Source organism: Miniopterus natalensis, chromosome 9 (genome assembly GCF_054644295.1).
Source record: "Miniopterus natalensis isolate mMinNat1 chromosome 9, mMinNat1.hap1, whole genome shotgun sequence".
Lineage (NCBI taxonomy): Eukaryota > Metazoa > Chordata > Mammalia > Chiroptera > Miniopteridae > Miniopterus > Miniopterus natalensis.
Genome location: NC_142089.1, coordinates 23,484,127 through 23,627,434, shown reverse-complemented (window position 1 = coordinate 23,627,434; position 143,308 = coordinate 23,484,127). Strand labels below are relative to the sequence as shown.

Here is a 143,308-nt window from a genome sequence, read left to right as displayed (position 1 = left end):
TTCCAGTGCCTTGGACAGGGCCCAGAAAATGGCTCACGTGAGCCTCTCTGGAGCCTAAAAGCTCAAAGAAAATGGAAAGAAACCTGGCACACGGTGAACATCGAAAGAGCGCCTTCCTTTCCCAGGCTCCTTCAAACACGCAAGGTCCTTTCTCACTGCCTCAGCCCTCCAGTTCTCAGCCACTTCGTGTGGTGGGTTCCGTATTTTCCATCCCTGTTTTATAGATGCAGAGGGAGGTGAAATGACTTGCCCAAGGTCGCAGAACTACTATGGATGGAATAAGGACCGGAACCCAGTCTCCTCTGACTATACAAACTGTTCTTTCTCTGGGACAAGCAATCGGGATAGGGTCTAAGGCAGTGGTTCTCAACTGGGGGCAATTTTGCTCACTAGGGGACACTTGGCAATGTCTGGAGACATTTTTGGTTGTCACACTGGGACGTGCTCCTGGCACCTAATGGGTAGAGGCCAGGGATGCTGCTAAACATTCAACAGTGCATGTGACAGCTCCTGACAACAAAGAATTATCAGACCCAAAATGTCAATGGTGCCAAGGTCAAGCAACTCTGATCTAAGTAATCTGTTGGCACCTGGGAGAACGGCTTGACTAGGGCTGTCCTCTGACTGCCTGCCAGACCCAACTCCTGGTAGCCAGGTTCAGATCTAGAACCCCCATTTCTAAGAAACACTGGCTCTGGGTAGAGCAGCCCTGTCACTCACGTCCTACTCATGGGCCCTCCAGTCCACCAGGGTCCAGAGGCACTTTTGGGAAACCCAGGACTCCATGAGCCCAAGCTGCCAGGCAGTGCCAACAGGATGAGGCCCACTCTGGGCTCTTGGGTTCTTCATGACCCAGCTCTGCCCCCAACCTCAGCTCCTGACCTCCCACTCTCAGATCTGGCCACGCTGTGCTGCCTGGTCCTTTGCCACGGCTGTGCCCTCTCTCAGCTCGTCACCTTGTCACTTCCTTGCCCTATAATGCCCTCCCTCACACCCACTCCTTTCTGGGCCTCCTTGGGGTGAAGTGCCCGACCCAGGCCCCACAGGCCCTCTGCTTCTCCTTTTGCTAAACTTATCACACCGAATAGCAATTTCTCTGCAACTCTCCAGGCACCATGTTTTATTCATCATTGTGTCCCTGGTGTGGGGCCTGGCATGGGGCAGGTACCAAGGAATGTAGTGGTGATGTAGCTAAAAGAGCTGGGCTCTGGAGATAGCGAGGAAGGTGCCAGTCTCATTCCTTCAGGCATCTGCTAGGTCCCTAGGTGGGCAGCAGGGAAGCTAAACCCAAGGCCCAGCAAAAGTCAGAGTGGGAGGGACCCTCAGAGAGCCTCTAGTTCAATCTGCCCATTCCACAGATGGGAAGAGAAGCAATTTGACCAAGATCACACAAGGGGTCAGCAGCAGAGCCAGAACTCATCCCAAGCCTCCTGTAAGTGTCCCTCCTGGCAGACTGGGCACCAGGCCCATGCCCCCAGACTTGGCAGAGGCATCCCCAGGAAGGCAAGGGGCTCGTCGGGGCCCCAAGACAGATGGCAGGCGGCAGGCACATGCACCTTGTCCTTGGCCCATCCTGTCCCCCTCTCCAGCCCCCAAACTGGGTGGAGCAAGGAGGAGTGGGGACCGGAGGAGCAGGTGAGGGGTACCTCGGTCTCCAGCTGGCGTGGATCCGAAAGAAACTCCGTTTATTACTAAACATCTGGCTGGAAAGTTGAGAACAAGACACAAACAGAGGTTAGTGGGAGGGAGACAGGCAGGCAGAGCATGGGGAGCTGCCAGGATGGGGCCGGCCTCCTGCTGCTGGTGGGAGAGAAGGCCCCCCACCCAAACCATCCTCTAGCCCACATTCCCAGAATGCAGATGTTCTCAAACTTTGCATGAGGATCTCCTGGGGAGCAGGTTAAATATGCAGAATTCTCTGTTCTCCAGTGATTCTCCTTCTTGGGGCCTGGGGAGAGGTCCAGCTATCTGCATTTTCAACAAATACCCCACCAGATGCTTATGCAAGAGGTCAGTGGACCGTGCTTTGAGAAACACAGGATTAGCTCCTCATCACAAAACCCCAAAGAGAGGAGGCGCTGGCCCTGATAATGCCATGCCCCAGGAAGTTGTGCTCCTTGTAGTCTTGGGAATGTGCTCATCCTGGGTCCATCCACAAGCACCACTAAGGGTGTGGCCAATCAGGTGTGTGCATGTGTATGTGTGTGGGGTCCCATCTGGGGCACCCATCCCATGAGTCCCCTACAGCCACGATTAAGGATATGGACATTTGACCTGAGCCTGGTGCCTGACCTCCTAGAACTCACACTTCAGCCCCTTGAGGTCCCTTGGTAGAACGGACACTCCACCACCATTACCACGAGTCCCAGCCACACAGACGCTCCAGGGCAAGACAGGCATAAGGCTGGGACTTAGTGACAGCCAAGCACTCGGCAATAATCTGTTCCTAGGCTTGGGGGGCCTAGAGGCCCAGAGCAGCTGTGAGGGGTGGTACAGGTGCTGGTCTTCAGGCTAATCTCCATTCCCAGAGCAAACTGGAAGCTACAGGGCACCTGGGCTCAGCTGGCAGGGCTGCACCAAAGCCAAAACCTTTGAGTTTCTGCCTAGAGGCCAGGGTTGGATGGGGATGGGGTAACAATGACGGCCCTCAGGCCATGACAGAGACTCCGAGCATGGCTCTTCCAGAGAGGTGCCGGCCTGGCCAGTCATGCTTCCCCTCCCTGCAGCCGCAGATCTGGAAGGCTGGCTCTGCCTCTCCACCCACTCCCTGTTAAGCCCCTCTGACCCCCAATGCCCACCCCCCCAGCCAGCCGGACGTGTCCTCACTGAGAACAGGGAAGAAATGCTGCTCCCAGCAGCCCCTGCACCAAAACCACCTCCTCCCTGTTCCCCAGGCTTTTATGCCCAGAAACCAAGAAAACCAAGAGCTCCTCATCAGCTTAAACATCGCTAATTTTCTGCCCAGGACGCAGAGCCTCAGAGTGACTTGATGACTTTCTCAAGGACACACAGCATCAGGTGGCAGAGGCAATCTCTCACCTCACCTCCTTCTCCTGGCCACTCTTGGCTCACCTCTTCTCCCCTCCCTTGTCTGGGCCGCAGGCTCAGCATCACACCTGAGGCTCCAGGCCCAGATGCCCAGCTGGCTGATGCAGGGATGATATGTGAAGATGAGAGAAAACAAAGAGATGGGTAGAGCACAGGTGAGAAATGAGGGGGGAATCCAATCCTCGACCTCGAAGCTATACCTCCACAGGTGCAGCCACTTTCCCATACTGTGAGTTAAGGGGTTTTCCTTATCCAAATAAGCTTGAAATTCCGCTATCATGAACAATTATGTGTGTTTGGGGGAGGGGGTGTATAGCATTATGATTTCTTTGTTCTTTCAAGGTTCAAAAGCTCCAGGAGAGCCAGGTCAAGGGGAAGAAGACTGCTGGGAGCAGCAAACTGTCCCTCAGTAAGGAAGAAAGGCATTGTGGGAGAATCCCGGGAGGCTCCTCTGGGGTTAGCGAAGCTGTGGACAGGGTTACACAAGACAAGGGCATTAGTCACTGGTTGAGTTTACGTAGGTCCTACAGCGGTTCTTAGTCACAGAGCTCTCTTTCCAGCTGGCGTCTCGTTCCCGAGAGGCGAGTCCAGTGTCAAGCCCTTTCTGGAGGAACCTGCCGGGGGAGGGGTCCCTGCCCTCGCGCCCCAGGACGGTGCCCACGATTACCTGAGCTGTAAGCACCTGTGGCCAGCGGCCTCCTCCTCTCTCCAGCTTCCCGGGAGGGATGGAGGTGCAGGGACGGAAGAGTGAGGGGGGCATGGAAACAGAAAGAAAGACGACACGGGAATGAATGGAGGAGGTGAGGGGAAAGCATGGTGTGGCCAGATCCCCCACTCGCCCAGGGGACTGAAAAGGTGAGTCCAGCCTGGGCCCTCCAGAGAGGCTCTCGGTCTGTACCTGTCAGGCTGTCTGACGACAACTGCCCAGGCCTCATGACAAGGCCTGAGAGTCCCCAGAGCAAGCCCAGACTCCCATGTAGTGGCTGGACGCAAATCCGAGAGGACGAGACAGAGAACGGAAGAGAAAGAGGCGAAGCAAGAGGAGGCGGCGGCCCCAGAGGGCCCCTACCTTTCCCCAGGGCAGAAGGAGGCGCTGCCCGGCCGGTGGCAGGTGGCAACGGGCGGGTAACGGGAGGGCGCTCCGTCGGGTACTGGCGCCCGCCGCACCTCCAGGGGCCGTAGGCCCCCATTGCGGGCCCGTTGCACGTGCTCAAACAAGAGGGCCAGCTCTCTGCAGGAGAGGGTGCCATCAGCGGCGGGCAGGGCCCTGGCACCACCCCCTCACCCAGTGGGCACTGAGCTCCTGAGCTCACGTCCTGCCCAGCCCTGCCTCTCTCCAGGTGCTCAGCTAACCCTCCAGACCAGAGTAGGCAGGGGCGCGCGGTGTGGGAGAGACCAGCCTTCCTCCCTTTTTTTCCTACACTCCGGGAAAGTCCTCAGGGATGCCAAGTGTGGTTGTGCAGGCTGGCACACTCCAGAGCACCTTCACAAGGGGGCAGGTGGGAGCTCAAATGCAGCTTACTCTCCCCATCACGCCGCGTGCCTGGGCATGGAGCTGTGCCTACTCGGAGGTCAGCAGCAGCCCTGAGACCCTCACCCTCCAGATCTGACTCTGGATTTTAGGGGGGAAACTGAGGCTGAAGAGGAACACTTGATAGGGTGGCTAGCCAGCTTCCTTCCCCGGCAGCTCTGGGCTCTTGGAGACCAGATTTGGGGCTGTTTCTTCCTAATTCTCCCGGCATTTCCTGTTTCCATAACCCAATATCCTCCCATCCTTCCCTTTCTGCCTTCCCATTATATAGACGAAGAAACTGAGGTCCAAGGAGCAGGAGACCCAGTGGATCAGAATCTCCAAACAAATTTCTGTCTCTCTTCCAGGATCCAAGACCACCCCATCCCAAAATCTTCCCTCCCCCTCACACACACATCATATTTCTAACAAAGCAGCCCCTGGGCCACTCCCCAAGGCCTGGCCTAGAGTCCTTAGTGCTCCTCCTGGGAAGGGCAGCTTCTTCTAACCTAACTACCCTTCCTGCCTCTGAGGTGGGAGTTTGCCTCTGCCAGGTGGAGAAGCGGGGGAACCAGTGTGATTCTGGGAGCTCCCCTTCCCAGCCCCTTCTCTCCTGCTCCTTCCCTGGGAATCCCCTGGGGCTGGGAGGGAGCAGGGAGGGAGGCAGGCAGGTGTAGGATGAGTGGAATCATGCAACAGCTGCTCTTGGAGAACTAATGTGGCAAAAAAAGGCGCCAGCAGAAGTGCTGAGCACAGCAGCCTGGCCCGCTTTGACGCCGCTTGACGCTCGCCTACCCACGGGACCAGGCCATGCTCCATGGTCTTCATTTCTGCCCAAGGGCCTGCCAGGCACCTAGCCACATAAACCTTGATGATGTATTAATAATCCCCTGCATGGATCCACCCCTGTCCAATCCTACTCCAACCTGGGCCAGTGGGACGTACTCATTTCTGGGCCCTAAGGCTGCTGCCTGGCACAGTAAAAGTAGGTACATATTCATGCACAGGGGTGCTGCGTGGGCCCTTGCACCCAACTCGGGCACACTCATTCTTGCCCATCCCACGCTTTCTCTATCCAGCTGTAATACGCCAGGCTGGCAAGGGCTAACACTGCCCGCAACTCAGACTGAGTGGCTGTGCCACTGTCCTGAGTGGTACCCACTCTGGGTAAGCATGGGGACTACCAGCACTCCCAGACTCAAGCTCAGCCAGAGGGGCAGGGCTTCACCCATGCCCTGTGTCCAGTGTCCGCAGCCTTCCCTGGGCGTAGAGAGTGGAAGAGAGCCCCCGTCCCGCCTTCCCCCTGCATCAGGGCCTACCTGAAGGATGGGAGGATACTGTCGTAGTAGTACCAGGTGGCTGTCAGGTAGGCCCGGTTCCTGTCGGTGGAGTATAGGCGCCATGCAGCCTGGTGGTTTGGGGGAAGGGAAACAGGAGACAAGGCATCAGTGAGGCCTCTCAGTCCCCCACCAGCCCTCTGCCCCTGAGATAACCCAGGCCCTGGGCCCGCTGAAGGGTTCTCAGAACCAGAAGCCAGTTCCAGTTCCATAGCCACCAGCAGGGCTGGACAAAGAAATGGTAGCCTAGAGAGAATGACTTCCCCAAGGCCCTGAGGGGGCTTGGTGTACAGCAGGTAAGAGCTGGGGTTTTGTCATCGCGCAGACGTGGGTGTCCAATCCCAGCTGTGCCCCTTATGGGTGTAGGAAAATCAAGTAAAGCTGCAGAGCCTCACTTACCTCATCTGTAAAATGGATGTAATACTACTTATATAACTGGGTGTTGGGAGGAGTAAATGGGTGAATGTATGCAAAATGCCAATTGTAATACCTGGCACATAGTTGGCACTTAATGCCAATTTCCCGTTGAACCCCCCTGTTATCTCCCTTACTACGACTGATAGCTATCTATTCATTTTGTATTTGGTTAATGTCTTTCTCTCCTCCTAGACTGTATTTTGGTTACCACTGCATCCTCTGGCACATGGTAAGTATTCTGCAAATGTTCAAGGAATGAATGCTGACTGAGTGAAATCATTATTACTAATAATAACCCCACCCCAACTTTCCCAGCTGCCTGTCACTGCCCATGGTTTGAAGAGGGGAAGAGAGAGCATCACCTCCCTCAGCATTCACGGACTTGCAGGGCTTCCTTGCAGCAGGAAGGATGAGGGTCAGCCAAGAGGAGGGTCTGTTTCCTTCCTTGCCGGTAAGAAGGGCCAGGGAGGGACTGTGAGTGGGGCAATCAGTGAGGGCAGGGAGGCATGGAAGCTGTTAGGCATGACAAAGTAGAACGGTCCCCGGATGCCCCCCTTTTTTTGGGTGCCTCTTGTCCTTAAGGGACTGCCCACTGATGAACTCACCAGCCGGGCACCCTCCCAGGACAGGAATATTTTTACTTCCTGCTTGCCTAGGTCCCTGGCTTAGGCTGGGGAGCAGCTGCCAGACTGTCTCATTAATTATGGGCACCACAATACCAGCTGTCTCTCGGTATGGACAGCGCCAGCTGCCTGCCCCTACAATGCCCCTCCAAAGGCCAGCTCCCAGGGGACAGTGGCCATTGTGCCCCAGGGGATGCTGAAAAGTAAAGGCTGGGCTGGTGGCTGGAGATAGCAGGGATGGAGAGCAGAATTCCACCCAGGGGAGGGGAGATAAGGAGGGGTTGAGTCAGACTTAGGTTGGGGGTCAGAGGGTAGCACATGGAGAGCATGCTGATGTGGGCTGTACCAACATTCCCTGAACTATTTCCTGCAGGAGTGTCTCTTGCACACACATCTGACCAGGGAGAAGCCAGGCTGAGTCACAGAGTCACACAAATCAGAACCCTCCTCTCAGCCCGTGCCCTGTCTGAATGCCTCACAGCACAGTGCGGGAAACTGAGACCACACACTACTGGTTTTTACCCTACCCTTCTGGCTGCAGCTTCTCTGTCTCTTTGGTTGGCTCAACTTTGCCTGCCCAGCCATTGAAATGTTGAGGCTTCGAAAAGCCCAGTTCTGAACCATCTTCTCTGTTCCCTCTTTGCTCTCTCCACCAGGTGAGCTCATCCATGCCCGGGGCTTTGGTGCCGTCTACATGCAATGGTTCTACATCTTGTCTGCTCAGCCCATTTCTCTCCTCTCAGCCGCACACCTGCACATCCAGTTGCCTGCTCAACATCGCCACCCAGGGGCTCAGCAAACCCTCAGACTCCACATGCTCTAGCCAAACTCACATTCTTCATGCCCCAAATCTGGTCTCCTCCAGTGAGCAGGGCCATCAGCCACCCAGTTGGGCAAGCCTGGAAGTCACCCCACCTGGAAGTCACCCCGACTTCTCTCTCACTCTCACTCCTGATGTCACTAATTTCACCTCCGAAATTTGCAGCATCTGCCCATTTTTTTCCATCTCACCTGTTGCAAACCTAGCTCACTTCACCCAGCATCCTGCCTCACCCAGACTGTTGCCAGTCTCTTTTCTGGTCTCCCACACATACCCTCCAATTTATTCACCACTTTTCAAAACACAGATCTGATCATGTCACCCACTCCCCTCCTTCAGACCTGTCCATGTTGCTCTTAGAAAAAGTTAAACTCCTCCCTGTGGTCCCTAGGTCTGGGCCTGGCCCACCGATCCACTATCCACTCTTCCTTCAGCTTTCTGTTCCGGCCCTGCTAGCTTCCTTCAAGTTCATCAGACACACCAGGACCTTTGCATACGCTGTTCCCTTACCTTTCACTTCTTCACCTAATTAATACCTATCCATCAGCCAGCTCTCAGCTCAAGTGTCATTTTCCCAGGGTAGTCTTCCCTGAAGCCTCCTTCAAGGTTCCCTGTTAAAAGCTCTTCAGAGAACCATTTCTTTCAAGGCACTGATCTCAGTTTGTAGTTACAACATTCATTTGTGTGGGTGCTTGTAGAATGAATTAATGAATGAAGGTGTTAAGAGTGGGACAAGCTTACTGATGGCTGCACACCTGACAGGTATCTCTCCCAAGGACCCAGGGCCTCTTGGCCAGGCTGCATTCCACTTCAGGCAATGTGGACCGGAGTCGGCCAGTGGGGCAGCTCTGGCTAATCCTAAACTAGGCATTTGGTACAGAGGGACATTTTCAACAATCTGAGTCAGCATCCCAGCTCTGTTCCTGACTTGGCATGTGACCCAGAAAAGTCACATCTCCACTCTGAGCTTCAAAGTGGAGTCACAGTTGTGAAGCTGGGACACAAGAGTCAGCATACAGTGTTGACACGCCAATTCAGTTCAGGGGCTTCCTAGGCATTCTGTACCTGAATGAGGTTGGCTGCTGGCATCCTCCGCTTCTCGAAGTGCTTCTGCCGGTGCTGCTCCTGCACCTTCAGGGCAAAACCGGAGCCGAGGATGCCCTAGGGGGACAGGCATGGTTGGGGGAATGTGGCAGTGGGAACAACAAAAGGCAGTCTCTGCCCCTCTGAGATGCTCCCCCACCGCTAACGTGGGATAGGGGCTTAGCAGGCTCTGCCCCCGGCCCCGCTTCCCCAGGCTGGGCAATCCTAGGCAGAGAGGGACTCACGGCAGGCAAGGCAAAGAAGGAGATGCCTAGTAAGGCGAAGCCGGCAGCCAGAACCCTGCCCAGCCACGTGTGAGGCGTCTTGTCACCATAGCCAATGGTTGTCAGTGTAATCTGGGAACACAAATGGGTTACCCACAGGGTCGGTCACAGTGGCCACCCACACGAACTTGCTGGGGGCACAGACAGATGGGAGCCTGATCATGAGGGAAGGGGCTCTCACGGTTGCCCACAAGGACTTGTCATGGGGACTGGTTAGGGGTGCAGACAAATCCCCCTCCCCCCAGCCCTATGCAGGGATACAGGTCACAGGGGCTTGACATCTGGGACAAGATGGGGCACACTGGGGAGCTAGCATACAGGCTGGTCATAGGGGTCCCGCCCACCGCAGGCAGGTCAGGGGCAGTCCAGCTCAAGCCTGAGTCACAGGCCACAGTGGTCAGGACAGTCCTAACGAGCAGGGAAGCCTCCCCCAGACCCTCACCTACCGTTCCCCACCACAGCGAGTCCGCGTAGGAGGAGAAGTCGGAGTTGGCGTCCTTCTCGGCCAGATAGACGAGGAAGGAGGCGAAGATGAGCACCAGGAACCCAATGTACCAGGCGGTGATCAGCTCCTGCGGGGGCAGCCGCGGGTGAGGCCTCAGGCAGACCGGGCAGAAGGGCACGAGGAGGTGGGAGAGGCGGGGAGATCGGAGGCCCCCAGAATAGCCAATGAAAGGTGCTGGGGTAGGGGGGCAAAAGTACCCCACCCCTTCGTAGTTCCCTGGAGCCTGTTCTACCCGCCTTCCTCATCTCCTCCCTCCAGGGAGACCTGCCCCCCCTTCCTCAAAACCCCCAGGCCCTCTCCAAGCCGCAGGGCACGCCCTGACCCGCCCTGACCCTCCAGGCTCCACGCGCAGATCTCCGCCCCAGACCCACCTTGCCCGGTCCCCCAAGCCCCACTTTCAAGCTCAGATCCGGCCCCACATCTAGCCCCGCCCCCATCCTACCCTCAGGCCCAGCCCCGGTTCCCCACTTTGCTGTGGACGCAGACCCTCCAGCCCAGAAGTTGCTAAGCAAGACCTCCCCCCCAGCCCCGCCTCCCGGCCCCGCCTCGGCCCCCGCCTGGCCCGGCCCCTCGGACAGCAGGCCTCGACCGCCAGGCCGCGACCCCTCCGCCCCCCCCGCGGGCCCCGCCCCCCGCGCCCCGTCCCCCCCCCACCTTGCTGTGCGCGTAGACCACGGAGCCCAGCAGCTTCCAGGTGCCCCCGCGGCGGTCCATGCGCACCATGCGCAGGATCTGCAGGAAGCGCATGCTGCGCAGCGCCGACGTGGCAAAGATGTTGCCCTGCGTGCCCGCGGCGATGACGGCCACCGAGGCCACGAACACGATGAAGTCTGCAGGGGCGGGAGGGCGAGGTCACCGCCGGCGCCAGCGCACCAGCCCGCCCGAGTCAGAAACCCGAGGTCCGGGGTTCCTGGGGTGGAGGGGCCTTGGGGGGGGGGCGAGGGGGGCGTTGAGTCTGTGCCCGCAGCCAGGGTCCGGGTCAGATATGGGGTCAGGATGTCAACCCTGGGGCTTGGGGTCAAGGGTCAGGCCAGATATGGGGTCAGGATGTCAACCCTGGGGCTTGGGGTCAAGGGTCAGGCCAGATATGGGGTCAGGATGTCAACCCTGGGGCTGGGGGTCAAGGGTCAGGCCAGATATGGGGTCAGGATGTCAACCCTGGGGCTCGGGGTCAAGGGTCAGGCCCAGGGGCTGGGGCAGCCTTATTACCGATGACACAGAAGGGCTTCCTGGCAAAGCGGAAGCGGCCCTGCCATCCTCGGTAGCGGCAGCAGCAGCCCGCAGACCAGACGCGGATGATGTACTCCAGGCCGAACACCACGATCATCACAAATTCCTGTGGGGCCCGGGGCCTGAGTTCTCCCCAGTCTCCAACCCCGAAACAGCCTCGAGTGCCTGGGTTAGGGGTCCTAGGCTTCCTCAGACCACCTCTCCTGGAGGTCCCTACACCTGGGTGAACCTGAGGAGGGTTCTCAAGGGCAGGTGGCCCCTTCCAAAGACGCGGAAAGTCCAAGTCTGCCCTCGCTTCTGTTCCCATGAGCTATCTGGGTTTTCCTCCTCACTCTACCCTTCCCCTCCCAGCCATCCCAGACTCTCTACAGCAGACTAAGTGACACAAAGTGTAGCTGTCCGTCAGCTGTCCCCCTCCAAGATGCTTCCGTTTGCGGGGGGAAACGAACATCTCACTAGGGGTGGGGTTAGCAGTTTGGGTCCTGAGAAGGAGTGGGACCTGGCCTCCCACTCCTTATGATGGGTCTCTCTGCCCATCATAAGCCCTGGCATAGAGGCAGGCGGTCCCCCAACACCTGCTATAAAGCAGGAGATGAATCCCAGAGATGGGCAGCCACCAGCTCAGGGAACAGAGCACAGCAAGCCACTCTGAGCCATGGTGTAAGAAGCCTCTCACCAACCTTCACCCGAACCCAGAGATGCTACCTCACACAGCCTCCCTCAGACGGGCCTCCGGCACTCACCAAGATGAGGAGACACTCATTGGCAAGTTCCTGGTGCTCCTGGATAGTGGACAGCACGGACAACACCAGGCAGGTGAACACCAGCAAAAATCTGCAATTGAAGCACGAAGGGGAGGGTTAGACTGCTGGATGGACAAGACAGCCACGGAGCCTCAGCAGGGGTCTGTAGAGTCAGAGGAGGAGGGAAGCATTATTTGAGAAGAGTTATCTGAAAAGCAGATAAAAGAATCAGAATCAGAGTTCCCTGGAACTGTGGTTCTATGCTGAACACCAAAGGGAGAAGCTCTAAGCTCGGGGCTACTGAGCTCACAGGCTGCAGTTTAGAGAGGTGGTCCCTCAGCTTTGAGTGGTAGGCTGATTTGGGCTGGCAGTGGGAACAGACTGGCCCAGGGTCCCGCAGTCAGGAGCACCTCCAGGCTCAGTCACTCACGAGCGTGGCCTCAGCCCCTGGCTCAGATTCAAGGCTGTCTTGAGAGAAGTGCTCCAGAGATGTGGGGGGCAGGGAAGGTCAGCAGGTGAGGGAAGGAGGGACCCCCATTCCCTATGATCCCTGAAGTGGCAGAAGCATGGCTTCATCTACAGAATGGGGTCAATTTGGGTGCTTAAGAAATTAAATAATGAGACAGCCATGGAAGGAAAGGGAACCAGGCAGGATAGGTAGGGAGAGAGGGATTCAGAGTGCAGAGGGGAAGGGGGTGTGAAGGAGGAACCAGGAGGCAGAGAGCCATGAGGTGGAGGCCTGGAACCCTGAAGGCAGCGGGAAGCAACTGAGTGACCCAGAGCCAGATGTTTAGACAAGGAAGGAACTTTAGAACCCAACTTTTCCACCACTTCCCTCAACCCCAATTGCATACATAAGGAAACTGAAGCCCAGAGAGCAAAAGGCATTGCCAAAGGTGGCTCAGTGTGTCCAGGATGAGATTAGAGTCAAGGTTCCTAACTTTCCAGTGGATGGGCAGAAGGAAAAGGGCACAAGGACAGAAGCTGGTGGCCTCGGAAGGATGTGAGTTTGTGAGGGAGGCAGGATGAGAGGTTCAGCTGCAGATGCAGCAAAAGGGAATGTGTCTGGACTCCTGGAAGCGCATCTCTTTGGGATGGCGGCAGGGGAGGGGGGTGCTGGACATGCACGTGCCCTGGAAGAGACACCTGAGGGAATGGACTTCTCTGGGAACACATCCCTTGTGGACTGACCCACACAGCCTTCCCCAAATGTCCCCAGAGTCTCCCCACCTAAGACTGCTGAGGCTGCATTCTACCTAAAACCTCACGGTGGTAGCCTACTGAGACTGCTCACCCTTCCCCCAGACAATACTCCCTGCTCCGAGGAGCCCTCTGGGATGCCTGCCCCCTGCTGTCTCCTCCCAATGCTGGTCTCCCTGTATGTGGCCCAAGTCACTTTCTACAAGGCTTTATTTGTGTTCATGTTTCATGGTGATAGGGGCATGGGTTGGGAGTCAGAGACCTGGGTGCGAATTCCAGGCCTGCTATGTGTGTGTCCCTGGGAAAGCCACCTACTTTCCCTGAGAAAGTCTCCTCATCTGTAAAGCAGGGCCAGACAAGATGAAAAACATGGAAAGGGTAAGGCTCCACCCTGACCCACTTATACCTCCTTGGACAGGGAGGGGCTCCTGGCCCACTTGGAGGACAGGTAAAGGGCTGCGTCCCAGCACATGCCCCTCGGTGAAGGGGTAGGTGGCAGATGCCAGTAAAGAGTTTTGAATGAATGAGGGAGAAGGAGACCTACTTGGCCAATTCCAGACAAGAGCTAAGTCAGCAAAGACATAAGGCACGGGGGGGGGGGGGGGGGCCACCAGCTCCTCCTGTTCAATAATTAACCTCAGCAAAGGCCGCGGCCACATCCACTGGGGATAGGGGCTGTTGCTGACACAGGGCTCAAGGATGGAGGGCCCTCTCTGAGGTCATCTCATCCAGCCCCTTCCTCTGGGAAGGGCTGCAGCAAATCTTGATGGATATTTACCCCAATGCTGGACAGTGATCCTTCAGTCCCACTGCTCAGTCACACTAGGGGCCGCCTACTGGGTGTTTGAAAAAATTTGTTTTCTCAACATTTTTCTTTCCATGCCAATAGTTACACATATATAAATGTCCACTTCACAATAGGTTAAGTGAAAAAAAGGAGATTATAAAACCTTAAGGGCAATGTGATCTCAATTTTTCTTAATGTTTTTATTGATTTTAGAAAGAGAAGAAGGAGAGGGAAATAGAAACATTGATAGGCTCCCACCTGCATGCCCCTTACTGGGGACTGAGCCCACATCTCCAGTAGGTGCCCTGACCCGGAATTGAGCTGGTGACCTCTTGGTGCGTGGGAGGAGGGGGGAGGAGGGGGGAGAAGGAGGAGGGGGGGAGGAAGAAACATGCGCAATCACAAACTAATAAATGTTAAAACACATTGCCTTAAAAATACTAATACGGGGGTGGAAACCACTGTCAGTCCTGATGCCACCCCTTTACACAACAGCCTTAGCTATTAAGCAGAGGTGGGAGTGTGGCAGCCTCTCCCCAGAGTCCAGCCCCCACGTCCAACGTCTCTCCTTAGATGTCCAGTGGCCTCTCAAACCAAATGTGTCCAAAAACACACTCTCAATTTGCCCTCAAATCTTGCTCCTCTCTAGCCTTCCCATCTCAGTAATAGCACCACCCAGGGCCTCGGGGTGAATGTCTGAGTTCAGCCTAGACTCTCCTTTCCCTCCCCCTCCACATCCCATCCTTCAGAAATTTCTGTTGGCTCTACCTTCAGAATAAATCCCTAGACAGATCACAGCTCGCCCTCCTGATTCAGTCACCACCTTCTGGCCCTGACTGGTCTCCCTGCCTCCATGCTGGCCCTATTGTCACCCACTCTATTCAAAGCAGCCAGAGTGATCCTGGAGTGCAAAATCAGAAGCCACCATTCTCCTCAAAACTCTCCACTGACCTCCCGTCACACTTAGAGGGTCAAGTCCAATCCCTCAGCATGCCCAGCAAGGCTCTCTGAGATCCAGCCCCCACCCCCACCTCTTGAACTTGATCTCCCCTCTCAACGCTGGATCACTGGGCTCTAGCATCTGCTGTCCTTGCCCTTCCTGGAACACATCAAACATAGTTCCACTTCCAGGCTTTGCACTTTGCTGTTTTCTCTGCCTATTTATTGCTCCCTTACTCATCCAGCTCCCTGTTCAAACATCACTTCCTTGGAGTCCCCAACCACCCCCTCTCCAAAATAGCAGCCCATTTGCACTCCCTCTCTCCTTACCCTGCTTTATTTATTTATTTATTTATTTCTCATAGCACAATTGAAAGACCAAGTAAACGAATAGCAGAATTTCACGTTAAACAAACATCAGGACATCCTGTCACCAAAGCTCCCAGTTTGTACCCACAGAAGAGGCTCCCAAAGCTTTTAGCACATTCACCTCTGACCCCTCAGTCTCCCCAGCATCTTCATGACAAGGGAAGAGAAGGAAGGCCTCTAACCTTTGATGGGTCCCATTTGATAGACCCTGTTTAAAAAGCCCCTGGCCAGGCCCAGCATGGCTCAGCGGTTGAGCATCAACCTAGGATCCAGGAGATGGCGGTTCAATTTGCAGTGAGAGCACATGCCTGGGTTGTGAGCTGGATCCCCAGCAGGGGGCGTGCAGGAGGCAGCTGATCAATGACTCATCATTGATGTTCCTATCTATCTCTCTCCCTCTCCCTTCCTCTCTCTGAAATCAATAAAGATGTATTTAAAAATAAAAATAAGTGAAAAGCCCCTGAAATTCACCTCCCCCTCTGCCTTTATGCACTGGGTGGGAGTTTCCTCACCCTAGATGCTCAATACAGCCAAACAGATGTATGTAACCTGATAGAGAATATTTTGTGTTCCAGGCACCTGGATAATTGTCCCTACCTTCCAGATGAGGAAATGGGGCTCAGGGAGGGACACACCTACTCAAGATCACACAGTGAATCAGTGACTGAGCTGGGACTTAAAGCCCAGCTCAGGTTGACCTCCAGCTGCCTTGGCCTTCCTGAGGGGTCCTCACACAGACACCCACTCTTTGGACAGCAGAAGAGAGATCAATGTCTGCAGCTTAGGGGGAGAGGAGATGAGGGGAGCCCTGAGCTGGGGTATGGTGTATCTGCCAGAACCAGAGTGACTTCATTCATGCAACAAACAAGGACTGTAAGGATTGTCTCTGGCCCCATCTGGGGCCTCAGTTTCTCCATCTGGACAAGCGTAGATGGCACACAGGAGTTGGCTGGCTGGGGCCTCTATAATCGCCCCAACAGAGACGCCAGACTGGCAGCCACTTTCTGGAGCATCTGTGCCCATCATGTCTGGCAATTTGGAGCCCTTGCATAGCCAGGAGGCAGAGCTGGGACAGGTGGGCACTGCCAGGCTGGGGCTTATTGTGACTCATCACAATCCTTCTTCCCTGCCCCCACCCCCACCATTCTGTGACTATCCCATTCATTCAGGAGGACAGCAAGGAATAGGTGAATGGTTTGCTTAGAACTCTGGTTCTCAAACTATAGCATCAGAATCACCTGGAGGACTTGTTAAAATGCTGATTTGTGGACCCCACTCCTAGAGTGTCTTCTTCAGTAAGTGAGACGTGGGGCCTGAGACTCTGCATTTCTACACAGTTCCCTGGTGATGCTACTGTTGCTCCTCTGGGGACCACACTTTGAAAATCACTGACTTTGCTAATGGGAATGGTTGTGGTTGACCAATTATTAGCTATCCCAAGGGTTTTTAAACAACTGCCTTCTCTGCCCCTCTTCCCCCAAACCTCCCAGCCTAGCTCAAATCACTGCCCAGAAACAGCCACAGAGCAGAGGAGCGAGAAAAACCCTTCTGGGAAGTCCATGTGGGTTTCACCTCTGATTCACTCTGTGACCCTGTAACTGCTCCTGCTGGCCAAGCGTTCCTGTTGGCCAGGCGCTGTGCCAGGCCCTCGGCATGCAGATTCTTCATCACTCCGCACAACCCCACGAGAGTAGTACTGTAACCACCCAAAGCTGATCCACGAGTACATGGAGGCTCAGAAAGGTGTACTATAATTGCTGCACAGCACTGTGAATATACTAAAACCACTGAATTGTACACTTTAAGGGGGGCAGGGTTATGGTACGTGAATTATATCTCAATAAAGCTGTTATTTAAAAGGAAAAGAAGACAGGAAGAAAGTTATATTTGGTTGCCCAAACTCATAAGGGTGGGACCTGAACCAAAGTCGACCTGGACCACCAAGCCATGCTACCTCTCTGGGCCTCAGTTTCCCTGTCTGCAGCATGAGCTGGGAGATGTCAGCCTTATGACTCTCCAGCAGTGGGGCAGAAGGGAGAAGGTCAGCCATGAGCTCAGTTCCAGATTCCCTGGGATGTTCCCTGGAGAAACATGCCTGGAGGCTGAAAACTTGGGGATATGGGGGAGGGGGAGGTCCACACAGCAGAAAAGAGGCTATCACCTAACCTCTCTGAGCTACATTCACTTAAGAAACATTAATTGATATCTACACTCAGCCAGGTTTATTGTGAAGCTAGAAAGGAATAAGCCAGGCCCCCAAGAAATTAACAAGTATCATACAGCAGTGACATGACAGAGAAGGTGATGGCAGTGCGCCCAGGGCTGGGGGAACCCCAGACAGCTTCAGCAGAGACAAAGTGAGGAACTCAGTGAAGACTTGCTGGAGGAGGTGAGGAGGACAGGTGGGGGGCCCCAAGCAGAGGAAGCAGCGCAAGCCCGGGGGGCAGCAGTTCCGGATGGTGATGGCCCAAAATAAAGGGGCACTGGGGAAACCAGAGAGGGCCAGATCCAGGCGCCTCGAGTGGCACCCTTAGGCATTATGAACATTATCCTAAAGGCAATGGGGAGCCATTGAAGAGTTTTAAAACAGAGAATGGCATGGTCTGATTAGTGTTTCAGGACCATCACTCGGGCGGTGCGAAGTGTGGATTAGAGGAGGTGAGACTGATGAGGAAAAGCAAGTAGAAGTCTACACAAGAATTCAGATTATAGGGAGATGACGATGGGAGCAGTAAAGAGAAGTGAATGGCCTGGGGAATGTTTTAGGAAGCAGGACTCCGTGATTAACTGGGAGAAGGACTCATATTTCCAGTGTGGGCACCAGGATGGATGAAGGCGCCTGGCGTGAGCTATGATGGGAGGCCCCAGTGGAGGAGCAGGGGTGGGGGTGACGAGTTCCACTGTAGACACGTGGAGATGGAGAGGGACATGGGACACTGCGCAGACACTCAGTGGGTAAGAGAGAGACCCGAGCTGGAAACGCAGATTTGGGGGACATCAGGGTAGAGGTGGTGACCGAGGCCGTGGGAGCAGCTGAGACAGTCCAGAGAGCATGTGGCAAATTTAGAGGAGGCCCCAGTGGAATCCCAGCTGTGCAGAGGGAGCAGAGACCCTCCGCCCAGACTGGAAGGAACAGCCAGCAAGATGGGAGGGAAACCAGAAGAGAGGTGCCAGGCCGGGAGGAGAAAGTGTTTCAGGAAGGAGGGAGTGGACGGCAGTGTCAAATGCTGCCAAGAGGTCAAGTGAGATAAGCCCTGAAAAATGTTCATTGGGCTTGGTGACAAGTTGGTCACTGGGTACCTTGGCAAGGGCAGCCTCAGAGGAGGAAAGGACCGGAGCAGGCCCAGCTGGAATGAGAGAGGGAGAGGGGCAGCGAGGAAGTGGAGGCAGAGAGTGCAGGTACAACTATTTTAAGAAGTTTGATGCAAAGAGTAAAGCTGAGATCGGTAGCTGGAGAAAGATAAAGAGCACAGGGAATTTCTTTTTAAGACGAGAGAACCAGAGTGGAAGGAGAGGGGGAAGCTGAAGATGCGGGAGAGCGAGAGAGTGATCAATGACGCCCCCAGGGCAGCAGGGAAGCGAAGGGCCAGTGCTGAGCAAAAAGGACCCAGCCATCTTCCCTGGTGGCAGGCAGGAAGGGGAAGAGACTAGGTGGTGGAGGAGGGTGGGGACAGGGACGCCCAGAGAGCTCCCCCGAGGGTTCGAGGGTTCAACTTCCTCTGTGAGGAGATCAGGCCCACTTCTCAGTGGGGAGCAGGGTGGGTGGGGGTGTCTGAGGTTTGAGACAGCCTGCATCAAGGATGGGAGGAGGAATGGACCAGGCCCTGGAGAGGGGCCCTTGGGAACATAGGACCATTATCCCAACAGTGAAGTGGGAGGAAAGATCTAGAATATCACAGGTACTCCACACGTGCATTTTTGGTTTTGTTTGATTTGGGGATTTTTGTTTTTGTTTTTAAGCCTTGATGATCCTGAGGAAGCAGGCTGTGTGGGATGAGGTGACATTCCCCCCCCCCGCCCCCCCAAGACAGCCTAAAGTGAATGCAGGACCAGGACTTGCCTCTTCCCTCCCCCTGGGCTTCCTCCTTCCTTCCCTCTCTCCAGGGTCCCTCTTTTCAGACAGCCCTGCCAGTGTCTGCCACCTATTGTCCACCAGCTGTCTCCCTCATCTGGCCTTGGAAGTATGTGACCCCTTCCTCAGCCCCCAGACCAAGACCCCAAAGGCAAGGTGCTGTCTTCCCTCCTGGGGGCAGATGGGTCCAATCTGTCCCCATTCAGCAAAGGTTCCTAGAGGGCAGAGGCCATGACCTCACCACCTCTTGGTGAGAAAGGACTGCCTAAACCCCACACCTGAGCTGATACTGCAGAAGGGACTTCAGCTAGACCTGAGAGGCACTCTCTGATGGGATGCAGTGGGGCCTGGAGGGCCCCAAGCTCCTCTGGGAACAACAAGCTCTTACTTTCTCTTGCAGGGGGATAAAGGGGAGGGGCAGTCAGCCAGGCCTCAGAGCAAAGCTCTTTCCAAGAATCCTCAGGGGCTGGGACAAGAAGTTTCCCCTGATCCAGCTATTCTAAATATGGCCAAGGGAGCAAAAGCATGTGACCCAGGGCCCCACACCAGGCCTGCTGCGTGCCGCTGCTTCTCTGGGCCAGGGGCCGGCGCTGGGGCCTAGGGCCAGGGATGAGGTCTCAATGGAGCCTCAGTTTCCCTATCCAAAACATGAAGGTGAGGGACAACTCAATGAGGGATGGAGTCCCTTCAGCCTTATGACTCTCCAGCAGTGGGGTGGAGGGGACAGGGCTGACCCTCAGCTCAGTTCCAGATTCCTTGAGGATGTCCCTGGAGGGACAGCAGTCGCCAGCACATAGTACAAACTATAAAAAAAAAATGCCCCCTCTTGGAGGACCAATTGGAAAAAGGCATCCTCTTTCGCCTGAAAAATTATAAAAAGTTGATTCTTCTAGATGGCCCCGTTAGATACAGGCGTCCCTTACTCTGGGCTGACCCACCCCTGGGCACAGTCTCAATTTCAGCACTGCTGGCATCCTCTCAGCCAGGCCCCTTGGCAGACACAGGATTCCCGAGGACAAGGGGAGCCCTGGGGGCAGCCCTGACAGCCACTGCAGCCCTGAAAGGGCCAACTCTATGTGGTACCACATGGCTCCATGCCCCTCTCCTGGCTGCCACTGATTCATCTAGAACTGGAGACTGACCCAAGAAAGGTCCCCCCTCGGTTGGAATCAGCCAATCGGATTGTCTTTTTCAGAAATGGAACTGAGAACCACAGAGGAAAGCTGGTGGAGGTGCAGAGGAGTGGAGAGGAGAGACTGCTGCTCCAGGATCCATCACCCCTTCTCCACTCCATGAAGCCCAGGTGTGCGTCCTGCCATGACGCTACAGAAGTCTTCCCTTTCCTTGCAGCAAGCATCCTCCACCACCACGTGCCAATTTTTCTTGCCAGTATGAAGGATCTCGGTCCACTAAGGTGGGGAGGGCAGTGTCTTCGGGACCAGGTATTTAATGAGTCATAGCCGGGTCCTCACCCACCTGGAGCCACTCCAACCCCTCCAGCTTGTTCTCACTGCTTCCCTCCTCCCTGCCAGCCAGACTACCTGGTGTACCAGGTAAGTGGGCTGAGCAGCACATCAACAGGAGCCAAGGGTGGGAAGAAAGGGGAGCAGGAGCCATCCATCTGCTCAGGGCTGGCCAGGCAGCGCTGACTCCTCAAATAAAAGGAGCATGGGAAACGCAAGCAGGAGGTCAGCAAAGGAAGAGCGAACTAAGGGGTAGAATACAGACAGCCTGGGTTTTAGAAATTTAAACAAGATGGCCAAGGAAAACCCTCCTCCCAGTTCTCCATGTGGATTTGGGTGACTCAGTTTTACGTGCTGAGCTGGGCATATGATTTCATTTGAGCAAAGCTTTGCTGCTTTTTTTAAAAGGGCAAAATCCACTGACTTATAGGCTCAAGCCCAAGCTCCTTGGCATGATTGCAAGAAAGGCCCTTGCCCACCCCACCGCCTCACTCTCCACCACTCGGTGCCCAACCTGGCACTTGGTACTCTGTTGTCATAGCTCTGTTCCCCACATCAGCAAGCAGGGCCCTTTTTCTTTCCCCACGTTTGCTCAGGCGGCCCCTCGTCCAGCCCAGCTGAGTTAGGTGGGAGCCCCACCTCAGGCCCCTTAATCTCCCATCCCCATCTCTATGCTCACCGCCACATGGCATTTCTCTCAGCACATGGAAAGCTCCGTTTGAGCACCTGCCTCCTATAGACCGAGAGCTGGTTGAGATCCCATCGTTTTTTGCTTTGAATGCCTTGGGCCCAACAGAATGGTGCTGGGCACCACCCACCTCCCCAGTGTGCATCGCCCTGCTGGCCGCCCCTGGCTCCAGATCTCCTTCCCTGTAGCAGGCAGGGTTATGAGGGAACCGGGGCGGCAGCAACTCCGGGAACCACAGCCGGGGACAGAGCATTCACTCAGTCACTCACCCACTCATCCTGTAAGTATTTGCCGAGTGCTCACCACGGTCTGGGCACAAAGACAGACACCATCCCTGCCGGCATGGAGCTTACATCTCATGGGGGAAGGTGGGTAATAATCAAATAAAGGTTCAAAATGTGGACAAAAAAGGGGCTATGCAATAAACCTCACAAGCTCAGGGGGCCACATGACAGGCCCGGCAAGCTCAGTGACCAAAAGTAACCACACAGGATGTTCTGATGACAAATGTCTAACTGCACAGGTCATAGCAGGTGTTCATGTCCCGGGCCTGTAGTTTCCTTAGCAAAGGTCAATCTTTATCTTAAGTGAGTTCTGTCTGTTGTTCTTATGCATCTAGGAAACATACCTTTGAAATGTCAGAGTAATTTGCTTTTCCTCAAAGGCACAAGAGATTTCCCCGTTTGCTTTCTCCCGCCTCCTTTATTTACCACCAACAGACTTCATGCACCTTCCTTACGTCTTCTCCTTTGCTTCTAATGTATAAAAGAAGCTGCAAAACTATTATTCCCCAGAGCATTTGCGATCTTGCTCCCTGGCATATGTCATCAGTTTGGATAAATAAACTCATAAAAATTCTCTATAGGTTGGGCATTTCTTACATCGACAAAAATGTCAGATGATGCTGGAGAAAAGTTAAGTGGGGAGAGGGGATAAGGAACATTGGAATGGGAGTCAGGGGAGGTTGCTTTATAGGGGGTGGCCAGGGAAAACAGCTTTGCGAAAGTGACATGGGAGCAGAGATCTGAAGGAAAGGAGGGCCTGGGCCACATGGGTATCTGGGAGAAGAGGGACAAGCAATTGCAAGAGACCTGAGCCAGAGGGTGCCTGGTGTATGCCAGGACTATTAAGAAAGAAGTGGTCCTGGAGCGAGTAAGCAAGGGGAGAGCGGGAGGCTGGAGGGCAGGGAGGCGGTGGGGGCGGGAAGCAGATAATCTACTGGCTGGTGTGAGGATTTGGGCTTTTACTCCAAGTGACATGGGGAGTTTTGAGCAGGGGGAAACATGATCTGTTTGCAAAAGATCACACAGGCTGTTGAGTGGTGTGGGGAAACGGGTGGGGGAGGGGCAATGACATTTGTCCCCTGTGAGTTGGGAAGCTAATAGTATAATTCAAGAAAGAGATGATGGTGGCTTGTACATAGGGGAAGTGGAGGTGGCAAGAGTTGATCAAATAGTGACTGTATTTTGATACTGAAAGATCCCTTAGAGTCAATCAATCGTCTCATTTATAGATGGGAAACTAAGTCCCAGAGAAGGACATGACCTACCTGTGATCATACAGTAGATCAGGGGCAGAGCTGGGCCTGGAGCCCAGATTTCCCAACTCCTATGGTAATTTCTTTAGATTTTTTCCTCTTTCTATAGAAGGACCTAGGCACCTGCCCCTCACCCCCACCTCAAAAATCCCCTCACCCTGCTGCCCTTCCTGCTGTATGTGAGAGGGTGGCACTGGGTTCAAGGCTTGCCCAGGCCTCCAGCTACTTGAGCCTGGCGGGGGTCAGGGTCACCTCTAAGGAGCCTTCTGTCCTCTGAATCAGCAGAACCTGTGCAAAGCGGGGAGGGAGGAGAGAGGGAAGAGTCCAAAACAGGGAAAGAGCTTAGTCCCCACCACTTGGTTCTCAGCACTCCAGGAGCATAGGGGACACCAAGAGCTGACACGGTGGAACAGGATCTGCGGGGAGGGCTGGGCCCTTGGGGGGTGCAGGCCCTAAGACTGAGCTCAGCCTGAGAGTCCTGCAGGCTCAGTCATTGCGGATCCCACCCAGTGGGAGGTTTAGGGGACATGTGGGAGAGGGGTGTTTCAATGCCTTTGCTACTAATAAGCAAAGCAGAATGCAAATTCACAGGCCGCACCTGGGGCAGTTGGTTAGAACTGCCCTGAGAGCCTTGTTTCTCGTTGGAACCCCAAGTCCAGGACCAGCCAGACTGAATCCCGCAAGACTGACTCCAATGGACCCTTTCAGCTGGGAAAGGCTTGCTGTGTGACGTTGGGCCAGAAGGGCAACTTCTCTGGGACTGTTCCACAGCCAGGGTGGAAGGGTGTTATGAGGCTCTGAGGCTGGAAGCTGGAAGCACATCGGTAGACCCTCTCTGTTTCTTGGGCCTTTAAGGGGAGAGGCTGCCCAGCCTGAGATTCCAGCTGATTCAGAGTCCTCTGAAAGCAGCAGCCTGCTTGGTGACTCTGGGAGGGGTGTCAGAGTTGGCAGCAGCAGAAGGGGAGGAACAGGGGTGTGGGCAGAGCTAGAACTCTGGGTCAATGGGCTGTCTAGCCTGACTGTCACCACTCAGCTGAAGAGCTGGGAAACTATCACGGAGTCTCAGTTTACTCCTCAGCGCAAGGAAGGGGTTGAGTAAGAAGGGCCCTGTTTTTCGATGATCCCTCTGGGACTGATGATTTCAGCTTCCCAAATGGGAAGTGAGGCCCTGGGCAGCTCCTGAAGCTGCCAGTCCAAGGGATTTCTAGAGCCTCCAGAGGGGTGGGGGGTCTTTTAAGGTTCATCTGCATGGTGCTCCTTGTGAGCATGGAAAGTCTAGAGAGACCTTCTTGTATCTCCAAAACTCCCCTATAATTGATATATAAATGATAGGAAGGAGAAGTCAGGGCAGACCAAAGCAGAACTTCCAATAGCTCATTAACCACAGAAAGGGTGCTGGAGGTCAGGGAAAGGGGACAGACTGCACCTCTGGTCCCGAGCCCCTCCACCTCTTCTGAGGAAGGCAGACCCTACATGTTTCAGGGCCAAAAGAGCTGGCTTGAATTCAGCTCTGACCCTGACCCCTGCCCGGCTCAAGAATTCAGCCTTGACTGCGTGACCTTGAGCAAGTGAACTGTCCTTCTCTGGGACTCAGTTTCTCTGTTTGTCTATGGTGCCAATGATCCCTGGTGCGGCAGTCTGAAGGCAGGGTTCTGGCCCGGAAAAACTCCGGGCCGAGGGGTTGGGGAAAGGCTTGGGTTCACTTAGGGACACAGAGGAGGTTACACCAGGCGGGCTCCTCGGGAGGGGGAGGGGTTCCTGGCGAGGAGGGCTCCTGGGGGACTCCTCCCCCGCGGGGGCCCCTTCCTCTCCGGCCTGCGCCCCGGGTCCGCGCCCGGGGATCCGCCGGGCTCGCCCACAGTTTCGGCGCAGGGAGGGGCACCCTGGCAGGGGAGGGGCAGGGCGGGGGTGGGGCACGGCGCTGGGCGGGGCCCCGGGCCTGGGCCGGGCGGGGAGTCGGCGACACCGGGCACCGCGCGCGGGCGGGGCGGCGGCGCTGCGGCTCGGGTTACCTCCCGCGGCCTCCCCCAGCCCGCCGGCTTCTTTTTCCGTTTCCAAATTAACAATTGAAAACGCGGCGGCCTGAAAGGCGAGCAGCGGGCCAAGCGGAAAGTGTGAAGGTGCCGCCGCGTCCCCAAGGACGGGGGCGGCGAAGGGGGCGCGACACCCTCACTGCCCGGGGCTCACCCACCCACCCACCAACGCTGGGTGCGGGGACCGAGTGCCCCGGGACCCGGGGGCGCCAATGCTCCAAGTCGGGTCCTGGCCTGATCCGGCCCCTGGTACTGCCCTGGCCAATGTCGCAGGACCCAGTGCCCAGGCTCAGGGTGGTGCCAGCCCCCAAGGGGGGTCCGGGAGGCACTAAGGCTGGGTTACCACTCTCGAGGCTGAGTGCCCAGGAGGGGCAGGTGCCAGGCAGCACCCTCCTAGCACCGTCCTTAAGGGCTCCCAGACTGGGGTAGGTTCGCGTGTCATCTCACCTCCCTGAGCCAGTCATTTCACCACAAGCCAGTCATTTTACCTTAGTGAGACTCAATCCCTCAACTGGAAAACAGGGAGGGAAGGTAATGGGCCATTCGGAGCTGCTCGTGAGGAATAAATTAAACGAGATGTATGAGGCTGACCCACAGTGGACATTGCCTTATGCTGGTAATGATGACGATGCTGTGCCCCCGGCACCTCCACGCAGTCAGAGGAGCTGCCCACCAAGCGGCAATACTGGAGCTGACTGGTCTTCCCCTCCCCTTGCTTCCTTAGGGCCTTCCCAAAGCTCCACTTGGTGGACAAAGAAACTGAGGCTGGGAAGGTCCTTGTAAGAGGCTCCAAGTCATGTTTAAGTGAAAAAGAATTGGAGCCTGAGCCCAGGGCCTGACCCCCAGACCTCTTCTTATGGAGACAGGTGGTCCCTGGGGTTGGGGCCCTGGGCCTTGGACCACTGCCCCCCAGTACCCTGAGAGATGGGTGCTAATACCAAGGCAGCTGGAACAAATGAGTGAGTAACGGAGAGTCCCCACCCTCAAGCATCCAGGGGCGTGCATGGACCAGAAAGCCAGAGGGTGGACGCCCCCCAGCTGGGGTCCCCCATAATGTAAGTCCCTTGAATGCATTCACCAGTATCTCTCCCACGCCTGGAATAGGACTTGGTGCACTGTAGGTTCCCAGTAAAGATTTGTCGAGTGAATGAATGAATAAGTGAATGAGCAGGCCCCTTTTATACGGCTGTGGTCTCCCACTCCACCACCTATGTGAAATGGACTGCCTTGTCGGGGCGATGTGCCCCTCTCCCAGCCTAGAGACCCAGGCAGTGGATGGTGGGAGAAGGAGACCAAGACCAAGGCAGAGTACAGGAGGGAGAGATAGAAGAGGCTCTAGAAGGCAGAGCTGAGATCACCTCTTCCTTCCTAGAACCTTACTTCCCACTCCCATCCAGCCAAGGACTCATTCCATTCCCCCTTCCTCCAGCCACCTCTTTATTGACCACCAGATTCCAGATCCACCCCATCCCCACCCCAGTCTGAGTGCCCCTCCCCTCTTCACAATCTGACAAGGGCTCCTTATGTTTACAGTCTAAAGGCCAAGCTCCTCAGCTCAGAGCATGAGGCTGTACCCACACTAAGCATCAGCCACACTGTACCTCTCCAAACCTTGTACATTTCCACCTTGGTGACTTTTGTGCTCTCTCCTCTCCTTGGGCTACCCCCCACCCCCAATCTCTCCCAGCTTCCTCGAGGTTCCTGGCCCTCTCTGGGCATCCCAGGCCCTCCTTATGCTGAGGCTGTTTCTAATTCTGTCCACCACCCACCACCATCTCATTAGGATCCACCCACCATGGGCAAAGCCAATCCTGACTCCCCCACATCCCCCAAGCTGGCCCAGTAGATGCTCAGATAGTATCTGGGAGGGAACAGGAAGACCCAGGTCGCTAGGGCCTTGAGCATCAGTGAGTTGGGGTTCTCCCACTGTTCTGTGAACCCTGAGAGTTCTGGGAAAGGGTGTCATGCTTGGGGTTGCTGCAGAGGTGGGTGAGTGGAAGGAGGGCTGATGCAAGCCCACCCGAAACACTGACAGAGCTGGGAAAGGACACAAATGGAGACCCATATACTGTAAGTCTAAATATTCAAAAGTTTAAATCAAGCTAACGAGCTGTTAAATAAAATATGTTCTGTCCTTCCTGACACATATACCTTCGTAGGATCTAAAAGGCCAAGTTTGAATTTAAAACCTTGGATTCCTTGGAGTCCCATGCTGGAATCTGGTCGGGAAGGGATGGTCAGCCCCTGCTACCCTCCCAAGCCCATGACGTGCCCTCTGCTGTTCCCACACTGGGTTCATCCTCACCAGGAGGGCCCTTAGGGACACTCCTGTGGCTGCCCCAGCCTGCTCTTCCAAACTGTATCTACACTGGCTGCAAACAGCTGCCTTTGAGCTTACGAGTGCTTGCTCACGACAGCGACCCTTGGGGTGATGAATCAGGAAAGAGGCCTGTGCAGGCCCTGGAAACAGGCATGGGAATTTGGCCAGAGAACTCCAGGGTTACCTGGAATGTGTTCTAGAATAAGGATGGCCACGTACAGGCTCCAGGTTGGTGGTACACAGGGCCATATAAGCTGAGTGGGCAGAGTTCTGGGCCTCCACCCTGGACTCCACCCAGAGCGGCCCTGCCTTGATCTGTTTCTGTCTGTGTTTGTGTTTTTGTTAATTCTCACCAAGGATATTTTTTCCATTGATTTTTAGAGAGAGTGGAAGGGAAGGAGGGGGAGAGAGAGAAAGAGAGACAGAGAGAAAGAGAAACATTGATGTGAGAGAGACACATCAATTAGTTGCCTCCTGCATGCATCCCGACCGGGACTGAGATCGAACCTGCAACCCAGGTACCTGCCCTTGACCAGGAGTCAAACCTGCAACCCTTTGATGCGTGGGCTGACACTCTAACTACTGAAAACACCAGTCAGGGCACTGTGGTCTGTTTTATATACTGTGCTCCTGTGTCATGTTTCATTTGAACAACCAGATCTACTGCTTAAAACAGTTTGCAAAGCACTCATCTAGATCCTTCCCTCCTACTGAACACAGGGGAAGCTGAGGTTACAGGGTGTCAGGGGCCACAGTCATGTAGCAGATGACAGCAAGTACAGGGCTCAAGCCTCAGACTCCTGCTTCCTGCCTCCTGCCTCCTGCCTCCTGCCTCCTGCCTCCTGCCTCCTGCCTCCTACCTCCTGCCTCCTGCCTCCTGCCTCCTGCCTCCTGCCCAGGCCTCGGCCTCCATGAACACATTTCTGATCCTAGGACCCAGTGCCTCCAACAGACAGGCCATTGGGAGGTAGTGAGTGCCCATTCCAGAGCAGGCCTGCTGCTGGGATCTCCAGCCTTGACAGGGGGCCGTACCCTCAGCTCAGGACACCCAGCTCAGGAGTGGACTGAGAGGCCCAGACCAGGCCCAGAAGCAGAGGGAGTCCTGGTATAAATAACCGTGGGGGGCCGGGATGTTTGGGCTGTCTCCTGGGCTACGGCTGTGTGTTTACTGCCCAGTGAAGGGGGGCATGGCCCACACATTTGCCTCCCTGACTTGTAGCCAAATTTCTCCCGGATGGGGTGGCCCAGAATTAGCCCCAAACACTTGAGTTCTGCACCCCTATCAGGTCTTCCCCCTAACTCTGTTCCAGCAAGGGCTCTAAACCTCCCTGACTTTGGCCTCATTTTTCAGCTCAAATGCTGCATAGCCTTGCATTTCACCAGATCCAAATGGCCCAGTATTGCCCCCATAAGTCCCAATTCCACTCAAGTCGTGGGAGGGTGAGGAGCGTGAGCAGGGCAGAAGCCCCAAGTAGAGGAGCTGGGTGTGTGCCAGGGATCTGAGCCGGGGCTGCTGGGCATGGGGGCAGGGACAAACCTCTCCCACGGCCCTAGCCAAGACAGAGGAGGGCCACAGCCCCTGGATTAGGAGAGTGCAAATCCCTCTCCCAGCCTGGTGCACACCCCATGCCCATCATGTGCAGGGCATTAGATGGCCAGACCCCATCCTTGGTTACTCCACCGCCAGCTCCTCTCCCCAGGCAGCCAAGCCAAGAGAAAAAACCCTCGATGCAGGAGGGCAAGTGGAAAGATTCCCTTCCCCATGGGGCAGCAGCTACAGCCTGGCCGAGGCACTGAGGCCCAGGGGTTGATGTGAACTAAGTTCCAGCCTGCAGGCCAGGTCACTCAGACACATGCGCACACACAAACCATACTCTGTCCAGCCCACTGATGGATCTTGCTTGGGCCATCAGCTGATTTTCAGTGAGAGGAGAGGCTCAAAATTGGGGCTGTGCTTGTCAAGGGTCCTAGACAGGTGCATGGACACTTGGGCTCCAGCCCCATATCAGCCACTTCTCAGCTGAATGACCTTGGGCAAGTCACTTCTCCTTTCTGATCCTCAATGTAAAATAGTATCATAATATCTTCCTCCAGGGTAGTTATGAGACTTCAGTGGAATTCACTGAGCAAACATTAATTAAGCCCCATTCAGGGCCAGGCATGCCTTAAAGTACTTTGTGAACCATCAGGTGGGAGAAGGGACATCCTTCCTTCCCAGTAAGAGGTAGCATTTTGGACCCAGAGGCTGATGCTCAGAGTTGTGAAGAGACTGCCTAAAACCACCCAGAGGGGACCAGAGCTGTCAGCTCTGTGGAAAGGTTTTTACTGTTGTTTACTGTTGTTGGGTACAACTGAGATTCTTGGGCTAAGCCTAGGTTCCAGTCTGCACCCTGTTACTGACCTTAGTCCATGCGCTGTTTTGGGTCTCAATTTCCCCATCAGTAGAGTGAAGGGGTTGGGTGAGAGCAGTGATTTCTATACCATATTGAGCTGTGAGAAAGGGAGGGAGAGGAGCTGAAGCAGGCTGAGCCACCTGGGCTCTGTCCCTTTCTCCAGGGCACCCCACCATTAGCTGGGCCAAATCCCTGGGTGTTCTCATGGGGCAGTTCTAAGGCCACTATTCTGAGGACCCCCAGAGACCCCTAACCCATATCCCTAGAGTCCCTTTGCAGGCAGGCCCCAGGCCTGCACCCACCCCCTCTGCTTTCACGGCCTCCCTCAGCTCAGCCACACACACTTCCCCCAGGCTAGGCTTTGCATAAGCAGCTGTGCTTTCCCTATAGGCAAAGTCCGAGGCCAGGTCCAGCCAGGCCTTGGCAGGGTTAGTGGGCAGCTCCAGAGGAGCCACTCAGAGGGCTGGGCCAGGAGGGGAAGGCAGAGGGAAGAAGAGGCCAAGTGGATGGCATTCCCAGAGCTCCCTGCCAGACTCCCCTCCCCTACCACCCTCCTTGCCAAACCCAGAGAGCTGTTTCTAAAACGCTAATATGCCCATGGCACTCCCTCTTCAGTTCCTTTTCCTGAACTCAGTCTCTTCCAGGAGGTCACTGCTCTTCAGCCTGGCATTCTCAGCCCGGTCTTGCTCATGTCTCAGCCTCTTCTCTGCATACCCTCTTGCCCCCTCTAGACTCCCAATCTCCTGACCTCTTGCAATTCATTGCAAATGCCATGTTCAGCCTCACCTCTGGGCTTGCCCATGCTGGTCCATCTTCCTGGAATGCTGTTCCCTGCTCCTTTTTGCCATGTTGACTCTTACTCTTTCTTATCATTCAGGTCTCAATTTAAACCTCTTTCTTGGGGAAACCTTCCTGGCCATGCCCATTTTGGAGCTGGGTTTGGCCCCTCTGTGCTGGGCTCCCAGAGGATTCCATGGTACCCAGACAACTGCCAGTTTCCTGGCCATCTCCACCAGGGAACAGGGGAGGGTCTGATTCACTGCTCCGTCCCCAGCACTTGGGATAGGACATGGCCTGGAGGAACTGTCAGTGAAGGCTTCCCAAATGAGACAGAGCAAGCAGGGAAAAATGAGTCCCCAGTATAAAACTGGACCTCGAACTTTAAGCCTCAACTGGTCCTCATATCAGCCCCGCAGCAGGCAGGCCCATCAGGGCAAGTTAGGTGTAGTAGGGCAGGTAAGATCACAGCCCCTAGAGCTGGGCTTCTGGAATCTAAATCCTGGCCCCACTATCTAAACTCAGACAAGTTCCTCAACCTCTCTGTGCCTCAGCCTCCCAGTCTGAAAAATGGGCATAACAATAGAACCCACCTCATGGGGTTGATGAGAGGAAAAAGTGAGAGAAGGCATGGCAAGTTTTCAGAGCAGTGTCTGGCACTCTGTAAGGGCTTAATAAGCGTTCGCTATTATTATCTTTGTTATTATTGAGAGTCGAGGCAGGAGGGGGAGTCTGAGACTCAGGGAGGGAGAGGGGGAGGTGACTGCTGGAAGCCACCCAGCAGGAAGGTGTCTCTTGCCTTCCCACCCCACCCACATCCTCCACACACACTGAGTGCCCTCACCCACCGCAGCCTGGCAAACCTGCTCCCACCTTCTCACACTGCAGACTCCTCACACACTCAGTCCCTCTCACACCACAGACTCCTTGCACACTCAGGCCCCCTCACACCACAGACTCCTCGCACACTCAGGCCCTTGCACCACAGACTCCTTGCACACTCAGGCCCCCTCACACCACAGACTCCTCACACACTCAGGCCCTTGCACCACAGACTCCTTGCACACTCAGGTCCTCTCACATCACATACTCCTTGCACACTCATGCCCTCTTACATCACATACTCCTTGCACACTCAGGCCCTTTTACACCACAGACTCCTTGCATACCCAGACCCTCGCACCATGGAATCCTTGCACACTCAGGCCCTCACACCACGGAATCCTTGCACACTCAAGCTTAAATTCCCATCCTGCTGAGTATTCAGCACTTACTGGCTGTGTGGCAGTGCACAGGCTGAGCCTCTAAGCTCCAGTGTCCCCTTCTACACAGTGCCTCCCTCCTAGGACTCTTGCAAGGATTAAATGAAGTAGCGTGCAGAGAACATTTGGCACAATACCTGGTATAGATTAGACCATGAATCTTATTACTCTGCGAGAACGCAGTTAGAACACAGAGCCTGGCTCCTGGCAAGGGCACTGTTGTTGTCGAGGTCCCGGGGCCTCCAGCCTGTCTGAGACTCCTGGGGGAGGGCATTGCCATTCTGGTCGATGTGCTCTTCTTACAGGGCCTATATACCCCCACCCATGCCTGCAAAGTCCTTTCCTCGAGGCTCAAACTAGTGCAGGCCAGGGTGAGATGAGGGGCCCAGACCCAAGAGAAGAGGAAGATAACAATAAAAGCACAATAAACCCTCTGCTCTTCACAGCACTTTGTAGTTTAGGAAGCACTTGATGTGGGAGGCAGCCCTGTGAGGTGGGCGGGTAGAGATGATAATTTTCTACATAGACTGAAGCTGGAGCCTCAGAGAGGTCTAGTCACTTGCCTGGGGCCACACAGCTTTTAGGAAGCAGAGGCGGGAACCACACTCCAGCCTTCTCACTCCTAGTCCAGTGCTCCTTTAACTGAGAGGTGAGACTGATTCTGGCTGACCCTACCGCCCCCTACCCCCACCCCCAATCTTGGCAAGAGTCCCGCCTAGGCTGGCCCTCAGTGCCCTCCAGGGTAGGCATGCCCCAAGGCTCAGGAGTAGACAGTGGAGACTGAGGGCTCCATCCCTTTAACGCTTCCATTCCCACCCAGACTCCTCCCACTCTGGCCCCAGCGCTCAGGAGGGAGGAGGGAGGAGGCAGGAAGGCACCCAAACGCAGGGATTTCATGCATCGGTAAAATTTTCAAAACACTTTGGGGACTGGGTAAGGTTGTCAACTTTTTATTTTGCCAAGTAAGGACATTTTAAAAAATTCCCAGCCCCATCATTTCATAAGGGAAAGGACATAATCTCAGACTAAAAGACAGAACTTTAAGTGAAATAAATTTAGCTTTACAGAAGAATCTTCCTGTTGTCCTTACTTCCCTCAGTTTCGCCTTAGGCCACTGAAAACTGCCGGGGTCTGCTGACGACTCTGAGAACCACTTGGAGCTTGGGCTTGGGAATCAAACGGACATGGGCTCAATTCCCAACTCCACCATGGACAAGCTGTGTCATTTGGCACACTTTATTTCCCCTCTGAGCCTCAGTTTCCCATCTGCAAAATGGGAACAATAACAGTGCCTGCCAAGTGGCGGTAGTGGGAAGAACTAATGGCCTAGTGTTTGCAGATCATGAGCTCAAGGGAAGAGATCAGTCAAGCTCTGCTTCCCTGCTCTGACTGCAGATCTTGAGGCGAAGGAAGAGGGTAGGGGAAGAGAGTTCCACCTCAAAGACTTCCTTCTAGCTGCTTCCTCCCTCTCAAGTGCACTCGGTACAAAAAAAAAACGAGAGCTGCACAAGGAGACAGAGGGGTCCTTTCTCCGATTTCTCTCTAGTTAGCAAAACCCTTCTCATCCTTACAACCCAGCCTCAATGCCACCTTCTTTTCCTGGCTCAGCAAACAGTCACTAATTACCAGCCGTGTGCCAAGCACTGTGCTCAACCCCCACCACCCAGACCTCATCATCTGATGTGGGAGGGTGCAGAAGAACACACAGGGGTGGTTGAGTAGAGTTCTGGGGACTCCAAGGGGCCCCCAATCCAGCCTAGAGTGGAGGTGGGCAGGGAGTGGTTCCATGAAGAGGTGATGCTCAAACTGGGATTTGAAGGATGGATAGGAGTTTGCTAGATGATGGGGTGGGTGGGAAGGGCAGGAGTTTAAGGCGGAAGGAAAAGTACCTAGAGCATTAAACAGCTCATGTGGGGACACCACAAGTTGTTTCTTAGGTAAAGAGCAAAGGATACTTGAGGGAGGGGTGGGGGACTTGGGCACTGGGAGTGGAGGAGTCACTGTGGGGGGGGAGGCGGGTAGGTTTGGAGAGAGATGCTGAGTTTGAGGAAGGGGGTAAGGACGTTAGGTATCCCACCGGCAGCTACACAGAAAGCTCAGGGAGGAAACTGCAGAGGGGGAGGCTGTCATCACAGAGGCGACCCTGACGTCACAGGAGTATATGGGAACTCCTCTCTCCATGGAAACTGCAGAGAGGAGGACCCAGGACAGAGCCCTGAGGAGCCCCAACATTCAAGGGGCAGAAAGGGCAGGCAGAGTTGCTGACAGGACTGAATGGCAAGAGCCAAAGAGGCAAGTTGACCAGAGTCAAGGGAAGGGCGTGTTTGAGAATGGGAAGCCCAGGGAGCCACATCCTGGGTTTGACTCCCATCTATACAATTATTAGCTGTGTTAGCCCTGAATCCTAATTCACCTATCTGTAAAAAAGCTAATTTATTTTTTTAACAAAAAAGGAGGGTGAAGGGCATAGGGGGAGGGGCTGACACCCTCCCTAGGCCTTCAGGGTATCCACAGGCTGAGCCTCCTTCCCTCTGCCAGGCCATGGACTACACTCTCCTCCCCCATCTTCTGTCTCTCTGAGCAGACTGCAACCAATCCCCAGAGGAGGGAGAACTGGATGAGTGAATGAAATCAGGCTGCTTCTTCCCTCTATAATCAGGGTGAAAGTGGGAGGCCCCTTTCCTGGGTTCTCAGCTACTCCATCCAGCATGAGGAGGGGAGGTGGAGAAGCCCCATGTCCTTGGACAACCAGGTCCTTTCTCCTGGCCTCAGTTTCCCCATCTGTGAAATGAAGCCATGGATCTGCTTCAGCTCTGAGGCCCTTCTGGCTCTGAGCCTCTGCAGCAGGACGAATGGAAAAGGGTTGAGGGTAGAGGGGCCTATTCCCAACCTGCTGGTCCTGCCTGAAGGGAGGAGGTCCCACAGGGGTCTGGGTCCCGATTGTGCCCAGGGACTGGTCCCTCCGGAAGAGGGTGGCAGCCAGGCCAAGGAGGGCAGGAGCAGAGGCACCGGGGATTGTGCTGACAAAGCTGTTCTTTCTCCCTCCTTTCGCCCTACCCCCTCCCCTCCCGGGGGACAGCCGAGCCCAGCAAAAAATAAACCCAAAGCCGATGACCTGGACGGGCTGAGGCTCCCAGGGAGGAGCGGCAGGGAAGGAAGGGTGGAGGAGAGACAGCCTGTGCCCACCCACCCCCAAAAGCCAAGTACCTGATCTGATCCTTTCCCCTCCAGGCTCCGTCTACTCTCCACCCTTCATACTGTAAGGGAGGGGTGCCACTTGCTTGATAGGGACAATTATCAGAGTAAATCTTATCCAGTCCAGCTAAACATGAGTCCCCAAGTACGAGAAAGAGTATCCCAGGGAATCTCACTCTATGTCCTGGTTATTGGGCAGTCCCTCCTGCTGTCTGACCTCCAACCCTTTTGCTTCAGTGGGAACCATGGTGCTTTTATTTCCAGCAAGCTTTCCCCCTATCTTATCAGCCTGGCCTAGATGTCCAAGGAGTCTCAGAAGAAAGTGCCCCAGATTTTCCTGCAGGGATTGGGGTTGACCCCACTCCACCCACTGTTGCCCAAATCTCCAGGAGGGAGGGAAGAGAGAAGGAATCGCTGAGCTCCCTGCTCCCTTTGCCTCCTTTCCTCCCTCAGGCGCTGCCCACGGATTCCCAGCCCAATTAGTCTGCTGCCTGGGGCTGCCCCTCCTTCCTCACCTCCCAGGTGCCAACCCCCAGGGCACACAGATCCTGCCCTAGGGACAGAGTTGCCCAGAAAGCCTGGAGTCCTGGGAGGGGCGTTTTCTGGGGGTCCCAGAGGTTTGATCTGCATCCTCTCCCTAGCCCCTCAGAGCCTGGGGTGGGAGGCAGGCAGCCCTCTGGGTGCCCTTCTAAGTATTGCCTGTCCTCTGAGAAAGCCAGGAAGAAGGTGCTGAAAGAACTCCCTACCCCCAACCCTACAGAAAGGGCTCTGAAACAGTGTCTCCTCCCATTCATCCAGAGTCCCTCCGTGCCAGGCAGCGCTGAGTGTGCACTTCCGTTTAGCCCCACTTTACAGAGGGGGATAGTGAGGCTGGGGGTTGGGGTGGAGGGGGGTGGGCACCTTTTCAAGTAAGTGCTGGGACTAAGATCTCTAAATCTCCTTTGGGATTCCCTGCCCACCCCCACCCCCCACACACACACACCCATTCCCCAGGATGATATGCTCAGGACAGAGTCGGGGGTTGCCCTCTTTTCCCAGGGGTCCCTGGCTGTCCCTGAGCACCATGGATCCACTTCCAGCTCCCTGGGGCCAGGCCAGCTGCACAGTTTGACAATGAGGCCCACACCTGGGTGTGACATTCTCCTCCCGTACACAGACAGACACTCACACCCACACTCGGACTCTGCGAGTCCCTGGGAGGAAAGGCAGGAGAGGCCGGCGGGCCGCAGGCTCAGCAGCCCCCCCGCTGTGCGGCCCAGCGCCCTCCCGCAGGGCCCGCGCCCCCGGCCTCCCTCTGCCTCCCCAGGCCTGGGCCGCAGTGGACAGTGGACGCGCTCTAACTGCATTTGTCACCTGAAGGAAGGAACGACTCAAAGCCCTAAGAACCCAGGCTGGAGTCCTGGTGTCCCCAGTCACTGGCCCTGTGACCTTGGCAGGCGGGTGAGGACCACTCACCAGCCTCGCTTCCCTCGAGTGTGAGATGAGGGGAGTAACTGCGCGGCCTGAGCTGGCGGCTGTGGGGGCTGCACGGGAGGGTGCGAGGAAGAGGCCCAGCGCGCCCCGTCCAGATGCCCCCCATGCTCGGGGAGGCCCGCGCAGCCCCTACGCTTCCCCAGCACGGCCGATGCCCGCCTCCTCGCGCCCAGCCAAGGACACCGCCAGGCCGCTCCCGGAGGGCACGACTACAATAACAGCCGCATCCTAACAATGGTGATGACGGTGACGCTGAACACTTGTGCCCAGCTCGGCGTCAGGTGCTTTAACTCATTTAGCGTGACAAAATCTCGAGGCAGCTATTATTATTCCCATTTTCAGATAAGAAAACTGAAGCTCAGAGAGGTTAAGTAACTTGCCCAAGGACACATAACTGCTAAGGATATAACCAGAAATGAACCCAAATCTGTCAGATGCAGACCCCACGCTATTAACCACCCCCACCCCGTGGATAGTCTCCAGAGAAATGACAAGTCCCTCCTCTTCCTTCGGCCTGCCCCACAGCTCCCACATGAGGGGGCAAAATGAGGGGCTGCCCCCAGGTCAGACACATAGCATTCCCTGCTGGGCCCTGAGCCCACAAGAGGGCCAAAGACCCTGGACGCAGGCGAGGGAGGAGGCTGAGAAAACTTCCAGCCTGGGACGTTCCCTGCCTGGCCTCCCTCTGGAGGCAGGGACAGGGGCAGGGCCTTGGGGACCTGCAGAGTCTTCCTCTCTCCCTGCTCCCAGGCGGTTTCAGCTCTCTTGACTGGCTCAGAGAACCTTCAATTAATCACCCACTCAAGGTGCCGCCATCAGCCCAAGAATAATCACCTCTTGAAACACTCCTGGCTCCAACATTCTGAGAACAGAGGCTTTTGCAGCGACAGGGATTGAAGTCAGACATTCAGCAGGGCTTTCTCAATACAAAGAATGAATGTACTATGGAGCTGGGGTGGGGTGACTGACAGAGACGTCTAACCTGCTCCAGTGACCCCCAAAGTAGAACTCAGGAAGGGGAGAGCAAAGGAGCAGAAGAGGAAGGGAGAGGGCTAGAAGGCTGGCAGGACGGTCTCTCCACTAGCCTATTCTTTTTTAAAAAATTTTCCCCCATTGATTTTTAGAGAGAGTGTAAGAAAGGGAGGGGGGAGAGAGAGGGAGAGAGAGAAAACAACATCGATGTGAGAGAGACACACGTCAACTGGTTGCCTCCCACATGTGCCTCGAGTGGGGCCAGGGATCAAATCTGCAACCCAGGCACATGCCCTTGATAGGAAATCAAACCAGAGACCCTTCGGTGGGGCAGATGCTCTAACCACTTAGCCACACCAGCCAGGGCCACTCACCCTCTCTTACAAAGACCGAACAAAAGGACAGGAACTGGAAAACAGCAGCATGAAACATTTGGGTCACACTTCAAGACTTTCCCCATCACAAGGCCAAGTTCTTAGAGCATCAGTCTTCTCTATCGGCTGGGGTGAGGGAAAATGTAATCGAAAGTCCTGATCTGGGAGGCAGAAGCCTGGGTTCCTGGCCCAGTTCTACCGCTGCCCCCCCAGGTGTGGCCTTAGCCAAGCACCTGCCCCTCTCTGTGCCTTGGTGTACCCACCAGTCCACTGCAGGGCAGAGGGATCTCCTTCAGGAGGAGCAAAGGCCACCCTGCCCCACACGGTCTGAGGCTGCCCTCTAAGGTGGATGCGCAAACACACAGACCCATAAGGGCAGCCCTGCAGTGTGGACAGGTGGAGATAACATGCTCACGGAATGGGGCCAGCTCTGTTCTGTCCTAGGGGTCTAGGCTGGGGCCACAGGCCCAGGGATGTGTCTGTGAAGTCAGTAAAAAGGTGGGAGCAGCTGTGCGTGAGATTTCTTTTTGCTGGATGTACGCCACCTGTGCCTTCGGGGCATTCACAGACATGTGTGTCCAAGCTGCAGTGAGTATGTGCATGAGACAAACAGACAGGTGTGTAGGAGGGTTGTGCCTGTGTGCAAAGCCGTGCACAGCAAAAGTGTGATTGCACTGGGTGAGGCTGGGCAGTTTCCACTCAGCTCCACAAAATCCTGCCACTGTCCACCTCCTGCTGCCTGTGTGCTGGGTGCTGGGGACAGGAGACGAATGACATAGGCCTGCTGCTCTTGAGGAGCCTGGGGTGAGGTGCTGCTGAAGCTGAGGTGCAGGCAGACCCAGTCAGCCCCAGCTCTGGACTGCTGCTCCTCCATGCTCACTGGGTGACATCTCCTGAGCCTCAGTTTCCTCACCTGCAAATGAGGAGGGTAACGGCGCCCCTCTCACCCCTTGTTGAAGGGCACGTGAGAGTGGTTCTTAGAGAGCACGTAGCACGGTGCCCAGCACAGCACTGGTGCTCCCCACGCGATCAGAAATTGCAGTTCAAACTCCAAGAGCCAACCCAGGTGGCCACAGGGAGCAGGGGCAGGTGCTGGACAGGGAGTCGGGAGTCTCTGGGTCTGGTCCTGTATCTGCCACTGATCTACCCTGCGACTTTGGTCTCAGAGCCTCAGTTTTCTCATAAGCAAAATGGGGCTGTCAAATGTGAGGACCCACCTGGTGGATGCCTGAGGGATGCGGGCACCCTTTGCTGGGATTATTTCCAACCCAGGTGATGTTCTTCTACAGATGGTCAGGGGGAGCTTTGGTGGGGGCCGGGGTTAGGAGTCTGAGGGCCCAGGAGCAGTCGCCACCTCCTCTCCTCCCCATTCCCACAGCTTCTGACCCCAGGGACAAGGCTGACGGAGGATGTTTACAGAGCGTAAACCTTCACATAGAGAAAAGCTGCTGGCCGCTGGGGGCTGGGAGCAACAGTCTCTCACAGGGGCTTGAGGAAGATGGGAGACATAGACTGCTCTGTCCCAGCCCCTTTCAGCCTTCTGACTTCCAAAGGGAAGCTGGGTGGCCTTTGACAGGGCGCAGCAAGGTGAGCACCCCTCCACAGGCTCAGCATGATGGGCAACAATGTGCTATTTCTCAAAATTCAGAGAGAGGGGCCTGTGAAGGGTTGAGGGCTTAAATCAGGGACCAGGATCAGGGAGAGGCAGGGGCTTGGTGACAGGACCAAGGGCCTAAGGAGAGGAGGGAGAGCTCAGAGAGGCGCCAGCAATCCCTCATTCTAGATCTCAATACAGAGAAGATAGGAGTCAGCGGTTCCCACTTCCCAGAGGCCGCAGCTGCTGGCAAGAGAGGTAGAATCAGGGCTCGTGCTCCCACACCTCAGTGCCAGAAAAGCTGCAGGTTCTGTGTGGGGCCCGGTGGGACCTGGCCAGCAGGTGTGAGGGAGGTGTCTCCTGGGGTGAATGGACCCAGCTCACCCCAATTCCCTCCTTCCTGAGCCCTTCTCTTGCAGGCTTTCCCGCTGGGTCCCCTCCTACCAGGGCCTGAGGCTCTGGGCAGGGGGTCAGCTAACTGTGTGCACTGGACTCCCCTTACTTGGGCTGCCTCCGAGGGTCATTGGGGGAAGCAGGAAGGATTTGACCAAAAGTCTCCCAGTAGGGCTAAAAGTCCAACAGCAGGAAGCACTTCCTGGCTCACCCAAGCCCCTGCCATGAGTGACAGAGAAATCCCACATCTGAAGCTCTTGAGGAACAGGAGAGGCCGGCCTCCTGTGCAGCCCCTACCCCAGCCCAATAATAACACCCGTCCCTCATACTCCGACAGGCTCCTGAACAGCTCATCAAGCTCTTTCCCACCCAAAGCCTCATCCAAGATGGAGGCCACAAAGCTGGGGTTTCTACCTGCCTTGATGGCCTAGAGCTTTAAAGCTCAGAGAGGCCCAGTGATCAACCCAAGATCACACAGCACGCAAGAGGTAGGGCTCCTCACCCGTCAGGCTCCTTTGATCTCTAAGGCAGATGAACCATTTCCTGAGATCACAGTGCATTTCCTCCCCCAGCGCTCCTAAGAGATGCCTCAGCTCTGAGCTCCTGGGGACAAGTGGTCAGAATAAGCATGCCCCTGGCCAGGGCATTCCTGGCATCCAGTAAGGCAGGATGTGGGGCAAAGGTACCAGCGGATTTAGCTCCTAGGAGGAAGGAGAGGCCTTTCCAGAGGAGGTGAAGACAGTGGCTGGCCAGGGGACACCAGGCGGTTCCTTCACCTTCAGTGACACTTGTGAGGGCTGAGAGACCAGGCCTGGAGTCTAAGGACCCCACCTCAGTGCCCTATTGGCTTCTCCAGGCCCAGCCATGGCTTGAAAAATATCATCTCCCAAGAGTAGTCAAGCCCATGGAGGGCGCAGCTGCTCCCTGTGGAGTATCTCACCTCCCTTGGGCACCCCAGCCTGCAGTGTGGGCAAGGGCACCAAGATGCAGCCACTCTTATTAGTAGTCCCTGCCCCTCACCCCCAACCCCACCACCCCTTACACCCCAGCACAGAACCTCCATCACTCCAACAACTTTCTTGGCAGCAAAAATATTCATCCTAGGCCTCCCAGTGGGCACTGGGGGTCAGGCTACTGCTAGCTGTTGACCTTGACCCTAAGTCTAACTTCATGTCCTCAGCAATCTTAACTCTCTGCCCCTGGCCTAGCCTAGCTGGGGTCTCTGCAAGAAGTTAAGGCTGCCCCCCCAGGAGCTTACTGGCTGAGGGTAAGCTTCCTCTACCCTCCCTGCAGATGGGGGGCTCCTTTGCCAGCATTTCTCTCCCCTCCACCTTTGAAATTCTGTGAGCCCAGTTAGGACGGCGCAGTGGCACGCAAGCAGGGACAGGAAGGAAAACAGACCAAAAGATGATGGAAACAGACAAGTAAAAGAGTGAAACAGGTGGACAGGCAGATAGATGGATAGACAGGCATACAGATAACTGGACAGGTCAACAGAGGGATAGAAACAGACAAGGAGAAGGGCTGTTGGACAATTAGGTTAAGAGATGAATGGACAGGCCAATTTGCACACAGGTGGAAATTCAGTCTGGCAGAGGAACAGGCAGGTAGAAGAACTGTCAGACAGTCAGGTGGACAGTCAAGGGGACCACTCAGGAGACCCCAAGACCAAAGGGTCCTCTTTGGGGGCAGCAAGAAGGGATTAACAGCAGCATATTTTCCAGGAACCAGAGGTCTCTATCCGGCACCTCCCAGAGTCCCAGAGCCAGGCCTGGCCCTTCAACTGATATCGGTGGGGCCTCTCATGTTCCCGGCTGGGCCAGGCCGTCCCCCAAGACTGAGCTCTGAGCTGCCAAAATTCACTCTTTACATCCAAGAGGGGTCAGTGTTTTTGATAGTTGTTAGAGCCTGGGGGAGGGGTGGAGGCACAGCATCAGTGTTTCCAAACCTAACCCTCTCTTCTTTCTTTTTCCCCCTCAGGGTGCCCAGAGCCAGGCCTGGTGCAGCAGCCAGTGAGCTGGGCAGCCTGGGCAGTCTAGCCAGCCAGGCCGGCAGGCAGACAGGGCAGCCTGCTGCTGCTGCTGCTGGGAAGTTGAGGGTGGAGGAGAGACTGAGTGAAGACTCATAAGTCAGCGTACATGAGTGTCAGGATTTGGGGGGCTCACCGGGACCCCCAAACACCTACAATGGGGAGCCTGCCCTGGGCTGGGGTGGAGACCTTCCCTGAAGAGGGGCATCTCCAAGGGGAGCCCAGATGGGAGTCCAATGCAGTGACGGAGCTGGGGAGAAGGGGACAGAAAGTGTGTGGGGGCCAAAGTGCCTCCCTTTGTGTCTGGAACACAGGGAGACAGGTGAGAATGAAGAAGGGGGAGCCTCACTGTAGTGGCTCCAGATTGCAGAGAGGATGGGGGACAAGAAACTGGATGTGGGGAGCACCTGGGACAGAAGAGCAGGGGTTGGAGGTCAGGATGGAAACAAGGAGTTGCGGTGGGAGAGGCCAGAAGCGAGCTGAAGTAGGGGTCAAGGCTTGGAGATTGGGGGTCAGGATCAGGCATAGCGGATCAGTCACCGAGCTCAGGCCTGGGTGGGGGGAAGATGAGGGTCGGCAGTGGGGGTGGGGGGCAGGAGGCGGAGCCAGGGTCCAGCGGCCGACCTAGGGGAGTCCAGGCTCCCGCTGGGCGCGGGGCGAGAGCGAGGGGCCTGGGAAGGGGCGCGGGGCCCAAACTCACATGAAGACGTGGTAGACGAAGGCCCAGCCGCGGGGTCGCTCCAGCACGTTGTAGACCCAGTTTTGCAGGCGGCGGTAGCGCTTCTGAGAGGCCGAGGAGCGTTGGCCGCAGGCGGAGCCCGAGCCGGAGCCCGGCCCCGGGAGGGGCGCCCCCGGAGGCAGGGGGCTGCCCAGGAGGCCCAGGCGGCGCGGGGAGCCGCCCCCGCCGGCCTCGCCCTGCTCGCTGTGCACCGCCGTGAGAGCCACCAGCTCGGCGCGGGGGGCGTCCCCGGGCGGGGGTACCAGGCCGAGGCGGCGCGGGGGGGCCTCGGCCATGGGCGGCGCCTGACGGGGGGCCGGGGCCGGGGGACAGTCCGGGGCGGAGGCGCGCGCGGGGCGCTCAGAGGCACATGGCTCGGACCCGAGGCCAGCGGGGCGGCCCGGGCAGGGCGCGGGCGGCGGGGGCTAGGGTCCGGGCAGGGGTCTCGTCGGGGCCGGGGGCGGGCGCTCGGAGCCTGGGGGCCGCCGGAGCCCGCACTGACCGCCCGCTTCCCCGGCGACTGGGGCAGCTCTTTCCGACTCCAACTCTCTTATTACGCGCTCCATGCCGCTCGCCTTTCCACCTGCCCAGGCGCGCTGCTCACATGTCACCCTCCCCGCCCCGCCCCTCCCCCGCCCGCCCGCGCCCGCCCCGCGGCCGCCTTCCCAAATCGGGAGGGAGCGGGCGGGCGGAGGGAGGGGACGCGCGGCGACGGCGGCGGGCCCGGGGGCGCCGGCCGCCCACTCGGTGCCTGGACCCGGCCGCGTGGGTCGGCCGTGGGCGAGGGGCGTGCACGGCGGCCAGGGGCTGTGCGGGCCCGAGGGCCCCGCCGGAACGCCTCGCCCGCGGTAGCGGAAAGCGGGGCGTGGAGTGTGGAGTTGTGGCCACGGTCGGGGACGGGACACGCGTCCCGTGGAGTTTGGGTGGACGCAGAGGCGTCCGCTGTTTGCGCAGAGCGGGCGGCTGCGGGTCTGCCAGGTGGTGGAACGGAGTCGGGGGAGGGGTGGGCCGGGCGTGGTGGGCGCGAAGGTCGGGCCGTCAGGTGTGTCTCCTCTGTCGGGCAGAGTGTGCAGGCGCAGCCTGTGGCTTGGTGAGCAGCTCCTCCCTGCAAGGCCTGATGCCCACGCGCGGCCGAGCTGTCAGAGTGCGTGTAGCACGGTGGGCTTCAGGCGTGCCCGCCTCCCCCCACCCCACCCCGCCTCTGAACTTTCCTTCTTCATGATGGGGGACGAGCCCCGGGTGGGCCACCCAGCCCCAAAGCAGAGTCCCCTCTGATCCGGGTTCCGTCTGAAATGCTCCGTTGACTTGACCCCAGGTCTGGAAACCAGGTGCAGCACGTGGGTGCCAGCAGGGGAACTGTGAGCCAGCGCGCGGGCTGCACGATCCCCCCCGACGCCCACAGAATCCCACCCAGAAACGGGGGACTTCCCACCCCCGCTCCCCGTCCTGCTGGAAAGTTCTTGGCGCCCGGCCTCCTCCCCGGCTCGCACAGGGCGGCCCTCGCGCTCCCTCCGGCTCGCGCCCGGCCCGAGCGGTGACAGGTTTCCCTCGCCCCTGCCGGAAGCTCGGCCACGCCGGCCGCCGCTCCGCAGGCCCTGCCCCGGGGTGAAGCGCTTCCGCAGCCAACTCTTCCCGTCGCTCCAGAGGATCTCGGGGGACGGCACAGCCAGGCGGGAGGGGGGAGAGGGGGCGGGAAGGCGAGCTCGATTCTCAGCTGTCAGCAAAGGCAGCATTGATCTGCTGAGCGCCAGTGGGGGAGGGAGGCCGGCAGAGCTGCGGGCGCGCAGGGGGGGGCTTGAGGGGCCTAGGGTTCCCCAAGCTGGGCTTGGCAACCTGCGCACACCCCTTCACCCTTTCCCTCTGCATAGTAGGGTGAGCCTTCTGGGGTCTGACCTGAATCTCTCCTAACGCTTCTGGCTCCAGGTGCTCCCAGGGCCAGAGAAAGAGGCCTTCTGGCAGGTTGTGCCTCACCCTCATGGGTAACTGGGGACGGTGGCCCAGCTACGGATGCAGTGAACCCGCCGGGTTAACCCATCCTTTCCTTATGAGCTGAAGCTAGCACCCTCTGGATATGTGGCACCACTCCCCCAGATTCTGGGCCTCATCAATCAGGGTTCATGGGACTGAGGTCTGGGGACTTGAATGGTGGAAAGGAAAGCAGTTGCAAGGGATCTGGGGGTGTCTCGTGGGGTCTTTTGAAGCTCTTCTTCTATGCCAGAAATGGCACTTGAACCCAGGTTGCCCTTGTTGAACACCCAGAATATCTGAAATTGGGTCTGCTCTGGGAAATATGACCCTCAAGCTCAGCATCACCTCTGAACCCCACACCTCCCCTCCCATTTGGGGGACTGCAAAAGTCCCTTCCTCTCCTTGTGAAGAACCCTCACTGTGGGCAATTGGTCTCTCATCATCTTTACCAAATCCAGCTCCAAATCACCCTACCAAAGGCAGCAGGAGGAGGAAAGAGACTGTGGTGGCAGCTAGAGGGATAGAAGTTAGATCTCAGGAAGGACTTTTATGGGGCACAGAGGCCTGTTTCTCCTGCAGGTGTATGTGTAACGGAGGGTCAGGCCCACTCCTTTTTAAAGTGGAGACACATGGAACTCTTCCTAAGCAGTGAGGGGGTGGGGAAGATGGTTCTAGGAAGCTGTAAGCAAAGTATGGTGCATGTGTTTGTGTGTGTGCATGTGCGTGCGTGCGTGTGTGCGTGTGTGCGTGTGCGTGCGTGTGTGTGTGTGTGTGTGTGTGTGTGTGTGTGTGTGTGTGGAGAAGCAATGGAGAAAGTCTGGTTCTGAGAGGACAGGCAGCCACTTGTGGGGCTGCCTTCCTACCCCCACCCAGATTCCCAAGACATGACTGGGAGAATGGACTTTCCCTACCACAGCCTTTAGTGACAGACACTTTTCTGAGCATACAGCTGTCTCAGGCTTTCTCAGTCATCCTCTCTGCTGGAGGGAGAGGGGTAGGAGGGGGCGCTATAGTTTCCCACCTTCCTCTGTCCCTTTTTCCCACCTGTTCCTTTCACCCCACCCCAGCAGCTTTCTTCCCACTCCCAGCCCCAACTTCTCGAGGTAACACTGCCAAAATGTCCCTGCCTGGCCCAAACTCACTCACTGTCCCACCTGGGCAAGTCCCTTCCTGGGTCTGGGTTTCAGTTTCCCCATCTATACAACAAGAAGGGGGCAGGGCTCCAGGATCTCTTGTAATTCATCACTGTCACCATCATCCATCAATGGAGCAAGTATTGATTGAGGAGAAGGGTGGGGATGGAGAGAGCTCCCACTTGTAGGGCGCCGACTGTGTACCAGGCCCTGCCCCTCCTGGGACCTACAGCAGCCCTTTGCACACAAAAACACTGAGGCTGAGAGGTATGGGGACTCACCTAAGGATACACAGCCAGCAGGTGACCCTAGAACTGTCTATGTCTTGTCCTGTCCCCTGGCTGGCCTACCTACTGTGTATGGGGCCCTGTGATCAGTGCTATGGGCTGATGGCCCAATCCTTGTTCTCTAGGACTCACTCCTACCAGAGGTAGAGACTCCCAGGTCTGAGAGTGTTGAGATCTGCAAGTGGCTGGAACCAGGGGCCAGGTTTAAGCCTGTCACTGACTCCCAGTGTGACCTTAGGTCAACCAAGGGCTTTCTTGGAGTGGGAAGGAGTGGTTTAAGTCAGTGGTTTTCAGACTCTATTAGGAATCCTTTTTACAGACAGAATCATAGGTAACACCTCAACGTGTAAACAGCATTCAATCAGTTTCTCTGGTTAAACTGGGGTGAGCAGGGCAGGGTTCCACCCACTAGACTTCCTCTTCCTCCCACCCCACACCCTAGAACCCCCCTGGGTTTTCTTACAGCTCTTAGGGTTGCTAGAGGTCAGGCGAGGGAGACATCATGGGCAATGGCAGAGGGAGCCTTCCTGGGGATAGAGGCAGGGAGAGCTTGGAGGGGCACAGAGTACAACTAAAACTGCCTGCAGTTCCCATTGACGATGCTAAATGCTAAGCCTCATGCAGGGGGCTTTATCTGCATTTTCTATTTCACCATCCCAACAACTCTGTGAGGTAATACTGTTCACACCCCACTTTACAGGCAAGAAGGCTGAGGCTCAGTGAGGAGACCTGTCTAGCACAGCTCTTTACCCTGTGCTACGATGTGTGTGGCATGGGCAGGTGGGGTGTGGGGATGGGGAGGGTGTTATAGAGCACGGGGGGGGGGGGGGGGGGAGAAAGAGTGAGCTTGGCAAAGGGGACATAGCAGGTCTCGAATGCTAGGCTGAAGGGTCCAGTTTGACCTGATAGGAACCAGGGAGCTTGGCCAGGGCCTGAGCTTGGGCATGCGACCGAGGCTGGGGCTCTATAGGAGAGAGCTCAGTGGAGTGGAGGGGGAGGTACTGGCCCCCAGGGAGGTTGGCAGTGCCAGGGTCAGAAAAAGCACTTAACTACAAGTCATGGCTGGATTTCCTGGCTCTATCTTTGGACTAGCTGGTGAACTTGGACAAGTCATTCTACCTCTGCCCCATCTTCCCTGGCTGACAGGAGGACCGAAAGCAATAATGCATGGAAAAGTAATGATCATGCTGGGAGCTGTACGAATGTGAACCAGTGACCTTACTGTTCTTCCGGGATGTGTTCGGTGGAGAGGGGAGATGCAGTGAGAATTCCTGTCCTCCAGCTCTTCTCAGTCCGAGGAGGGGATTAGAGTGGAGGGTGTTCACGGAGTGATGGCATCACATGCATTATTTACCTCTAGGGCTCCACCCCCACCAAGAGCAGCAGGAGGAGGTATGAAAGATCAGGCCTGCTTCCTTTTCTCAATGAGGCCTGAAAGGACAAACGGATTAGGCCACCCAGCAGGTGAGAGGTCCTGGAAGGGAACCTGGAAGTTTCTTTCCCCCTAGATCTGGACTTGCCACTGAGCTCTCCCCAGCCTAGACTACGCAGGCCTGCTGGGCCAGTCAGGTCTGAGCCACAGGAAGTGGGGAGGAAGCGGTGTTGCTGAGCTCAACGAAAGTGAACCCCCATTGATCTTCAGGGCTGGAGGGTGGCCCACAAAGAGGAGACATTGAGGGAGAAGGGGGTGTGGAAACGAAGGTCAAAGCCATCTCTTCTTGTGCTGCTCCTCCTCTGCCTTCAGGGTTCTTCCTCTTTGATCCCAACTCCTGGAAGACCATGCAGAAAGGTAACAATACTGCAGTCCTGCTGGAAGGATTTTCTGAGTTGCTGAGAGTGCAATGGACCAAAGCTCCCCTGCTCCCCACTCCCCTGGTGGGAGGAACTTGGATGAGGACTCCAGGTGAGAGGATGTGAGTAGGAAGGGCTGCAGATTGAGTGGCAGGGAAGAAGTTTCAGAAAAGGGATAAGACTTGGTAAAGGAGATAGAGGTTCAGAGAAGAGAACTGGGGCTCAGTGACAGGGTCAGGATCAAACACTTATTGATCAAACACTTATTGAAGTCCCTTCTCCTTAATATAATAAATATATAAGATAAATGCTGGATAATTAAAAACAGCATCTCCACACTCAAACACAAGAATGAGAAACCTCTAAGGGCCAGGTATAAGAGGGATTCCAGTGGTGAGCCATACTTGAAGCTCTACTTCCGAAGAGGGATTCAACATTCCAGAGAAATGGGAAGTATATTTGCAAACCCCAACAGTGACATAGTAGGCTCCCTGCTTAGAGGGGGATCTGGGAAAGTGCTGTCTGCCATAAACAGGACTAAAATAGCTTTGCTTGGCTTTGTGTAGAAAGAGTACCCATGTGAATACGATACCTCAAGCCTGTCCACATGGGGTGTGGACTCAGGACTTGATATTCACACCATGAAAAAAATCCAAAGTCAATACAGTAATATAACAGCAAGCTTGAGGCTGGTGCACTTCCATAAGAAGATAAAGGAATAGCATTTATAATACCAGAACAGAAAGATATCAAACAGGGACATGTAGCAGACATGACAAAAACTAGACATTTTAGAAATGAAAACAAAAGTCACTGACATTAAACAAAAAAATCAGATGGGTTAATAGAGTAGATAGAGCTGAAGAGAGAATTAGTGAAATAGAAGCTAAACCAGAAGAAATCCTCCAGAACAAATCAAAGAACAAGAGATTAAACATATGAAAGAAAAGAGGCATAAAAGATTGAACGAAAAAGTCAAGCATACGTATTATTAGTTCCAGGAAAAGATACTGGAAAGAGTGACTAAGCTCCTTCCAGAAATAAGATGTGAATTTCAAGATTTCAAAGGCCCATAGACTGCCTAATAAGAGATCTTTAAAAACAAAACAAAAATACATCGGCACCTTGTAGCCAAAGTGTAGAACATCAAGGATAAAAAGGAAATTCTAAAAGCCATCAGAGAGAAAAGATAGCTTATCTACAAAGGTCCAATAATTGAAATGACAGTAAGCGTCTCATCAGCAACAACAGATGCCAAAAGACAATGGAATAGTATCTTCAGAATGCTGAGGACAAATAATTGTGGACCTAGAATTCCATACATTGCCAAACCATCATCTAAATACAAAGCAAAATAAAGACATTTTGACACATACAAGATCTTAGAAAGCTGCTGTCCCACAGGCCTTCACTGTGAAAGAGGCACAGTGGCTTGGGGGAGCGGCAGGGAGCTGGAGAGGTGATGGGGCTTAGTGAAGGGCCAGGGCTGCAGGGTGAGGCTAGGTTCTGTTTTGGACCTCTCCTCAGCACCAGCCAGCCAGAGGAGCCCAGCCCGGCCTGGCCCAGCTGGAGTTCAGCTGGAGTTCAGCCAGCCTTGCTGTACTCCTATCCCCTCTTCTTCGGCTGTGGTAGTGGCCCAGCACACAAGCTAGGGGGTAACGCTGCCAGCCTGGCTCAGGGGGTCTTGAGGCCACTCAAGTTGCTCATGTGACCAGGCACTTGACCTCAACTCTAGAGTCCTCTCCTCCTGGGAGGTCAGATGCCACCTTACAGAGGCCTATGGATAGCTGGAGAGGTAGGGCAAAGGCTAGGTCCCTACCCAGGAGTTGGGGGTGGGGGGTGAGGGTTCTCATTCTCTGTAGGAAAAAGAATCATAAACAGTGGAGACAAGACCAATGGGGCTGAGCAAGTGGGGACAGATTTCTTGCAGCATCTGGCTCTACTGAATCAGCTAGTACCCTTGGGTAATTTAACTTCTTTGAGCCTCAGTTTCTCACTTAGAAAATGGAGAGAATACCTACCTAATGAGGATGGGAAGATGAAATGAGATCATCCATTTAGGTACCAAGCTTTAGATATATTTTCCTTCACAGAAATTTCTTAAAAGAATCATCTCCATCTAATATCTCTCTAGCATTTTATCAGTGTTCACTAAAAATTTGTTAACAAAAAAAAAGTAACAGTGAGAGCACAGGTGGGACATATGCGGCGTTGAAGGCTGTCTGTGAGGAAGGGTTCATGTTCATTTATTTACTCTTCAGTTACTGTTATTCTTTTGGTGCCAGGCCCTATGCTATGCTGGGCTCAGGAGGCGCAGAGATGACCTTCAGCTGGAGGAGAGCCATAGGTCAGGAAGACAACCCAAACCAGAAAATACTAACAGAGTGACAGGGGTCTCTTCAGGGCCTAACTTGTCTTGTGCTTGTGTCCATCTCTCCCACCTCTACCTCCAACCCAACATAAGCTCCATGGCAGCATAAACCTCCCCTGGCTTGTTTCCATCTGTCTGACAATGTCCAAAACAATGTCTGACACACAGAAAGTGCCAAAGAAATATTTGCTGAATGACTGTGTATTTGAGCACTAATAATAGAGACTGTAGAAGTTGCTAGGGGAGCATCGAAGAGGTCTTTGCTAACTCTGCTCCAGGAATTAGAGGTTTCTCAGCAAGGGCCATTAAATCGTGCCTTGATGGATGTATAGGAGATCAATAAGTGGAAAAGGACATTCCAGGCATTGGGGCCAGTACATTCTGAAAACATGGGAGTAAGTTCAGGGGCCAGCGGGTAATTGAGTGTGGCAGAAGCATACAGGTGCAGGAGAGGAGAGTGGAAAGTCACAAAGCTGAGGACAAAGGGCCTTGAATGAACTTAGAACTCAGAAAGTCCTTATTAAAATCTAACCACCTACCCTGATGTAATATTCTGGAGAGGGTAGTGTTTCCAGCCCTCACTGTTGCCCTAGGAAGGCCCCTCCCTTCAAAAGTTAAGGGTCTTATCAGGAGGGGCCAAGGAGCTAGTACCCATTGCGAAAAGGGGCAGTCATACCCCATAGTTCCTAGAATGGTCTCAAGTTGGATGAGTGTGAGATATGGCATCTCTCAGAAACTTGGGTGAGTGCTACATGCTGCCCCCTTGTGGCCTCAGTAGAATGAGCAGCAAGGAAGCCAGCCAGGTGGTCGGTTGGTAATCCCAGGGGCCTCCAGTCTCCGGCATCAGCCCCCAAGAAAGTTATCCCAACCACCAGCTGTCCACAGACCAGATCCAATTGCTTCCTTTATCCCACGTATACTCAGTGCGTTTAGGGATGCTGAGAAAAAGGAGTCAATTCACATTTAGTAAAGCTTGTCTCTCTCTCTCTCTCTCTCTCTCTCTCTCGCTCTCGCTCTCTCTCTCTCACACACACACACAAAATCTTGGGCCAGAAAGCAGCTGTGTATGCACAGGGGATCAGGAAACCTATGTTTTGGTTTCAGCTCCACCCCTATTCATGGAGTGACCTTGGAAAAGTCACTGCACTGCGATAGGCCTCCCAAGTCTCTATCTGCAACACAGGGATCAGGATCCCTCTTCCTGTCTCCCCTGCAGGGTCACTGTGAAGATCATCCGGAGGACAAATGCTGCAAGTGCTAGGAAAATTGTTTAAAGAGTGCTCCGGATGTAAGGGGATCGTGCTGGGTATTAGATAGGGGCTGTCTTGGGCTGCACTGAAGTGTTTGTTTACACCCAGATGGGCCCTGCTGGCGGGGAAAATTTAAAGGGAACGTGCTCAGCAAGGAAGCTGCTTGCCAATCACAACTGATCGAACAACCCCAAGTAAGAATGGAAGTCTATGATGGGGACCCATTGACTGGCCTGCATTTCCAATTATGCTTGGGTTTTCAGGAATGAGTCAAAGAGCAGGAAGGTGGGACAGTTCAGTGGCTTCAACATGGTGGGCCAGCCAGAAAATGAACAGCTGAGCTGCTTTCTGCCTTTTCTCTGAGGCCAGGACCCCCTGTGTGTACTTGACTTTACTCTCCCTCTGGCACTCTCTCCATTCATGGTTGCTATCAGTGAATACTTGCATATGTTTGGGTACAGCATGGTGGGAAAGGGGTGACCCCTTGAGAGAAAAGTCAAGCTAGAGGAAGAGTAGGGGCACTGAACTTGGGAGTCAGATGTCTGTAGGGCTGCCCAAGACTTACGTATGGGGGAAAGACTGACTTCTCATGGTGACAGTATCTGCTTCACCTACCCTGATGACCCTGGAGAGGTATCATGTATCTCAAACCTTAAAACTATAAAATCTTTGCTTTTGCAAAAGAATGTTGTTCTTCCTTTTATGGTGTAAATCTTACCTGGTTCTGGCCCTTTTTTGCTTTGGTGGCCCAGAAGCCCAGGATGAAGTGTGAAGCCTAATTCTAACAATGATGTAGGTCTTTACAGCCAGAATATTTCCTGTTTTCTATGATTTTGATTTCCTACTCAATTACATTCTCCCTAATCAGAATGTCATATTTTATTTCATTGTGTATGTCTTGAATGCAAGCCATCCGAGTTTGTGTGTGTGTGTGTAATAAGGTGAAGTACTCTTTGGTAAGTGACTGAAAATAAAACATGTCCAGGTTGATAGCAAGGGATAGTTGGTAAGGGAGTTATAAGGGCATCAAGATCAAATCTGAAATAATCTTATATATATATATATATTTTAATATATCTTTATTGATTTCAGAGAGAGGACAAGAGGGAGAGAGAGAGAGAAACATCAATGATGAGAGAGTCATTGATCGAGCCCACAATCCGGGCATGTGCCCTGACCAGGAATCAAACCCCGATCGCCTGGATCCTAGGTCGACGCTCAACCGCTGAGCACGCCCGGCCGGGCTGAAATAATCTAATATTAAAGACTCTTCCCCATCCCCACCTCACACCTTGACAGTCCCAGAGAATGGAGTTGCCCAAGGTTTTACGACATACTAGTGTCAGAGAAGAAATTAATACCTACTTTTCCTGGCATCCAGTTCTCTGATCTTCCCAGACAATGGGCCTCATTCTAGCTGAAAGAATGGCATGGTGAAGGGAAGGAAGAGAGCTCACCATTGGCCACTATGGTCAATGAAGTAGAACGCTTTTTATTCCTGTTTCAATTAAAAGAATACAGGCCCTGGCTGTAGACCTCTTGAGACCTGCTGGTTGACAAGGGGCTTGGGCTGCCCTCTATAGCAGGTGCTATTGGGTATGGCGACAGCAGGCAACTCAAAGTGCCAACCTGTGCCAAGGCAGGAGAGGAAAGATTTACCCAGCTCGTAGTTTGAAGGATGGAGCTTTCTCCTTGACATATGCTCTCTCTTGACCCTCAACCAAACAGGACACAACTGAATCTAGCTCATGGTGGTAGCCCAGGAAGGTGGGGAGGGACCTGAAGAGCAAATAGGTCCTGCTGAAGTTCATTTTTATTTTACTTTATTTTTTAATTTATGTTTAAATGTCTTTATTGGCTTCAGAGAGAGAGGAAGAGAGAGGGGGAGAGAGAGAAAGAAACATCAGTGATGAGAGATTCACTGATTGGCTGCCTCCTGCAAGCCCCCTACTGGGAATCGAACCCACAATCCGGGCATGTGCCCTGACTGGGAATCGAACCACAATCTCCTGGGTCATAAGTCAATGCTCAAGTACTAAGCTGTGTCAGTTGGGCTGAAGTTCATTTTTAAAATCAATTGAAGACCTCAGTTTGAATCAGATATGTAATGTAAGTTTCCCTTAGCTTTTTTTCAAAAGGGTGCCCCTCATTCAGACACCCAACCTGAGGGTAAACAAACCTTCCTAAGACAAGTGGCTCCATGAATGCTTCCAGATACAGAACTCAGACTTTGAATTGTCTAAAATGAGTTTATTGCATGTCATGCAGTTTGAAGTCCATGCAGCAAGAGATTAGCACAATTTTTTAATGCATTTTAAAAATAAAATAAAAATGTGTGTATGGGAGGTAAATGCACAAAGTTCTAGTCTCCTAGGGTCCCTGGGAGAGTAGGGTTTGGGAATGAAACCATCCACTCTCCATGGTGAATGAGTTCATCTCTTAAATGCAAGGAATGTTTCCATGGCCTCTGGATGCAAATACAGAGCTCTGGGAAAGAGCAGGGACAAGGAGAGAAGACCACTAATGAAAAAGAAGCTACACACATTCACCTAGTTTAATCTGAGGACAGAAAAAGGTGGAAAATCCTGGGGGCAGCAGCTGTTCCAAGAGTCAGGAGATAACATACACCTATTAGGAGATTTGCTCCTAAAAAGGAGTGGAGGTAAAACCCAAAAAAAAACCCCAAAAGAAGTATTTCTTCAACCACACTCTTCAAGAAAATGCCATAAATATGTATTTAATATTTTCATTTCATAGCACTGGACACATAGCTCAACATACTGAAATATTGATTCCTTGGAGAAAAAAATGGAAAAAAGGAAATAAAAAATATTGCATCTTTCTGTTGGAGAATCTCGGCCCCCAGGTGTGGGGCGAAGCGCACCAGTGTCCTAGCCTGCAGGAGGCGCTGAGGTCGGCGGGGTCCTCTGGGGAAGGACGCTGTGCCCACTGCCTGGGGCTGTATGGCAAAAATTGTGTTGGGTGTCCTTGGCCTTGCCAGCTCAGGCCCTCAGTCTCCGGTCACCTGGGGGGCCTGCCCGTCGGAGGGCTGGTTAGCTGACTGGATGAACATGGGCTGGGCGAGGTCCTGGCCGGCAGGCATGGTGACTTGCTGGATCTGGTAGAGCTGCTGCGAGGGGTGGAGAGGAGAGAGTGAGGTCACCCCTGGGAGAGGGGCATGCAGCTCCCTATGGGCCTCGAGTTGGTTGGGGGCCCCAGATACTTCAACCACCACCCACTGCAAGGCGTCAGAGGGAGGAGGGGATGTGGAGCTCTGCTGGGGTTGGGAGCAGCAGACACAGGAGGCACCAGCACGGTGTGAGGGTGTGTGTGTAGTGGGCGGGGAAGAGGTGCAGGGAGTTGCATTTCCTGTGGCTTTCACTTCTCTGGGCTCTGCCTCTCCCGTTAGCTCAGAGCCTCGAGCTTGCTGCACGCTGTTCCTCTGTGACAAACACAAGCAATTCGAACCACTGTACTAGCAGCTTGGAAGTCAGCATTTCCCCAACTCTCAGTAATCCTCACTGGCAGGGGCAGTAGGATTACCCCCTCTCGTCCTTTCCTTAGAATATCTGGCTAAGCTGAACCTGCACTTTCTACACAGGGCCCTGCTGAGGAGGGCGCTTGGAATTAAACACTTCCTACAGCCAAGACCCATGAGGGGTGAAGCAGATGCTCACATAGCCACTTTGGAAGGTTAAGGCCAACTGGATATTTGGTTTCTCAGGTGTCCCCAAAAGAAACCAAAAGCCAAGACCCCTGCCACAGGAGCCCTGGTATGGAAGCCTAGCACCTGGTGCTGGCAGGAGCCAGAGGTGGGTGATGCAGCTCCTCTCCCTCTGGGCAGCAGAGAACACAATCTTGGGCATTTCATCCTGTCATGTCCTCAGGGGTATCTGGGACCATAGTCATAGTATGAGGGGAAAGGTCGAGGGAAAAGTAAGATTCTTTCCTCGCACGGGTTTAGAATTACTGAATTCCAGGCACTGAGAGAGGTTGAGAGGTCACATGTTCTCTGCATTTCAAATAATCCACACCATTAAAAGGCAGCAGAGAAAAACCAGTCCTAGAGAGGGAAAGAGGAGACCTGTGTTCCAGTCCTGGTTCTGCAATGAACAGCTGGTGAGCATGGACAAGGCATTTCCCATTTCTAGGGCTGTTTACTCATCTGCAAAATGGGGATTTGAGCTATATAATGTCTACAAATCTAAAGGACAGGTACCCTGTTTTAAAGACTGTACTTGTTTTAACAATTTCTGTCCACTCATTGTTAACAGAAAATGGGACAGCTGCCCTAACCATCCAAACCCACAGATGTCATCCACTAACCCCCACCCCCCAACTCCTTGCCCTCTGCCCCTGCCCAGGCTGGGTGTCCTACCTGTCCATCTGTGAACTGGCTGAACTGCTGTTGTCCTTGCTGGACCTCTGTCTGTGTGATCTGCAGGAATCAAGATGGCAGAGTAGGCAGGTCAGCTGCAGGGTCTGGTCCACCAGCCCACCACCCAGGAGAGGGTCATGAAGATCAAATGAGATGATGCACATAAAGTGCCCAGAATAAGGCCTGGCATAGAACAGGTGCTTGACAAGTAGCAGAAAAACAAGGGTCTCTCCCCTCCCCTAGCCCTAAAGGCTACTCAGAGTTGGCATCACATAGAGGACCCCAGAACACACATTAATGGCCACCTACTACCCTCTCCCCCAGGTCTTTCTGGGGCCTGAGGCTCAGCACCTAGGTGCTGACATGAGAGGTCATAACATTTTTAAGTTTTAGGCAGAAACCCTAGGAGTATTTCAGCCAGTGAAGGCAATCTGCAAAACACTGGGCAAAGTAGTGAGTGGTCCCGTTCATTCTTGGAAGGTGGGCTCCAAACCAAACCCATATCACCCAGATTATCTGACTGGAATATGAAACACCCTGGCGAGCAGGTGGCCTTGGCCCTAGCAGCCCTTGTGGCAAACCTATGAAGTACTTTTTCCGACAGTGGCCACGTGTAGCCCTCTGGGCCAAGGACGGGGGTGGGGGTGGGAGGGTGGAAGGAAGCAAGAAAACATTTATCACGTGCACTTAAAATCTTAGGTGTGGATTTTAAAAGAAATTTACTGACATGTAAATGTGCATCATACAATGGCAGCTGCTGGAAACAGCTTGACAGACTAGAAAGAAGAATGCGAACTTGTGTGCATGTGTATCTATGGAACATCTGACTAGTCATGTCTTCTGTGCACCATCTCCTGGAATCATTACAGCCAACCTGCAAGGTAAGGACCGTCCTCTCAAGTGTCCTCACAATGGCCCAAAACAGCCCATCAGGTCTAGGAAACAGGTGTGAAAGGGCTTCACAAAGCTTTCTTACTATTGCTCCTTGTTTTGGGTCTTTCTCCTCCTACCAGTCTATAAACTGCTTGAGAGCAGAAGTTAGTTTTGTCTTTACAAGTATTCAAGAAATGTCTGCAGAATAAATGAATGACCCTGAGACAAATGGGGAATATTCCTCATAGATGAGGTTAACTGTGCCATGGCCAGCAGGACTGCCCTTCACATCAGCTGAAAAGAAAGTTTCATTTATCTTTAAATTTCACTTACATACTATTTATTCAGCATTCATTCAACAAACATTTACTGAGCACCTACCTACCTACCCTATGCCAGCTGTCACAATTACAATCTGTTGTTACATAGGCTTTGACTACTCTCAGGTGCTCTCCCTTTGTTTCTTCCCCTCCTCTCTGTACACCCAACTCTCCCCGCTTTCTGGCTTTAGTTTCTGGTTCCAAAGCTGACGTCTGGGGAACCCAAAACTCTTCCTTCTCATTTCCTCCCACCCCCAGGCCATAAAAAGTTTTGGGGATCCCAGGTTAGAGTCTTAAAAAAGTTTTTTTTGTAAAGGAAGAGGGGGAAGTACCCAAAGGTGTGATCAGTCTTGAGCTGTGATTCCATGTGAATGAGCCCCAAGGAAATTAGGGAAAAGCCCAAGTCCTTATGTGAGGCGTGAATGATCCCAGAGACGGCATGGAACTCAGAAGCCTTACTTTTGGCTCATTCCTCATCTTTTCCCAAATGAAATCTTCGGAGACCTGCTCTACAAACTCAGCTCTGTTACCACTGTCAATAGATACATCACCAGAAATGCAACTGGGCCAGACAGATCCAGCTCTTAAACGATCGCTGCTTTTTTTGGGTCTGAGGCAAAAGAATCCATTAACAATGCCTCCCCTTGATCAGCACCCTCACCCCTGCAAATGATGCCCACATCCCCCAACCCCCAAGGCCAGAGAGGCCCCTCAGTACCTGTGGCTCACAGCCTTCAATATCCTAGGGCATGAGAGGAGATGAGGGGGGCAACCTCTGGTTAAGGATGCTTGAGAAGGTGGGGCTAAAGTCTAAGCAAGCCTTCCAAAGGGCACAGGAGGGGCCAGAACACAATCGCTCATCAGTTTTAAAGCGGGAAACAGCTTGATGAGGAGGCAGTCTGTCAGAACACTTCTTCTGGTCAGACCTACGCACAGGTACATCAGGCTTTCATCAGGGATCCTTGAGACTTCCCTGCCTTGCACTTCCTTGTTCCTCCAGGCCAAGATGGTAAGAGATACACTTTGAATACAATCCTCCATAAAACCCCACCTGTCCCTGGGGTGCAGAATAGATATGCAGGTGTGGAGGTGGTTCTTGCTGAAGAATAAAGTGGAAAGGAGAGTTGTGTGCTGAGCACTCCTTTCCAGCCAGAAGCCAGCTCCTGCTAGTCCCCAACTCAAGCCCCGCATCTCTGGGGCACATACCTGTTGAGCATTGGTGGCAAGCGTCTGGATCTGTCCCTGCACAACTTGGGTGCCTGATACAGGCTGGGCTAAGCGAATATACTGCAGCTGGCCGGTGTTCAGCTGCACCTAGGGCCGGATAGAGACAAACAGACCACAGGAGATTGAGTGCAACCTTAAACAGACAAACTTTTCATGTGTCCTACTCCACTGAGCCCTCCCTGGCTCCCAAAGAAGCCTACCCTGAAAAGTTCCTTTTTAATAGAAGTCAAAACAGCAAAACCATAGCATCCCCATCCTGCAAGTCACACAACACAAAAGAGGATAGTTCCCTGAGTGGACTTTGAAAAACTTCCCTGAGGATCTTGTCACATATGTGAGAACAGCATGGCTGCACCCTCAACATTTGCTGGCTCTTAGCTGTTTGCTCAGTTTATCTTAGGATTTTATCCTGAAGGCTGTCTAACATTATCAGAATGTTTGTACTGTAAGTGTGGGCCTTCCTCCCCTCCATCTCCACACTACTCCACTCCAGTTCCCAGAATGGCTGATCTAATACTAAGAAAAGCTCCAGTGTCTGCCAGGAGCACAAACCAGATGGCCATCACTCCGCACCATAGCCCTAGAACTGCCCAACTCCATGGTGCACATCTTGGAAGAAAAAGCTGGCCTGCTTTACTATCTCTGTCCCCACGAGCCAGGACCAATGGGGGTCTGAGGGACTTTTAGGATCCTTGGTGTTCAGCACTAGCTTCTGGCCAAACACCTCCCAAGGGGAAGCTGAATCAATAAACCTTTCACAGAAAACCCCATCATGGGAAACCAAATCTACAAAAATGCCCTTAGAGTCCCTCATGCTTAAGATTAAGTCTCAGATAATACAATAATACCACATGCTGCATTTAATTGTGTGCTAAAAGCCTTAACTCAGGCTCTTAACGCTCCAGCGTACCATGAAAGTTTTAGTGCTTTGAGTGTGTGGATGAAGGAAGGACCAAGGTGGTTATAATGCAACGGAAACTGTGGCTCAGCAGACAAGAGAGTCAGCAGAGAAAGGCTGCAGACATTCACACTTGGGATTTGGGGGATGAGAGAGGTTCCAGGAGACCAGCAAATCTGGTTTCTCTCTATCTGGGGGCCCAGACATGACCCTCCCTGTCTGCCCAGCCTGCCTTTGCTGTAAGGGTGAGCTTCTTGAGGCTAACAGATCTCTCTATCCTGAAGCAAACAATCCCCTTGCCTTCAAGAGCTAAGGTCACTGAAGGGAATTTTACTTCCACAAGGAAAATGCTAATAGGAGGAAGCGGCACTCCTGTGAGCAGTATTAAATCAAACTGCTTCTCTGAAACTGCCAGCCTCTAAGAGGATTGGAATCACCAAGAAAGATTAATCCTGAAGTTTTGGTAGAACATTCCAGAATTGTCTACTTAAGGCAAGGAGGGCCAAAAATCTAAACCTGTAAGAATCCGGTTCAAAGGGGACAGGACACGGTATTGTGACCTGCAGTCATTTACTTCCTGAGAATCTGCCGAGAGGAGCTGCTGGGAATCTGTGATGCCAAGTAAGCCTCCCCTCCCCCTTCAATCCCATGATGTGGCCTACAGGCAACACTATTAAGCTGATTCTGGGGAAGAAGGTAGCTAGGTGGAGGCTCAGGAGGCCTCATCTGCTGAGACTGACAGTGTCTGGTCCCAGGAGTCACCAGAACTCTGGCCAAGCCACATGGGAGGAAAGACAAAAGCCTTGTCCCAGGAGTGGGGGAAGGTATAGTGACAGCCATAGGGATTTTCCATTTCCTAGCTGGGAAGGGCTCTTTGCAGAAACTCAAATGTGATTGGAAAGCTGTGAGCCAAATAGTTCCAAGCAGTTCTTAGAAGAAGCAAGAAGCTCTTTTTTTAGGCTTAGATTTAGATATTTGGTGACATCCCTCAGTCCTCTACCCCAAGGATAGGTCTAGGGATCCTCACAGCTTTTTTACATTATTTACAGAGCAAGTAAGTCTACCCCCTGGGCTTTCAAAAGAGAAGCAAAGTTTCCCTCCTGAAGGTCATCACTACTGCAAGCGCACTGATGAGTTTAGAAATGCAGACTCCTATCTGAGGACCATGAAGGCGAGGCCCTGAACTCTACAACAAATCTGTGCTAAAGCTCTGTGCCCCAGAGGGTTAAAAACACTGGAGTTACAGTTACTGCAAAGTGGGGGCTCTTCTCTGGCTTAAATGAACTTGTTTTGGTGCCTCTACATGAACGAAAACCATTCAAGAGAGAAGTCTTGAGGGTGATGGCTGAAAAAGTGAGGTGAGGCACCTGGAACTGATGGTGTGTGTGTGAGAGGGGGAGGGGAGGGGAGGGGAGGGGAGGGGAGGGGAGGGGAGGGGAGGGGAGGGGAGGGGAGGGGAGGGGAGGGGAGGGGAGGGGAGGGGAGGGGAGGGGAGGGGAGGGGAGGGGAGGGGAGGGGAGGGGAGGGGAGGGGAGGGGAGGGGAGGGGCACAGACACAGAAACACACAATCACTCACTCCAATTTCCTAAGCTTTCCCCGTTAACTTAGTAAGAACAGTTCCATAAACAGAGTTCAGGATACTTTTTCAGCTTTTTTCAGAGAGAAAATAGTTACTCAAGTCCAAGTGAATTTCTAGATCTGCCTACATTTCACTTACAATAGGAAGTGCAAGGGACAGGAAACAGAAGGACTGCTCCATGTCACTCACTTTCTACATTTTTTGGTGGCAAAATGACCAATGTATAAATGGCAAGTGTTAAGACAAGAACATTTTTAACAAAAGAACAAGTACAAGTAAAAAAGCCAACAAATCTAAGAAATGAAATCCCTCAAGGCACACAGGAAGCAGCAGTCCACAGTGAAGGAATGGATAAGTTAAATTAAAGCCAAAAATACACTTTGCTGCAGGCTCCACTGGGAACTGACTCATGAATATGCAACAAGTGTATTTATGGCCTTCTCTATACCCCTCCCTCTTATTCTCTGCTAATCCAAAGACAGGACTGCCTCACAGGGCCTTTGGGCCTTGGCGCGGAATAGTGGTTACAATGATTTCTCTGGTAGGTGGAATGAAGGGAAATTAAGAGGAGCTGCCCCATAGTGGTGAACTTGAACTTGGGTTAAAGGAAAGCAGTGAGCACACAATGAAGCAAGTTGTGGTAACAGGAAATATAGGTTTTAAAAAAATGTATGTATGGACCTGACCCGTGTGGTTCAGTGGTTAAAGCATCGGCCCATGCACCGAAGGGTGGCGGGTGGTGCAACCGTCAAGGGCACGTGTCTGGGTTGCAAGTTTGATCCCCAGCCCCAGCTGAAGCATGTATGGGAGGCAACCAATCAATGTGTCTCTCTGACATCCATGTTTTTCTCCACCCCCACCTCCTTCTACTCCCTCTAAAAACAATGGAAAAAAATATCCTCAGGTGAGGATTAACAAACAAACAAACAAATAAATAAACAAATAAATGTATGTGTTATATACATAATAGCACAAAATACATGTGCACACACAATTTTTTTTATTGTGTGTACGTGTGCGCATATATATACAGATATATAATCTTTAAGTATTTCTTTTATAGCATTGAGCAGATTGCCATGCAGAACTTGAGGCAGGACAGTGCTTACCGGGATCTGCTGGATCTCTCCTGTGTTTGTGATGATCTGCTGCATCACTTGCATGGTCTGTCCAGTGCCACTCTGGGCCTGCTGGGCTTGACCCTGTGGCTGGGCCTGGACAATCTGCACCTGTTGACCTTCTCCAACCTGCATGGTCACTGGTGTGGTCTGGAAAGAAGAGTCAGGAGAAAGTTGCTTGAGCTCTGGTTCAGTCAGTAGGCTTACCAAGGGGTTAACTAGGAGCAAACCTTTCCATGAATGCCTAAAGTCATCTCAACACTGATAATAATACTCAACCTACAGAGTCCGTTGGGTTTAGAGCACTGAGAAAGTTGCTCACCAAAACAAAAGATGAAAAGTTAAACAGATTTTAAGGCTCACAGTACAACATATTTGCCTAGGCACAAAACATCTCTATGCTTCAAATGTTGCAACTTTCGCCCAGCTGGGCGTGGCTCAGCAGCTGAGCATCAACCTAGGATCCAGGAGATCAAGGTTTGATTCCTGGTCAGGGCACATGCCCAGGGCTGCAGGATCGATCCCCAGTCGGGCACATGCAGGGGGCAGCCAATCAATGACAACTCTCTCATCACTGATGTTTCTATCTCTCCCTCTCCCTCTCCCTTCCTCTCTCTGAAATCAATACATATTTTTTAAAAACCACAAAAAAACAAATGTTGTAACTTTTCACAGCCACTTGAATGATAGTAAGGCACATATGGTACAAAAGAATCAAAAGCAACCACAACAGTTCACTTGAGAAATGGCCAAGGTCAAGTCTGGAGCAGGTGAATTTGGAGGGTAAAGTAAATGCAAAGTGCGGTCAGTATGAATTTACTAAATTCAGGACCCTTAGGCTTGCAAGACATTGGAAGGAAAATAAAAGAACACAATGTTTTTCACCTCCATTCAAGCAGTAGAGTGACCCCAGCCCCCAGCAGCCAGCTGGCTGCTCTGGATCACAGCACAGCTGCCCAGGTAAACACACTGGGCAACGGACACTGAACACCTGGATCTCAATTGAGGCTACTCCTAAGTAACAGAATTTGATAAAGCAAGAATTTTAACTTTGTAGATTTAAGAAATTTCAGTCTAATGTGTCTGAGACTTGGCAGATTCTGTGTCTCTCACACATACTTAGTGTACTGTAGGCCTATGAAACTTATTCCTCTGAGCGACTGTAAGACTTGAACTGTCAAAAGGGTCAGTCAGTCATTTCTTCAAATCTCAAAACCGTAGCCCAATATGTGACCTTTATAACACATCTTGCTCATCTGGTCAGGTGGTAGGGGGTGGAGGGTGGTGGTGGTAAGGAGGGTGGAGCATTTTAAATCACAACTATATCCCCAAACCCCTGATTCGAATATGTTCTCTCCCACTTCAGTAAGAGGATCCTGGGAGTCTCAAGGAATCATGGCTTTAATCAACATGGCCATTCTGACACTCTTTACTTTCTGAATGCATAAGTCTGTTATGCATCTAAAATTACATGAGAAGGGGATGTGTCCTGGGAACTACATATGAGATTCAAGGAATTACAAGGTAAGGAGAAATTACTGTAAAATGGAGAAGGGTGGGGAAAAAAGATGGCAGAAGGACCTATATAAAAACGCGTACAGGGGGCTAGGACAACAGGAAACATCTCCTGTTCTCACACCACAATTTTCAACTCAGCCTATTCTCCAAGCCTCCAGGAACAAAAGTTTCCAATTTTATGACAAAAATATAGGCTTTACTTTACCAAAATATACTTTCCTTTCAACTTTAGTATGTATTCTGTTCTGCAAATGTTACCTGCACTCAACTTGAAACAGCCATTACTACAGAGGTCCAGGGATGTGACGCACAGCACAAGGTCACCCTGAACCAGGAAGACAGTGAAACAACAGTTGAAAGATGCTAGAAGGGACTAACTTCACCATCTCCACAAGCCTTCAGCTCCAAGCTGAGCAAGTTTGGGGTGGCAGAGGATACATGAAACTCTCGCTGACTAAAAAAAAGTACATACTGCCAACTCATCACTGTACTCTAGCAACTCAATTTTCCTGACAGGATTTCCAAAGTACTTCTATATCATTTCAGTAAAATGAGGGCTTGTGTTAGCATAGCAGCTGTCAAATCATGTATGGTGTGCCCTGCTGTTGGGGCACAACAGCCATGAGCCTCTTGGGATGATCAGCCAATCAGAGCATGCCTTTAGCAGACTCCCTTGAAGTTCGCTCTATAAAGGGATAAAGCCTTTGGCAGGTAGAGCTCTCACCACTGCAGATGCACAAGCTAGAGCCAAAGAAGGTCCCTTAGGCATCACAGTGCAGTGAACTCCTAAGGCAGGGACTGGGCTGCACTAATCTTTGAACCCCTCCTGCCTAGCACAATGTCAGGCAAAGACAAAGCACTCAATAAATTTCTGTTACATGGATAAAAAATGAGCAGGGAATATCCTAAAATCACAATTATATCTAAATCTACCACCACCCCAACTTTTTTTCTTCTAGGCAAACCCAGCTCACTAGAACACACAAGGCTGTCTAGGGTGCGTCCTCCACCTATCTTTTCAGACTTGCCTACTTGTTCCCTGAGCTGCACCCTTTCACCACTGCCTTGTGCTATTTCTTACCTCTAAGACTTTGCTTGTGCTGAGCCACCTAGTGGGAAAGCCCTCCTTCCCCATTCTGATTCATGTCCTTTATTCCCTCTAAATTCATATCATTCCTTTAAAGGAACCTCCTCCGACATCCTCTTCTACCACCCCTCTCCATCTTTATTAGGTGCCCCTTTTGATGTACTCCCGTAACACCCTCTGCACATCCTAAGAACATCTTACCCTTCCCACATGGTGGTATAATCTCCAAGTATTTGTAGCCCCAACTAGATTGTGAATTCTTAAAAATAGAGACTGTTTGACTCATGCTTGTGTTCCCAACACACAGCATAGGACTTCACCTACGGAGGATGACCAATGTTTGATGAAAAAATAAACTAATGACTGACAGGGAATTTGGATTCAGAGCTCAGAAGAGTTCTCTGCAGCTTCTCATGATTCCCAACAAACGTAGATATTACAGCTCTCACAACAACTGTATTGGGGAGAGAATCTTCTGATTACTATTGTAAGAAGAGAAGGTCATCTGCCCAGCCGGCATGGCACAGGGGAAGCATCGACCCATGATCCAGGAGACTGCAGCTTGATTCCCAGTCAGGGAACATGCCCAAGCTTTGGGCTCGATCCCCAGTGGAGGGGCGTGCAGGAGGCAGCCAATCAATGACTCATTATTGATGTTTCTCTCTCTCCTCCCTTCCTCTCTCTGAAATCAATAAAGACATGTTTTTTAAAAAAAGGACAGTCAGTTGATACAAATATAGTAGGACAGAGAAATAATGGGGAGGAGGAGAGGAGAGGTATGCATGCCTGATCTCCCCTCAAGGATACAAATGCCAATTCTGGTGTACACACACAGACAGCAGGAACGGAGTCCACTTAAGAGACGCCACCACTCTTCATGGGGACATGATAGTTTTTCCTTCTAAAACTTTTTAGCTCATAAGGATCCTGAAGAACATCTTGTCCACTATACTTTCCTCATTTGACCCATGAGGAAACCAGAGCCAGAGAAATTAGGGTGACATGTCACCTCAGTGGCTGAATCTGAGGGGGGAGCCCAGGTTTCCAGACTTCAAATTCAGTGCTCTATGATGATCGGAGTGCCTCTCTGCCCTGGTCAAGCTTTCATCATCCCAAACCTAAGAAGTATTATCTTGCTGGGCAGGCACCCTCTGCAGCTCACAGACCTGGCCCTGCTGAGGCTGTGCAATGATGATCTGCCCGGGCTGGATGGTGGTTGTGGAGCTGGTGGTCTGCTGGCCTTGCTGCTGCCCCTGGACTTGGACGGCGGTGGGCTGCTGAGCCAGCGTGAAGTAGTACTGGACAGGCTCGGCAGGAGTCACAGACTGGCGCACCTCCTCCTGTGGGGTAGAAGTAAAGGCAGGTAAGAGAGAAAGAACCGACTCAGCAGCCGCCAGAGTGAATTTCCATTCTTCCCCCAAACGGACTCTGTGCAGTTGCCAGCTGAATGCTGAGCTCTCCACATTTGAAGCCAAGGGAAAGTGGAATTCGAAGAGACCGGTTGTGCTAAATCACACTAAAAATAACAGATTCCATAGGTTTCACAAAAGTTACAGCCAATTTTCTGAAGTACAGAGTGATCACCCATTGCATGATGAGTTACAAATGTGCAAATAATTACCGTTACTAAAAGCCACGCACTAGCAGTGCTTGTCAGTAAACGCTGTCGAGGGCTGTGATATGAGGACAGTGCTAATTGCAAGCACTGGAAGATGCTACCCATACGTCATGCTCTCAGGCCGGTTCTCAATCTCCCAAACAGGCAGCTCTCTCCTTTTTTTGTTCCCACTGCCTCAGGAGGGACATAGCAGGGGGGAAAGGGACATAGGGCTTTTTCTGGGTTGAAATTTCAGATCAAATGTTAGGATTGAGAGCACCAATAGGCAAGTGCCTGGCTTTTCACAGCACATCGCGAGCTCAGTGGTCACTGTGGGCCACATCTATCCAGTGTCACATGTGGTTCTGGGTTGTACTTAGCCACAGAAGAGCAACCCAGGGGGCCCGAGGACAGCTCTCCGCTGGGTGCTGCCTTGGCTGACTAGGGAGGTCGCATTCTGTCCGGTCTGCTGGGTGAAGAGACTTCCTTCTTCAGCTGACGTTTTCCATGGCAGAAGGAGTAAACAACCCTCTCCCAGCCACCTTGAGCTCACAGCTGAGAGTGTAGGATGTTTACACACACTACGGCATGGTCATAGCCTGAGGGTCCAGGGTTGGTCGGCCCCTGACCATTGTCACAGAGATCGGCATCTGCTCCAGAGGGCCCTGAAACACATGGTGCCCCTGCCTGGGACAACAAAAACAACAGAAACATACAACAACTTGGGCTGGCTGAGCAAAAACTTAGCCTAAATTTACTCACTCCCTTGTTCTGGGCCAAGTGTGCCAAGTTCAAGAAAAGAGAAAAAGACACTTCTTCAAGGTATAAGAGGACTGCCTCAAATCTCCTCAAAGTGACATTTACAAAGTTGGTATTGACCCCACCCCCTCATTAAGTGAGGTCCTCTAATCTGTGCTTTTAGTCCTTTCCTCTTTGTGCTTTTTCTTCCTTGTCAAATTCACTGCTTTCCCCTAAGGGCAAAGCCTAGCTCTCTCTTGTTCCCCACTGTCCCTACTATTCATTCCCCTGTAGGCAGCCACTAAACACCTGCTGAATGAGAATGGATTTATAGAGCCAGGCAGACAGTTAAGGGACAGGAAAGTACAGACATACCACGTTTTATTGCACTTTGCTTTATTGTGTTTCCCAAGTGTTGACTTTTCTTTTTTACAAACTGAAGGCAAGACCCTCTAGCAGCAAAAGGATTACAACTCACTTAATTGAGATACTTGCTTTATTACAGTGGTGTGTAAACAAACCAAACCTGCAGTATCTCCCAGGATGCCTGTACTCGCTTTATTGTGGTGGTCTGGAACTGCCCCCACAATATCTCCGAGGTATGTCTGTATTTTTTAACTCAAGTTGGTAGTAGGACAAATTCTACTGAATACATCAGCTGTTGCCAACAGAAGAGTCCCTAAACTCTCTTTGCTACCTCTAGGGTTTTGTGGTCTAGTGCCGGGAGAAGCCCATGTGCCCTGTAGAACAGGGCTGGGTATTATTTTGCTTGCCTGGTGACTGGGGGGCCCAGGACACTAAAACTAGGACTGCTAATATATAGCTTAGGAGAAACTTGGGTCTCTGCATGACAAGGTTTCCTGATGGCGATCCACCCAACTTAGGCAGACATGTGTAACATGCTGGGTTTCTGAGCTAGTCTTCAAACATGAACCAACTTTTTAGGTTAATTTATTCTGTGCTTCAGACTCAAACAGTTTGAACCCTGAATGTGATCATGCTGAAGCAGAAGAAAGGAGATTGGTCCCCTTTTATTTTCATCTAGGTCTGTTTCCAGAACTTAACTGTGACAATGTCACGGTCCACTTCAACTCCAACTTCTCACGATTACAAATAAAGGTCAGTCTTGTCAACTAGATCTTGGCTGTGGCAGGGGTAAAATACTGATACCTTCCTTAGCCATGAAACTGCTCTTTTTCAAAGCTCTTGAAATGAGTTCAATGTATTTATTTTCCACTGAGATCTCCCTTCCCACTTTATAAAAAACATCAATCACTAAAGTCCAGACCTAATTTGAAAAAGCTATTGGGTGATAAGAAGGTATAGAGGACTGAGACACCCCCCCGAGTGAATTTGTAGGAAGTCGGGGTAGGGAGACACTAGCATTTCCTAGCTTTGATCTGTGATTGTTCTGTATCCAGTTATTCCTGACGGCAGCTGATCTGTAAGTGAATGTTTTTTTTGTCAGACAAAAAGCAAACCCTTTAAATACCCCTTTCAGAAGCCAAAATACCCCTTGCCAAGTTATGAGAGCAGGTGAAGAGCTTCTCCCATGCTGCCTACTATAGCTTCCTAACTTGTTTATGAAGCAGGCAGTCTAGGACACTCCATCAAGTCAGTTTGTGCTGTGAGAAGGGCATGATTGTTCTCAATCCACTGGAATGGAAGGAGGCATATCGAAGGTTCTTCAGCATTATGAAGATTCATTCGGCCAATGGAGGTCAAGCTAGCAAGGGAATGGTTATGCTTGGTTTAAAGAGATGGGTGAAAAGAAATGATATTTCAATGGGCAGGAACTTTCAACTCATAGCTTTAGTGGGGTAGAAGCCAGGCCTCAACTACCTTCTGCTTTCAAATAGTTTTTATTTGCTCCTCCAAAGAACAATAGAAATTCCCAAGCATCTCTGAGAAGTCAAGGGCCTTACATCCCCAACTCAATAGTTGTGGCTAGTTCCTTTCCTCAGCAGTGGAACATCACCCCAGGCGCTAGAACACCTGGGATGACTGGATCAATCCAGACTGGGGTACTTGCCCAGCTTTAGCTGTGGCCTCCCCTCTCCAACCAGAGGGTTTGCTCTTGGAATGTGTTCAGAAGTGGAGACTGACAAAGCAAACCAGAGAATGAGCAGCATCACCTCCTAGGGCCATCACTACAGTGTTGTGCGCCAGCCACAGACTGGAAAAAAAGTACATTCGCTTCAGCAGCAAAAGTGAACTGCTGCCTTTTCAGAAAGGGTGAATTCTGGAGAGTAGGTGCTTTTATAGGACTTAAGGTGCCAGCCAATTTAGAGCTTGGGAAAACTCCATGTCTACAGAGGATTAGAAGTGCTACCTGAGAATTTCAGGCCAGCTTTCAGCAATCTCAACCTTTTAAAGGCCAGGCAGCAGCTGTCCCAAACAGGATGCCAATCATTGGCTTGAACACCTACAAAGAACTGAGTCCAGACAGCACGGAGCTGTTTCAGCTAGACACACTTTACAAAGAGATGGGTCACAGCATTTTGAGTCAGGGTAGGACGGAACGAGCTGTCTGACACCGACAGAGCCAAGTACTGAGGACTTTGGAGGAAGGGAGGGGACAAGACATGACCCTTCTCTCCAGCCAGTTGGTTCAGCAGGAACCCACAGAGAACAAGCAGGAGTCAGCACAAGGAATATGAGCAAGACCTGATTTTGTCACAGGTCTCATCTTGTTTTTAAAGGAGCTTCTGAAACAAATTCCAATAAGGAGAGCGTGTGTGTCATATCATTTGTTTTGAAGAAGAGAAGTGGTCTGAGTTCTTGCTGTAGTGACTTCTCAGAGAGGAGGGAAGCACCCCAAGAGGAGGAATTGAGCCCATGGGCACTAACCTGCAATGTCTCAAAGGCGATGCGCAGCCGGGGACGACCGTGGCAGCCTGCCGCTGTAAACATCCGACTGAAAGCTCCTCTGAACACCTTACAGCTTCCAGTCAAGGATGTTTACAGTAGCAAAGACTGCCCAGAAAGAACGGAGACGCAGTGAGGCTCCCTGCTCTAGTAAGGGGGTGACAAAGGGCTTGCTAATCCAAGGGCCCCCAGGCAGGGTCATGATTACAAATGTCCTTTAAGACGCCCATTTCTCCTACCTTCTAATTGGTTATTAATATGAGACAGCATGGGAGTCACTGAATGACCTTGTTTCTAAGGATAATATACTATGAAATAATTCATTAAAACCACCTAAAATTTTATTAAGAAAACAGAGCAAGCAGAACAAGGCACAGCTTTCTTCCTGCCAGACTCCTCCACTATTTCCCAAGTGTCTCCACTAGACCTGGTGAGTCACGCAAACGGTGTGCCTGCAACAAGGAGTTATACAGGATAGGGGTCTATTACAGCCTCAATTAAGAGGCTTATGCACCCAAGGTGCTGAAGAAAATAATTGGTGTGACCTTTGGAGAGGGGCAGGTAGAAGAGAGGGGAAGGCAGGCAGACAGACATTCATTCTTTCTCATGATTGCTTAAGAAAACGGTTTAAGTGGTGGTTCTCAAATTTGGTTGCACACTACAAGCATCTGGGGAACTTTAAAAAGTACTGATACCTGGGCCTCCCCCTCTCAGATTCTGATTCAGCTGGTATGGGGTAGAACCTGGGCACTGGTATTTTTTAAAACCCTAGCAGGTGATTCAAATGTGTCACCAGAGCACTATATAGAGAACCACAATCAAGAGTAAGAGAAAACCAAAGCCCACTCACAACAAACACCACTGTGAACATAGAGAGGCTGTTTCTTGAAAATCTAAAATCTCTAACTCCCTGGGCATGTTCTCCCACCCCAGATTAAGAACTCAGAGTTCCTAGGGTACCTTGAAATGAGCTTCACTCTTACTGTTTATAACCAAAGTCTTTAATTTTAACTTTGTCTATTTTCACTGAAATACCACCTCAGAGGCACTGAGTTAAAAGTATCCATAAATGAGTAGCAGAGGGGGATGTTAAGGATGGATCTAGTCTACAGAAGAAGCAAAAGAAATAGCAAATGACTCGTGCTGAGAGAGGAAAAGGAGCATATCTGACACCCGTACACAAGGTGCTCCTCAGGCAGCAGCAATACCTTCCCAGCTCACCTGACGCTTTGGAGGTTTCAGTTCATCTCTTGGAACAATATCGATGAGAAAGTCAAACTGATCAAATTTTGTAATTGCCATGGCGATATCATTCCTCTGTAACAAAGAAAAGCAAGGTGAAAAATTAGCCTGGGGAGAAACTAGTTCACCTGGCTTTATACCCTCCAGGTTACAAGTAAAAGAAGACGATGACTTCTAAGCCAAACTAAGTACCCACAGCCAAGTCTATAGCTGAAATAAGCACAGGCAAACTCTCTTAAACTTCAAATTATCGGACTTGCTGGAAAGACATCTACAAAATAGACAAAAAAGAGCTACCGGTAGCTCCTGCTCCGCAAACCAGATATTTGAGCCTCCAGCTACTACTGCCTCTGCTGGATTCTGCCCCAAGATCCTCCCCACAGTTGATAAATGATAATCCTCCAGCTAAAATTGTACAAATCTAGCAATCTCAAGCAGCAGGTTTCTGGTCATTATGTGTTTAACAAGGTTAGGCTATCATTCAATTTTATAACCTTTGTAAGGAGCTAAATAATATTTTGCTCCTTTGGTTCATAAGTAAAGTCTATTTGGAATTTCCTGGGTGAAATCCTAACTCAGTAACTTTCTGCAATATTTTCTAGTTACTGATCTGTATCTTAGTTTCCACGAAACTGTAATTTTTATTTTGGAATTCAAAATTGCAATGTTGAACCCATGGTTTAAATCTTGTTTAATGTGATATAAATATTGGAAGTCTGAAGTTACTAAGAGTACAGGTTCAGGTGGGCAGAGAATATAGGAGTCAGTTGACTAAGGATACTGAAACCAAGGCCTGTGCTGAAGGGGTTCTTTCTAAGGATGACACTCCCTTTTTTTAAATAATAGAACTAAAGGATTTTTGTTTTGTTTTTTTAAACTAAAAACCAACATACTAACACTGTCTGAACATTTTAAAGAAAAGGGTAAAAGAGTGACCTCTAATGAATAATATGCATGTTGAAGTATTTAGGGAAAAGTAAACTTTGAAATTCATTTAAAAATAGATGATTTGATGGATAGATAGATCTGGGGATAAAACAAGTAAAATTTTAATGGTAGGACCTAGGTGGTGAGTATACAGGTGTTCACTATAAACTTTATGTGTGAATTTTTTCATAATAAAATGTTGGGGGAGGAGGGGAACTGACCTACTAACAGAAATCTTTAGTGACTTCTACATATCACATCTTAAGAGAAGGTGACTCATCAGACAAAACAGAAGGAGATGGAAATTTTCTGTTTTTTTCCTTCCCTTGTCTCTGTGATGGCCCCAAGCCACTGAAATGCAAAACTCCAGTCCACCATTCTTGCCAACCACCAGCTTGATAATAAACCCATCCTACTGAAGCAGGGCACATCTTAAAGCTGCCAGGACTCATTTAAGATTAGTACGATATAGTATCACATTCTTGATGATGTCACCTACTCAAAGTTATCTAAACAGCCCATCTAAGGATGGAATGAGGAGAGAAAAAGAGAAAGAAATAATAATCACTTTGAAACCTACACCAGCATGTTCTATAGTATTTTGGAAACATAGATATACTTAAATTGGTATTTTTAATATTTTAATTTTGTCTTTTTAAGTGCTAATATTTTACTGATTACTCCTATTCAGTAAAATACAAAAATCTTAAGTACACAGCTGGATGAGTTTTAATAAATATATACACCCAGGCAGCTATCACCTAGATAAGAATATAAAAAGTTTCCTTCCATCCCTTTCCAGGCATTATCCTCCACCCCCCTCAATCTGAGATAACCACAACTCTTATTTCTATCACTATGGACAGTACATGGTATCCATGTACTACGTAATTTTTTTTCCTGGTTTCTTTTGCTTAACATAGTATTTTTGAGATTCATCCATGCTGTTGTATAGATCAATAGTTTGTTTCTTTTATTGTTGAAAAGTAATTCATTTTAGGAATATATCAATTTTTTTATATATTCCTATCTTGATTTTAGTCATTCTAGTGGATATGAACTAGTACCGCATTGTGGTTTTACTTTTTTATTTCCCAGATGACAAACGATGTTATGTACCTTTTCATATGCTTACTGGTCATTTGGAAACCTTTTTTTTGGAAGGGCCCATTCAAGTGTTTTGCTGATTTTATTTTTTAATCTTAATTGTTCTTGAAGGTAACTTTAATTGGCTCTCTAGATCTACAGACTTCCTTCAAGGCAGCCACAAAGTAAGTTCTCAATGTCTAGCTGCACTAGAATGTAGGCTTCCTGGGGCTGGGGATTTTTTTGTCTGTCATGTATATTAATCCCCAGAGCCTAGAACAGTGCTCGGCACATTGTAGGTGCTTATAAAATATCTGCAGAATAAATAAATATATGCATTTTCAACTTTGGAGGGGAAACAAGAGGAGAAAACATAATTTACTTTCTTCGCTTTGTTTTAAAATACTATCGCTCTCTTATATCTGTCACACCCTTGCTTTTATGTCTGAGAAACGTCTGAGAAACATTTTCTCCAAGAGCTAGGGCCTGGCTGTTGAGGGGAGAGCCTCTAGAGCCAATGATCAAGGGATCTTTATACAGTATGAATGTTGGTGTCCTGGATTAAAATAAAAAGAGAACAAAAAAGAAGAGAAAAAGAATTCCCAGGAAAGCAGATGAGGAACAAAAAGGCAATGGGGTCAGTAAAACTGATTCTTCCTGGGATTGTCCTTTCCTGAGTCTCTCAAGCCTTCCAATCAGAAGCTGTTTACATCTGGAAACAGAGAAATATCACTTTAGCCTCTGTTTATAGTGACGGCTCACCAAGTGAATAGTTCAATCACTGAGCTGTGAAAACCATGTGCAAGTTGGAAATTAAAATCCATGGTGGGGAAATACTATCATGGCTATAAGGTATGCCTGTCGCCCAACAGTAGAGAAAGACACCAATTGCACATCAGTTTGACAGAGGCCTAAGAAAAAAACAAGCATTAGTCTAAAGGCATGCAAGAGAAGCAGGCAAATGCAGCTTCCTGCCCAGTTTTCCCAATGTGAGTCTACAATATTACCTGTAGAGTCCGGCGCTTGTTGTCCTCTGTGTGGATCCAGGCTCGAAGGGTCAACTCTGTGATAAAAATCTGGGCTGCCTTGGCAAAGAGCACAGGGGCTTCTGCACTGATCATCTGCAACAGATGTAGGCCCTGTCAATCACCAGCAAGTCATTCAAACTAGTTAGTTTGTCCCTTACCTCATGTCCTGTCACCAGACTATGGGGCAAGGGCTGGAAAATGAGAAGGTGGTAGCCTCAAGAGATTCCAAGGTAAAATAAACCCACAAGTAGGGACAAAGCAGGTAGAAGGGAAGAGGGAGAAAGAATACTTATCTAGAACCTACCATAATAGCCTTTTAGAGAAACTAGGGTTTAGGAGAGGTGAAATAACTTGCCCAGATCCATAAAGCCAGTAAGTGATATAATCCAAGGAGACACAATGCGGGGAAAATAATGAGTTTGAGGGCCAATAGATTTAAGCAAAATCTCAGGCTTCCCATCATTTGGGGTTTTATTTTTCACATATTGAAAGAGGATAACCTTCCAGGGCTGTTGTGGGAATCAAATGAGAAAATACATGTAAAAGCACACATCACAGGGCCTAGAAGATAGTAAGTGCTCCAGCAATGTAAGCTCTTGGTCAAACAAGGCTCTGAAACCTTGGTAAGGTGGTCTGTACAGGATAGAGTCATTGGAAGAGCTCTGGAGTTAAGGAAGCAAGAGATGAGTATTGGGATCTTGGTTCTCCTACTCTGGGTGAGTCACTTTTAACCTTTTTGTCTATTTCCATATCTATAAAATGAAACTCATAATTCTTATCCTATCAAATCTCAAAGGGTTACTATGAGGAGGAACTGAGCTAAAAGAGGGGAAAATTGCTGTGAACTTATAGTTCTCTATACAAATACAAGAGACTATTAATTTTGAGTGATAAGGAGAGAGTGCTCTTTTTCTGAAAGAGTTGTAGTGGGTGGTAGACTCCTAGGAATACAGTATCAACAACCTCCAAGTAAAACCTCTCCCAAATATTATTCATGTGAAACAACTCACAGATGCAGTATCATCAAACATTTCTTAGAGCTCAGATAAACAAATTAGAGACTGTAACAAGATGCTAAGAAGATGTCACTGTCCTGCTGATTTGATGCTACATATTTACACTACATGCCAAAAATAACTGGGTGATTCCAAAAGCACTCAGCATCTTTTCAACATCTAGAAAACAGGATATCCCTAATTTTCAGAAAAGCACCATATAATAATTAAAACTGTTCAATTTCAGTTCACTTAACAATTTTACGAGGAACCAAATAAAAAAGCAGCAGACAATAACAATACTTTCACTTTTGTTTAAACTTTGAGCTCTAAAGAAACGAACAATAACCTACCATCATTTTAGCTTCAATATAAATAAAAATGAATGTGAATTCACCTTCACATCTTCATCCAGTTTCATAATCTTCTTAATACGAGCCAGTGGGAGTTCCTGTACTCGGAAATCTTTCTGAAATGAGTAACAAAAGGTGCATAAATGGTGGGGATAATCAATAGGGCAAGGCAGGCATCAAGAAGCACACTGATTGGCTTAGTCCCTACTTTCAGAAAATATGGCAGGAAAGGAGGTACATACAGATGAAATAAAGAAAATACAAGCTCCAAAGCAAAATTCTTAACCCATGCAGAGCTTTAAACAATTAAAGGGTTTCAGAATAAACTTATGATGGCTTCTAATGGTGCCCTCACGAAAAGTAGCCCCTAACAATCCCAGATTCTTGGCCAGCACAATATAGAGGTGCACTGAGTGTCTTTTTCTTCCCAAGAAAGTTTACCAGTATGCAATATGCAGATTAAAATGAGATTTTTGCCTCAGGAGAATTCACTCCTCTAACTTGCCAGGTCTTTCTTCTATTCGGGGATTACAAGGGCAAGTGCCAGCAGCACCTGACCACAGTGACCCACAGTTCTCTTCAGCCAGTGTGATACTGGCTATTTCTGACCTTTGCACTAACCTGACACCAGAAATTGGGGAGGAGCTCCTTTCCCATCACAGCAGCAAATAGCTTGTTTCCAAAATTGGTTTGGGGTGGGGGTGGGGTAGAACAGTAAGGAAGAAGGGTGAGGGTAAATTTATCAGCTGGCTTTTTGGAATAGCCCTGGCACTTCTTTTCTTAACAAACTAGACTGGGCTGGGAGGAAACCACATCAAGATTACTGTGGATAGAATTTAGGAAAGGGCTTTCTGACCAGCACTACTCAGTTATTTGCAATTAAGCCCTTTTTTGTTTTGATACTATTGTTATTTCAAAGCATACCCAATGAATTTCAAAGCAATTCTAGAAATAAAAATCAATTCTGGGTTTCAGAGAACAATGACGAGAAAGGTACAAAGGCAGAGATTAGCTAAAATCAGCAAAATCTCTGCTGGGACTAGGTGTCAAATGATTGATTCTATAAGTGGTCTGAAATGTGACTCACACCAAATCCAATATGCTCACCTGGGAATCTGCATCATCACATTATGGAAAGAGCAGCTATTATTTGAGATTTGGTATAATTAACAAAAACTATGTCAAAGAAGGGGATATTTTGGAAAAATGCAAACAGCCTTCCCAGAACCCATTCTATAATTAGAGAAGGAAGAACAACTATGAGGATAAAATGCACACCAAGACACCCAACTCCCCACGCAAACCCAACAAGCTGCTTGGCTACTGGCTACCACTCACCTCTACAAGCTTCCAACACCAATTTTTCATCTTTTCCTTTTCCAAATTAGGTGTCAACGTTTCCCGTGAAGCCTCTACTAAAACTAACCCTGGAGTGGCAGACGTTTAAAAGTCTAGTTTATTAAAATTTAACCAAAAAGGAGAGAGCAGGACACATTCTATTCTTTTTTTCTCCTCTTTCATTTACTCATTCATGCAACTCAACTAATATGATACCTACTACTATGTGAAAGACGCAAATCTATTCTTACCTTTGAACAGCTTATAGTTTAATTGTTAAGAGACAGTCACATAAAAACATTATAATCCCCTATTCTATACTAGAATGGGGGAGTAAAATCCCACAGAAACAAAGAATAACCAGCTGGCAATGGGGGGTTGGAGTGAGCAAGAGGAGTTGGCAAATGTTCCAAAGCGGCTGACATCTGAATTGTATATAAAGGATGCTACAAATTTGCTTGTTGAAAAAGTATGAGGAAATCATATTCAGACAGAGGGAACAGCATGTGCAGAAGCATAGACACACAGAAAACATGGCCTATTTAAATTTTAGCCATACGACCTTAGTACAGAGGGAAGCAACACAAAAGAGAATGCTGGATGAGGCCAGCCACCAAAAGGGATTTAAAAAGGAAAACATTTACCATAGAAATCAATCACTGGTCTTCCTTCTTGTGTGGCATATCACAGAAAATGATGATGCTAAACAGAAATGCTAAAGAAAACGCTGGGGATGATAATTGCCTTTGGACGACCTCCCAGGATGATACACACAGCTTAAGATTATGACCATAAGATTTAGCTCTTGAAAGTGTGCTGTCATTTGACTTGGTTAGTAAATATAATTTCCACAAGATTGTTCCAAGATTACTTAATCAAAGCCCAAAACTGATAAAAAAGACTCCTTCCCCAACTTGAAAGAGTAAAATGTCACTTAGAATTTCTATGAGACTAGTCTTTAATCAATGCAACAAGAAAGGGTGAAGGAAAAAGAGATTATTCTAGCCTGGCCGGAAGTGGCTCAGCGGTTGAGCATCAACTTCGGATCCAGGAGATCAAGGTTCAATTCCCAGTCAGAGTACATTCCTGGGTTGCCCGCTCAATCCCCAGTAGGGGGCATGCAGGAGGCAGCCAATCAATGACTCTCATCATTGATGTTTCTCTCTCTCTCCCTCCCTCCCTCTCCCTTCCTCTCTCTGAAATATGTATTTAAAAAAAAAAAGATTATTGTATCATTCCCTCCTTGGAGAGGTAGAAAATGAGACAGAAAAGAGCTCAGCTCTAAACCCCACCCCAACCCTTTCTTTGGTGAGAAACTTTCTCTCAATCCCCAAACCTTGAGCTCTCGGGGTGGGTGGGTGAGGGGGTGAGGGGGAGGAGTGTGTGTGTGTGTGTGTGTGTGTGTGTGTGTGTGTGTGTGTGTGTGTGTGTGTGTTTCATTATTACTGACAATAGCCCAGTTTTCTATAATCTCATCCTAGCTTTCCAGTCACGATAAGCTTATTGGAGAGGGGAGCCCCTTCATTATCAGTAGACTGAGGTCCACTAAATTGGCTTTCAATTCAATGTTCCCTTCGTCACTGGCAACCATGCAACTGATATGTTAACTTCTTCTCCTGATGCTGATCCAAGTGGAAGACAACTGAGACAGACTGACTCTTTGTACTCTTGGTAGTGTTATCGGCAAGGTGGAAAAGCAGATTCTCTTTCAGAACATTTCTGTGCTCTTGACCACAACGAAAGAACTACATTAAAAATACTGCCATCTCAAACTGCTGAGTTTCAAGAAGTCTGAATTCACTTAATGAGAGTTCAGAGCCAAAGAAAAGTCAATGGGTCTCAGGCTGCACTAAAGAACATCCAAAGTTTCAAATAATGATGAGAAATCTTTTCCGTCAGACACTCTGGCAAAGACAAGATTGAATCCTCTCAAGAGCAGTGATTCTCAACCTTGGCTGCACGTTGGAATCACCTGGGGAGCTTTTGAAAAACAAGATGCCTGGGCTCCACTCAAAACTAACTTGAATCAGGAATTCCTGGAATCACGTTTTTTGAAAACTCCCCTGGTGACTATGATCCACAGTGAGGGTTAAGGGCCACTGCTGCTTTTAAAGCCTTACTACTCAAAGTGAGGTCCTTAGACTAGCAATGGCTTCACCTGGGAACTGAGAAGAAATGCAGAATCTCAGGCTCTGCTCCAAACCTACTATACTAAAATCTGTATTTTAACAAGATCCTCATATGGTTCATTAGACAATGAAGTTTGAGAAGCACTGCTCTACAGGAAGGGCTCAAACACAGGACATGTTTTGTAACAATCCACCAACCTTCACCTCCAAGTTCTTGCTTAAATGGTTATCTGACTTGACTGTAATGTTAGAAATGCCATTGTCCAATCTGGAGGCACTGAAGAATGAAAAGATGTAACTGGTAAGTAAAAGAAAGTGACCTCAACATTACATTATAGCTAACTGAAGGCTGAATTGTAGGGAGTAAATTAGGGAAGGATTAGATTTTTCTTTTCATGATTCAGCGCTGTTGCCTCACCATATATCCGCCCCAAAGACAAACTTAGCTTTTCCTTACCCACTTTCAAAAAGGTCTAGAGGGGTAAAATCCAACGCCAAAAAGTCTGTCAATTATTGTTTCCAGAGCTCTGCCAAGCAGGAAGACAGTATTTTACACAATCATCCTGGTGTACAATCATTTTGGAATGATTTTTAATCAACTTCAATTCCAGCTGAACATCACCTGGATTTATGCACAATTACAGAGTGAAGAGAGCGTGATGGCTATGCCGAGAAAAGATAAATTACTTTTGCAGAACTCAGACCAAAATGACTGGGGCCAGTATTTCCAATACATCATGTAATATATATCACCTAGCAAACTTCAATTATTTGTTTTTAGAATAATCTTTGTCCCAGTCTTAGAGACCACAATACCTTGTGAATATTCTGGTAAGTTTTGTTTATGTTTGGATAGTCCGAACATAGGGATATTCTAAAAATCTGTTAGGCATGTTGAGATGTTAACCTAAGAGGCTCTGACATATCTGAGGAAGTCTGGTTATAAGTGCTATTGTGTTCTGAAAGGCACAGGCTAAATGCTAAAATATCTGACAACGTTACAAAGGCAGAGGTGCAGTCAGAGAAGCAGATGCCTTCATGTGCCACAGGGAGAGGCAGATGAATCAACAAGTAAAATGTAGCATATACACATACATACGGAGTATTATTCAGACTTTAGAAAAGAAATCCAGTCAAATGCTAGCACAGGGATGAACCTTGAGAACATTATGCTAAGTGAAATAAGCCAGTCACAAAAAGACAAATATTGTATGATCCCATGTACATGAGGTATTAAGACTGGTGAAATTCATAGAAACGGAAAGTAGAATGGTGGTTACCAGGGGTTGGGGAGAGAAGGAAAGGGTAGTTATTGTTTATTTATTATTATTATTATTATTTTTTTAAATATATCTTTATTGATTTCAGAGAGAGGAAAGGGGAGGGAGAGACAGAGATAGAAACATCAATGATGAGAGTCATTGACCGAGCCCACAACCCGGGCATATGCCCTGACCGGGAATCGAACCCCGATCGCCTGGATTCTAGGTTGATGCGCAACCGCTGAGCCACACCCGGCCGGGAGGGTAGTTATTGTTTAATGGGTATAGAGTTTCAGTTCCTCAAGATGAAAAAGTCCTTAAGATATGGATCACAGCAATGTGAATATATATTTAACACTACTGAACTGCACATTTTTAAATAGTTAAGATGGTAAATTTTGTTCTGTGTTTTTTACAACTTAAAAAAAGTCAAAGCCTGACAAAATACAGAAAAGTTAAGTGCTGAGCCTGAACCTCCAGAGTTTCTCTGGCCACCTGCCTGATTTTGGATTTCTGTTTCTATGCTCAGCTGGAATGCAGACTTGCTGTCCTGGCCTAATCCCACCACACCCTAGAAGGGCACTAGTTTTATACCAGGCTGACCCCGGCACCAAATCTGATAAGCTTAACTATGAGATTATCGCCTTAAAATATGAAGAAAAGAACCCACTAATGATTTTATAATTTCATTTTTCCCCTCCCTTCTCTTTTATATCTGAGACAGTATAGGTAAATCACCACCTTTAGAATGCAGAAGAGAAACAATGACTTTTCAGTGGAAATCCACATGTGATCACAGACCACTGTAAGAAGGGCCAAGCCAAGTTCAACTTCTGGAAATCTACCATATAAACAAACATGACCCACAGGTACATCCAGAATATGAATTAGTTTCTTACCTTTGAAGTCAGTGAACACTAATCACAATGAGAAGTTATTTTGTTTATTTTATTCATTCATTACTTGTTTATCATCTGTCTCCCCCACCAGAATATGTGTTCTATGAGTGCAATGATCTTGTCTGTCTGGTTCACTACTGGATCCACAGCATCTAGCACAGCCAGAGTAGGTGCATAATGACTATTTGTTGAGAGTACAAATAAACTGACTTTGTATGTCAGAGGTAAAAAACCAGTAACTCTAAGAAAGTGCAACATTTGTTCTACATTAGCAAGGAATCCAATGTCTACTCTGCCATGATGCTACCTTCAGGGCAGGAATGATACATCTAAATGAAATGACACCAAATGGAACATTCTTCATTAAGGACATAACACTATACTCTGAAAATATTCCAATTCTAACCTATCTCACCTCCTGTTAACACTGTTATACTCTCTAATCCTACCCCATCCCCAATACCCACAAGGTAGTAACCTCCAGCCACTCTGAACTTCTTGCTGTTCCTGTAAACATATGACCTTCCCCTCTGGGCCTCCATGCTTTTATGGTTCTCTCTGCTGAAGATATACTCTCTCTCCCACCCTTTTCCATCTAGTGAATGCTTACTAATATTTCAAGACCCAACAAAATGTCCCCTTTAATTAAAGCCTCTCTACTTCATGCTCGCTTCAGCAGCACATATACTAAAGCCTCTCTAACTCAACCAGGGAGGAACAAACACTATGTCCTCTGTGCTCCCATAGCACTTTGCCTTTTACTGCTTCAGACTCATCACTGTGCCTCACTCAGTAAGTATTTAATAGATACTTACTGAATAAATGACTCTAGTTATAATTACTAGATTGTAAACTCCCCAAGGGCCAGGGTTATATTTCATTCTTTTAAGTCAGTGGTTCTCAACAAGGGGTGATTTTAGCCCCCAGGAGAGATTTGCCAATGTCTGGAGACATTTTTGGTTGTCACAACTGTCAGGAGAGGGGAAGTGCTACTGGCATCTGGTGAGTAGAGGATGCTGCTAAACACCCTACAATGCACAGGACAGCCCTCACAACAAAGAATTATCTGGCCAAATATGTCAATAATGGTGCTGTTGAGAAATCCTCATCTATCTAAGTGTATCTTTTAAAACCTGCTTAGAATAGATGTGTTGTTGAATAAATGGCCTGATAATTTTCACCAGGTTCTAGAAATTTGGCATGGCCACTAAGTTGGGCCTAAGAAATGAGGTGAAGCTACTGAAGAAAAGTGAGAGCTCTACTTTTCTGCATTCTCTAAAAGATGCCTCACATTAAACTACCTCCAAGTCAAAGTGTCCACTACAAATACACATGCCTAAGGAAAGTCACTAAGATATTAAAAAATCCTTGTAGTTTCCTTGCCTAAGGTAAATTATATTTTCATCTCCCTACCCAAAGATCAGGAATAAATTATGCTTTTGTAAATGTGCTTGAGATTAAACATGTTTTAGTCTAAGTTTTGGTTATTCATCTCATAGCTCTTTATACTCTTTAAAAAGTTTCTCATTCTTTCTTACCACTGTTAAATTCCGGATTTCTTCCATGACACGAGGCCAGAAGGACTGTAGGCTTTGCTGGGCATCACTGCTGCTGGTACCACCAAATCCTCCTTCTGTGGACATTCTGACAACTGAAAACAGACAAATACATGAGACATATTAGAAATAATAATAAAGTCAGAATTTCCGTCTAGGTTACTTATTTCTTTACTTGTAGATGTTTTCACTACTTCATTCAACTTTTCAACAATGGGAAATTAAATTTGTGATAGAAAGAAAAGGGTCAAAACCTACATTCAATCAACTGCTTTGTGATGGGGAAGGAAGATCAGTTAGGATCTCCACATCAGCTATAACTTGTAGATAATACTGCAATGTCTTAAAAGACTTTCAGTGGGAAAGTACAAAACTCCAGATGGCTTAAATGCTGATCTGGCAAATACTTAAATGCAAGAAACAGTTTAATCAAACACAAAGAACTAGAAACTTAGTGATGTCCTAAGAATTTCTGCTCTGGGATATTTGAAAAGGTTTAACAATGCCAGTGACAGGATGCTGGTGTAGAGCTATGTAAGGAATTAAGAACTAATTCTGAAGGGCTGGAAAAAAAGCACCAAAGCAGGTGTCACATGACCAAACGTGTTACTTTCTAGGCTCCATGCAGATGCATGCTGGGCAGACCACTTTCCATCAGCAGAGTGGAATGAAGGCTGCTAAATCTAGGATTAGACTGTGAGGATGTTTGATTCACTCTTAAATGTCTGCCTGGGGTTGTACTAGGGGTCTCTGATTTTTTAAATTTTTCCAGGAAAAGGAAAAAGGAAAAAGGGGAAAGGGGAAAGGGGAAAGGGGAAAGGGGAAAGGGGAAAGGGGAAAGGGGAAAGGGGAAAGGGGAAAGGGGAAAGGGGAAAGGGGAAAGGGGAAAGGGGAAAGGGGAAAGGGGAAAGGGGAAAGGGGAAAGGGGAAAGGGGAAAGGGGAAAGGGGAAAGGGGAAAGGGGAAAGGGGAAAGGGGAAAGGGGAAAGGGGAAAGGGGAAAGGAAAGGAAAGGAAAGGAAAGGAAAGGAAAGGAAAGGAAAGGAAAGGAAAGGAAAGGAAAGGAAAGGAAAGGAAAGGAAAGGAAAGGAAAGGAAAGGAAGAGTACAATCTTCAAAGCAGATTTCACTCTGGTGTAATGACATCAGTGGGTGATGATATAATGGGAAAAGATTTGGAGCCCATTTCTAGTGCTGGAAGCCTACAAGAAGCTCTATACATCAACAGGAACTCTAAGTACTAGGAAGCAATATGATCTTGGAGCTCCTGGAGGGATTTAAAGTGAAAAGTGTTGAATCACAGTTGTAAATGACTAGAGAAAATCTTGAGTCCTAAATAACCAACCAAGGTCCTCGACTCAGCTCCCATTACATTTTCACTTATCACCATATGTGCATAACCTATACACTATTCTCTTAGATGTATTGAGAACAAAGAAATCAAGGTAATCTAGTGAAGTTTAATTATTTTTATTAATAGACTCTTATGAGGTACTCATAACAATAAGAGAGTGAGACTCACTAACTTTTTTAAATGGGGCAAATAGCCCTAGCCAGTTTTGTTCAGTGGTTAGAGCGTTGGCCTGAAGACTGAAGGGTCCCAGGTTAGATTCCAGCCAACAGCAAGTACCTCGGTTGCAGGATAGATCCCCAGGCAACCAGTCAATGTGTCTCTCTCAAAGTGATGTTTCTCTGTCTCTGTCTGTCTGTCTTTCCCCCTTCCACTCTCTCTGAAAAGCAATGGAAAAAATATCCTGGGGTGAGGATTAAAAAAAATAAAATGGGGCAAATAAAAACTCTTTCTGGAAATGAAAATTACTTAAAAATTTAAAATAAGAATCTAACCCTGTGTTGTACGGAGCTACGGAAGGCCTGATCTTAGCAAAATCAAGCATACTACTACAGTCAAAGGAGGAATATGCACAATCGCCAGTGTGGTATCTTTTTTACTTGCTAATGATGAGTGTGGGTTTAGTTTGAGTGTAAAGGTCTGTGAGATTTAGAAAACTGGTAACAACTTTTGGTTGTCTTCTGATATCTTCCAACAATCATTACAAAGGTGAACAATTCAAGAAACACCTTTAAAAATGGTCTGTGCACAGTCTGCTTTTAAATTTTGCATCGTCCCAACTAAGGATGTCTTGGCGCAACTGGTTCCCAAACATAGATCATGAATAGATCATAGTCAATAGATCATGAATGTCTCTTTGGCTGGCTCAAAGACACACACTTTTGGAGTGGGGATTAGGTACAAAATAGAAGTTAAATATTTCTGAAACTCAAAATGATTTAAAGGTTAAGTTTTTAACTTGAGAGGCCTATCTGAATTAGATAATCACAAGTGGATAATGGCAAAGAGTATGTCAATAAAAATGTCCTTTATATTTTACTGTATCATAGAAGTTTAGGAATGAAAAAAAGACACTAAGAGCCACCCAGGCCCACTCCTCTAAAAGATACTTCAACCTCTGCCCAACCCCCTCAATCCCACTTTAAGTGGTCATTTAGCTTAAATATGAACTTACCCCTCTCCAGTTCTGGGAAACTGGCTTATTGGTAAGGCATTCTGTTCTACCTGTGGACAGCTCTGACTGTTCTATACATTAAGTTGAATTTACAAACAAAGTTCCATTTGAGTTTTGGATTTAGAATTATAGCTTTTATGATTTTTCCATCCAGAAACTTCTTTTTAAAAATTACCCATTTCAAAAATACTCTCATTAGAAACAGAAGATTCTATCCTGAGGAAAAAGACAAAAAAGTTTGGAGAATGTTTTCTAGCATCTTTGCACAGAGATGATTAGTAGCTAATTATTTTAATGCCTACTGAAAAAGCACAAATTGTTATTGTAAATTCCTAGAAAAAGTGAGTACTTTGATTCAAAAGGCTTTCCTTAAAATAGATCCAGTCTTTACGTGGGGCTTTAAAAATCAGACAAAATCTCAAGCAACAGATTTTATGAAAACAAATTGATGTTCTCAATATTTCCTGACCAAGGCACAACTTAACATTAAAATAATAAAACCTAGTCATAAACACAAGCAAGTTTTGCTCACCAAACATCCCAAAGAGTTAAAAAAAAAAAAAAAAGCAACTTTAATCTTATTACATATTTTTATAATACATTAATTGCAACAAAATTGATTTTGCTACAGAAGTAGCCTATTTATAACATTTACTGCCCATGGAAAATAAGCTAGGTTCATCTTCTAGGATGATGAGAGAAGCTATGTATTTAAAAGTAGGAGATTTATATTCCATTACCCTTTTTATTCCATTTTAAATTGCTATCTCTATCATGGGATAAAGCTATTTATATACAGTTGACAATGACAAAACTGCCCTAAGACCAAGCCACATTAGCTTAGATCACTCTTATGAAAAATGCAGTACTGAACTTCCCAGATTTAATTCATTATTGATATTAGATGTATCATTCATGTTCATTAATTACTACATAAGTACTTGAATAAGACTCCCTGACTATTTAATAAAGACTTAGGGATCAGATGAAGTATTGAATGGTTGTTGCTAGATGCAATCTCAGCTCACAATATCTATTAATTTATTTGGTTTTAAAAACAGTTTGCTTTCCAAAGCTAGAAAGGGAAGAATCAAAGTCCATCACGAAAAGGCTATTGCTCCAATGTTCAATGCAACTGCCATCTCTCCACAAGTCATCTCTACATATCCCCATCTGGAAGTGATCACTCCTTCTTATGAACCTAGAGCCCTTTATCTGTATCTCTTTCTGCCCTCACCACATTACCTTGTATGATCATTATTTATGTGTATATATTATCATTTCCCTTTCTGATTTACAAACTCCCTGTGGCTAAGACGTGAGTATGATTCATTTCTGGATTCCTTGCAGCATCTAGTGTGCAGACTGATAAGTAATTGCTCCCAAATAAAAGGGCAAGAGAGTTGCTGGGTATGACCTTTCTGAGAAAAAGAGGCCTCTTGGAAGATTTGGCCCTGAAATAGACTTATTGGGAGTGTGTGAATAACCAAAGGAAGTGCTTATACAAAATAAATGAGGTTCTCACTGGGCCTTTAAAGTAAGGAGTACAATCAGCAATCCACATGGTTGGAAGGACACAGACGGATGGACGTACACACACAGTCTTGAACATTGCAAGGCAGACTGGAAGGCAGGAAACATGGGTGCATACCATTCCCAAATATAAATCTTTTGAAAGTCAGAACCTTCTCAGAAAGGAGACCAGGATAGATTAGCAAAGTCTGAAAAATTTATGACAGTATGTAAATAGGAGGAGTGCAAATACCTCTACTGGCCACCCATTACCAGGCTGATAAGGAGAAAGCCATGGAGGAAATATGATTCAATCGGATCACTCAAGGGTGGCCAATCTAGCTGTCATTCAAATATCCAGTTACTCTTTATCATTCTTGAAGAAAGAAAAAGAGACCTAAGCAGTTTTCAAAATATCCCAGAAGTAGAGTGCTCCTCTTTTAGGTTTCTCTTGAAAATATTTCAAACTTTTGCTTTTGATCAGGTACCATGCTTGCCAAATTCTCCCTTAGTAATATGCCTGGACATGGAAAGGATGTACCAAAATGATCACCCTCATAAAATACAAACAAATATAAGGTTTTATTGCAATATTCCCTAATTTCTAAAGTTCTGTACCTTTAGATTTTAGCGCTCCTATTTCTTGGCATGTACCTCATTTTCTCTACAAAAGTCCTTTGTAATATGCCTAAATCCACAATACAGCTCTCTGAACTAACTAAAAGCAAATTAGATGTTTTGGGGCGATAACACTTTAAAACCCTAATATCACAACAACTACTCAAGAGGAAAAAAAAAGACCACAGAAAGCTCCCCTAAAATGAAGCCCAATCCTTGACCAATGCTGCTTCTATTGAAGTACAAGAGCTGACTCATCCCAGGCAGTCAAGATTTACTTAAAAAATAATGCTCTCATTGTCAAATGTAAGCAAATACCTCTTAGCCCAGTTCTGAATGAAAATCAAATCTAAACACTGTTACTATCTTTCCCTTTAATGCCCCCCCCCCCCAGTCCAACTTGCAGCCTTTAGGTTGCTGTGAGTGTCCCCAATCATTCCCGTGTCTCCAACTTAGTATACGCCCACAAGTATCTCCCTATGTTCAAAGCACGTATCTTTTCACTCCCTTTTTGACTTGCATTTTAATCATGTTTTCCTCTGTCATGAGATGACAAGATTTTTATTTTAAAATCCAATCCACAACACTATCACATGTACTTTAAGTTCCAGTACTGATTCAGGTATTTATTGAAGTTATTTCTTTATTTGAATTAGCTAAAACTGCTGGGATGTTGTATTTCAAATGGTGAGTGAAAGTTTAAGATAAAGAATGAATATTAGCCCAGCCGGGTGTGGTTAAGCGGTTGAGCATTGACCTAGGATCCAGGCAATTGGCGTTCGATTCCCAGTCAGGGCACATGCCCGGGTTGTGGGCTCGATCCCCAGTCAGGAGCATGCAGAAGGCAGCCGATCAATGACAACTCTCTCATCATTGATGTTTCTATCTCTCTCTCTCCCTTTCCTTTCCTTTCTCTGAAATCAATAAAGATATATTTTTTTTTAAAAAAAGGAATATTAATATGAGTAACTAGATGGATAAGAAGAAAGGGGGTAGGACTAAAGCTAATTTGTGCTTGCTATTCTAGATATTCTTCCAAATGACAAAGAAAAATTTTTTAAAAATTTGAGAATTGAGATTTTCAAAAACAAAATAATTGTACTACCAGACAATTTTGGTTCTCATGTTCATACAGGAGTACATATGCCATTATCAATCACGGCTAAAAAGCATTTCAAGCCTTAAGGAAGCATATGCTCTCCACAATAAAACCAACCTCAAATTCACAATTTCAGAAAAAGAAAAACAACATTGCTCTGGAAATCAAAAGACCTATGTTTGTGAACTGGCCTGCTGCCCACTGCTGGTGGTCTTGGGCCAGTCACTCCACTAAGCTACCTCAGGACTGATGTATACTAAACACACATGTATGCTAAGGGGTGGTCTAATATGGAAGGCCTACGCTTCACTAAGTGAATAATATAAGGGAAGGCAGGGTGACTACACAGAAAAGAGGGTTCAACAGCCTTTATTTAAGCTCATCTAAGGTTTTTACTTAAGCAAGAAAACACTAAGCTTAGTGCCAGACATCTTACTACTTAAGTTCCGAACCCTTACATAACTGGATACAGATGACACCAACCACTATAAGAATGAATGATATAGCCTTACTGGAGACCCCTTTCTGATAAATGCCAAGTTTAGTGTTTGAGGGTGTGTCTGTCTCCAGCTCCAAGAGGCCACATATGAAGCTTTTCAAACCACCTACTGAAAAAATCACACTTCCCAAAAGACTAAGGGTTGGGACAATGCTCTCCCTAAAGATCTGCTCACAAGGACACACTTTTAAATTGGCGGCAGAAACACTTTTCCTTCCAAAACAAAAACATGTCTCTATTTGCTATCTACTACAACATAATCTCTTAAACAGGGGCTAGATAATATTGTTTTTGTTTTTTTGTTTTTTAAATATATCTTTATTGATTTCAGAGAGAGGAAAGGAGAGGGAGAGAGAGAGACAGAAACATCAATGATGAGAGAATCATTGATCAGCCGCAGCCCGCAACCCGGGCATGTGCCCCGACCAGGAATCGAACCCCAGTCGCCTAGATCCCAGGTCGACGCTTAACCGCTGAGCCACGCCCGGCCGGGCTAGATCATAATATTGTTATAAATGAAGGCATAGCAACTGGTATAAGCAACGAAACTGATAGGAAGGCATGAAGAGAACATTTTAAAACCTGTTTCTGTGAAACAGAAATCGTATGTAAACATCTTACTTCACACACTTGCTTCGTTCCTTCAATTAATGCTCCACTTAAACCATCCCTGCATATATGACAGCAATAAAACACTATCAGTATTTTAGTGTAATAGAGAAAAAGACCAAATATTTTAGTGAAGTATTCTAAAGCAAAGGTCTGCAGCCTCCTTTTGTAAATTTTCAATGTAGACTGCAACACTTATTCATTTACATTGTCTATGGCTGCTTTCACACTACAACAGTAGAGTCGAAGTGTTACAACACAAAACTTATGAACCACAAGCTGAAAATATTATCTGGCTCTTTACAAAAAAAGGGTCAGGTTACATTTAGAACCCAGTTCTAAAGACTGTTTAAGTGTTTTATTTCATCAAATCCTTCCATGACAAAGGTTGTCTTATTCCCCATTTACTGATAGAGAAACTGAGTGTCAGAGGTTGAGAAACTTGCCCTAAATCACACAGCTATTAGCTGTTATACGGCTTCCTCACCTGTTCAGCCTCCATGAGGAATAAGCTGGGCTAGCTCCTCTGCCCCAAAGAAATATTTATTAATCTCTTTAACACTCCAACCTAATAGGAGTAAATAAATTCTTGCAGAAAGAATAAGTAACTGGTTTTTCAGGCCCTGAGCCTGAAAGAGAATCCAACATGAGCTGAAGGCAGAAATAGTGCCTGCAGCCTGAGTCAAATTGTATTCTAAAACAAAGAGCTATTTTGCTTACTGGATCCCTTCTAAGATTCAGAAACCCTGAGAACAACCTCTTGTCTAGCTTTTGGCAGGATCCTGTGTTTGTGTATGCTCAGGAGAGGTGAGAAGTGTGATTCTGAAGAATGTTTCAAAGATGCCAATTTAAGAGCTTTAGAGTTTACAAACTATTTGTCACATACATTACCTTCAATTGATTATTAGCTCAGTGATAAAGATATCAATGTTGTTCCAATTTTAGATAAGAAAGCCAAGGATGGATATTTTTAAAAAAATATATCTTTATTGATTTCAGACAGAGGAAGGGAGAGGGAGAGAGAGAGAGTAACACTGATGAGAGTCATTGATCGGCTGCCTCCTGCATGCCTGGGAATGGGGATGGAGCCCGCAACCCGGGCATGTGCCCTGACTGGGAATCGAACTGCAATCTCCTGGATCCTAGGTTGATGCTCAACCACTGAGCCACACCCAGCCGGGCTGAGGATAGGTATTTTAAGTTACCTGCTCAATGGTGGAATCAGATGAAAAGCTCTAAAATTCTGTTCTTCATTTAGTACAGCTTGTTCATTCTCACTTTCTGCACTGTTTTAAGGTATATGTGTATTCAAACTATTCAGACAGATGACCAGTCTCAGCTTTGATCACTGACTTAAAAATCCTTAACCCAAAAGAGTATTTTTATCCACTTGGTCCCTGCTCCCAAAATCTCTGTGGCAATCATAAAAGAGAAGATACTAATGGCACTGCTGTCTCCTATCACCTGAGCATCTTTCTTTTATTTCTATGGTGTCTCTTTACACACTCTGTCACTTTTCCTTTTCTACTTTATCCTTCCCCTTTGCATGTCTCAAGGCCAGTCGGTAGCACCTATGATTACTCAACTGCCAACAGTTGGGGGCAGTAAAGTACAGTGTAAATAAAGAAAATGTAACGGACCTGGAAAGTCTTGTTCTCTGGCTACTAATCTGCTATAAGTTTATGATCCTGGGCAAATCACTTAACTTCTTGGAGTCTCTGCTCACCTACAGCAGCACTTCACAGGGCAGTTGCAGCACACAAATGGGAAAATACACTAGAAGGTTGCAAAAAACACCAAGCATCATTCACAAGCCAGATGGCATATCATCACTGCTCAGAGAAATCTCAATTAAAATCCTGGATGGTGTTAAAAGAATGTCAAGATGAGCTTGGCTGTATTGATTTGGCTGTATGGATTCTGCTGATTCACAGACACACTGAATTCTGCCCTCTGCTTAGTGTCGTTTATATTATTGATTTAAATGTTGAAAGAAAGAAAAAAAGAGGGGACAGGGAAGAGGAGGGCAGGCATGAGAAAAAACAAATCTTCCAAGCCAACCAAACCCTAAATCTCCCACCTCCCACTGTCAGGAACTGAGAATGTAAAGACCACTTCAGAGTGCAAAGCAACTGAGATGGTTATGCTAATCTCTTACATTTGTACCTGCTTTACACTTTGTAAAGCAGCTTTCTTTACATTATCTCATTTGTTTTTCACTGCAAATACAGCACACACACTGATATTCTCATCTGATAAAGGTACTTTGTCCAGACAGACTGAGGGACTTGCCTTAAATCCCAGGGCAAGTATATGCCTGAGCTGGAACTAAAACCCATATGCCCTGATTCTCAGTTCTAAACTCTTTCACTGCATGTTCTCCTCCCTCTTTAGAATTGAGAACTCAGTAGAGGGCCAAAAACTTAAGAACCTATGGGTCTTCTCAGCCTGGAACATAAATCCATCAACCCTTTTACCTTTAGTTTTCCTTTTTCCTGATCCTTCTCCTGGAAAAGGTACTCCAAAATGCCAAGATGCCTCATTCTTAGACATTTCAAAGTAGAAAACTTAAGGTTTTCAGGCTTGTTAAAGCTGCAATCGTCCACAAGGACTGGGACTATATCTGATCACCAACCAAGAGTGAAGATGAAAAGTTCTGGCAGGTCAAGCTCAAAGTTCACTCTCTCTGGTGGCCTGGTGATGGAAAGTCATTCACTCTGTCTTTCCACTATACAGTAGTTTAGAGGAATAGCCTTGATCTAGCCCCCTTATTGGAGATGGTTCCACATCATCTGGCTAAATTTATATATTCCTTCAAAATTATAGCTATTGCTACATTGTGAACATGGTGAATTCCTTTGTTCTCCCTCCCTAGGGGTAAAGCAAGGAGTATAAATCACAACCAAGAACTATAAAGCAACTGATTATTTTAGAACACCATGACTCATCTAAAAATACCAATCTCTATGATTCAAGGTAAGAATCCAAGTCTAGGAGGTGCCCAATACATACCACGAAGTGTGCATGTAACAAGCTGTGGAACACCATAGAACACCCAACACAACTCTAACCTCCTATCTATCTGGAAAAAGCCCTTCAACCTCTTATCTGACCTTAGTCAACTTAGGACTGATGAAAGACAATTTTCCAATACACTGGTAGTACTCATGCTTTATTCTGAAAAGAAGAGTAGCTGAGCTCACCTATCTTGTTTGACAATAACTTTAAAAATAATTCAGTTTGATTAAATATTTGATCTTCTTATGATCAACTTGTTTAGTCATATAAAATTATATGCGAACTCTGAGAATCCCCCTTTTTTAAATGTGTGCTTTCTGGGAGAAGAGAAGCACAGGAAAATGGGAGCTGGGAGAAGGAATTAGTCCCATAAAATAGACACAGCTTTAGCTTGTTTTTCCATATACAATAACAAGGTGCAATGCAAAGACCACAGGACTTATGTCACTAGGTTCTGCCTCTTGTTTCCTCACTCACAAAATGGGGTAGTAATCCTCTGTCCTACCTACCTTAGGTAAATACCAAGTGAGAGAATAAATATAAAATCACTCCATTAACTGTAAAGTCTGCTTCAAAAAAGCATTACATACTATTACAATGCTTAACTACCTTCAAGGGTAGCTTCACGGACATTTGGCCAGTTAATTACCAGGAAAGAAATAATCATGGAGATCAGGATATAAATAACTAGGTAAGATGGCTGGAAATTTACCACTGTTTCTCTAGTGAAAATTTTCTTATTGCCTTTATTTTAGATTGAGGATAATTACAACATACCTAGCCTAGAAACTAAATATAGGTGCCTTATAGTGAAATTCTGCTAAATCCTACAGATGTGGCTATCCTATTCCTGGTAATTTATTGTGTGTGCCGCTCATCAATGTTATCATGATCATATGGCTATAAATTACTTGCTAAGCAAATGTTGCCAAATTCTTATATGTGTATTTATGGTTGGCTTCATGCAGAATTCTGCCATTTGAGACTTCAAAAGCTAACACTAGTAAGATTAAACCCAATGCAACTCAGAAAAAAAACACACAACTAAAAAAAAACAAAATCCTCTAGTCTTTGCACTGGATGGAGATGTGTGTACACTTACAGGTTAAACAAGAAAGCTTCAGGTTATACATACACACACACACATATACATACATATAACTAATCTCAAGAAACACCTGCATAACATTTCAAGGAAATATTTGTACATTTTCAGAACAAGTGAAGGCCACCAGATTCTAGGGCAGTATTTCTAATCTTTAACAAATCAAGGCACACACCAAAAATATTAATATCAGCTTTTTAAATATTTAACCTATGGGCTGATACCGATGCTGCTCTCAGTTTAACTTGTCACAAGATCATGTACCATGCACAGTGCTCTAAGTAGTCTGAGGAAAATGTGGACTTTACTAAACAGTGACACCTATACTTGGTCATGTATGCCTGGATAGGGAAGTTATAAATATTCTCTGGTTTTAACTAAACTAACGTTCAAAACATGACCAAATGACTTTTTAAAGAATACCAATTCATATATGAGAGTTACATGCTCAGGTAATAGGGGTGTGAAATTTAAAAACTTAGAGAACACTGACCTAGAGGACTATACCATGCTCATTTCTAGAGGTATCAACTTCAGGGTCCGACCTTTTTTGTTTCCATCTTTAACATGAAGTTTTATTCTTCTGGTTCTTCTGTCCATTGTCTCCCTTTATTCTCTCCCATCCATTCCCCAAGTTGAGCTATAATCTCTATGAGCTTCAATTTCAAACATACATTACCAATTCTGATATTTCTCCTAAGTACCAGTCCTGCATGCTGACCACCTCCAACTGGAAAGCCACCCAGAATTCATATTCCATGTATCCAAAATTATATTTATCTTTCTCTTTCCCCAAACCTGCTCCTTCTAACTTTTCTGTTCTATCTTCCAGGTACCCAGGCTTGAAATCTCAAGAGTCATCCTGGTCTCCGTTCAATTCTGCCACTAACTTTGTTCAGGCCCTCATCACCTACACATAATAATAAAAATAATGATGATGATAAAAGCTAATACTCATTTAGTACTCGCTGTATGCCAGGTCTGATTTTAAGCTCCTGACATTAGTTTAACCTTCATAACAATCCAATAAGGGTCATAAACCTAGTATGTGAACTCACTGCATTGTTCACTGTTTCTAGTGTGTTCTAATCAAATCCTACTCATTACTATATGATGATGATGAATAAATCTTATAAAAGCACAACTCTGATGGTGCCACATCAACCTATTACTCCAAATCTTCAACAGTTCACCAATGCCAGAGACAGTTTGAATTTTTTAGCTAGGCAGTAAAAGCCCTCCAACATCTGACCCAATTTACTTCTCCACATTTCTTTCTTTTGCCACTCCCTCCCGTACTTAACGAATCTCATTATGCTCTAAAAAAAGACTAGACCATTTACTGCTCTCTTCATTCCCACTACACTTTTTGAACCATGACCTTGCTCCTCCTGTTCCCCATGCCTGGAATGCCCTTGTCCCTACCTCCGAGTCCAACGCCCAGTTAAATTGCCCTACATCATTCCTAAGCCAGAAGTAAAGGTTCCCCCCCTCTAAATTCTGTGTCCTGTGTTTGTACTTTCCATTATCAGTTTTGTATATTTGATATACAGCATCTGGATCTCCCCTACCAGATTGTTAAATCCTGGAGTCAAGTTTTATTTGTATACATTTTTAAAGTCTCCACATAAAAAACATCCAGGTATGGTGAATTAGTGAAAGGAAGTGTAAAGCATCCAACTTTAGAATTTTTCTCAAAGGTAAGAACTATATACCTTAGATAAAGGAAAAATTCATTTTATCTGGCTATTTCCAGTCAAGCAGGTCTTCCCTTTAATTTTCTATGTAATTGAAACTATGGAGACACACCAAAATGATAGCACTTTCAAGAAAAAAAAAGGATAACTAGGTGAAACGGTGTTGCTGTTTGCTGTGGTTATTTCAGTCTCTGTTCTTCCTCTGAACTAGGAACACAAAGTTGCAAGCTATGTTATGCCTCTTAAAGTTAAACATTCACTAGGTGTTTTTTTCCTTTAGTTCTGTCTTTATACTGGAATTTACCTTCATTTTTTATCCTTCAACTGCCCTTTTTCATCGCAGGGAGCAAAACTAATTTAATTTATAGTAAACACTCTAAATAGAGAAACGCTTTTCGTTGATTATTGAACAGCAGAGTCTGGCCTTGGGATGTGCCGAGGAGAGAGACAGAAAGATAAGGGCGAAAATACACATAGGATCTGAACAAGTTTTAAAGAGCTGAGGCAGCAGAAAGAACAGATTACAAAGAAAACTAAGTTTCCAGGAAATACAGACAAGAGGTAAATATCATTCAGCTGTATTTACTATTATTTTCAGTCACAGTATACCTCAGGACTTAAATATTACTAAGTTACACCACCTAAGCTCTCATTCGTTCAGTGAACTGTAACTTTCGTTCAAATATATGAAGGTGGTGAAAAGAAATTCAACTATGAAAGAGAAAAATGAAAAATTTTCAAGTAGATTGTGGTCATATCAGAGAATATGCAAAATAAGAACAAAAACCAAATCCACACTATACAAACTCACACGTGCAGATTCACAATGCCACTTTGCCGGTGGTAAAGATTAAAGCTGGCATGGTTAAAATATTATTTTGGGAGTATACTGACAATGACTTCTATTTCAGACTTGTCAAATGCTTGAAATGATCCTGGGATCTTTGTTTATTAACTACAGGCTGGCTTAACGACTCACTTGAAGAACCAGGCCCAAACTTGTTTGGGAATTAGCTTGTTCTTGAGGTGTATTAACAAAAACAAAACAAAACAAAAAACCCAACTAACTGGCATGCAGGTGTTGTATTTGTGTACCTTCTTCCTTGTAATGCATAAAAGTACCACGCTCTCTGGGACACCTCAGCGAGCCAGGTGGGCACCATTAGCTTCCCAGCTGATTCTCAGCTTTCTGAATAAGCAATTGTCTGAGGCAAGAGATCTGTACATCCCAAAAGGGATGGGAAGTCTGCTGCCACAGCAGACTTTCTAACCAACAGATTCTACATGAAGACTGCTAAACCTCTTCCATGGCCCATTTTCTCTCTGTTCCTTCCGTGTTCAAATAACAAACCTATACAGACACAGCAAAAGGAAAAGAGCCCTAGCCAGTCTGGCTCAGTGGTTAGAGTGTCAGCCCACGGACTAGTGGGTCCTGGGTTCAATTTCAGCCAAGGGCACGTACCTCAGTTGCAGGCTCAATCCCAGCCCTGGTCAGTGCGTGACTGAGTGGGAGGGAACCTATCGATGTGTCTCTCTCACATCGATGTTCCTATCTCCGCCACCACCCCTCTCTGAAAAGCTATGGAAAAAATATCCTCGGGTGAGGATTAAAAAAAAAAAAAAAAGAAAGAAATATGAAAATAAAAAGTAAAAACAACCTAAAGGAATATAAGAAACATGGAATAAACTGAGTGGGGCTAAATCTCTGAACTTACATAGGTCCGTCATTAAAAAGCTGAAAGATTGGGGCACCTAACCTATCTGGGCCTCAACTTCCTCATTTTATATGAAGAGAACTAGACTAGATCCCCCTTCCATGAACCTAACTTAAAAATATACAAACTCTCTATGGATGTATTATTAAGGATAAAGTTAGGCAAAATAATTTCATTCATGAAGACCATCTATAAATGATTAGCTTTAAGAATGCTTTTTGGGTAACTGAAGTCTCCACAAATGTACATATACAGCTTCTTTAAAAGGAGACCTCATCTTATTTTAGGAACAAAAAGCCCACAGTGACCATGACTGCTGTTTTCAAACATATACATCCCTGGAAGTGGAATTTTATTTGGAGAGTCCAATGCCAATTTTGCCATGCCTTTGTCTATCTGAATATGGTCCTTTCAACGCACAGAAAGAAGGCAGACATCAATGCTGACTGACCATTCCTGAGAGGAAGTGACTTAATAGGACAGGAAATCAAACAGATCACAAAATATCTACCCCGCCCAAGGAGGAAAAAAAAAGTCCCCAAAACAGATGACACGAGGTATGTAAAATGGGTGAGAACCAGACCCCTATGGGTTTCAACCATTTATCCTGGAAATGTATCTCACAGTAGGCATCAACTGTGTGAAATTTATGCTAATGTTTATATTTTGGTGAAAGACCAGTTATTTTTTTTTAAGTCTTCAACCCAACATTTACTTGCTTGCTACTACTGTGCAGGCTATTAACTGCCTCCAAGCTTGAAAACAGACAGAAAGGTCATAGGACCACAAAGCAAACAAAAAAGTGGCTCCGTTTATTTTATAAATATTTGGTACATAAACTAAAAATGTAACCTTTGATGGTAAACATCTGCAACTATTACAACTTACCTGAATTATAATGCAAATCTCAGTACCATATTGAAACAGGTTTCCAAATTTTTATCTGAGAGGTTCCTAAATCTAATTAGGGTTTCCAAAAACCAGGGTTTCCAAATCATCTTATTCTGAAGACCCTAATTTCTGACAAAGGTTATTTCATAGGAATCTTGGTTAGAGAAAGTTTGATGGTCTCAATGTATGCACTACATAGTCATGTCAGTATAAACAGGAATATGCAGGCAAAGGCATGCAGAATCAGTTTAAAAGAGATGGGTCGGGTATAAACAAAGAGATGGGTCGGGTATAAACAAACTCCTTTGTAAACATGTCAAAATACTGGCATTTTTCTTCTTTGATGCCACACCTATCTTCATAAGCACTTAACCACTACCCCCGCCCCCACCGAGTTTGAATTAGAATCAGCTAAGATAATGTAGCACTTTACAATTTGCAAAGCACTGTGACATACATGATCTCATTTGAGACTCACCACTAAATAAGAAGGTGCTATTTTTAGGGCCCATTTTTACATGTGAGGAAGCTGACACTAAATGGCTGACTTGCCCAAGCTCATAAAGCTGGTGACAGCTGTGTGGGGACCTGAACACAAGTCTCCTGACTTTAAATAGCCTGCTTTTGCTACTGCACCATGCTGCCTCAAATACTGTAATCAGAATAAATACCCAAATCTCAGACCCCATCTAGGCCTCCCCAACCCTCACACAGCCACCCCTAGTCTAAGTTATACTTAGCTCTAGAAGGTCTTTGCTCCTTATGGAAGTAGAGTTTTCATTTCTCTGGGAAACACTTATCTGGTTAAAGTATAAATGAAGAGATCATATGAACAACATTGGACATCCACTGCAAAATATCTTAGTCACGAGGGGTTCTGCATAGGCATGCCTATAAGCATTTTCCAGGTAGTAGGTCAGATTCTCAGAGTCCATGACCCTAAAAAGGTTAAGAATCCAGGCTAGAGATAGTGGCTAGATTCTCTCCAAGAAACTAAATCCACAGAGTTCTTAATATAAAGAGTTTTATCTAGGCCTCATACTGTGCCCCACTTACCTTCTACCTCCCCTGCTCCAGGCCTTCTCCCAGGGCTAGTAGAGTCATTCAGTATCTAGATCTGTTTTTTCAATTATATGTAAAACCTAGAGCAACTGATAACATCTAAATCAATGAATTATAAAAAAAACAAACATTAAAATTAAAATAATTTTCTGTTAAAAATGTAATCCTTAACACATATTCCTTCCTCTTACGATATAACTTCCCAGAATGACTGTTTTCTTACCATAAGCATTCCAATTCCCAAAAGAAGTTTCACAAACATTACTTTGAACTCCTGAAATACCATTCTTCACTAAGAACCCTCTAGATTACACAGAAGACAAGGTAGCATGCAAGGAATTCTGAATCTGTTAGGCAGTTCACTCAACTATCATACCAAAAGGATTTAGAATATTTTTGTTGGGGGAGGGAATGGATAAGAGTGGGAGAGAATGAATACAGTCCTATTGTCTTACTGCTTGAAAACTCCTAATTTGAATCTATCACATATTCCTACTAACCACTCAACTTGAACATCAGAAGTATAGTCTCTTTTCATCTTAAATAGAGCTTTTCAGTCCAAATCTGTATAAACAAACTTTGTCCTTCAATCTTTCAACTCCTCGGCAGTTTTTCAAGGTCACTTTTGCGAGCAACGACAGAAGCCTGCATATCTAGCAACTTTGCTATACCACTCCAATTCTAAGAGTTCAAAATCTAAACCCCTATCAATCCTCTCAGGTAAATCCTTTACTCAAGGGGAAGTGAGGGAAAGGCAAATCAACACCCTACAAACTTCTCCTCTAAGAAGGCCTGCTCCTGCTCCCTACCCAGAGACTGAGTGCTGCTGGCTCACTGCTCCACAGTGAGTCTGCTGCAGAAATGTTCCAATGACCTTCATTCCATACTTGCAAATAAAAAGAAAACAAAGAACTGCTTTTTAAAATCAAGTGCATTATAGATCTCTAGTACATGGGATGGAAGATTTCACTATTCACAAGAACTGGCTGATTATTGATTAGCAATCTGCATTAGCTTGTCTAAGAGGAAAAAAATATCAAGGGCAAAACACAGGGTGCCTATACTCTTAACTTTCCTATTCACAAATTGCACGCAAATTAGGACTTTAATATTTCATGTAGAAAACGAAAGCATTTCGCTCACTTCATTTTAAAGAACCAAATCAACACCTGACAAAATGTGTGAAATTGGTGGAAAAAGATTTGCTCTTGTCACTGCCGATATAGTGGAGAAGTCTATTTCTAACCAGCATTCTATGCTAAAATGTGCATTTTAAAACAAAAATTATTAATTAATTGGTACTTATGAGAATCTAGAAGCAGACAGGTAAATCAAGAAAGTTATGCGAGAATTTCACAATGGCATGTGGGCCTTCACCATTAGAACCTGCATCAGTGCAAATCATATTTTAACACAGATTTAGAACAGCAATAGTGCTGCTTCCACCTCTGAAAAAACACATGTCGACAAAGTGCATGGAAATAGAAAAAGTCTTACAACAACTCAGCTTCTTTTGTAGGAAAGCTTCACTGCACTTGAACAAAGGAAAATTATTTGGAAAACAGTTAAGTTTACCCAATGCAAAGAGAAAGTGCTTTGCTTCTGTGTGCCCCTGAAAAATTATTTGCCTTCCTTCATGTACCTGATCTTGTCGCTCAACTAGGAAAAGAAATCCTAGTTGAAGGGCATGCAAAATCTAAACAGAGCAAGGTATTCTAGGTGCACCAAAAGGTATGCATGGAATGTAAAGTGGCCATTTTCTGAAACAGTGCAACTTGTCTACACTCTCTGAAGCTAAACAGTTTCTACCATTTAACACAGAACAAAGAATTAAACTTACCGGGAACTGCATTAATTTTACATGTAGTTATTTATATCTCCTCGGACAGGGAGAATTTAAGTCACTCCTATCCCTCCCCCCAAAAAGGACGGAGGAAACAAAAGGCAGCAGGAGATGCAGAAACCTGAGTCTGGCATGTCCACTCCAGTGAAAACCCGAACAGCTGTCCCCCCACCTCCCAGCAAACTATTCGCCATTTTTCTTTGTCTTTCAGCTGACCCCTGCCTCAGTGAAAAACTCCGTGGCTCCACTGAAGCCCAGCAGCCTCCTTCCACTTTAACAGTCAAAGGCATTCAATCTAGCATGCTATTTGACACCAAACCTTGCCTCCGGGGTGATCCCATTGGCGGAGCTGCTTTATCGGCTAAGGACACAAAGCCATGATTGGCTGTTCACGTCATCAGTTACCTCCTTTGTACACTTCCTGTTTTAAAGTTACCTTGAGAAGCAGAACAGGGGTCAGACCCAGACTTCAAACTACAGGGAACTTAAGGCTTGGAAATGCCTGACAAATGCACACAGCAGATGCGGTAGGGCCTCATGCGCTTCCAAAACAGAGGATACTGCAAATTTAGAAGTGTTTTTAAAATCACACGTAAGGGCTGTTACAGTTTCCACCCAAAGGGTTTCTTATTGGCTGTCAGAGTTCCATTTAAAAAATTTAAGGTAATTTAACTGCTTCTGATTGGCCATCAAAGATGTCTGTAAGATATTGCTACAGTATCCTATGGCAGTAAACCAAAGAAGCAATGTGCACAAGGTCGGAAAGTTGTGACTTAACTATCCTCAGTTTTCTGTTGAACATTAACATAGGAAAAAAAAATTGGGGGTGGGGTACTCCAATAGCTCCAAAGAAAATACTGCTTCTTCAACAGTAACAAAGAGTGATATCAATGGCCATACAATAGTTGGCAAGATTTCTAAAAAGGCATCTGTCATCGTGTCCATGGTAATTATAAAAGCACGTATTAGTATCAGGGCAAATCACTTTATTTTGAAACACAAACTAATCTAAATAGGAAAACTCTGGGGTAAGGTAAGATGTTAGTGACAGAAACAGTGGCATTTCCAAAAAGTCTACCAGGAACCCAAGAGGGAAATATAGTGATAAAGGGGGGGAAATGGCAAAGAAGATAGAACACCTGTGTATATATTGTTTAAAGCAATATAGATTATTTAGAGTGGTCACAAAATGTTGCTGATTAGCTTTTAATATTACACAGTTTTGGCTCTGGCCAGGTAGCTCAGTTGGTTAGAGCATCAACCCAATACACCAAGGTTACAGGTTCAATCCCTGGTCAGGGCACAGATAAGAACCAACCAATGAATGCATAAATAAGTGGAACAACAAATCGATGTTTCTCTCTCTCTCCTTTCCTCTCTCTCTAAAAATCAATCAATAAAAAAATGTATCACAGAGTTTTGATATAGAGCAGTGAATTTCAACCTTTTTCATCTCATGGCACACATAAAACTAATTACTAAAATCTGCAGCACACCAAAAAATATATTTTTTGCCAATATGACCAAAAAATAGGTATAATTTTGATTCATTCACAATGGAAGGCTACCGTTGTGTTGGCTGTTGTCATATTTTTATTTGACAATCTAAGGGAAAAGAAGTCAATACCCTAAAGTCCGGTACTGCATATTTTAAAAATTCTTGCAGCACACCAGTGTACCACGGCACGCCAGTTGAAAATTACTGATATAGAGTATAAATTTTTCGATCACATTTTCAAGAATAAATAGCAGGGCTAATCTCAGTCTGAGATATTGTAAATACAGAGATCCTGTTTTTCGAAAGTTAGCTTTACGCCACTTCTCTTTTTAAAAAGACCTACGTTAGTACCTGTTTTCGTTAACGAAAAAAAATCCAAAGAGGATTTTCTCTTTTACGAAGAAAAGCAAAAATAGTAGTCAGTGTTTGTTTTGCCATCAGCACCCCTAGGAGGGAGAGTGGCAACACCAAGCTCCTTCCCCAGGAACTACACTCAGCATCTCAGCATCAACCAGCTTTAAACTGTATCTGTGAGCATCTGTGCTTGATCTCAAATTATTAGGGCATCTGTTAGCAAGGTATGTCCTAAGGTGACTGCTTCTTCACTTTACGCTATTTCAGCTTACAAAGGTATCATAGGAATGATCTACTTTTGGATGGCAGTAGAAACCTGCAGTATTGTGGTTACTGAAGACATTCTGGGGTCCTGAAGTTTACCAGTGTTGGTTGAAGATTTGCTTACAGATGTGGGACTCAATTGTTTAGGTTTTAAGAGGAGCCTCCTAATATGGTAAAAATCAGTTAACATGTCTTTTTTCTTTTTTCTTTTTTTACAAAACATTCAAATAGAAACATCTCCCTATTACCTGAGGCTTTTAACAGTCTCCTCAGATCTGCTTCCTCCCATTAAAGCTAAGTATCCCAAGACTAAACAACACAACTGTTTTGCAAGGTATATCTCACATGGGAGTTCATTGTGGGCATATGCAGAGATTTGGCAGAGCCCTGAAATAGAAGCAAGGTTGTCTATCCCATCACTTTGCCATATTAACTTCTCTACACACATTCTACTCATATCCCACATTGAAATGAAGTAATTTCTGAACACCAATCAGTGCTAGATTCTGTGCTAGGTACTTTACTCTTCTAATCCCTACTATCCCCTTTCACAGGGAAAACAGAGTAAGGTTCAGAGAAGTTAAACAACTGGCCCCTAGCTATAGACATAGGATGCAAACTCAGGTCCCACCTAGGGCAGAACTCTTGCCACTGCACAGCACTGCTTACCAAAACATGGAGCACCTCAGGACACATCCAAGGAAATTCTTAGGTGTCACATAGATGTATAGATAGCATAAACCATTACACTCAACTTCAATAATTCATTAATTTAAAAATCAAAATTTTTACTACTCTTGAATTTGATCTGTTGGTTAGAGATCTAGCTAAGTATCTAGGGGGGGAAAAAAAGACCCTATAAATTGATACAAAAAAACTTTTTTAATCCTCACCAGAGGACATGCTCATTGATTTCAGAGACAGGAAAAGAGAGAGGGAGGGAGGGAGAGAGGAAGACAGGAAAAGAGGAAGACAGGGAAGGAGGAAGAGAGAGGAGAGATAGAGAAACATCGATGTGAGAGAGAAACATTGCCTCCTGTTTTCCCCAACCAGGGTCCAAACCAGCAACCTAGGTATGTGCCCTAATGGGGAATTGAACCCATGACCTTTCAACGTACTGGATAACACTCCAACCAGCTGAGCCACACCAGCCAGGGCAAGTTGATACAAATTTTATTACCTAACTATTACGAGCATTTAACCAGTAGCAAATCACATTTGTAATTTATAAGGACTTGAAATAACTAACAACTAAATCATTAAAAGTAGTGTACATTAAAATATTAAGCGAATGCAGACCCTGGCCAGGTAGCTCAGTTGGTTAGAGCATCCACCCAATATGCTAAGGTTGCAGGTCCAATCCCCAATCGGGGCACATACAGGAATCAACCACTGAATGCATAAATAAGTGGAACAACAAGTCAATGTTTCTCTCTTCCCCTTCCTCTCAAAATAAATAAATAAATAAATAAATAAATAAATAAATAAATAAATAAATAAATAAATATTAAGGGATTGCATGGCAATTTCATTATAGCATCTAAATAAGAGTTTAGTTACGCTAACAAGGTGTGTTGTGGGGTGATTTCTGAAGCTACACAGAGTTTTCGCTATTGCAATTCTTTTCTTGAAAGTTTAGATCACAGATTCTGATAGCTACCAGCCTGGGAAGAGAAGGCAGAAGGCCAGCAGGCCAGTTGTGTGCCTTATACACACTAGAGCCTCTTTTAACCCCAAAACAGTGGAGGTCAAGTCAATTGCAAGGAAGCAAAGAAGCTCATTTGAGGGGTGGGAGGCAGAAGAATAGGAAGGACATTTTCACATCACTGGCTATTAATCAGTGTCACTATGGCAAAACAGCACTTGGGAGTCAGGCAGAGCTAGATTCAAATTCTGACACCTCTACTAACTAATTAATTGTATGATGCTGGACCAACCCTGAGTCTCAGTTTCCTCATCTGTAATATGTGGATATCACCATCTATATCACAGAGCCAGTGTAAGAATTAAATGAGCTAATCACATATGTAAAGTATTTTGTACTAAATAAGCATTGTAAAGAATGGAAAGTGATGCCCAGCCAGCATGGCTCAGTGGTTGAGCATCGACCTATGAACCTGGAGGTCACGATTCGATTCCCGGACAGGGCACATGCCCAGGTTATGGGCTCGATCCCCAGTAGGAAGTGTGCAGAGGCAGCAGATCAATAACTTTCTCATCATTGATGTTTCTATCTCTCTCCCTCTCCCTTCCTCTCTCTGAAATCAATAAAGACATTAAAAAAAAGTAAAAAGAAAAGAATGGAGAGTGCTAAAAGTCATCCAATCCAAATTCCTTGTTTTACACAGGACTTAAGGCCCTAAAGCTACCATAAGGGAATGTCTCTTTTATCTCCAGCATACTCTGCAACTCCCCAGAAAGCAACTCCTAAGCCACAAAGGACAGTGTGGGAGGACTATCAGCTGCTACTAAAAATCTTCCCCCACTCGTTTTTATGCCAGAAAACCATTCCTTTCACTACCAATCCTGGCCTAGGTCTGCTTATTGTTCCAAAAGCCTACCCTTGAACTCTGCCTTTGACGTACCAGATTAAACCAAACATTTCCCTTGATACTTTGTGAAGATCTTTGGCATAGTTTTTATTAGTTCTTCACAATTTAGGGGGGAAAAACAAAACAAAACGACAATAAAAAAACACTTCAACCCCTATTTCTCATCAATAGTCATCTTAGTAGAATTCAAGCCACTAGTGGGAAGAGAACTCAGATTATCCTAGAATTTCCATTTCACAGTCTGATCCATTTGCTTACTATAGCTTTCCTTCTCTAGCCTAGACTAAAAGCCTCATGGGATTCCAACTCACATTCTTCCCTGATCCTGGCCCTCAACAGCCCTCTATACCAGACAAGTCTATTGTCTTGCCCTAAACACACCCAGATCGCTATGAGACAAAACCAATGTCTCTGGTTACATGGTTCAAGCTTTAATGCTCTCAAAGAAGTCAGGGTGGAAACTGATGCTCTTGGTCAGAAAACTGATTTTGAACCATAGCTACTTATACTTACTAGCTGTATGATGTTGGCCAAGGTACTGAACCATCTTTGAGTTCACTTTTTTTTTTTTTTTTTAAGGTATCTTTATTGATTTCAGAGAGGAAAGGAGGGGGGGGGAGAGAGAGAGAAACATCAATGATGAGAGAGTCATTGATCAGCTGCCTAACCCGCAACCCAGGCATGTGCCCTGACAGGGAATCAAACCCTGATCTGGATCCCAGGTCGACGCTCAACCGCTGAGCCACGCCCGGCTGGGCTGAGTTCACTTCTTCATGTGTAAAGTAGAAAGAGTAACACCAACGCACAAGAGTATTGAGGTTTAAATGAGATAAGTTAAAACACTCAGAATTAATACCTGGTATGTATAGGTGCTCAATTAATATCTAACCATAGAGTCAATGAAATAACAGGAAGTAGCAAGGAATTGAGAAAACTGGAGAGTGCATGTCCCATCTAAAGGGACACCTACTACTCAGCTCCAACTGACAAAGGCCATGGAAGAATGTTGGCCCACTGCAGTAAGAGCTTCAGACAGAATAAAAGAAGCAAAAGCCAGATCCTGGACACAAAAAGTTGATGCTAGAATAGCTCCTGATCTGGCACCCTGAGGAAAGGCTGAAGGACCAAAGTTATGGCAAAAGTTGGCCTCAACCACCATGACAATTCCTGCCAAAAACAGGGTCTTGCTCAGAATTCCAGATTACCTGATCTTGGAGGTTACACTGTTATCATAGCAGAAGCAAAAATAGCAGCAAAGAGAAGAGCAGCAAATAGCTTTTCAGTGACCTGAACATTTTATTGATGGTGTCCTTAACTAACCCCTTCAGACTTAATAAGTAAACCTGGGGGTCTTAGGAAATATCAGAGAAGAGAACCTCTGGAAAAAAAATGAACTTTTCATATATTGGGATGGGGACACAAAGCCATATTCATTTGAATATCAAATATGTTATATGCATTATCATATACTAAGCTAATGAGATAGGTGTACATAGCAGTTTGTTTTGCACTGATGTCATTATAGGTTAGGGGGATGAGGTATTTTTTTACAAACACCTTTAATCCAACCGCCCAAAATCAAGCACTCTATTTTAGGTTATATACTTTTGTTTACTTATTTATTTTTAAATATATCTTTATTGATTTCAGAGAGGAAGGGAGAGGGAGAGGGAGAGGGAGAGACAGATGAAAACATCAATGATGAGTCATTGATTGGCTGCCTCCTGCACGCCCCCGACTGGGGATTGAGCCCGCAACCCGGGCAAGTGCCCTGACCAGGAATCGAACCCCGATCTCCTGGATCCTAGGCCGACACTCAACTGCTGAGCCACGCTCGGCCAGGCTAGGTTATATACTTTTAGAGATTTTTCTTATATAAATAAGATATGAGTCTGTTAGTCTCCTGCAATATTAGAAAATACTATACAAATTGTTTTGTAACCTTTATTCGCTTAAAAAACTAATGTGAATAACTTGCCATATCAAATATAGATCTTTGACATTTATAATACTTAAAATATATTCCACTGAATGCATGTATCATAATTTTTAATCAGTTCCATATTAATAATTCAGTATTTTCAATGTTAAAATATTGTAAACAGCATCACAGAGAACATCCATTATGTCCATTTCTTGTACCACTACCCTCATTATCTCTTTTAGAACCATTACAACTTCATAAATAATATAATTTCGTCTATTTTTTTTTTTTTTTTTTTTTTTCAAAAAGGAAGCCAAATTGTTTTAATGTTAACTCTTCTCATTTTTCAATTTTGGTTCAAACTTTTTAAAAATTATAGGCAGATCAAAGAAAATTAAGGATTGCCACATTGTAACTTTTGACCTATATTTTTCACCTAGCTTGGTTCTAAAACAACTATTAGCTATTTCCCAAATCAAATCTACCTTCAAGGTTTAAAAAAAAGTGTCGACATATTTTCATAGGAATCAGACAGAAGTCTGAAGATAATCCTCAAACATTCTGAACAATGACATCATTAGAAAAAGGAACCTAGCAATGGTGCTCAGTAAAATGGTTGCTCAATAGACGAGTGAAGAAAATAAACAAATAAATGAGACCTTAAGTGGATTATAAATACTGAATTATTTGCTCTTAAAAAATAAATTATATTCTCCAAAGCATAAATTAAGACCAGTGGATGGAAAACTATTCTAGAGGGACCTATTTCAGCCCTCAGAGCTATCCAAAGATGGTACAATATGCCTCAGAAGCTATGGATGGGGTTGTTAGCACAGGCTGTTGGAACACTTGACATAAATCTGTGAAGACAAGATGAAAAAGAGCAGCCATGTGGAAAAGCAGGAAAAAAATAAGCCCAGTCTTTGCAACTAGACAGATTTAGATTCTAATCCTTCCTCACCTCTTTTTAGATGAGTAACCTTGGGCTAGTTACTTAACCCCACTGAGGCCAACTTCTTAAACTGTAAAACATCTTGCAAGGTTGTATTAGGATACTTTCATTCAATAAATACTTACATGTGTAGGCATTGTGCTAAGATCTGAGGATCCTAAACAAGACACAGCACCTGTCCTCAAGGAGATTAAAGTCTATTATAACAAACAAGAAAGTTAAAATAGACAATTATGGTGCTGTGTGTTAAGTTACAATAGGGTCAAATGCAAAGTACATATAGAACAGAAGCTAAGCACCTAACCCAGGGTCTAACTCAATTTCAGGCTGGTCATAGAAGGCTTCTTGGGAGATTTAAAAACCTAGTAGGAACCTACTGAGATAGATAAGCAAACTGCACGTACAAAGGCCTGGAGCTGACAGAGAAGCATGACATTCCTGGAAGGGCTGTAGTTTGCTATGGCAGCAACCCGGGCACAAAAGGCTAGAAATTAGAAAAGTAAACAGAGCTGGAAAAAGCTAAGATTCTAGAACTTTATTCTGAGGATAATGGTGAGCCACTGCAAAGTTTTAAGCACAATTAGAATTACCCTTTTAAAAGATCGTTTTGGGTAGTGTGGAGAAGGGGACAAGGTGGGAGGATGGCAGAACTCTAGACAGATAACAGGGAAAACAGGAAACTGCAGTAATCTAGTTACTGGAAAATGTAGTAGTGGAGATATTGAAAAACAGATGAATAGAAAATATTAAGATAAAAAAATCATTAAGACTAGTGGTTAATAAATGCATGTAGAATAACAACACTGTGCCTGATAAACAGCAAGTGCTCCTAAAAATAGTAGCTGCTACTATTATTTATTATTGTTATTGGCAATTGGATTAGATGACCTTTGAAATCACATTCATTCCTAAGTCTATGTATTTTGAAGACATATCTTGTATGTTCCCAGAAAAGTCTGTTCCCACTACTGGTCAAGTTATCCTATACAAAAAGATCCCCCTTTTTTTAAACTTTTTTATTTATTCATAAACTCTCTATGCCAGAACTGCTCAACTGGGCTCAACTACACACGCCAGTCATAACATGAAATGTTTATTAGGTATTCTCACAAACAGGATTCCATGGCCAAGTAAGTTTGAGAAACACTGCATAATGTAGCCTTTCTTCTTTTGAAGGGTCATAAGGCACATGAGTACAAAAACTCTGAATACTAATTCAGCAGTAAAGAAATGCATATTACTTTGTCCATTATTTTGTCAAGAATCCTTTTTTCATCCCCAGAGGGCACTTATTCACACTGTATAAGAACTAATAATCTTCAATGAAACGGCATGGAAAATGCTGCTCTAAGCCAACTTACAAATTTTAGTGGAATGAAAAGAAGACTATAGGCGACTCTATTCTGACCACCTTCCAAAAGGGTTAGAGTTTTACACACATAATGGCATTTACCGTTTTAATTTAATCCTATTGAAAATGGCTTTAAATATCACCATAAATAGCAATCCTCTGCCTCCCAAATTACTGCCAACCAAATATACTTTGCTTCTTTAAAAGGCCCTAACTTTGTCATCTGATAATGAGCAAATTCTAAACTACTTACAGTTACAGTATTAATTTTTAAGACAGTTAAAAAGGACAAAGATGTTCAACTGTGCACATAGCATGTACTTTCTGCTTTCTCTTTTAAATGGAGAGATCGTGCCACTGTTAAGGGGATGTGTTTTCTTAATACTGGGCAAAGAATCTCACTTCATATTGATCACTGGATAAAGCTCCTGAGGACAGGACTAACAGTAATTAGGAACTGTGAAAACCTTCAGTAACTCTAATAGATTTTAACCAATGACATGATGCAAAATATTCTATATTCCAATGCAATTCCTTTGAGTCAAAGAAGCATTTACTGAAGCACTGCTCAAGATCACTATTTACAGCTCATACTTATTATAGTAATTCTTAAACCTTATTTATAATGATATACTGTTGGTTTTAAATGGAGGATATTCATTTATATAGGATACCTTATATACCTTGGCCATGCAGAATTTGAAACTTTAATTTAAACCTATTCTACTGGAAACATTCAAATGCAAAGGTCAGGTAGTCCCTCTCTCTAAACTGAAGTTTATCCACTAGAAAGCTTTCTCTGTATAAAAAAACAACACTGGATTTAGAAGTAACCAGTCTGCAAACCAAAACGGGAAATACAGCTCCAATACTGAAAATGAGTACAGGCGTTGCCTCATTGCTATCAGGTACATCACTGCTAAAAGCACGGAGATATGTGGGACGGGCACAAATACTGCAACCTAGCAAAAATTTCTGCAGGCAGACAGATTTTCCCCTGAACCATTCCACAATGTTGTCTTCATGCTTACTTCAAGGAAAATGTTACCCAGGTGACCACAAAACAAACTTAACAGTCCTAACTTCAACTGACAATTTCTACAATTAGAAAAACTTTTAAATAACTATAATGCAAATTTCTTTCTGGACAGAAGGATAAAACTGATTGTTCTGATTTTAATAATGATTGCTATTTGGCAAGTATGAAAGTTTTCATCTCATCAGAATCATTACTACTTGGTAACGGGATTAACAGAGGTGATCAGGAGACAACCCTAAAACAAGCTCCTAAATCACAACAGCACAACTAAACTAAGTTATTTCTTACATGTCAAGTGGTTGTTCCCCCATGCAGAAATCTTACTGTAGTTAAGAGAGTAGATCATTACAAAAGGATTCCTCATCAAGGAAGCTGTCGAACAGATGTTATGCTACTCTAAAAAGAAAGGTCCATTCTGTGACAGTCACCTATTATATGCTATTTATTGTATTCACTTCTCATAATTACTCTACAAGACAGGTATTATTACCACTACTATCCACAGTAAGAAACTAAAGCTCGGACAGGTTAAGAATCTGACCCCCAGCTAACACAGAGGGTAAATGCACTGCAGAGACAAAAATTCTTTCCCAGGTCTGACTACTATGTCAGCAACTATACTGCCCCCCCCCCCCCCCCAAAGGCACTTTCTGGCAAAAGTATTTTAAATTCATTTCCTTCTACAATTAATTACATTATGTTAGGTACTTTGAGCCTCTGTGGGAAAACACTAAAATGACCTTGTAACCTTCCTAACTAGTCACAGTGCACGCATGAAAAACTGAATAAACAAAATGAAAAGGGAGACTGTAAGACATCAGATAACTCAGTTTGCTTTGAGCACAAGAAATAGAATGGAAAAGAACAACTTGCTAGCTAAGGAATGTTCTTCCTAGGTTGTATGCCTGAGGCTGGAATGAACCTTAAGAAGGTCACTTGTGAATCTAATAATGTCCTCTGCCATTCTTCCTCCTGTGAATGAGGCCAACTTGTCAAAACATAAAAGGTGCCTTAGAGTCATCTCTGCCATCAAGTCAATGCTTCCACAGGAGAAGCAATGCTGTCCAGCAGAATGAGCTCTGGTCTAGGAATCCAGTGTAATGGCCTAGAGTTGGCTCTGCCCTTGCATAGCTAAGTGACCTTGTCAAGGTAATCACACTATTCAGGGCCTCACTACAAAGGACATTCCTGAAAGAATTAAAAGTCACTTCCTGAGCAAAGACGCAAGTATTTGTCTTTTCTCACAATATTCTACAGTCAAGAGAACATAGTATTTAAGAGTAAGGGCTCCACAAACTGTCTAAGAATTAGGAGTCATATACCTATGAATCTGGGCTCTGCCACTTACTGGCTATGTGACCTTGAGCAAATTACTTAACTCCTCAGTTTCCTCACATGTAAAAAGAAGGGTGGTAATAGTATCTACCTCATACTGTGTGAGGGTGATATATATAACATTTATACCCATGTAAGCACTCAATAACAGGGTGTCCCCAAAAAATATATACACATACATTTTTTATAGTTCAACTGATGCTTCTTTCTTTTCAGGTTTAATATGCTGAAATTAATAATTATTCAAAGTGTGTACACATTTCTTTGGGACACCCTGTATACTATTCCTGAGTATCTTTTCTTTTTTTTTTTTTAATTGACTTTTTAAAGAGAGAGGAAAGGAGAGGGAGAGAAATATTTATGTGAGAGAGAAACATGGGTCGGCTGCCTCCTGCATGCTCCCTAGGGGGGATCAAGCCCCCAACCCGGGCATGTGCCCTGACTGGGAATCAAACCAGCAAACTTTCAGTACACAGGATGATGCTCAACCAACTGAGCCACACCAGCCAGTAAGTTCCTGAGTATCTTTAGTGGCTCAGTACCTCTGAACTAAAAAATAAGAGATGTGAATTTCAAAATTGTCTCAAAAAGACACCTAGAATGGCCCCTAATGCCTCCATTTCTCTGTAAAGGGGAATAAAACAAACAAACAACACGAAAAAAAACCCTCTTATCTTTTCTAGTACACTGAATTAGTTTTGACCAAATGGAAAATGTATAAGTATAAATGAAATATAGAATTATTTGTTATAAGGATTAAATAAGATGATGTGAACACAATCTGTAAAGTATAAAGCATCAGTATGATTTATGCTTAGAAGACAAAACCAATGTTCACAAGTTTTTAATATAAACTCTGACCTACTCAGACTTCCTGGGAGTTCAAGATTTCTAGGGTGGTCAAATCCAAATGATAAGGTCCAGCAAATGGCCATGGGTGTAAGGAGGTAATGTGGAATGAAGGCGGTCACTAGTGTTGAAGAGCAGGTAGTTAGGAAATACTTGCTGAATAAAAAATATATATGCATATGCATGTTATTGTAGCCTTGCCCAGAATTACTAAAAAGAAGCTAAGCTATAGATGCCATAACATTCTTATTTGGTAAACTTAATGACTGAGCCAAATGAAGCTAAGATGAGCAATGTACAAAATGGATGGCAAGCCCTATTTCCCCTCTTACTTTCACTCTATCTTCTACACTACAGTGTAATTGCAAATAAAAGGGAGGAAACTCTCACCTAATCACATCAAAAAACAAAGTAATTAAGACTTCCCTCTAGAAACGTGAATTATTTAAAAATTTCCATGCAGTATTAGAATTGCAAATATTGTTGTATCAGTTTTAATTTTATATATCATTCAGGATAAGTATATGCTAGAATCATTATTTCACAGTTTGGAGAAGGCACTAGGCTTTTGGATAGGTTCTGGTGTTTGGAGACAAACATCCTAAAAACCACCAAAAAGTCAATAAACAACAAGTGCTGGTGAGGATGTGGACAAAAGGGAACCCTAGTACACTGCTGGTGGGAATGCAGACTGGTGTAGCCACTGTGGAAAACAGTATGGAATTTCCTCAAAAAATTTAAAATGGAACTGCCATTTGACCCAGCAATCCTACTTCTGGGAATATATCTTCATCCCAAAACACCAATCAGAAAGAATATATGCACCCCTATGTTCACAGCAGCATTATTTACAATAGCTAAGATCTGGAAACAGCCCAAATGCCCATTAGTAGATGAGTGGACAAAAAAGCTGTGGGACATCTACGCAATGGAATATTATGCAGCCATAAAAAGGAAGGATCTCTTACTCTTTGCCACAGCATGGATGGACCTGGAGAATATTATGCTAAGCTAAATAAGCCAATCAGAGAAAGACAAATATCACATGATCTCACTTATATGTGGAATCTAATAAGCAAAATAAACTGATGAAGAAAATAGGATCATACACGTGAAAGCATGGAACAGTCTGACAGATCTGTTCCATGGTGGAAGAAAGGGTGGGAAGAGAGGAATCAAAGAACTTATATGCATAGCCCATGGACCCAGACAATAGACAGGTGAAGGCCAGGGGTGGGGTGAGAGTCAGGGGGAGGGGGGCAAAGGGGGGAAATGGGGACATCTGTAATACTTTCAACAATAAAACAAATTAAGAAAAAACGACAACATCCTAAAGAACTGGTGAGGTTTGAAAAAGCTCCCTAGTGAGCTCTTTACACAATATACTTGGTAGTTTCTCACTGTTGGCATTCATCACTTCCATAAATAGAAGGACTAGGTCAGCAATATTCTGAAGCCTGGTTCTAAAGTATGCAGATTCTTAAACTTTCTGTACATATTTTTTAACCCTGACCTACCTGGGTTCAGGAAGACTTCAGCAGTTTACTTTCTAAATCTTTCCCTCACATTAGAAACCAAGGGATAAGATTTATTTATTTATTTATTTTTAAATATATCTTTATTGATTTCAGAGAGAGGAAAGGAGAGGGAGAGAGAGAGATAGAAACATCAACGATGAGAGAGTCATTGATCGAGCCCACAACCCGGGCATGTGCCCTGACCGGGAATCGAACCCCAATCGTCTGGATCCTAGGTGGACGCTCAACCGCTGAGCCATGCCCGGCTGGGCAAGATTTAAGTACTTAGTTGAAGAACCTATATTCAAATAGTTACCATTCTGTGGTCTGAATCTTTTAAACAGTACTACAAATTCTTATTAATTATATTCTCCCACTCAATACACTCCTAACACCCAGAAATCAAAGAAAGATGATCCACTTTGAAATATAAAACTATATTTAAAAAAGAGAAAGAAATGCCAAAAAAAAGCAATTATGGAGGGGATCAATGGGAGTTGGGGGAGCACACGGACATCTGGGAGTTAGACTAGTCAAGTTTATGTTGATGGCATAATGTAGCAGATAAAACTACAGGCTTCGGCATCAAGCAACTTGGATTTGAATCCCAGTTCAACCACTGAGTGACACTGGAAAAGCTACTTAACCTCTCGGATCCTCAACTGTCTCATCCGCAATATGGAAATGATAATGCACTACCTAACAGGAATGTTGTACCAAATATGCCCCAAAATGTCAATTCCCTTCCTTTACCACTGGAAAGTACTATTTCTCTCAAAAATTTAGGTGCATTCACATAAAACTGACCAAAGCTGAAATCACAAGAATTTCTTGAAATTGGTATGAAAACAGAAGTGTAACACCTACCTAAAGCTAGAAAAAAACATCTAACACAGACAAAGAAAAACAAACTCGGAAAACACAGAGCTTTAACATAAATGTGTTTCCCTGATCCCCAAACCTTAGAAGACACAAATGTAAAACAATCCAAGTCATTACCACTCAATGGAAAAGGAATGTACCCCCAACAAGCTGACTCTAACAAGTCTCAATTACAACAAAAGCTTTTTGAAACATGAACCAGAAAATGCTGACAAGTCCTGTTACTTAAGACAAGATGAAAGAAGCTATGCACTAGTTTATTTTCATTCCGGGCTGCTTATTTTTTAAATAATTTTTTTTAATTGCATGAGGGTGGCTGTATTTTTAGGCACATATAAAAGGAAATAAATGACCCAGGATCTCTGTCAAGTTCTCTTCCACTAAAGAGGAACCTAACAATATACATTCAACGAAAAACTGCCAAGTATCTAATATTTGCTATAAAGTGTAGCTTTGGGAACTCAGCCCTGACCTGTATTCTTCCTAGAGCAGGAAAGCTTCATAGAGAACATCTCAAAACTAGCTGCCCGGTCATGTGCCCCAACAACCTGTAATTGCTCTCTTACTATAATTCTTAAGTCAGAAAATGTTTCCAAAAATGCTTTCTACTTTCTCGCTCCCATAGATCTGTCACTTCTTAATGCCCTGCCTCCTAGGCTAGGCATTCAGTTATTAAGACCAGCATACCTATCCAATAGGATCTCTCCCTCAGGCTAAATCTGTTTACTTCCTCCTCACATCACATTCCAGATCTGGTAACTTTGGATTCCAGAGCTCCATCTAAACCTGTGTTTCAATGCTGGCACTGCCTATCAAAATCCCTGATCTGCTCCTATCTTTAAGGTATGTCCCTAGGGCCCTGATGCCTTTTCCTCCTATACCATGCTCTCAGATCTGGCATCCGTGGGCATTAAAGTCACTTCCAAACTGCGTTACACTGCAAGTTTAGCACCCCTGGATCTCGAAGATCCTCTCAGCCTGTAACTTGGGTTTCAGTGTCTCCAAGCACGGCACCCTTGGGGCTTGCGCGCCACTATCCTAGGCCTCCCACTCCCGGCCACGCACAGGCTACTCCAGAATACCTGCCAGACCACCATCCTCTCTTCCCCCTTAAGGTCTTTAGGCTCGCCCCAGCCTCCACCCCACGCCTGCGCCGTAGGGGGTCATCACCCTGCAGCCCGAGCCCCAGACGCGCGCTTCCCTGCAGCCTCCGATTCCATCATCACCCCCAGGCCGGAGCCAGCGCGACCAATAAGGTGCCAGGTCCGCGGCCTCCCCGCCACCAACCAATCACGAGCAAGCCCCCCCGCCGTCGCCTTCCGCCAATGGGAGAAAGCCCGCGGGCCGGGCCGACTAGGCACACGGACCTCACGAGCACAGCGGAGGCGACAGCGGCGGGCCGGGAGAGAACACAACATGGCGGCGGGCAGGCCGGACCGAACTACAGCAGCGGCCGCGCGAGGGAAGTGAGGTCTCCGCCTAAGGCGGGAAGCGTGCCCCTCCCCCCCGCAGCCGCCACTCACCTCTCACCCCTCGCCCTCCCTCCCACAGAGCTCTCGCACACTTACACGCCTCTGTTCAGGAGTCCAGGGAAGAGCAGGAACCGCCCCCGCGCTCCAGCGGAATAAGGCAATGCAGAGGCCTGGGCACCGCGGAGGGGAGGGGAAGCGTGCGTCACGGAGAACGGAGCGCGCGCGAAGCGGGGGCACGAACAAGATGGCGGCCACGCCGTTTGCACCGTGCCCCCCTCCTTCCCCTCCCTCTCGCTTGGCGCCTCGACTCCCAGTAACTTCTAATGCGCAGAAGCTGAGCTGCTTGAAGTCTCGCGAGAATTGGGAAGGGGCGACCTTGTAGTGAGGCGGAAAGAGATCTGAGAGCCTCCTGGCTCCGCCTTTTTCTAGAGGATACACGGGCGTCGCCTGGTGACCTGTGGAGGGCGTGCTATACTTGTGGATCTTTGCTGTGACGCGCACACTTGAGTTTTAAGGAATAAGTTTATGTGTGTTCATCTTTTTATTTGGGAGGAGAGAGCTGGGGGGGCGAAGGACGACAGGGGATGCCAGATTAAGTTCGCTGTTTGAAGACAGGTACCACAAAAGAGACTTAAAACCAAAACTCTAAAATCATGTACTCCAGAATAAAGAACAGCACTTTTCCATGAATGGTCAGCTTGTAGTCTTAAAACAACATAGACATTGTTTTTCTCATTTGAATGCAGAGTTTAAAACTTCATCAAAGACAATTGGAAACCAATTGCTGCAATGAGCATTACGTCTTTTTCATACTTTATCTCTTTAATCTCCGTAACTACTTAGTCCTAGGACATTAGTATTATTTTTATTTTATAGATGACAAAACTGAAGCTCAAAGGACAAAGTAACTTGATCAGGTTCCACAGCTAGTAAATTAAAATTCAATTTGAATAGCTCCAAAACCTGTAGATAAATTCAGATAGGTGTTGAATGAATTATCTACAGTGAGACTGTTAGTGCATTAGGTAGCAAGCACAGAGAGAAATGAGATTGCTCCTGCTAGTGGTTACCTTGAACTTTACAAATGACCTTGGAGTCTTTCTGAGACTTGTGTTGCAGGGTTCCTCAACAATAAAATCAGTAGACTGTTATTTCCTTCCTTTGAGTTCATGACCCTGGTAATAACAAAGTTGTGAATAGTGGAATAAACCCTTGACTTGAGTTCAGGAAAATTGTTTTCAAACCCAACCTTAATAAATCTAACTTTAGGCACTCAATAAATATTTGATGAATGAGTGAAGGAAACCTAACTAGCTACAAAGACACCTGACTTCACTGAGTCTCAATTTCATCATCTGTAAAAGGATCTAATTCCTATCTCCTGGGAGTGTTGGGGAGATTGAATGAAATATTGTAAGGGAGAGTTCTTTGTAAATTGCAAATGTGTTATAAAGAAGTTAGTGATGATATTTTCAGACATGAGAAATGGCACAAAAAATTAAAAACATTCAAAGTAAATAGTATATTGAGATAGTAGAGAGGTAAACTTAGCTAATGGGAAAAAGTTATGTAAGCCTCTACAAATCTTTACTGAGCATTTATTGCATATGTTTGCAAAAAATGTCAATGTATACGAAGCAACACAAATTAGTATTATTGTTATAATTGTCGACAGCACATAGGGGCTACAGTCAGTTTCTCTCCAAGAGCCTGGAAGTCAGGTTGCACTCAGAATTAAATTAATAAAAATTTACATAGTAGAGGAAATTTGCCAAGGGTGATACTAAACATACTTAACAAGTAGTGCTCAAGCATTGATCTAGTAGATTTGGAGTCCTGGAGCTACCCTTCAGTGCTAGATGTTAACCCTTCAGTTGCTAGTTTGTGAAGAGTAGGTCCCTGGGGATCTCAGGGGACGGGATGGGAGCTGTCAGGATGCTTGGGACAGCAGCTATTTACCAGCTAGTATGAAAGTATTTAAATATTTTAATAGTTAATATTATAATGTAACAATCATACTGGTGCACACAGGGAATGTTAGTCCTTGCTGTAGACTATTATCAGTATTCTTTGCCCTTCAAACCCTCCTTATCAGGGCTGTCCCTAGGAAATTATACTTCTCGCCCTAATGTTATCAAGTTTAGCCTTGTTTTAATCAATGAAATATGAGTATAAATGCCATGAGCCACCTCTGAGCAGAAATGTATGGATCATCTCATGATTCTGCCCTTTTTTTTTCCTGCCATGAAAGCAGAATGTCCCAAATAGAGGTACTTCAGCTTTGGTCCCAGGATGAAGATATGCATAGCCACACCTGACACGACATGTAATGTAGGAAATAAACGTTTGTTGTTGTAAGCCACTGAGATTGTTTTAGTTGTTTGTTACTGCTGCATAACCTAGCTAGCCTAAACTGACTAATACAGCCCTGAAATTAGCTGTCTGTGGGGATAAGCCAAGAGCATGTCTACAAACATGATCAAAAAACAAACCAAACTCTGATACTGGTCATATAAGAGGAACCAAGAAGGCATATGTGATTGTAAATTAATGAAAGAAACTTTTATCAATCTTGTCAACCAATCATTCTGTATGTATCCTGTTTGTAGAGAGAGTCTGTGAACCAAAGGGCTTAATTAGCCATGACACCCAAAACAAGGCAGTCACAGAAGCAAGCACTAGCATTTCCCCTCTAAGCCCTGAGTCAAGCCAACCTGAGTATTCAGATTTCCTTGTCCATGTCATCTGTGTAGTGGGAGAATATTTCAGACTACCTCAGCTAAGAAGTGCTTCAGTGTGCTTTCCTGGTGTGATTTAAGCTCAGTCAGCAAATGTCTTGCCTATAGGGACAGAATTTAGTGATCTGCCACCTAGAGGATTCCAGTTATTTTGATAACTGCATTTTTTTTCTTTTAAATTAGTCTATTGGATTCTGTTTTCTATAACCATCAGTTTCTGTTAATTTAGTGAATACAAGAGTCCCCCTAAGAGATGGTTCCACTCTCCTATTAAAATCAGGCTTCTGCCCCTGGCCAGTTTTGCTCAGTGGTTAGAACATCAGCCTGCAGACTGGAGGGTCCTGGGTTTAATTCCAGCCAAGGGAACATACCTTGATTGCAGGCTCTTGCCCAGCCCTGGCCAAGGCACATGCAGGAGGCAACCAATCGATGTCTCTCTCACATCGATGTTTCTGTCTCCATCTCTCTCTCTCTGTCTCTCTCTCCCTTCCACTCTCTCTGAAAAGCAATGGGAAAAATATCCTCAGGTAAGGATTTAAAAAAAAAAAAAAAATCAGGCTTCTGAGTTTGCAAGGCTGAAGACCAGTTTTGGGATGATGGTAAATTCCTTAAGGTTACAGCACTGGAGAGGGACCTGTCTAGAGGGCCAGCTGGATGACCTCATCGTGTGCTTTCTTGGATCTAAAAGAAAAGCAGTAAGTGCTAAAGAGAGAGATGATTCACATGCTGTGGGAGTTCAGAAAAGGGAGAGATTCCACTTAGTACGAAATAGAGGAGGAGTTCAGGAAAGATTTGCAAAGATCACATTTGAACTGGGGCCCATATGGGAAACTGATTGATGTTTCTATGTTTCTCTGTTTCTCTTTCTCCCTAAAAGTCAATTAAAAAAATACCCTCGGGTGAGGATAAAAAAAATTTTTTAAGTGTGATGGGGTAAGAGCCAGACCAGCAATTACCTGTCTTTTAGACATACTCTTAAGTTTCCTCGGGGGAGGGGGGGAGTCCCAGACAGGAGAGAGAAGGAACACAAACATTTTCTCTTAATCCTGGTGGCAGGTCCTGAAGGTAGGGCTCCAGGGTAAAGCCAGGAAAACAGAATCAGAAACACTGTCAGTTGTGGGGTCTGAAGCCAAAACCCAAGGAAGCCACAAGGAAAGAACATCCCACATACATACCCTCATTACATAGCACTTACTAGGTGACTAGATTGTGAGTTCTTCAAGGTTCAAGGCCTTGTTCATCTTGGTATTCCCAGCACCTAGGAAGTTCCTGGCACCATAATAAGTGCTTAATTAACATCCGTGAATGAATGGATGCAACTAAGCCAGTTCACTCTCTGGAGCATGGTAATCACTCTATAAATGTTAATTACCAGAAGGAGAAAATTCTGCAGTGAGAAGGTGCCAAGGAATCCTTCTTGGCTTGGAAACTGTAAGGTCCTGAGCATACTGCCTGGCACAGAGGAATTGCTCAACAAGTGGTCACCATGCTAATTATTATTAGTGAGGGAGTAAGATTTTGTACAAGGATAGGGGAAAACCTTGATAATAACAAGAGCTAACTGTGTTGGTCTCATTTAATCCTTAAGCCAACTTGATGAGATAGGTTTTATTAGACTAATTTAACAGATGGGAAAACTTAAAGAAGAAATGTGATTTATCTAGAGTTAGCCAGCTCAGAAATGGCAAGCCAACGTTGAACTTGAACTTACCTGACACTAAAGTCCAGGCTCCAGCAATAAAGATTTGGGAACCAGGGAGCAGGATTCTCAAAAGGGGAGTTTAAGGAAAATAGTTCTAGGGTCAAAATTCACTTCTGATTTCTAACTGTTCACACAAATCTCGATGGCTGCTTCTCCCTTCCATGCACACTACTTGCCTTCTTGCCAAGATCCTCATCTGTTCTACTGAGCTCAACTCTAGGCCACCCTTCTGCTTCCTGTCTCATTCAACTATGTCTACTCTGGTTTGGTTCAAGGAAGTGGGAGTTGAAATGCAGTCAAAGAAAGCTTTTTGTTTGTTGGTTTGTTTTTGTTTGTAAGAAGAGAGACTCTAGAGCAATTTTGTAAACTAAATATTCCAGGAGACAAGCAGAATTTGACAAGGCATAAAAGAGAGAATATCTGCTAATGTAAGTTCTTGGGGTCTTCAGCACAGGTTGGGCAGAGGTTGGCCTTGGATAGGAGCTGGGACACTGTGACTTTCCTTCAGAACAAAGGAAGATAGATAATATGCTTTGTACAGAAGCAGGAAAATTAGTGAAGGTTAGGATGCTTAAAATCAAGAGTTAAGTTTTGTAGCAAATGATGATGGTATGGTATATATAAGGCAGTGTTTTTCAAATTACAAGTCATAACCCATTAGTAGATCATTACATCATTTAGAAGTTTGCATCGGGCTTTATTTTAAAAATGGAGTAGAATAGAATTGAAAATTTGAACTAATTGCACATAGCAAAGGTAAATACTGTGAAAACTATTGTGAAACTTGTTTCAGTTATATATACAGCTATGTGTCACTCTGGTCACATATGCGGGCTCCATATGTGCCCCAAATTAATTTCCTAGTCTTCAGACCTACTCTTCCTTCCTGGTTTCTGCTCTCCTTATTGCCCCAAGATGACTGCCATCAGATGTCAGGTGCTGCATACTTCCTCATTCATGGTTAGCAGGGAAGAGAGTCCATGTGCCGTCTTTTCCCCCAAAATCCTGAGATTTACTTTGATTGGACTGGCTGAGCTCATATAACCACCCTGAACAATCATTCTGGCCAGTGGGATTGACTGACTCAGCCCTGCTCTACTTGATGGAATTGCTTCCTGGAAACACGTGGATCCTGGGAAGGAACTCGGGGGGTTTTGGAAAAGGGGAAATGGAGAAATGAGGTAATCAACTAATGTCCAATACATATAGCATCTAAAGTGCCAAAACCAGTTGACAGTTTTAATAGCATCTGTGCTGCTCATTTACCTGTTTGGTCTCCTTTGTGCTGAAGAGTTCTGGGCCCTGAAAACTACATTTCCCAGACTCCCATTGCCAGCTGGCTTCCTGTCAGATTCAGCCAGTGGGAAGTACCGGTGGGAAACTATAAGGCTGGAGAGGGGAAGGTGGGAGGAGACATGAAGCTATTGTTCTCTCTGCATCCACCTGAGACTCTGGAAGCAGCTTGTAGTTATGGGCTGAGGGACCTTCAGTGTTTCTGGCAGTGGTGGGCTACTTCTACAGGCTCCAGCAGTGTCAGTGGCACTGGAGGGGCAGCAATGCGTAGCTGTAGGCTCCAGTGAGTTCTGTCAATTCTGCCAGCAGCATCATTTCAACAATGCTCCAGTAGTGTCAGCAGCAAGTGCACTCCTGGGTCTAGTAACACCCTTGCATTTGATTGTCCAGGCCTAGAGGTGGTAGAAGCTTCCTACAGCTACTAATCTCTAGTTTGCCTACCTTACCATTTTGCTCCTTCAAGTTGACATGCTTCTAACCAGTTCTCTGAAATAAATTCCCTCTGAAATTCCAAGCGCATTTTCTGTTTTCTTGTCTTCAGTCCAACTGACACAGTGTTGTCCTGACCATTGGATAGACTGACTGCCATGACTAATTTCCCAGTTATGCTGTTTGCAGTTGTTGGGCTGGGTGATGCCACAAGAGAAGCATATTAAGCTCTCCACTGGGGCATTGGGAAAGGAGCAGGGACAAACCCTGGAGAAAGCACAGATAAAGGCTCCCACTCCTGTTCCTTCCTCGCCTACCCCTAACTATTAGAGCCGTGTGTGATGGAGAACTTACTGCTTACCTCCCAAGATAACTTGACTTTGTGTTGTGACTGGGAGCCGTAGGATCTGCAATGACTGGGTGGGAGTGAAGCAATGAGTACATTTGGCAAGGGGACCCAAAACAGAGGGGCCAAGAAAGATTGTCCTTGCTGCAGAGTAGAGTTTAGGAAGGGAGGAGGGACACAGACTATTACTTCTGCTTCCTCTTTTTCAGAGGTGCTGATAGAGGGAATGACTGATGGTTCTCAACCTTCCCTGTCTTACTACCCACCAGGCACTCTTTAATCAAAACAAGAAAACTTCTTCCAATGGCATTTATCCTTGCCAAAACCTGAAGAGCTGTTACAAAATCCTTACATCTAGCCCGGCCGGGCGTGGCTCAGCAGTTGAGCATCGACTTGGGATCGAGGCTATCAGGGTTCGATTCCCAGTCAGGGCACATGCCCGGGTTGCGGGCTTGATCAATGACTCTCTCATCGTTGATGTTTCTATCTCTCTCTCTCCCTCTCCTTTCCTCTCTCTGAAATCAATAAAGATATATTTAAAAAAATAAAATAGTTTTAAGGGGGTGAATGGGATGGAAGAAATGACAGGTGTTACCCTCTATCCCTCCTTCTTGCCCATTCTCCCTGGTTTCTGTATCAAATAAGATAATAAGCATTAAAATGCTCAGAAAAGTACAAAGCACTATACAAAAGCAAGGAAGTATTATTATCAACATAGTTCTTAGCTTAGAAGGATGAAGACAGGGCACAGGCCCAGAGCCAAACAGCTGGAAGGCATGATAGCTTAATACCAAAGAAGGAAACTTTCTTTGTTCAAATCCTACTTGGAGGGGCACTATCTTTGGAGCAGACCTGGCACTGGAATCCTCTGAAATGCTGAATTGAGTCCAGGGAGGTGTTAAGAAGGTAGGTAGGGCATTCAGGAGCTAAAAGACACTGGACAAACACCAGCCCTGGTTCTTCAGTTCCTTTGTGATTCAACAAAGAATGCAATGGAAGGGGAAGGCGGATTGCACCAGCAGGGCTCAGGTTCAAAGCCAGGTGTGTGTTGGATCCTCCCATAGGCTCTTTAACCAGCCACCAAGCTATTTTGAGAGCCAGGATGTCATGACACTCTGTAACTAACACTGAATTTAGTTGCCAACAACCTAAAAGCTATTCTTTCTACATAGTGTTCAAAGAGAACATTGATCTGAAGAAAGACCTTACAGATGGTCTAGTCAAACTGAGACCCAGAGAGGGGAAGAGACTTCCCAAGATAACAAGTAGAGTCAGTCTCATCAAGCTGCAAGGAACAGAAACCTACACAATCTAGCTTGACTATAAAGGAGTTTCTGGTAAGGACTGAAACTGCAATGCAAGCTAGAAGGAGGCAGGTCTAAGACTCACTTCGATCCCCCTCCTCACGCCCTCCCCGTCTCTGCACAGGGTTGCTCCTTTCTCCTGTACCCACCAAGATTTCTGCGTCCTCTTGGTCTCTGCTCCTTCTTATCTCGGTTTGCACATGGCTTTATTGGCTAAGGCTCACTTGTTTCTGACCTCCCTATTTTAATTCCCCCTGCCATCTCATAATTTCTTTCCGTTCCTTTGTTCAAGCCTCTAATTGGCCTGTCTCAGATCATTGTGCTAGACCATTAGTTAAAGGTCACCAGCTAATATATGCAATGGTAACCCTTAGCTCTGGTGCTGGCCCCATCCATCTGCTCAAGTCTAAGACAGGAGGGGCCAAGTGGTCTCAAGCATGGCCCCAGCAGAGTTTGTGGTCTGGGCAGCTTTTCTTCAAAGTGGATGTGAGTCAGGCAGGCACTGTGCCATCACTGGGCCATGTGACTGGAGGCCAAGGCTCCAGATTTTCTGCCCAGAACTTTTCCCCTGGAACTTATCATTTCTTGCCTTTATTTATGCAGCAGACATGTCTTAATGCTCATTAAACGTTGTTAATAAAGGTGGTCTTCCTCCTCTTCTCTTCCCTGAGGAACTTACGGTATAGTGAAGATAAAGGCAGGAAAAGAATTAGAATATACGAGTGCTTTAGAAGAGGTATAAACAAAGTAATAATAGCTACCACTTACTGAGTACCCCATACCAATCACTGCTGATCACTTTACATACATTTTCTCATTTAATTTTATGGCTCCCCTGTGAAGTCGGCACCACATTTTACACATGTGGAAACAGGCTCAGAGAGTGGTGCACAGATGATAAGCCTCGGAGGCCAAAGCCTGCTCCGTTAACCACTGTGCTATGCAGCTTCTATCATGCTGTTAGAGCACCAAGGGGCATCGTGGCCTCGGGAGGAGGCGGGGATAACTGGGAAGAGCAGTAGACTTCCAGGAAAAAGTGATAACTGAGCTCAGCCTGGGAGCAGTGCCAGTTTTTACCAAGCAAATGCAGGTAGGGACTGAACAGCAGTGTCTGAGCACCAAGGAGCACCTGAAGGGCTGCAGCGGGGATGTGAGCAGGGAGCAGGGCAGGGAGCACCTTGCATGCCCCTCGGAGTGAGAGCCTCTCTAAATTTGTGCCCTAGGTGCCTCATTTGCCCCACCCTCACCCAAGTCCTCGCAGAGAGTATGGAGTTGAGGTCATGAGGAGCAAAGGGGACAAGGATCTAGGAGAAGAAGACAGATTCAACAGAGCTTAATTCAACACTATTGTTTGGGCCTTTGTTCCTGAAATGCACGAGTAGAGTCCAGAGTAGAAAATTCAAGTGGGATGAAGATCTTTAAAATAACCACACAAATAACAATCACGCTAACAACCCTCCCAGGCTCAGGTTCCAGACACAGCTTTTTAAAAAATATGTGTGTTTTTTATTGATTTTTAGGGACAGAGGAAAGGAGAGGGAGAGAGGAAGAGAAACATCAATGTGAGAGCAGAACATGGATGGGCTGCCTCCTGCACAGGCTCTACCAGAGACTGAAGCCGCAACTTGGGCCTGTGCCCTGACCGGAAATCGAACCAGCAACCTTTCCGTGCACAGGACGACGCCCAAGCAACTGAGCCACACTGGCCAGGGCTACCACAGAATTTCTTAATCTGACCACTGCTCCGACATGCAACAGCCAAAACCACATTGCCGATGACAGTCCCCTGTGTTCCTTTACTGCTGCAGCTTATTCCTGCTGGTCCTCAGGCCGCCTCTCCCTCCCTCCTCACAGTCACTGTTATGATCTATGCCTTAGCCAGCAGTTCCTCCTCCTGATATTTGCAATCATTCCAGCCCACGTCCCTGATCAGGGAGCAGCATGGGCAGCTTTGATGTTCTATTTCCGACCCTGTAGGAAGGAAGCAGGGGGAGGCTTTTGGGACGGTGTTTGTAAAGTTTCCAGTAGGGTACAGTAATGTCCTTGGCCTTAACCACTGGCTCACTGACTCACTTGCAGGACTTCCAGTCCTTCAAGCTCCATTCATGGTCAGTGCTCTCTACATGTGTGCCAATTTTTATTTTTTATACTGTATATTTACTGTACCTTTTCTATGTTCAAATATGTTTAGATACACAAATACTTATCCATGTGTTACAGTTGCCTACAGTATTCAGTGCAGTAACATGCTGTACAGGTTTGTAGCCTAAGAGCAACAGGCTATATCATATAGTCTAGGTGTGTAGCAGGCTCTACCATCTAGGTTTGTGTACGTGCACTCTGTGATGTTCCTATAATGACAAAAATCACCTAATGATGCATTTTTTAGAATGTATCCCCATCATTAAACAGCACATGACTGTATTTTATAATCACTCTTTGTCTTGTCTGTCTCCCCTCCAGGCTGGGAATGCTCTGACTGTAAGAGCTGTGTCTTATCTACGCTTCCATCCCCAGTAGAGCATGTGGCTCGTAGTAGCTGCTCAGTGAAAGACGGTCAGATGAAAGAATGACAAATAGCCTCCAAGGAGCCTCTGCCAAGTTTTTCAGGCTACATGGATTTTTATTTTGTTTATTTATTTTCTCTCTCCATCTCTGGGGTCCTCCTAACCTCAACTCTTGGGCTCCTTCACATGTTGGAGCCAGAAGGAACCTTAAAAATTATCTAGCTATCTCCTTTCACCTACCATTTCACAGATGGGATGATTGACGTCCAATTTCCATGTATTTGCCAACAATCTCATTTTATATGTCCAGCCATTCTATTTCCTCTGAACTCCAGACTCAAACAGCTCCTTCTATATGTCGTCATCCAGGATGCCCCACAGCTCCTGTATCTGGACATGTCCCAAACTGGACTCAGTCACTCCCTCTGGCCTGGTCCTCCTCCAGGCCTCCCTGACCTAGTGAAGAGCATCGCCACCATCCCTGCTGCGGGGGCCAAAATGTCGGAAGTCCCCATGCCACCTCCTACAGCTTCTCACCACCAATCAAACACCAAAGCCAGGTGTTTCTACCACCTAAATTACAAAATCTCTCCAGGTCCTCTCTGCCTCCTTAGTGTAAATGCCCCACAGCTCTCAATGGACCCCTGCAAGAGTCTCCGCATTAGTTCCCCTGAATCTGGTCTTTCCTTGTTCCAATCCACGCTCCTCACTGCAGCCAAAGCGACTTTTAAAACATGCTTTCTCATTTAACTTCTTTGCTGACAGGCATTCAGTGCCTACTGTTAAAAAATTAATAATAATAATAGCAGTCGCTGTTGTTATAGCTAACACTTATGGAAAATTTTATTATGTCCTAGGACCTGTTCTAAGGACTTTATACCTATTAACTAATTTAATCCTCACAACTCTACATACCCTCATTATACAGATGAGGAAACTGAGACTCAGAAAGCACCTTCAGGGCCTTTACATAAGCCCTTGTCCCGTCCTTAACTCTTTGATCCGGTTGATTGTTGTTCACACTTCAGATGGGGTACATTCTGGAACCTCCCTTATTAGGTCAAGCCCTCCTATGGCAAGTATCCCAGCTTGTAATTACATATTATTTTGAGAGGGCGGTCATTTGATTGATATCTGCCACTCCAACAGGCTTTCAATTCTATGCTTTGCTCATCAGTACTCATCAGTAACAAATGCTTGTTCAATATTTGTTGAATGGATCATTGAAAAGGGTTCTTAATAAGAGGAGTTGTGGTCAAAGTTACTTTAGAAGGATTTCTCTTGTGTAAAAGTCTGGAAATGGTGAGACCAAGTCACTGTCAGCAGCTGGATTCAGGAGTGAAGGGAGGGCAGTCTGGATGGGCAAGTGGCCGTGGGGATGGAGAGCAGTCGGTGAACCTGGGGAATAGTTAGGAGATAGACTGGGCGGACCCTGATAATTAGCAGGAAAGTGGTGAGGATGAGGGAGGAGTCAAGGGTGACTCCCAGGGTTCTGGCTTAGGTGACTGGCACCTTGAACCCAGGCGGGGAACATCTGGGAGGAAAGTTTGGGTTGGCGGCACAGGCGGCCCCTAGACTAAGTGAACTGAAATAAGGAAAAGTTCTCAGAATATTTATGCTCACACTCCTCTAACTTGGTCCTGGTGTACTTGGCCAGCTTCATCTCCAACTTACTCCGGTCACAGGACCCATAGACCACCGCTCCTCCCGGACGCCCCCTCTCCCACCTCTCAGGTTTGTGAGCACTGCTCCTTCGCCCCCCTCAAACCCCACACGACTCAGCTTCAAGGACACCTCTGGGATTCGCCCCACTGCCTCCACCCCTTCCTGGGGCTAACATGTCCTCTGCTGTCTCCAGGATTCACGGTATCAGAAATGTTTCTTTCTTCCTATCTGTGCCCCCTAATGGCTATTTCTCTGGCTTCTGAATGAATCCCCAGCACCTGGGACAAGGCCTGGATTAAGATTAACCTCAAAAAACTTTTCTTGAATTCCCCCAAGGGCTTGGCTTTCTTACATTAAGAGTGGGGCCAGGAGTCAGACATTGATCCTGAGGCCACCACGTAGAGATTGGACAAGTCACTTTTTTTCAAATTCTGTTTCCTCATCTGTCAGATGGACATGATAATACAGTGGACCCGCCTAGAAGAGTTATTTTGAGAATCAAATGAAATACTCTATGTTAAGTATTTAGCACAATACCTGGAACACTGTTGGCTCCCTCAAAAATTTAAATGTTATTTAAGAAAAAAATTCCCGCCTTAACGCCGGGAAGCTGCGTGAGCGGGAAGGAGGACTGCAGTTCCCAGGACGGCCACACGAGAGAGGTGGCGAGCAGCCCCGGGCGGGCTCTGGCTCCGCCGCGCAGACACCTGCTGGGGACCCAGATGGCCTGGCGGGGATTTCCGGGGCTTCCCGGCCCCTGAGCAGGTGGGCACTGGCCAGGGTGCCTGCGGAGGAGCCTCAGAGAGGTGCTCGGCCTCAATCCTCACAACCGTCCCTCCAGCGTGACCCTTTCTTGGCTTGGGGGAGGGACTGGGAAGCCCGAGGGGGCAAAAGTAGAAGGCAACTGGGGTTTATCCCCTCGGGTTTATCATTTGTCTTTCAAACTTGAATATGATCACTTCTTCTCTATAGAAGTTTTTACAGTAAGATTTATTGATGTTTTCCCTTTGGCTTCTACATTTCCTCATGCTTAGAAAGCTTTCATTTCCAAGATTATTAAAACACTGAGTAGGTTTTCTTCTGGTACATAATGGTGTTATTTAAATATGTGCTCCACCTGGAATTTATTTCTGTGTAGGAAAAGGGCAGAGCTTTCTTGTATTTCCTCAAATGACTTGCGAGTTATTTCACCCATTTGTTGAAGGGCCTATAATTTTTCCCCATCTACTTGAAGTACTATGTTTATCATACACAGAACTCCCTTGTGCGGTTGGCCATTTCTGTACTCCACTCTGTCCCACTGTTTCCTCGAGGTCTGTTTCAATATCATACTGCTTTAAATATATTGACTTTGTAATATATTTTAATATCAGGTAAGATAAATCCTTGTCCATTACTTTTTTTTCCTAGATTTTTTTTGTTCCTGCATGTTTATTTTTCTATGTGCTCTTAAGAATCAACCTCGCCTGGCCGGGCGTGGCTCAGCGGTTGAGCATCGACCTAGGATCCAGGCGATCAGGGTTCGATTCCCGGTCAGGGCACATGCCCAGGTTGTGGGCTCGATCAATGACTCTCTCATCATTGATGTTTCTGTCTCTCTCTCTCCCTCTCCTTTCCTCTCTCTGAAATCAATAAAGATATATTTAAAAAAAAAAAAAAGAATCAACCTCTACCACTACCCACCCCCAACCCTTCTGAAAGCCAATACCCTAAAATTATAATGAAAGTGAACGTCTGCACATTTCTCCAGAGGGAAAGTCCAAGTTTTCATTAGATGTGCAAAGGGACCATGATTCCAAAGGGAGCCCCTGGTTTACATGCCTCTGAGATGGGATACCTGGGAGGAGCACAGAGAAATCTTGGTTCCTCCCTTCTCTCCCACATCTTCACAGGTTCTTCTCTCCGAATCCTTCACCTCCACCATTGTCCCAGCTACTTCCCTGGCCCCCATTTTGTTCCCCCAATCTAGTCCCCCTTGCTTGCTCCAGAGCAATTGTTCTACAACCCAGGCCTTAATTTTAGGCCTGATCTAGATTAGATGATAACAAAAGTTTAGTTAATAAGTGAATACAATCGTGAGTCCCAGCACCACGGCTGACCAGCTGTGGGGCAGAGTTTTGGGCTCTCCACATTGTTGGGTGTGAGTTTACCCTTCTCATAGACCAGGTGAGAAGGGATAAGGTAGGGTGAGAGGTGCGTAGAAGATACAGCAAGCTATGTCAAGAGGGTCATTGAATCCCAATCATTTCCCCCACACCTTTCCATTCCCCATTTACATTTTAATCCATTCCCTCAGCAGGGCACACTACTTGTTTCGCCTGCCTCCAGGAAACAATTAGGAAGGCAAATACCAATAATAGTGTCCCCTCTGTAAATGAGTGGATTCAAGAACACTGGAGCCCAGAAGTGGAATTGACCGGCTAAGCAAGGTTAAACGCGGCAAGATGAGGGCAGGCATGATCCTAGGGGACACTTGATACAGCATCCTCCCCAAGTCCCCGGCTGCCAAGGAACCCATTTGGAAGTTCATTTAGGTGGATACCAGGTCCTAGAGCGAGGGCTTCTCAACCTTGGCACTATTGACATTTTGGCTTGATAATTGTTCGGCATGGGGCTGTCGTGCATCGCAGGGTGATTAGCAGCATGCTTCGTCTCTGCTCACCAGATGCCAGTAGCAACCCCTAGTTGTGAAAACAAAAGATGTCTCTAGACGTGGCCAAATGTTCCCAGAAATGGAGGTGGGGGCAAAATCACCTCAAGTTGGAAAACACTGCTCTAGGAGAACTTAGGGCAGGGGAGGGAAGTTAACTTGGGTCTCAGGGCAGGAAACTACAGCCTCTGAAAGGGACACGAGAAAGTCCTTTTCCTCATAGCAGGCGCTTGGTAAGTCTTCTCCTCTCTGGGCTTCAGTTTTTCCATCTGTAAATTGGATTTGATGCTTGTAAGTCATTTCTCCCTTCTTTCATCATCTGTTGTTCCTGAATGTGGTCCAGGGTGGGACAAGGGTACTTCGGTGCCATTGAGATGCCCCAAAGATAAACGATGAGAAAGAACAAATAGAGGTTGGGGTGGCGAGGAGGGTAGGGTGCGAGGCGGGAGCGACCTAGGGGTGCGGGGCGGCTTGAGGCGTCTTCTAGACCCCGCCCCCTTAGAGGCCTTATTAGCGTAGGTCGCCTCCAGCCCGGCCAACCCAGACTCCTGGGGTGTCACTAGGCCCCGCCCCCACGGAAGACCCAGCCCATTGGCCCCGCCCCGTGGCCCCGCCCGCCGCGAGCCCCGCCCCCACCAGACCCCGCCTCCCTCCTCGCCTCCCGCCAGCCGGGGCTTGGGCTTTGCACCCGGCGGCGGCGGCGAACCTCGGCTGCTGCGGAGCCGGCGGCGCGGGCGGACGGAGCGGAGCTGCCCGGCCCGGTGGCGGGCGATGCCCCCGTGAGCTGCTCTCGCCGCCCCTCCCCGCCCCGCGCCCCTACACCCTCGGAGTCCGCCGCCCGCCAGGGACCGGGCCGCGCCTACCGCCGGGTTCGCGGGGCGGGGTCCCGGGGCAGCACCTGCCCCGCCTCGCGGAGCCGCCCGGGCCAGCGGAGACCCCTCCCTGCATGGACCCGGCCCCACCCCGGGTAAGTCGGGAGGCCTTTTTCGCCAGGGAGTGGACGTGGGGCGAGGGCTGCGGAGGTCTGAGGGACCACCCGGGGAGGGGAGGGGGGCCCCGGCCGGGAGGCACCGCGTAGGGATGTGAGCTTGCAGGGTGTGGGGGGCGGGAGCTGGGAGGTTGGTGGGAAGGGGGACGAGCACAGCGTGTGCGATGGCTTTGGGGTGGGGGCTGAGGTATAGGAGAGAAACATGAGGTGTTTGGGGAAGCCTGGAAAATGGGGTAGGGGGCTCTAGAGTCTTTGAGTTTTTTGCTGAAGCTCAGAGCATCTGTGGCCTTGGTCTTCAACAGCATTGCCTCGCATGGCATTTTTGGAAAGTGCTTAAAATTCCTCCTGGAAAGGGAGCTGGAAGGCAGCCTGCCTTCCTCCTTCCTGCCTGTGCCCTGGTTGAGAAGCGGCCACTCTTTCCTCCCAATGAGACACCATTGTGGTGCCTAGAGGACCCCCCACTCTGTGAAAGAAAAAGGGTGTTGCTCACTCCAGCCATGGGTGGGAAGAGGGGGCTTCTGGGAAAATGGGCAAGGCAGTTAGTCAACCACAGTGGGGAATCCAGGGTTCGGGGAAGCTTGGCAAGACCCATGGAGAGCAACCTGGGCACTCTCTCATTCCGGGGAAGGTATCTTCACCTGATGGCTCCAGGCTACCTCGACTCATGCCCACATCACCTTCTCTGGACAACCCAATCCTGAGGAATGGGTTTCTTCATAGTATCCTGGGCCTGGAAACCCAGGAAGGGCCCATAGCTCCTGTGGTACTGGATGGGGTGGGCAATGCCATACCCAAGGCCAGAGAACAAGGGGTGGTGGCTGGCACTGCTACCTGGGGGATATTTGGATGTGGTCCTATGGGGCTGGGGAGCCTTGGTGAATGTCAGTGCCCAATCCCTGCTCCGGGGGTGTTGTCTGGATGTGGAGAGGAAGGTCCTTTCCTCTGCCCATGATGACTTCTTAAGTCTAGGGTCCTTGGTTTGGGGGCCTGAAGTGATGGAGAGAGGCCTTTCTGGGTTAGGCCTGGTCACCAAGGGGTTAACTAGCCAGCCCCACAGTTGCTGGCAGCCACCAATTACTCTGTAATCAGGCAGCTGCCAACTGTCCCTGGGGGTGTGTGAGCAACCTAATGGGGCATTCTCTTGGGGGGGGGGGTTGTTGAGGAAGGGGTCTGTGAAACCTATGTTTAAACCAAATACCATGCCCTTCAGAGGCTGTTTAGGACCCCCAGACCTCCTTCCCTGCCCTCTGTGCCAGGCTACCTGGGTTAGGGATCTCCAGCCCTGGGGTTTGAAACCTACCTGACTCTCTGCAGGGTATGAAGCCCAGAGTTGGGCAAACTTGGCTTCAAACCCAGGCTGTGCCACGTTCTGGCTGTGTGTTCAGGAAATCACTTCCTTTCTCTGAGCCTCCTTCAGTAAAACAGACCCACCTTCTAGGTCTGCTGGGAGGAGTAAATAAAATGGTGGGTTAAGCTGCTTAGCACAATGCCTGGAACTCAAGGGAAGCTCAGTAAGATAACTGCTGAACTCAGGAGCAACTCTTGTGCCAAGGACTTGACAGGACAGGCAGGCTGGAGTCAGGTGCTGAGAACCCAGCAGGGACCAAGGTCCCTGCCTCGGGGCATGTGTTCCCCTGGGCCAAGCACTGTCTCTGCCTTATTATCTTTCCCTCCCTTCTGGCTCACAGACACTTCTGGCCTCTGGGTATTAATTGGATTTTACTGTGCAGGACTCAGGGCCGAGTTGCTCCTTTCTGAGCTCCCCCTATCCCTAACCAGGTGCTAAGCTCTGTGGGGTCTGTCAGGGGTCAGGGTGATGTCTGCAGCTGCAACAGCAGCTAGCCCTTTAAGGAGAGAAGAAAACAATTATCGGGCCTGGGCATTGCATCAGCTGGAGCCTGGAGGGTCCCCGGGGAGTGGGGGGGCCGGCTGGTGGTTGATTTCATTAGTGCCATGTGAGAACTCTCACCCCAGTCTGCCCCACTCCCCAGCCACAGCCTTCTCCCCCAGGCAACAGTAGCAGCCCCAGCTATATTGCCTCCCCCACCCCAGGAGCACTACCTTGGAATACTCTATCTGTGCACCCCAGCCTATGTCATGGGCCCAGGAAGAGGAGGGTATAGGGAAGTGTCTCTTACACTGGCCTTTTGCTGACCGTGGGTGCAGGATGTCCCTACTGTACCTCCACTTTGCTGACCATGGGGGTGTCTTCCCCCATTAGTGTTTGGCTGACTTAGGGGTATTTCTCCCACAATAGCATTTTGTTGACCCAGGAGAGGAGTGGCTTCTATGCTGGCCTCTACACTAGTGTTTTACTGACCCAACAGAGGAGCTATGCTGCCTGGGCTGTGTGTTAACCGAGGGCAGGGGTGGGAAACAATTGCTCTCTGGTTGGAGATGAGTTGGCTGGAAACAGTGAGTCATAGGGGCAGAGAGGACATCAGGTATTTGGGCGGCCGACAGACTGTCCTGGGTTCAAATGCTGTGTCCTCCACTTCCAGGCTCTGTTACTGTTCCAGGCAGGTGGTCTCAGACACCTCTGGAAAATAGGAATAATTTACACCCAGACTGCCCCACCCCCATCTGGAAGGTCCTTGAGGGATTAAATGTACTAACTGGATGTACAGCACCCAGCCCAGGGCTGGCAGGTGGGGCTGCATACTGTAGGATGATTCTCTTCCCTTTGCAAGTTTGGGCTCTTTACGCCTTGGGCTCAGGATGCCTGGATGAGAAAAGGCCCATTGGGGAGGAGTAGAGAGAAGGGGAGAGAGTGCAGGGCCCCTCTGCCTTTGTTGCAGGGGGTTGCATTCAGACACCTGAGGTACCAAGCGCTCTGAGCCAGGCAGCCCCTGCCTCCGGGAGCCTACATTCTAGCCAGGAAACAGCTCAGAGCAGGTGATGTGTGTTGAAAGGAGGAATTCAGGGAACCTAGGGTGACAAGGGCTTGAGGAGGCAAAGAAGAAGTGATGGAGAAAGGTAACAGTGTGCTACAGCCTTGGCGATGGTGGGAACAGGCCTGGTGTGGTGGGGGGAGGACAGCAGTGGAGAGAGGGTAGAGAGTGGGCAGGCATCAGTGCAGCCAGGCCAGAACTCCCTGGTCCAGCAGGATACTAAAGACTTGGGAATTATCCTGAGGCCAAGGGCAGCCCCTAAATGGTTTTAAGCAGAGGAGGCAGGATCTGATCTCCAGAAAGTGGGGGCTGGGGTCTATGGCCCTGAGGCAGAACCTTCTCAGGAGTGACCTTTTGCCCTCTCCTACCCTCTTCCCAGTGCAGCAGCCCTGGTGCCCAGGGAGCTGGTTGTTTATGTGGCTCCTCCCAGGAGGGAGGGGGCCAGTCCCAGTCCCTCTAGCTCCCTCTCTCTGGGCCTTGCTGACGAAGTTCATCCCTTGGGGCCAGGTTCTCCTGACCTCCCTGCGGAGCCAGAGGGCACCAGGCAGGGCTTGGGAGCCAACTGGCCTATGTTCACATTCCAGCTGGAAGGCACACCCCCTCTCTGAACCTCAATGTCCTCAACTATAAAATGGGATTGATGTTATCTCTCTACGGGAAGGGTACAATGAAATTCCAGATGGAAATCACAAAACCCTAGCTCAGTTGTCAGCTGGCATTTTTACTCTCTTGCATGGAGGCTGACGCCTACTTGGGCCTGGCCCAGGCCAAGGCTGGCTGGGGGCGAGGGCAGGGCTAGTTTCATGAGTCTGTGGTTGCACAGGACCTTCCACTTAGAAGGATCCAACACTTGCTTTAACATTTGCTGTCACCACCTTCAAATTCTTAATAATTTTGAACAAAGGGTCTTGCATTTTGATTTAGCACTGGGCCTTGGGGGAATAGTATTTAACCCCACAAATTGGGTAGGAAGAGGCAGGGAGGGACACAGACCTGCAAATAGTTCCCCTGTGGAGGAGGTATAAGGTGGAGGACATGACTAACTGTCCCAAAGTGGGTGGGATGGTAATAATAGTTTCATTTATTTAGTGCTTACTGTGTGCTAGGTTCTCCGCTAAGCACTTTACATGCTCATCTTCAAACAGCCCTATGAGGTAGGTACAATTATTATTTCCGTTGTGTAGATGAGGACAGTGAGGTTAAGTTTCCTGGCCAAAGTCACACAGCCACCAAGTGGCAGAGCTGGGATTCAAGCCCAGATTGTTGGGCTACAGAGTGCATGCCTAAGGAAGTCTTCATCTAGGAGAGGCCCCCTGAGCTGGGTCTGAAGGATAACTTGGAATCTGCCAAGGAGGAAGGTATGATGGGGAGGGGAGGCCTCCCTCGGCTGGGCAGTGCCTGTGCGGAGGCATCATGCTTGGCCAGGAAAGGTGGGGTCAAAGCCAGATGCCTCCCAGGGCTGAGCAAAGTACCCTTTGGATTTCATGGTGGTTCTGATTTTCCAAGCCCAGCACTCCTGGTCACCCTGCCCCCAGACCCTGCTGCTACCATGATTTCTCAGAGCTGCCTAGGCCCCTTTACTTGCACACTGCACTCCACCACCAGGTAATCTCATTTACTCTCTTGACTTTATCTCTTCTGTGCTCAAGGTCTGCAGGTAAAATTGCTTCCTGGGCCACATTTAGATGTCTCACAATCAACCTCAGGTCCAAACGTACGTCCCCAGCTCTGCCTGCAGGCACCTGCTCTGCCTCCAATGTCCCCAGCTCTTCTCTGCCACCACCATCCACCCACTTGCTCAAGCTGGAAAGCTGGAAGTTCTCCTGGACACCTCACCCCCACATACCACAGCCAATCCTCAGCAAGTCCTTTTAGTTCTCCTGAATATCTCATGAATCTGTCACCCCCCTCCCTGCCCACCACCCCATTCCAGACCACCATTAGTCCTTACCTGGACCACTGCGACAGCCTCCTAAACTGGTTTCCTGGTGTCTGTTCTTGCCTCACTTCATTTCATTTTCCACTCTGTGATCTTCTAAACATAAATGTTTATATCATTTCCCTGCTTAAGACCCTTCCAAGACTTCTTGGAGTAAAAGCCAAACTCTGACGTCATCTACAAGGCCCCGAGTGAGCTGGTCCTTGCCTATCGTTTCGTATCATCTTGCACCACTCTCCCTCACCCTCAGCTGCAGGACTTCACACGTGTTCCCTCACCCTGAAAGGCACTCCTACTCCTGGTGCCCTGTTTACTCCTACTAATCCTGCAGATAGATACCAGCTCGAACACCATTCCACAGCAAAGCCTGAAAACTGGAAACTAAACACCCCCACCCCCCCCCCTGCCGTAGGACCTTGTACTTCTTCATGACTCTCATTACACTTGAACTGCTTTTTCCTTGTCTCTCTTTCTTGCTAGGCCATGAACTCCTTGGGGTCAGGAATCCCGATTTGCTTAGCCTCAGCACATAGTAGGTACGCAGTGAGTTGTTCAGAGAATGAAGGAATAGACGAGTCATTGCTTAGCATCCCTACTGACCTCCCTGCCTCCCTCCTGGCCTGTCTTCTCTAGTCCTTTCTCATTACAGCCCCAGAGCCATATTTCTAAAACACAAAACTGACCCTGTCACCCCGTGCTACTTAAAATACTTCCGGTCGCTCCCCATTCCGGTAGCTTCTTAGCATGGTGTTCAAAGCCCTTTGTGATCTGCGAGACTCCAGACTTGTCTCCCCTGCTCCCGCACCACACTTTGAACTCCTGGCAGTTCCTCTAAACACAGCAGGCTGCTCTGTGCCTCCGTGCCTCGGCACTTGCTGTTCCCTCTGCCTATAATGCCTCCCTGCCCCTGTCTTGTCTCCCTGGAGAAAGTCCTTTATTCTTCAAAACCAGCTCAGCTGCCACTTTTGCTATGAAGCCTCTGAGGAACCCTCTCGGCCCTCCCCAGGCAGACTTAGCCCACCTCCCTCGGCCATATCTGTACCAAGTCTACCTCTCTTCTTCTTTGTATCCTGTTAAACTGAGCTCCTCCGGTGCAGGCACAGTGATTTTTTTTTTTTTTCTTTCGGGATTGGTCATCTTTGAGTCTCCAGCTCCCAGCTTCTCCCCTGTCTTAATTAGGTCTTTGCTTGTGTACAGAAACTCACTCAAGCCAGCTTTAGTCATACAGAAGGGCTTATTATGAGGACACAAGGGATTCCTGGGAACTGAGGGGGCAGAAAAAGTGTTAGCCTCTGGGAAGTAGGACCCGTAGGCCAGGAAAAATGGAAGCAGCCCTCCTGGTTGCCTTTACCTTTCTGTCTCCACAGACTAGGTTCTCTCTGCTTTTCCAGACACTGGGCCACCTATAGTTCCTGTATAGTGCTCCTCTATCTCTATTCAGAGATAGACCCCAGGGCTTGACAGATCCAAGTCCAAACTTCCAGAAGAAGATGTGATTGGCTCTGAGTGGGTCAGGTGCCCACCCTGGTCCAATCAACTGCAGGCTGCTGGGAAAGATCACAAAGTCAGACATGCAAACATGGCTCTTAACCTCCTCAGAGAAAGCTGGGATCTTTGTTATCAGGGCAAGTACTTCAAAAGACATCTGCCAGAATCCTTGGTGCCAGGGTGGGCCTGGCCCCCAGCCTTCCATCTGGACAGCACCTGGGGGAAACAGACTGGGCACTATGACTTAAAGGAGCATCTTTACCTGGGGCAGCAGTGCCCAGGGCAGACTCTGAAAAAGTGTCAAATGTCATTTAGAGGCCTGAGCAGAGGGACAGGGAGGTGAGACCTTGAATTTTGGAGTGGACAGAGGGAGGAGGAGGGCATGAGCAGTCAGGATGGTTCTCCCTACCAAAGTCATACTTATCCTCTAAGACTTAGATCATTTTCTTTCCTCAGTGAAGAGCCATGCCATGCCTACCCTGCTCCCCCCAATCAGTTATTCTTTCCCTGTATTTTTAAAAAAATATGTCTTTATTGATTTCAGAGAGAGGAAAGGAGAGAGAGAAACATCAATGATGAAAGAGTCCTTGATCGGTTGCCTCTTGCACGCCCCCTACTGGGGATTGAGCCCGCAACCCGGGCATCGAACCGGGATCTCCTGGATCCTAGGTCGATGCTCAACCACTGAGCCACGCCAGCTGGGCTCTTTCCCTGTATTAATTCTATTCTTTGTACTTCCCTAGTAATAAATACTTTTGAGCACCCGAGCCAGACATTATACACATGCATCATTTCATTTAATCCTCATGTCCTATAAGATAGGTACTATTATTATACCCATTTTATAGACAAGGGACCTGAGGTTCAGAGAGGTGACATTTGCAGGCTAGGGACACATAGCAGTGTGATTCCAGAGTAAAAGCTCTTAATATCTCTTAACCTCAGCTGCTTACTCACTTGCCTGTTTGCCTTTTGGGGTTGTGAGAGCCTCAGATACCAGGCAGGCATCAGGATATCACCCTCCTTCTATGCTCAGCATAGGTCAGCTCAGAACAAGGGCTCCTGAATGTGGGACCGATGGATGCAGGTAGAGCAGAAAAGGCAGTTGGGTGGAAATTGAGGTTCTCCTACTCATGGACCTACCTGTGTAGCTGGGTGACTCTGGACAAGCCTCATAACCTTCCAGAGCCTCTGTTTTCTCCTTTAAAAATGGGGATGATAATTCCTGCTGTGAGTCTGGTATTAGACAGTGGGTGTAAGGACAACTTGGAAATAGGAAAGAACAGAGAGATTTCTAAGAATTGTCATTACCAGAATGGACTGTGATAACAGGGTGCCAGCTCGCCACTGTGCCCAAACTGCTACAGGAGGTGGACAAGACTAGAGCTTCCCAATGTGGGGGGTGGGACCTTTGGTGAGACCTGAGATGACTTTCAGTGGCTCGTGGACCTGCCATTACATAACATTGGCTCACATAGTGAGAAAGTTGGTTCCCTTTCAACTTTCTCAAGTCCAGAGTTGTCCCCAGGAGAAGGCATCATGTAGTGCTAGTGTGTCTTTACCAACTTTCCAGTGCTTGCTGCCCTCCCCCTTTTAACAAAGAGATCTTGACTGGCAGCTCCATGTAGCTAAAATTTAATAATATAGCTTTGTTAATACTGTATTTATTTCACTGTCATTTTTGAGTTATTGAAAGTGATATTGGCTTTCTGTTTATAGTAGTAACACAAAGTTTCTAATTAAAGTAAATGTTTTTAAGTTTAAATTTGAAGAAAATAATAATGAGGACCTCAGGAGTATGTAGATTCGACAGATACAATTGAGGGGGGCACGGAGTGTTATGTAGTAGCTAATGTGAAATGGGGACATGGTGTGGAGGTGGCAGAGATGTGGGCCATTGGCTGAGATAATCTTGAAGGTCCCTCCCACCGACCTGGGGAATGTAAAGGCCTCTCCCTGCTGTGCTGGCCTGCATCTCTCTCCTCACCTTGTGCTCTGGCTTGGCTTTTTTCAGAGAATCCTACGATGACTGTGCCTGCAGACAGGAGAATTGGTGCCACTGCTCCCTCTGCCTGCTTGGGGGGCTTTTGGAGTGGGGTTGTCTGGGTGGGGGTAGGATGCCCCCTTGTCTCTGAGTCAGGCCTTGGGCACTCCTGGGGGAACAGGAGCTGCAGGCTTCACAGTTCTGCTGGTCTCCATGCACAACACAGCTCTCAGGGCCTCCCAGAGGCTGGAGTCCCAGGGAGCACTAAGGCTGTCCCCAGAGCCTCATGCCCCAGAACTTGGGGCCTAGGGACAGAGAAGACAGGAGGATTTCAAGTCTCAAAGGTACCCTTTTATGTGCCCCACCGTTCCCTACTTTTTTGTGCTGCTGACTGCCTGCTCCTGGGGATAGGGCATCAACCCCAGGAGGCCTCAGAGGACGCAGGATTTATTGGAAGGGCCCAGGAGCTGCTTGTCCCCACCCCAGGCCCATGTTCACAGTGGGAGGGCAGGCCTGGGCAGGAGGGTGGGGGGCCTTGTAGTATGGAGCGTGTGCTTGCATATCCGAGGTGAATGTCTGAGGGTCTCTGTGAAGATATATCGCATGTGTGTGTGAGAGAGAGTTTATGTTTGTTCTGTATATGTGTGTGTGTCTGCGGTGAATGTAGCTCTGGATGACATGCCTGGGGGTCTCTCTGAGAGCATAGTGTGTGTGTGCGCACACCTGTGTGGCGTGGGCTGTGTGATGTGTGTGTCTGTGGTAAAGGTATCTTTGGGTCCCATGTCTGAGGTTCTCTGTGCGGGAGTTTTTGGGTGTGTGGCAGGGTGTCTCATGTGTCTGTGCGTGATGTGCACGTGGGTCTGTGGCAAATGCATCTCTATGTAGTGTGCCCCTGAGGCACACGTTCTGTGTGCGTGTGCGTGCGTGTGTGTGTGCATATGTGTGTGTGTGTAGGTTGGTTGCTTGCTGGCTGTGGTGTGGCCTGTTGTTTTGCGTATGTCGTCGTCTTTGTACCGGGGTCTGAGTGGCCGCCTGAAGGTGTGCGCCGGTCTTTGTGCCCTGGAAAGGTCCCGAGTGGGAGGGGCAGAGAGGGCTTTGGAAAATGCGGAGGGTTTGGCGGGCGGGCGGGGTCTGCCTGGGCCGGGGCTGCGGGTGTGCAGAGTTCCCGGGAGGGTCCCCGGAGCTGGTGGCAGGAGCGGGCGGCGCCTTCCCGCTCGGCGCGGCCGGTAACCTGAGCCCCTACCCCCGTGAAATATTGATCAGGCTGAGCGGCGCCCAGGCCAAAAAAAAAAAGCTGGTGGGCGGGAGCTGGCCCGGTCGGCGCTGTCCTTGGTGCTGCCCCCCCCCCCCCCCCCCCAGGGACCTGGAGCTCAGGCTGGGACGGGGCTGGGAGGCAGAGAGAGCCACCCCCCACCAGCGCCCTCCGCCGGACCCCTGCCCCCAAGAGTGAACTAGCCTGTCCCCACCACCTGACTGTCAGTTCTGCCACCTCATCTAGGAGGAACAGGGTGTTTGGTTGAGGTCCAGCATCCCCCAGGGCTGGGGGGACCACACAGATGGATGTGCCTGGGACAGTCCTAGTTTACACCTGGGGTCCTTGTGTGAGTGTTAGTAGTGTCCCTGCTCACTCTCAAAAGAGCCCCAGTGGGATGATAAAGTACATGCTCCCCAGCAATAAGGCTTTGTTCCAAAGACCTCTTCCCCTAGCTTCCCTGCTCGGCCCCCGCCCCGGGCGAGGGGGTTTCTGTAGCCATGTGGGTGTGCAACTGTCTTGCGTGCGTGTGTGTGTGTGTGTGTGTGTGTGTGTGTGTGTGTGTGTGTGTTTGGGTGGAGGGATTGTCCTTCCTGTGCTTGAGCAGACCTACAATAAGTCCCAGGACCCTTAGGATCCTGCTGCGGCCTAGACCCCCCCAGGGGATCTAGCTCCCTTCTCTACCCATCCATCCAAGCTGTGCTCATTTGCAGGCCTGGACCTCCCCTGCCCTCTAGGAGAGAGTAAGGCTGCTCCCCAGCCTTCCTCCTGCATCCGCGGCCGGGCAGGCCTTGGTTTCGGTGTCAGGGTGTGGTAGGGTCTCCAGGTTGGCCATCTGTGCTCTCATGGCATCTTCTGAGTCCTCCCTCTTTTAACCACTGATGCTCCACCCTTCAGCTGGATTCCATTTTCCTCCTACCCCTAACTCTGGGTATTGCCTCTGGCCGTTTCCTCACTCTATACTCTTCTCTGGGCTTTCTGCTCCCTTTCTGTACCCCACTTTTCCCTCTGGGGAACATACCCAAATCCTGCCCACTCACTCTGCTCTTCTGAGCTCCAGTGAATCTGCTTACCTGCCCAACACCTCCATGTGGGAGTTGCAGTATTATCTCAGACTTATATCTAAAATGGGGATTCATCTTCCCCTTAAGCCAACTTTTTCCTCTAGGACCTCAGGCTCTGCTGATGGCACCTCTCAGCCCCCACCCTTCCTGTAAATCACTTTGGATTCTGGTTATTTTCCTCTCCCCAACCTTGTCCCATCACTAACTCTAGGCAGCCCTCCAAGCCCTCCCATGACTCCTGGTCACCTTTTCCTCTACACTTGCACTAGGTGGAGCAGTGCAGCCCTTCTTTCCGGCCTCCTGACTGCTCTTTCTGCTGTCAGGCTTCCTCCTGGTTCTGCACTCAGTGTCAGATTGATTTCTATAAAACATTGCATCTAAGTCATGTCAGATTTCACTCCCTTCAGGATTAAAGCCAAGCCTCTTAACTATCATTTGGAGCCCTTCATTGGCTGTTCTCAGCCTACCTTTCCAGCCCTCTCTTCACTGCTGTTATTTTCCTCCTGCTTCAACTGCACCAGTCTCTGGACATAAAGTTTTATCTCTGGACCTTCCCAGGTCGATCCCACCTCTTTGCTGCCACCTCTAACTCTCCAGACACCCCCTATCTTTTGAGGTGCTCTGCAGTGCTTTGCCCCATGTTGCCTTTTCTGGTCTCCCCATCCTGAAGAGTTTACTCCTTCTGCAGAACAACCAGAGATTTTACCTTTGTCTCTAAGCGCCTTGGGTGGTCCTTGGACCAGCAGCATGAGAGCTTGTAAGAAATGCAGAATCCCACATTCCACCTGGCACCCATGGAATTAGAATCTGCATTTCAACAACATGCCCAGGCGATTGTGTGCACATTTAAGTTTGAGAAGCACCCGGTGGTGCATTCATTGAGG

General features: G+C 47.7%; 2 protein-coding genes across 11 annotated transcripts in view; both read right to left on the bottom strand.

Annotated features, from left to right (window-relative positions):
- KCNQ4 (potassium voltage-gated channel subfamily Q member 4) overlaps positions 1-42,484 on the bottom strand; it is a 52,349-nt gene extending 9,865 nt beyond the window's left edge. The window contains exons 1-9 of one of the 2 annotated variants that reach the window (XM_087820840.1): positions 42,171-42,484; positions 11,601-11,691; positions 10,837-10,963; positions 10,282-10,457; positions 9,569-9,694; positions 9,084-9,194; positions 8,821-8,916; positions 5,878-5,966; positions 4,118-4,279 (exon numbers count right to left, since the gene is read on the bottom strand). In XM_087820840.1, the coding sequence (XP_087676966.1) occupies positions 4,118-4,279; positions 5,878-5,966; positions 8,821-8,916; positions 9,084-9,194; positions 9,569-9,694; positions 10,282-10,457; positions 10,837-10,963; positions 11,601-11,691; positions 42,171-42,484 (1,292 nt within the window). The remainder of the gene's footprint in view (positions 1-4,117; positions 4,280-5,877; positions 5,967-8,820; positions 8,917-9,083; positions 9,195-9,568; positions 9,695-10,281; positions 10,458-10,836; positions 10,964-11,600; positions 11,692-42,170) is intronic. The other variant, XM_087820841.1, reaches the window with a different exon arrangement.
- A 10,733-nt stretch (positions 42,485-53,217) lies between these two features.
- NFYC (nuclear transcription factor Y subunit gamma) lies at positions 53,218-116,450 on the bottom strand. 9 transcript variants are annotated; one of them, XM_087820343.1, is made up of 11 exons: positions 116,281-116,450; positions 86,293-86,415; positions 81,988-82,100; positions 74,866-74,937; positions 73,453-73,584; positions 70,412-70,507; positions 65,154-65,327; positions 61,374-61,532; positions 57,766-57,873; positions 55,367-55,426; positions 53,218-54,430 (listed from the first exon to the last, which is right to left on the bottom strand). In XM_087820343.1, the coding sequence occupies exons 3-11, from the start codon at positions 82,090-82,092 to the stop codon at positions 53,999-54,001; spliced, it is 1,338 nt and encodes a 445-aa protein (XP_087676469.1). In that variant the 5' UTR covers positions 82,093-82,100; positions 86,293-86,415; positions 116,281-116,450; the 3' UTR covers positions 53,218-53,998. The 9 variants fall into 9 exon arrangements, with proteins under 9 accessions (XP_087676469.1, XP_087676468.1, XP_016060672.1 ...); XM_087820342.1 differs by lacking the exon at positions 86,293-86,415; XM_016205186.2 differs by lacking the exon at positions 86,293-86,415 and having other exon boundaries at positions 73,453-73,566; positions 116,281-116,449.
- Between the last annotated feature and the right edge of the window lie 26,858 nt (positions 116,451-143,308).

Bases quoted from the DNA above. Each gene is read 5' to 3' on its own strand.
- NFYC (XM_087820347.1), bottom strand. From the start codon at position 100,389: ATGGCGAATAGTTTGCTGGGAGGTGGGGGGACAGCTGTTCGGGTTTTC. The intron at 70,508-73,452 runs GTAATATTGTAG...TCTTTGTTACAG, and splicing joins ACAAGCGCCGGACTCTACAG to AGGAATGATATCGCCATGGC. The intron at 55,427-57,765 runs GTATGTGCCCCA...TGATTCCTGCAG, and splicing joins TTGCCACCAATGCTCAACAG to ATCACACAGACAGAGGTCCA.